Source organism: Bubalus bubalis, chromosome 23 (genome assembly GCF_019923935.1).
Source record: "Bubalus bubalis isolate 160015118507 breed Murrah chromosome 23, NDDB_SH_1, whole genome shotgun sequence".
In the NCBI taxonomy this organism is placed as follows: Eukaryota; Metazoa; Chordata; class Mammalia; order Artiodactyla; family Bovidae; genus Bubalus; species Bubalus bubalis.
This window is the reverse complement of record NC_059179.1, coordinates 28,578,055-28,722,233: the sequence shown is the minus strand read 5'-3', so window position 1 is coordinate 28,722,233 and position 144,179 is coordinate 28,578,055.

The following is a 144,179-nucleotide window of genomic DNA, read 5'->3' as shown; positions in this document are numbered from 1 at the left end:
CATTCCTAGACTGTGAGAAAGGGTTCCTTTAGGCTTGGAGAGATGCATGTTGAGCCCACTTTCAGAATTCATTACATCATAACCCAAGCAACTATGAGGTATTATATCAAACCAACTAAGAATAGCTCAAAAAGGTAAGAAACTTCCTAGGGGTTGCTTTAGTATAAGACAACCAGAAAGACAGAAAGTGTCTTGACTGGTGGTTCACAGATTAGCTGGATATGGAAATGGCAGCCCACTCCAGTATTCTTGCCTGGAAAATCCCATGGACAGCGGAGCCTGGTAGGCTGCTGTCCATGGGGTCACAAAGACTCGGACATGACTGAGCGACTTCACTACTTCTTATGAGATTTATGTAATTATATACACACTGTAATGAGTTCAATATTTTGCCAAAAGGTTACACATATTTTGAAAAAACTTGAAATAATATACAAAAGTATAAATTTGTAAATGATGGTTATTTTTCATTTCCAATTTTGGGAAGCACATTGTGTTAAGGTTTTAGGTATTTATATAGATTTTAAAATATTATTTGAAATAGTGTCATGAGATATTATGAGCATACAAGAAACTAGTGAATACTGTACTGAACATCTCTTTACCTAATACTAGCCATCTTTATCAAATTTATCAAATTCCCATTTTTCAGATTTTTAACATATCTGTTATTTCTATGCTTGTACACATTACTAGATTGGCAATTGTTTCATTCTTTCTTTCTTTTTAATATAATCCATCTGGGTACAGTTCTTCTCCCTGCACTGACATTTTCTGAAGTCAGTAATTCTAGGATAGTAGTTTGTAAAATATTATAATCATGTGGAGAACTTTTAAAGAATATCTCTATTATCTATGTCAAGATGTTTGAAAATGTCATTTAGGACTATTATGTCCTTGCTGGGTATCTCATAGCCTCAAATTACGTTCTCCAAATTCCTCAGTTATAAAAAAGAAGAAAAGAATGTATTCATAGTGAAGAAAACTATACTCCACCTTAATCCTGTTATCAAAGCTAACATAACCAATATTGGGACAAAAATTTATCAGTATGCACTGAAAGCAAATAACACCCCACTTCTGGCATTCTTACAGAAAAAGGCATAAACTGGATCTAATTATGAGGACAGCTAAGACAAACTTAGCTGTTGAAGGACATTTTATAAAATTAAAATGAAAGAAATACAAACCTTTCTTCCCATTTAGAGCTCTCATACAGTGTGTACTGAACTGAAGCTAGTTCAGTAAGGTTGAAACTGGTCTCCAGTTGGTCTATGTTGTTGTTGTTAAGTTGCAGAATTATGTCTGACTCATTGAGACCCCTGATAGACAGAGTGCCTGAAGAACTATGGACAGAGGTTCGTGACATTGTACTGGAGACAGGGATCAAGACCATCCCCAAGAAAAGGAAATGCAAAAAAAGCAAAAAGGCTGTCTGAGGAGGTCTTACAAACAGCTATGAAAAGAAAAGTGAAAAGTAAAAGAAAAATGGAAAGATATACCCTTTTGAATGCAGAATTCCAAATAATAGCAAGGAGAGATAAGAAAGCCTCCCTCAGTCAAATGCAAAGAAATAGAGGAAAACAATAGAATGGAAAAGACTGGGGAACACTTCAAGAAAATTAGAGATACCAAGGGAATATTTCATGCAAAGATGGGCACAATAAAGGACAGAAATGGTATGGACCTAACAGAAGCAGAAGATATTATGAAGAGGTGGCAAGAATACACAGAAGAACTGTACAACAAAGATCTTCATGACCCAGATAATCATGATGGAATGATCACTCACATAGAGCCAGACAGTCTGGACTGTGAAGTCAAGTGGGCCTTAGAAAACATCACAATAAGCAAAGCTAGTGGAAGTGATGGAATTCCAATTGAGCTATTTCAAATCCTAAAAGATGATGCTGTGAAAGTTCTACACTCAATATGCCAGCAAATCTGGGAAACTGAGCAGTGGCCACAGGACTGGAAAAGGTCAGTTTTCATTCCAATCCCAAAGAAAGGCAATGCCAAAGAATGCTCAAACTACCACACAACTACACTCATCTCACAGGATAGTAAACTAATGCTCAAAATTCTCACAAGTGAGGCTTCAACAGTTTGCAAACTGTGAACTTCCAGATGTTCAAGCTGTATTTAGAAAAGGCAGAAGAACCAGGTATCAATTTGCTAGCATCCGTTGGATCATCAAAAAAGCAAGAGAGATCCAGAAATATCTACTTCTGCTTTACTGACTATGCCAAAGCCTTTGACTGTGTGGATCACAACAAACTGTGGAAAATTCTTCAAGATATGGGAATACCAGACCACCTGTCCTGACTCTTGAGAAACCTGTATGCAGGTCAGGAAGCAAGAGTTAGAACTGGACATGGAACAACAGACTGGTTCCAAATAGGAAAGGAATATGTCAAGGCTGTATATTGTCACCCTGCTTATTTAACTTATATGCAGAGTACATCATGAGAAATGCTGGACTGGACAAAGCACAAGCTGGAATCAAGATTGCCAGGAGAAATATCAATAACATTAGATATGCAGACCATGTATCATATAAAGATAGAATGGAAAAGACTGGAGAACACTTCAAGAAAATTAGAGATACCAAGGGAACATTTCATTCAAAGATGGGCACAATAAAGGACAGAAATGGTATGGACCTAACAGAAGCAGAAGATATTAAGAAGAGGTGGCAAGAATACACTGTATTCTTCTATTCACTGCCACAAGAAGAACTGTACAAAAAAGATCTGTCATATCAGATATGATACCACCCTTATGGCAGAAAGTGAAGAACTAAATAGCCTCTTGATGAAAGTGAAAGAGGAGAGTGGAAAATTTGGCTTAAAACTCAACATTCAGAAGACTAAGATCATGGCATCTGGTCCCATCACTTCATGCCAAATAGATGGGGAAACAGTGGAAAATCACTGTAGATGGTGACTGCAGCCATGGAATTAAAAGACGCTTGCAACCTAGCCAGTATATTAAAAATCAGAGACATTACTTTGCCAACAAAGGTCTGTCTAATCAAAGCTGTGGTTTTTCCATTAGTCATGTATGGATGTGAGTGTTGGACTATAAAGAAAGCTGAGTGCTGGAGAATTGATTTCTTTTGAACTGTAGTGTTGGAGAAGACTCTTGAGAGTCCATTGGACAGCAAGGAAATCCAGCCAGTCCATCCTAAAGAAAATCAGTCCTGAATATTCACTGGAAGGACTGATGTTGAAGCTGAAACTCCAATACTTTGGCCACCTGATGTGAAGAACCAAGTTATTTGAAATGGCCCTGATGCTGGGGTCACAAAGAGTCGGACACAACTGAGCGACTGAACGGAACTTGCAACCCCATGGACTGCAGCACGCCAGGCTTCCCTGTCTTTCACCATGTCCCAGAGTTTGCCCAAATTCATGTCTATTGATTCAATGATGCCACCCATTCAGCCATCTCATCCTCTGTTTCCCTTCTCCTCCTGCCCTCAATCTCTCCCAACATAGGGGTCTTTTCCAATATGCCACCTCTTTACATCAGGTGGCCAAAATATTGGAGCTTCAGCTTCAGTATCAGTCCTTCCAATGAATATTCAGGATTGATTTCCTTCAGGATTGATAGGTTTCATCTCCTTGCTCTTCAAGGAACTCTCAAGAGTCTTCTCCAGCTCCACAGTTCAAAAGCATTAATTCTTCAGAATTCAGGCTTCTTTGTGGTCCACCCTTCACATCTGTACATTCAGCTCCATTCAGTGGGCTTTTTGCGACCTCATGGACTGCAGCATACCAGGCTTCCCTGTCCATCACCAACTCCCAGAGCTTACTCAAACTCATGTCCATCGAGTCCATGATGCCATCCAATCATCTCATCCTCTGTCGTCCCCTTCTTCTCCCACCTTTAATCTTTCCCAGGATCAGGGATTTTTTTCCAGTGTGTCAGTTCTTTGCATTAGGTGGCCAAAGTATTGGAGTTTCAGCTTCAGCATGAGTCCTTCCAATGAATTTTCAGGACTGATTTCCTTTAGGAGTGACTGGTTGGATCTCCTTGCAATCCAAGGGACTCTAACGAATCTTCTCCAACACCACAGTTCAAATGCATCAATTCTTCAGTGGAAAAACCATAGCTTTGACTATATGGACCTTTGTCAGCAAAGTGATGTCTCTGCTTTTTAATATACTGTCTTGGTTTTCACAGCTCTTCATCCAAGGATCGAGCTGCTTGTTGATATTTAGGACTAGAGGGTTTAGTATGGGCCTTGGACTGTAGGACCACATGCTGTCAGTCTATATTATTTCATACATCTTTTCTTTCATTCAGTATTTACTAAGCAAGTTCATGTACCTCCAATTGCCAGACTATTTTATTTTATTTTATTTTTTTTTGGTGAAGATATAATAGTATACAAGACAATTACAGTCCTTGTTTTCATGTAATTTATTATCTGTATGGCTTATCCTATCTGGATTCCTCAAATCATGTACTTTCCCTTAAAACTCTCCAGACAAAGTCACGAGAAAGTATCCTCTCTGAACTATTTATGTGCCTTTTGTCTTTACCATAATTATTTAAAGAGTCTGCTCAGACTTCCATGTTCACTTCAGTTCAGTTATTTAGTCGTGTCTGACTCTTTGCAACCCCATGAACCGCAGCATTCCAGGCCTCTCTGTCCATCACCAACTCCCAGAGTCCACTGAAACCCATGTCCATTGAGTCGGTGATGCCATCCAACCATCTCATCCTCTGTCGTCCCCTTCTCCTCCTGCCCTCAATCTTTCCCAGCATCAGGGTCTTTTTCACTGAGTCAGCTCTTCGCATCAGGTGGCCAAAGTATTGGAGTTTCAGCTTCAACATCAGTCCTTCTAATGAACACAAAACTAGTGGAGGTGATGGAATTCCAGGTGAGCTATTTTAAATCCTAAAAGATGATGCTGTGAAAGAGCTGCACTCAATATTCAGCAAATTTGGAAAACTCAGCAGTGGCCACAGGACTGGAAAAGGTCAGTTTTCATTCCAATCCCAAAGAAAGGCAATGCCAAAAAATGCTCAAACTACTGCACAATTACTCATTTCACATGCTAGTAAAGTAATGCTCAAAATTCTCCAATGCAGGCTTCAGCAATTAGTGAACCATGAACTTCCAGATGTTCAAGCTGGATTTAGAAAAGGCAGAAGAACCAGAGATCAAATTGCCAACATCCGCTGGATCATCGAAAAAGCAAGAGAGTTCCAGAAAAACGTCTATTTCTGCTTTATTGACTATGCCAAAGCCTTTGACTGTGTGGATCACAATAAACTGTGGAATATTCTGAAAGAGATAGGAATACCAGACCACCTGACCCACCTCTTGAGAAACCTATATGCAGGTCAGGAAGCAACAGTTAGAACTGGACATGAAACAACAGACTGCGTCCAAATAGGGAAAGGAGTACCTCAAGGCTGTATACTGTCACCTTCTTATTTAACTTATATGCAAACTACCATGACAAATACCATATCTTGGGTGGCTCAAATAGAATAAATTTATTTTTTCACAGTTCTAGAACCTGAGGAATCCAAGATCAGTTTGCCTTCATGGTTGGTTCTGGTGAGGGCTCTTTCTGGCTTACAGACAGTTGTCTTCTCCCTGTGTGCTCAGAGAGCAGAGAAAGAGAATGGGGTGGGGGGAAAGAGAGAGAGCAGCTCTGTGGTTTATCTTCCTATAAGGAAGTAATTCTTTCAAGAACTTTTCACTCTCATAATCTCATCTAAGCCTAGTTTTCTCTCAAATTCATCATATCAAATATAATCACATTGGGAGTTGGGGCTTCAACATATGAATTTTGGGGAGATATACTTCAACCAATAGCAGGTATAAAGTGAAATATTTAATCTTCAAAATGGGCATACAAAGCTTTTCTGTGCACAATACAAAGAATTATTGTAAAACAAAATTTCACTCGAAGATTTTCAGGTTAACCCACATAGGTCAAGGTGTCATGAAACTTTAAAATATTGTCATTAAGTCTCATTTCTGCACCTGCTTTATTTGAACAAATGGAGTGCTTTCCCCCAAGAATGTTAAAGCCTCCTTGAACACCAGGGTAATTTTTTCTCCATAGTATCCTTCACAACACATAACACAATGAAGGGACCTGTTTCTAGAAAATGCAGAAAGGAGGAGGGGGGAAAGCCTTCTAAGGTCCTTAATCAGTGGGTCTCACTGTGCTGGTAGAGTCCAGCACTGTTCATCTTCTTACCATTCATTATTATGATTTAATTTTTCTGAAGAATTAATGCAAACATTTTTAAAATCCCAAAGTTCAAAAATACCACCAAGATAGAGCACACTCTTACTTCAAAAACATAATAAACAGAAGATAAGCAAACTAAATTTTAAACAATTTGATAGATACACTCAATATCTAATACTAATCACTTTAAATGCACATTTCAAACATGTCCCATGGCAAAATGACTAAATTATGCATATTCTAAAGCTTCAAAAGTCATTCTCTAGTGGTCAAGGTTAAATGAGTGTAAGACTGCCACTACCTATTAAGTTGTCTTAAGCAACGGCTATGAAATGCCTAGTTTCCTTTTCTGAGTTTCCATGATTACTGGTGAGAACTATTTGTAGTGTGGCACCACCTAGGTCAGTCTCTTACCTGAGGGAGGATCTTCTGCTATATTCTCTAATGATGATTTAGCCTCCAGTTTGAAACTTCCTACTTTATAAGGTACTGCACTCCTTTGTTGGATGTTCCTATACTTAGAAAACTCTTTATTTTATTGAGACAAAATTTGCTTACCTCACATCTTTGCCCTTTCGTCTTAGTTCAGCCACACATACAATCATTTATATTCAGTGATAAAGCTTTTATTTCCAAACCAAGAGAAGTCTTTTAAAAGTCTTTAAAAACTTTATAAGCACACATTATAAACAAATGTAAAAGGAATATAGTGGAATATATTGGGCATAATTTCACTCTTGAAACATAATTACTTTTAACTTTTCAGTATATGTTCTTGCACATTTAAGAAGTAATTTGGCCTTTAAAAATATTATTATACTATAATACTCTTCTGTGGTACCCCTCCCACATATACACATCAGTACAGTATCATGATTTGGGTTATGAGTACATTTTCTTCTAAATGTGGTTATCAAATGTTTCATTGTATGGTTGTATCATAATTACCTGAAATAACTCACACAGGGCTTATTAAATAATAAAAAATATTTTATGAAATGCTATTCTATTTTGGGTATCTTATATTTCAATGACATTTGTTTAATTTTTGTTTTAGGATAAAATACTAGAATTGGAATTACTCATCTAAAATAATTTTTTTATTGATCATTTTTCAATCATTAGGGCATGTCACCTAAAGTGAAAGTGAAGTCGATCAGTTGTGTCCGGCTCTTTACAACCCCATGGACTATAGCCTACCAGGCTTCTTTGTCCATGGTATTTTCCAGGCAAGAGTACCAGAGTGGGTTGCCATTTCCTTCTCCAGGAGATCTTCCTGACTCAGGGATCGAACCTGGGTCTCCTACATTGCAGGCAGATGCTTTACCCTCATTTTGTATTATCTCTAAATAAGATAAATTATTCTTTTGTGCAGTTATCTAAGTCTGTAAAAAATGAACTAAATGGATCCAAGTAAAAATATCTGGCAGAATTCTAGATATGAATATCTGGATTGACCCGTTGAACAACTGAGAGCATCCTCCAAGTGTGTATATATCAAATGGTGTCCTTAACTGTTATTTATATTCTTTCAAGGAGACGATTTTTTTACAAAGAGTTTCTATTAGATTCAACAACTAGTAGGGAGGAGCCAAGATGGCGGAGGAGTAGGACGGGGAGAACACTTTCTCCCCCACAAATTCATCAAAAAAGCATTTAAACGTCGAGTAAATTCCACAAAACAACTTCTGAATGCCGGCAGAGGACATCAGGCACCCAGAAAAGCAACCCAACTCTTCAAAAGGAGGTAGGAAAAAATATAAAAGACAAAAAAAGAGACAAAAGAGGGAGGGACGGAGTTCCGTCCCGGGAAGGGAGCCTTAAAAAGAGAGAAGTTTCCAAACACCAGGAAACCTTCTCACTGCCAAATCTGTGCCGAGCTTTGGAAGCACAGAGGGCAACATAAAAGGGAGAAAAAAAAAAAATAAACAATTAAAAATCGCAGATTGTGAGCCCTACGGTAACTCCCCCAGCGGAGAAGCAGCGCAGACGCCTGCACACGGCATTAGCAAGCGGGGGCTGGGCAGGGAAGCGCGGCGCGGGCTGTGTCCCTTAGAGTAAGAATCGGCCCGAATGTCCTGAGCGATATCTGAGTGAAATAATTTGGGCTAGCAAACCAGACTGTGGGATATCTACCACGCGAAAAGCCAGCCCTAACCTAAGACACTGCCAGGCCTGTGCACAGAACAAAGGACTGAACAGAGATAGCCGGTTGCAGACCTTCCCCCTCCGGTGACAGGCAGCCAGAGCCGTAAGGGGGCAATCTCAGCCCAAGAGAGACACTATCTATAAAACTGGAAGCAGGCTTCTTTGCTAACTAAAACTTCTTGGGGGTCTGGACGGTCAACATCTGCCTGAGAAGGTGCTCCGGTTTTACACCCAGATAACCGAGTGGCGGGGAGGCGATAGGTCGCAGCATTGGCGCCCACCAAACACCTCACCTGAGCTGCTCGGATCTGGGAAGAGCACAAAACGCAGGCCCAACCGAGTCTGCGCCTCTGAGGACTACCCAAGTTCCTGAACCTGAGCGGCTTGGACCTGGGAGCTCAGCCCAGGGCCATCCTCTGATTGTTCCCGGCGGAACAACCTAGAGCCCGAGCAGTTTGGGCAGGGAGGCTACACGCTCCGTGAGCGGGGGCAGACCCAGTGTGGCTGAGGCACTGCGAGCGCACGCCAGTGTTATCTGTTTGCAGCATCCCTCCCTCCCTCCCCACAGCGCAGCTGAACAAGTGAGCCTAAATAAAATAAAAAAAATAGTGTCCTCCGCCGTCCCCTTTGTGTCAGGGCAGGAACCAGACACTGAAGAGACCAGCAAACAGAAGAAGCTATAACAGAGGGAAACGCCTTGGAAGCTACAGGCCATAGATTAAAACCCTGTGGTTACTACGGACTACATAGGAAGGGGCCTATAGATCTTGAGAAATATAAGTCAGACCAAGGAACTAGCCATAAATGAACTGAACCCACAATACTCACAACAAAACCAGAGAAAGACCTAGATAGATTTTTACTATTTTTACGATCAATCTTTCTTTCTTTTCTTTTTTTTTAATTAAAAAAAATTTTAAGTCCTCTGTTGTCCTTTAATTTTCACTTTTATAACTATTACTTTGTAAAAAAAAAAAAAAAGACCCTATTTTTTTTTCTTCTTCAGCAAACTTCATATATATATTTTATAATTTTTTGACCATGTTTTGTTTTGTTTTGTTTTGTTTTTTCTTTTGCTTCTTTTCTTTAACATTGTATTTTTGAAATTCCAAACTCTACTCTAGATTTTTAATTTTAGCCTTTTGGTATATGTTAATTTTGTACCTATAGTTTTTTTCATAATTTCTGTGACTTTTTTTTTTTCCCTCTGTTTCTTTCTCTTCTTCTTTTGTATAACATTCTATATCTGCAATTCCAAACTCTACTCAAGATTTTTAATATATGCTTTTTGGTATTTGATATCAATTTTGTACCTGTATTTTCTTTATAATTTTTGCAACATTGTTTTTGTTGGTTTGTTTGTTTTCTCTCTTTATTTTTCTTCTTTGTTTTAACATTGTATTTTTGAAATTCCAAACTCTACTCTAGATTTTTAACTTTTGCTTTTTGGTATTAGTTATCAATTTTCTACCTGTAGTTTCTTTATAATTTTCACGACCTTGTTTGTTTTTCTTTGTTCATTTTTTCTCTCTTTCTTTTCCTTCTTCTTTTCTTTAACATCATATTTTTGAAATTCCAAACTCTACTCTAGATTTTTAATTTTAGCCTTTTGGTATATGTTATCAATTTTGTACATATAGGTTTTTTTTTTTATAATTTCTGTGACTTCTTTTTTCTTTTTTTTCCCTTCTGTTTCTTTCTCTTCTTCTTTTATATAACATCATATATCTGCAATTCCAAACTCGACTCAAGATTTTTAATTTATGCTTTTTGGTATTTGATATCAATTTTGTACCTGTATTTTCTTTATAATTTTTGCGACATTGTTTTTGTTGGTTTCTTTGTTTTCTCTCTTTATTTTTCTTCTTCTTCTTCTTCTTTTTTTTAACATTGTATTTTTGAAATTCCAAACTCTACTCTAGATTTTTAATTTTTGCTTTTATGTATTTGTTACCAATTTTGTACCTTTAAAAAACCCAATCCTCAGGATCCATTTTTCACTAGGGAACGAGATTACTGGCTTGACTGCTCTCTCCCCCTTTGAACTCTCCGTTTTCTCCACCAGGTCGCCTGTATCTCCTCCCTAACCCCTCTCTACTCTACCCAACTCTGTGAATTTCTGTGTGTTCCAGACGGTGGAGAACACTTAGGGAACTGATTACTGGCTGGATCTGTCTCCCTCCTTTTCATTTCCCCCTTTTATCCTTCTGGCCACCTCTGTCTCCTGCCTCCTTCTTCTCTTCTCTGTATAACTCCGTGAACATCTCTGAGTGGTCCAGTTGTGGAGTGCACATAAGGAAGTGACTACTGGCTAGCCCACTCTCTCCACTGTTGATTCCACCTCATCTCATTTGGGTCACCTCTAACTCCCTCCTCCCACTTCTCTTCTCCATGTAATGCTGTGAACCTCTCTGAGTGACCCTCACAGTAGAGAAACTTTTCATCGTTAACGTAGATGTTTTATCAATGGTGCTGTATAGAAGGAGAAGTTTTGAAACTACTGTAAAAATAAGACCGTTAACTGGAAGTAGGAGGCTTAAGTCCAAACCCTGACTCCAGGGAACTCCTGACTCCAAGGAACAGTAATTGCCAGGAGCTCATCAAACGCCTCCATACCAACACTGAAACCAAGCACCACACAAGGGCCAACAAGTTCCAGGGCAAGACATACCAAGCAAATTCTCCAGCAACAAAGGAACACAGCCCTGAGCTTCAAGATACAGGCTGCCCAAAGTCACCCCAGAACCATAGACATCTCATAACTCATTACTGGACAGTTCATTACACTCCAGAGAGAAGAAATATAGCTCCATCCACCAGAACATCGACGCAAGCTTCCCTAACCAGGAAACCTTGACAAGCCACCTGTACAAACCCACACACAGTGAGGAAACGCCACAATAAAGAGAACTCCACAAACTGCCAGAATACAGAAAGGACACCCCAAACTCAGCAATTTAAACAAGATGAAGAGACAGAGGAATACCCAGCAGATAAAGGAACAGGATAAATGCCCACCAAACCAAACAAAAGAGGAAGAGATAGGGAATCTACCTGATAAAGAATTCTGAATAATGATAGTGAAATTGATCCAAAATCTTGATATTAAAATGGAATCAAAGATAAATAGCCTGGAGGCAAGGATTGAGAAGATGCAAGAAAGGTTTAACAAGGACTTAGAAGAAATAAAAAGAGTCAATATATAATGAATAATGCAATAAGTGAAATTAAAAACACTCTGGAGGCAACAAAGAGTAGAATAACAGAGGCAGAAGATAGGATTAGTGAATTAGAAGATAGAATGGTAAAAATAAATGAATCAGAGAGGATAAAAGAAAAACGAATTAAAAGAAATGAGGACAATCTCAGAGACCTCCAGGACAATATTAAATGCTACAACATTCGAATCATAGGGGTCCCAGAAGAAGAAGACAAAAAGAAAGACCATGAGAAAATACTTGAGGAGATAATAGTTGAAAACTTCCCTAAAATGGGGAAGGAAATAATCACCCAAGCCCAAGAAACCCAGAGAGTCCCAAACAGGATAAACCCAAGGTGAAACACCCCAAGACACATATTAATCAAATTAACAAAGATCAAACACAAAGAACAAATATTAAAAGCAGCAAGGGAAAAACAACAAATAACACACAAGGGTATACCCATAAGGATAACAGCTGATCTTTCCATAGAAACTCTTCAAGCCAGGAGGGAATGGCAAGACATACTTAAAGTGATGAAAGAAAATAACCTACAGCCCAGATTATTGTACCCAGCAAGGATCTCATTCAAGTATGAAGGAGAAATCAAAAGCTTTTAAGACAAGCAAAAGCTGAGAGAATTCTGCACCACCAAACCAGCTCTCCAACAAATACTAAAGGATATTCCTAGACAGGAAACACAAAAACAGTGTATAAATTCGAACCCCAAACAATAAAGTAAATGGCAACAGGATCATACTTATCAGTAATTACCTTAAAGGTAAATGGGTTGAATGCCCCAACCAAAAGACAAAGACTGGCTGAATGGATACAAAAACAAGAACCCTATATATGTTGTCTACAAGACACCCACCCCAAAACAGGGGACACATACAGACTGAAAGTGAAGGGCTGGAAAAAGATTTTCCATGCAAATAGGGACCAAAAGAAAGCAGGAGTAGCAATACTCATATCAGATAAAATAGACTTTAAAACAAAGACTGTGAAAAGAGAGAAAGATGATCACTACATAATGATCAAAGGATCAATCCAAGAAGAAGATATAACAATTATAAATATATATGCACCCAACACGGGAGCACCGCAGTATGTAAGACAAATGCTAACAAGTATGAAAGGGGAAATTAACAATAACACAATAATAGTGGGAGACTTTAATACCCCACTCACACCTATGGATAGATCAACTAAACAGAAAATTAACAAGGAAACACAAACTTTAAACGATACAATAGACCAGTTAGACCTAATTGATATCTATAGGACATTTCATCCCAAAACAATGAATTTCACCTTTTTCTCAAGCACACATGGAACCTTCTCCAGGATAGATCACATCCTGGGCCATAAAGCTAGCCTTGGTAAATTCAAAAAAAATAGAAATTATTCCAAGTATCTTTTCTGACCACAATGCAGTAAGATTAGATCTCAATTACAAGAGAAAAACTATTAAAAATTCCAACATATGGAGGCTGAACAACACGCTGCTGAATAACCAACAAATCACAGAAGAAATCAAAAAAGAAATCAAAATTTGCATAGAAACGAATGAAAATGAAAACACAACAACCCAAAACCTGTGGGACACGGTAAAAGCAGTCCTAAGGGAAAAGTTCATACCAATACAGGCATACCTCAAGAAACAAGAAAAAAGTCAAATAAATAACCTAACTCTACACCTAAAGCAACTAGAAAAGGAAGAAATGAAGAACCCCAGGGTTAGTAGAAGGAAAGAAATCTTAAAACTTAGAGCAGAAATAAATGCAAAAGAAACAAAAGAGATCATAGCAAAAATCAACAAAACCAAAAGTTGATTCTTTGAAAGGATAAATAAAATTGACAAACCATTAGCCAGACTCATCAAGAAACAAAGGGAGAAAAATCAAATCAATAAAATTAGAAATGAAAATGGAGAGATCACAACAGACAACACAGAAATACAAAGGATCATAAGAGACTACGATCAACAATTATATGCCAATAAAATGGACAACGTGGAAGAAATGGACAAATTCTTAGAAAAGTACAACTGTCCAAAACTCGATCAGGAAGAAATAGAAAATCTTAACAGACCCATCACAAGCACGGAAATTGAAACCGTAATCAAAAATCTTCCAGCAAACAAAAGCCCAGGTCCAGACGGCTTCACAGCTGAATTCTACCAAAAATTTAGAGAAGAGCTAACACCTATTCTGCTCAAAGTCTTCCAGAAAATTGCAGAGGATGGTAAACTTCCAAACTCATTCTCTGAGGCCACCATCACCCTAATACCAAAACCTGACAAAGATCCCACAAAAAAAGAAAACTACAGGCCAATATCACTGATGAACATAGATGCAAAAATCCTTAACAAAATTCTAGCAATCAGAATCCAACAACACATTAAAAAGATCATACACCATGACCAAGTGGGCTTTATCCCAGGGATGCAAGGATTCTTCAATATCTGCAAGTCAATCAATGTAAAACACCACATTAACAAATAGAAAAATAAAAACCATATGATTATCTCAATAGATGCAGAGAAAGCCTTTGATAAAATTCAACATCCATTTATGATAAAAACTCTCCAGAAAGCAGGAATAGAAGGAACATACCTCAACATAATCAAAGCTATATATGACAAACCCACAGCAAACATTATCCTCAATGGTGAAAAATTGAAAGCATTTCCTCTAAAGTCAGGAACAAGACAAGGGTGCCCACTTTCACCACTACTATTCAACATAGTTTTGGAAGTTTTGGCCACAGCAATCAGAGCAGAAAAAGAAATAAAAGGAATCCAAATTGGAAAAGAAGAAGTAAAACTCTCACTGTTTGCAGATGACATGATCCTCTACATAGAAAACCCTAAAGACTCCACCAGAAAATTACTAGAACTAATCAATGACTATAGTAAAGTTGCAGGATATAAAATCACCACACAGAAATCCCTTGCATTCCTATACACTAATAATGAGAAAACAGAAAGAGAAATTAAGGAAACAATTCCATTCACCATTGCAACGGAAAGGATAAAATACTTAGGAATATATCTACCTAAAGAAACTAAAGACCTATATATCAAAAACTATAAAACACTGGTGAAAGAAGTCAAAGAGGACACTAATAGATGGAAAAATATACCATGTTCATGGATTGGAAGAAATCAATATAGTGAAAATGAGTATACTACCCAAAGCAATCTATAGATTCAATGCAATCCCTATCAAGCTACCAACAGCATTCTTCACAGAGCTAGAACAAATAATTTCACAATTTGTATGGAAATACAAAAAACCTCGAATAGCCAAAGCGATCTTGAGAAAGAAGAATGGAACTGGAGGAATCAACCTACCTGACTTCAGGCTCTACTACAAAGCCACAGTTATCAAGACAGTATGGTACTGGCACAAAGACAGAAATATAGATCAATGGAACAAAATAGAAAGCCCAGAGATAAATCCACGCACATATGGACACCTTATCTTTGACAAAGGAGGCAAGAATATACAATGGATTAAAGACAATCTCTTTAACAAGTGGTGCTGGGAAATCTGGTCAACCACTTGTAAAAGAATGAAACTAGAACACTTTCTAACACCTTACACAAAAATAAACTGAAAATGGATTAAAGATCTCAACGTAAGACCAGAAACTATAAAACTCCTAGAGGAGAACATAGGCAAAACACTCTCCGACATACATCACAGCAGGATCCTCTATGACCCACCTCCCAGAATATTGGAAATAAAAGCAAAAATAAACAAATGGGACCTAATTAACCTTAAAAGCTTCTGCACATCAAAGGAAACTATTAGCAAGGTGAAAAGACAGCCTTCAGAATGGGAGAAGATAATAGCAAATGAAGCAACTGACAAACAGCTAATCTCTAGAATATACAAGCAACTCCTACAGCTCAACTCCAGAAAAATAAATGACCCAATCAAAAAATGGGCCAAAGAACTAAATAGACATTTCTCCAAAGAAGACATACAGATGGATAACAAACACATGAAAAGATGCTCAACATCACTCATTATCAGAGAAATGCAAATCAAAACCACTCTGAGGTACCATTTCACACCAGTCCGAATGGCTGCGATCCAAAAGTCTACAAGTAATAAATGCTGGAGAGGGTTTGGAGAAAAGGGAACCCTCTTACACTGTTGGTGGGAATGCAAACTAGTACAGCCACTATGGAGAACAGTGTGGAGATTCCTTAAAAAACTGGAAATAGAACTGCCTTATGATCCAGCAATCCCACTGCTGGGCATACACACTGAGGAAACCAGAAGGGAAAGAGACACGTGTACCCCAATGTTCATCGCAGCACTGTTTATAATAGCCAGGACATGGAACCAACCTAGATGTCCATCAGCAGATGAATGGATAAGAAAGCAGTGGTACATATACACAACGGAGTATTACTCAGCCATTAAAAAGAATACATTTTAATCAGTTCTAATGAGGTGGATGAAACTGGAGCCTATTATACAGAGTGAAGTAAGCCAGAAAGAAAAACACCAATACAGTATGCTAACGCATATATATGGAATTTAGAAAGATGGTAACAATAACCCTGTGTACGAGACAGCAAAGGAGACACTGATGTATAGAACAGTCTTATGGACTCTGTGAGAGAGGGAGAGGGTGGGAAGATTTGGGAGAATGGCATTGAAACATGTAAAGTATCATGTATGAAACGAGTTGCCAGTCCAGGTTCTATGCACGATACTGGATGCTTGGGGCTGGTGCACTGGGACGATCCAGAGGGATGGAATGGGGAGGGAGGAGGAAGGAGGGAGGAGGGTTCAGGATGGGGAACACATGTATACCTGTGGTGGATTCATTTTGATATTTGGCAAAACTAATACAATTATGTAAAGTTTAAAAATAAAGTTAAAAAAAAAAAGATTCAACAACTAATAATTTCTGTAGTGGATTTTTTTCCTATATTCTAAAATTATTACAACAGCAACATATTTTGAAATGCTAATACAAGAATACATAGTTCATTCCCCTACTTGACTCTTCTTTCCTGTTGAGTGCATTTCAAAATCATGTGGTTGCACAATATCGGGTGACAGACAAAGAGAAGGACAGCTTTTCATTTTAACAGTATAATTCATGCTGGCTCCTAAAGATCGTATCTCATCTTTCTCCTTCCCTCCTTGAACTTTCCTAGTTCCTTCCTTCTTTCCTTTCTTCCTCTTTCTTTTCTCCTTTCCTCTTATCCTTCTCTCCTCCTTTCCTTCATTCCAGGGACTTGCAAACTATCATCTTAATAATTAGCTGTGGAATTTTGAGAACTGTTTTTGAAATGTACTAGGTGAAATAAGTCCATGTTTTATTATTAGAATTAGCTGATAATCGTGTGTATTCATTTGCATTCTTGACTTGTATTTGTTTACTTGTTTTGGTTCATGTTTAATAAAACATTGGATATCCATACTCTTTCATAGGAGCAGAACCAAAATCATAGACCATCAATTTGAAAGATGTTATAAAGCATCTCATCAAATATTTGAGTTTTTATTTACTATGGAGCCCAGGATTGGACTGTGGTTTGAGTAATGTCACAGGTCAGCCAGTGGTAGAGCCTGGACCAGATTCCAGGTCATTTTGATGCTGAGCTTAATGCTCTTTTTCCACCCTCCCTCCCCCCACCTTACTTTTTTTCTTAATTACTCTTGATTAAGTCAAAAATTATTAATCTTTTATTTCATCTTCTAAGGTGTCTTTCTATTTCCTTTGTTTCTTTTAATTTCTCCTTTTGTCTTTACTTCACTGCAAAAACTTAGAAGGATCCAAAGAAGGCCTCAGATTCTTCCATAACAAAACCTGTCTTAATCCTGTTCCCTTAGGATTATACACACACTACTGTGTATAATAACCAAGAAGCCCTTGTGCCCTTGTGTGCATGCTTAATTGTGTCCAACTCTGCAACTACGTAGACTGTACCCTGCCAGGTTCCTCTGTCCATGGGGTTTCCAGGCAAGAATATTGGAGTGAGTTGCCATTTCCTTCTCCAGGGGATCTTCCCAACTGGGAGAATCCAGGTTGCCTGCATTGCAGGTGGATTCTTTACCATCTGAGCTACCAAAGAAGCCCCAAACAAGAAGAACTAATGTGTGTCCTAGGAATGTACATCCTCTCCAAAGCATTTTCTCACTGCATGTCAGACCCTGTACTAAGTTACATCTTCATGCATTGTATCCTTTAATGCAATTTTTATAATGAACCTATTAAAGAGATGGTGCATGTGTGTATGCTAAGTCACTTCAGTCATGTCCGACTCTTTGTGACCCTCTGGGCTGTAGCCTGTCAGGCCCTTCTGTGCATGGGATTCTCCAGGCAAGAATACTGGAGTGGGTCACCATCCCCTCCTCCAGGGGCTCTTCCTAACCCAGGGATGGAACATGCATGTCTTATGTTTCTGGCATTAACATGTGGGTTCTCTACCACTAGCACTACCTGGGAAGCCCTAAAGAGATGGTATTATACCTATTTTATAAATGTGGAAAACTGAATCTCAGAGAGGAAAAAATATTTAAATTTTACAGATAATGCATCATGGACCTAAAATCTGAGGAGCAACCTGTCAGACTCAGTCAGCTTGATTTCTTCTCTCTGGAGTTTGGGGTGTGTGTGTGTGTGTGTGTGTGTGTGTGTAGGTGTGTGTGTTTATGCATGTATGCCTGAATATGTGTGTGAATACGTGTCTGAGTCCACATGTATGTAATCTTTATGTCTAGGATGCTTTCATGTGTGCATCCGTATACACACCTAAATAGCGTTAGGATGAGGGAAAGGTGATCTTGTTATTTCAAGGGATGTGGCTACTGATAAAAAAGAAAGTGCCTTTAAATAGTCCGAGCACCTCTCAACGCAAGTACAGTAATGCCTATTTTCAGTCTTTTCCAGAGGAGGAATGGCCTCTCATTTCATTTTTTATAGAAACATCTATCCCTAGCCTGCAGTTTATGAGAAACGTTCTGTCAGTGGGCAGCAGCATGGGCTCACTGTAATTAATCTCTTTCTTACCCTACTCTTCTGAGAATGAGAAATGAAAGGGCATTAAAGGGAGTGTAGTTACAACCCAAGAAGGGACCACATAAAATGTTACCTTTTAACTCAACACATTACTCCCTTCATGAGTCCTCCTTCTGAGTTCCCATCTCAGCAGAGCAGGCAGGGTGTGTTGCTGGCTGAGACTCACTCTTCATGATTAGTAGGGGTATTAGCTAAAACTTTGTGCAAAGTTAAGATTTTGTTCCAAATGTTTTTCCTTACCCAATATGTGTTACAGGTAAGATGAATAAAGGCAAAGAAAAGAGATAGGTTATTGGTGGAATTTAAAGGCATCAGAGAGTTATTGCCATGTAATAGAGTAACGTTAAGTCACTTAACCTTTCTGGGCTCAGTTCCCCCATTTGTGGCATAAGCATCATGACACATGTCTCCTGAGTTTGGGGGAAGTGAATAAGTTAGATGTATGTGCTGCTTAACATAGTACTTGTCACATAGGTGAGGTAGGGACATTAAATCCTTATCAATTATGAAGGATCAGTCCCATGAAGGGTGACATGAGATCAAATCACAAAGACAACTAACCTCATCTGGAGCAACAAAGATAAGTTCTCAAAATAAGGGCCATTTAAGTTGAGATGAGACGAGTAAGTAGTGGGTTGGCAAGGTGATGGATCTCAGAGTAAGCACTGGGAAACTTTGAGGGTTTGCAGGTTCCACGGACAGAAAGATTTTAAGTTTATAATAAATGTATCGGTTTCACTGTGTCAAACATGAAACAATAAAAATATTAATAAAACCAATCACAAGGGTTCTTTTCATAACTGTTTGCAGTAGTTCCCTAGTGAGAAACCGAGGTCCTTAGTCCCACAGCCTGGGAGGAACTCGATGCTCACAAAGACCATGCAAGTGAGACTGGGAGGGGATCTGCCCCCAGTGAACCTTGGGGTGACTGTAGCCCCAGCCTGAAGCTCGATTGAAACCTAGGAAAGGTCTTGAACCAAAGGATCCCCAATAAACCACATCCATATTCTTGTTCCATAGAAACTTTGGGAAAATTACTTACTGCTCTTTTATGTTGCTGGCTGGAGGGGATATTTGTTATGTAGCAGTTGATACTTAATAATTGCTCAGATCAAATGAACTTATTTACAAAACAGAAAGAGATTCAAAGACTTAGAGAACAAGCTTCTGGCCAGACTAATTTTTTAGATGTCTTCTCTTGAAGTTTTTGTACAAAGCTTTGAAAAGAGGGTCATGAAATTTCACCTCATAATTTTTCTTAGCAAAGATGGATATAAAAAAAAATTAACCATACAACTTGAGACTGGGGATTTTCACATTCATAGATATCTGAATGGATTGATTGGCAAGGAAGCATCCAGTTATTAAGAAATAATGGTTTAACAGTGGTAGTGGCTCATGTTCAAACAAGGCCCACGAGGGTTCTCAGGCATGTGATATGCTGCATTTTAAGCTAAAGAAAATGAGCAGGAGATCAGAAGCTACCTCTAGGAAGAGAGCAGAAGATGCTGTCATATTAATCTCCACACAGCCTTTTCTACCACTGTGACTCCAGAAAGCATCTTTGGATATGACACATTATTCCCAGTGAGTTTGTTTTCCTGATTTCCTTTTGTCCTAGGGTTCCAAAAGAACACAGAGGAAACTTGTAATCTCTTGGAAGCCTGTTGCAACTTTTATGTTAGTAACTAATGAGACCCTCATTCCCTTGGGGATTTATAATTCTTCTCATGCCCTCTGCCTCCCAATTTTATAAGGGGAAAACATTACTGCTCTTAGGTTCTACAGGTTTTCCTTAAATAGCAACAAAAAGATTTATTTGCCACAAATAACCCAGTCCCTATCACTTCACTACTGCATTGGAGTAGAAAAGAGTGGCGTGCAGGGGGTGGGAGTGAGTAGAGAGTATAGATTTAAATAAATGAGCTGATCATTGTTAAGGATGAGTTAAGGTACAGGAGAAATATCAATAACCTCAGATATGCAGATGACACCACTCTTATGGCAGAAAGTGAAGAGGAACTAAAAAGCCTCCTGATGAAAGTGAAAGAGGAGAGTGAAAAAGTTGGCTTAAAACTCAATATTCAGAAAACTAAAATCATGGCATCCGGTCCCATCACTTCATGGCAGATAGATGGGGAAACAGTGGAAACAATGGCTGACTTTATTTTTCTGGGCTCCAAAAATCACTGCAGAAGGTGACTGCAGCCATGAAATTAAAAGATGCTTACTCCTTGGAAGGAAAGTTATGACCAACCTAGACAGCATATTCAAAAGCAGAGACATTACTTTGCCATCAAAGTTCTGCCTAGTCAAGGCTATGGTTTTTCCAGTAGTCATGTATGGATGTGAGAGTTGGATTGTGAAGAAGGCTGAGCATTGAAGAATTGATGCTTTTGAACTGTGATGTGGGAGAAGACTCTTGAGAGTCCCTTGGACTGCAAGGAGATCCAACCAGTCCATTCTAAAGGAGATCAGTCCTGGGTGTTCTTTGGAAGGAATGACGCTAAAGCTGAAACTCCAGTACTTTGGCCACCTCATGAGAAGAGTTGACTCATTGGAAAAGACTGATGCTGGGAGGGATAGGGGGCAGGAGGAGAAGAGGATGACAGAGGATGAGATGGTTGGATGGCATCACTGACTCGATGGACGTGGGTCTGAGTGAACTGCAGGAGTTGGTGATGGACAGGGAGGCCTGGTGTGCTGCAATTCACGGGGTCGCAAAGAGTTGGACACCCACTGAACGACTGAACTGAACTGAACTGAACTGAAGGTACACGTAAGTTCATGATTACTCTCTTCTTTTCTGAATAACTTTGAAGTATCCCATAATTAAAATATTACAAAGAAAGCAAAACTCTTGTTATGTAGCCTTAATGGACTGTGGGAGAAGCAGGATATTTGCATAGGCTTGATTTTTTTTCTCTCAACATACATTTCATATGCTTTTGTGTAGAAATAGCCTATCCTCATTGCCTTCATTTCTCCCAGGACATGTTCCTGGATATGCATTTTTAAAAGCAGCTCTAAGAATATGCTCGGCAGTAATATTTTCCCCTTAGAGAATACTTCCTATTAGAGTCAACAGTGGATGTGCACTGTGGATTATTTTTTTCAATTTCCAAGTATGCATATGTGTGTGTGTGCATGCACGAATGTGTGTATGTGTAAACACATGCACATAGTATATTCTTTTGGTATCTTTTCTAATAGCATGATCTGAGCTGAATCCATAGGTACTAAGTTAATATGACTTTGCCTAGATCTTCTGCTTGTTAAGCATTGCCTTACTGAAACTTCACAATAATGCTCTGAAGACAGTACTATTATTAACTCCATTTTATAAATGTAGGTACTGGTATGGTGAAATGAAGTCACTTGCCCATAATTTAAAAGTCAGTCTATCAAAAAAATGGTCAGTACAGTTTAACAAATAATTGTGCCATTTCCTCAAAAGGGATGAGTTTTCCTAAAATAAGTTTGTTGTTTGTTTTCCATGCATAAGAAAGCAGGATGAGCTTTCCTTTTCAACTCCTTTCTGAAATAGGAAAGTGAAATGCCCAAGGGCATGACAGTGATCAGTTCAGGACATCCATCTGAAATAATGGGGAATAAATATAGGGAAAAACAGTTTATTTCAGTTCCAGTCAGAATAAGAGCAAGTGGATCAGTGTTTACCAAAGGAAACTTGTCTAAAATAGCACTTATTTCCTAAGCTCCATAGGTATTACAAACTAAAACAGGAAATGAAAAGCTATTAAAATAAATGATCCAATAGTGTTCTTTAAACAACTATCAGCACTTTGGCAAAAAGGAAACTTATACCCTCCCTTTCTTTTATATTCCCTAAGTTTAAATTCATGTGTCTAATTTGATAGGTCAGCACTAAATTTGGGTAATGCCTGCTAAGTCCTAGACATTACTACTTAAAAGAGAGTAGAAGTTAAAAAGAAAAAGAATTTTCACTGTATGTTAAGCTTGTAGGTAACCTGCTATTGGACCTAAAGGCAGTTGAAAATGTGGCTCTTGAAAAATATGGGTCAAGTATTACATTTTAAGTATATGTGCTGGATAGAAATGATTAAGTCAGATTTCCAGAATGCCTCTGTCCCATTTCCCCATGAACTTTAAAGGAGATATTGCACTTCTCAATCTTTTTTTCTTTCTCATGCTTCATGAAAGTATCTGTACAAAGGGCAAGGGGAGGAGGACAGTAGTAAAGTAGAAAAAATAAAGAAGTGTTTTCTTTTTCCAAAATGATTTGTCAGTGGTACATGGAGTTAAAATTTCTATTTAAGTTTTATAGGGCTTGGGGCTTTTAAAATGGGTTTTAAGAAGACAAAGCAAAGGTTACAGTAGTAAGTGTTTTAAAAGTATGTGAATACACTCTTGCATTTGTATCACATTTTATTTATTCATCTGTTGATAGATGGATGCTTAGGTTGTTTCCAGGTCTTGACTTTTGTGAATAGTGCTGTGTGAATACTGTGTTGCTAATATCTCTTTATGACTGTGATTTCAATTCTTCTGGGTAAATACCCGTAAGTGGATTGGTGGATCATAAGGTAATTCTATTTCTAATTTTTAAAAACCTCCATATTTTTTCCCATAGTGGCTATACCAATTTGTATTTTCACCAACAGTGTATAAGGGTTCTGATTTCTCCACATCTTCACCAGCACTTACTATCTTTTGTTTGTTTTTGATGATAAACATTCTGACAGGTGTAACATGAAATCTCATTGTGGTTTTGATTTACATTTTCTGAAAATGAGTTACTAACCCATAGGCATAAAGTTTCCCTTATATAAGATTACTAAATTCTAGACAACTGCTGTATAACATTGTACCTACAGCTAACAGTATTGTATGGCACAGATGAAAATTGATTAAGACGGTTGATCTCATGATAAATGTTCTCAACACAGTAAAAAAAAAAAAAAAAAGAAAGAAAAGTACATGAATAGATCTGAATCATTTTGTAATTACTTTTATATGTCTGGAGTATGCATCTTTAGTTAAGGGTTGCGTTAAAGTGTTCCAGGCCTGAACCGCGTGTGTCACAACTTTTACAAGCAATACATCCAGTCTGTAGGAAGAGGTAAGCTACGTTTTTCCTCTGCATTCTTTCTTTCTCTGCTTACTTTTGCGGGCAGTAGGAAAGGTTGATTTAAATGCTTGGTGCAACAGAGAAGTCCTGAATATACTAAAAGTAAAATTTGATAAATTAATGTCAAGAGGGACTAACAATTTTGAAGAACTGGCTTCAGTTTTCAAAGTTGTGATTGTGTTTTCTGCAATTAAATTCCCAGATTAAGGTCTTCTTTCATCCTCTCAATTTTCTCTCTCTCTAAGGGGGCTCAAAGTAGATTATTTCCTCAAATATCTTGTCTGATTTACTCTCAGATAGGCTCATTCGCAAGCACCAGGACTTACTCAAGAAGTATTCAGTATATCTGCAGATTATTTGACATTCAAGCTTTTGTTTTTGACTAAGTTCTAAGTGGTTGTGGAAGAGTTCAGCAGAAGTGGTTGTGGCCCCGGAAGGAGGCAGGCATTGCACTTCAGCAATATTGATTGAGAACAGAAAGTGCTGCTTTCTAACACATCACTTCTATTAATTTACATCAACACACATGTGTAGTTTTCATACCAGACTGAATGTTATTCTCATCATGAATTTCCCACTCACATGTGCTTTTAAGAATGTGGTTGGCTTAAGAATTCACATGTTGACTGCTAAGCAGGATCCATTTACCCAAATGTGATCACAGTGTAGTGGAGAACCAGATATAACAGTCAGAAATTAGAAAGGCTGCTTACAAAATTTAAAAAAAAAATTGTTTCCCAGAACTTTAACTTACGTGAAACCTCTCATTTAGGGACTTCTCTCTAAATAATTATTGCTAATTATATTCTCTATTATCTTGCAAAATTAGCTACAGACCTAAATGAGCTGAAACAGAATTCCCTCACTTACTATGCATACATGTGTGTGTGTGTATGTGTATGAGTGTGTTTGTGTCTGTGTGTGTATCCAAATAGGTTGATTTGAGACGATCTATCAAGTATATGTCAGTGTGGGAATTGTTACTGCTACTAGAAGACCCGACTTTAAATCATTATAATCACACTGTATATTGTTAGCCTCTCTTTGTAAGAGAATTTCTATTTGCTAAAGCTCAATTTCTATAAGTAGCTTTCTTAAGAATATAGCTAGATTGTGAAATGCATTAGGCACATTACAATGTATCAAGCAGAAACTTTGTTGAAATAGTACATAGATCATCTCTAAGCCTTAAGCTGCCTTGGTGGTGTTAAAAGAAAAAAAAAAAAAGGTCATCTGTTTTTCTCAAGACAAGACAGTTTACTTTTCTTTGGCAGAATAAACTGATTTGTTAAAGAAAAATAGACATCATGCTGCGGGCTGTGTGAATGATTCTTCATAAATATACAAATACCTGATGTTGGTGACATGTTGGTACCTTTTAGATTGTTGATGTTCTGCAGTGCACAGCTTGCACAGTGTATACAGTCATTCAGTGATTTGAGGAGTGGTTGTGGAGAGCTCATGAGAAGGCCTTTCTGTTTCTACTGTCTTTAGTCCTGCACTTGAGATTTTGGAGTTGTTGAATATTTGAGGTAGCATGGGTGACATGGGTGATGTTCAGATATCATCACCAGGCTGAGGTAGAGTTGCTGGAGGTTACAGAAGCCTCTACAGAATGTACTGGAATATTGCTACAAGTATAAAACATTTCAGGCTACATCAGATATCATCTTATATTGGATCCAAATTTAGCAAGTTCAATCAAGCTTTAAGAATTAAATACTTGTGAAAGAAAGGTTTAACCTTGAGAAAAATAATTAACCCAATAATTTAGTTTCCTTATGACAGTTGGGTTAAAGTGTTCCTTTTTAGGGCATCCCAGGTGGCACCAGTGGTAAAGAACTCCCCAAATTGGGAAAGGAGTATGTCAAAAGTGTATATTGTCACCCTAATTATTTAACTTGTATGCAGAGTTTATCATGTGAAATGCCAGGCTGCATGAAGCACAAGCTGGAATCAAGATTGCTGGGGGAAATATCAATAACCTCAGATATGCAGATGACACCACCCTAATGGCAGAACGTGAAGAACTAAAGAGCTTCTTGATGAAAGTGAAAGAGAAAGAGTGAAAAAGTTGGCTTAAAACTCAACATTCGAAAACTAAGATTATAGCATCTGATTCCATCACTTCATGACAAATAGATGGGGAAACAATGGAAACAGTGACAGACTTATTAGATGGTGACTGCAGCCATGAAATTAAAATACCCTTGCTCCTTGGAAGAAAAGCTATGACCAACCTAGACGACATATTAAAAAGCAGAGACATTACTTTGCCAAAAAAGGTCCATGTAGTCAAAGCTATGGTTTATCCAGTAGTCATGTATGGATCTGAGACTTGGACTACAAAGAAAGCTGAGCATCGAAGAATTGATGCTTTTAAACTGAAATGTTGGAAAAGACTCTTGAGAGTCCCTTGGATTGCAAGGAGATCCAGCCAGTCCATCCTAAAGGAAATCAGTCCTGAATATTCATTGGAAGGACTGATACTGAAGCTGAAGCTCCAATACTATGGCCATTTGATGCAAAGAACTGACTCATTGGAGAAGACCCTGATGCTGGGAAAGATTGAAGGCAGGAGGAGAAGGGGATGACAGAGGCTGAGATGGTTGGATGGCATCACGGACTCAATGGACATGAGTTTGAGTAAGCTCCAGGATGGACATGGAAGCCTGCCATGCTGCATGCAGTCCATGGGGTTGCAAGGGTCAGACACAACTAAGCAGCTGAACTGAACAATACAGGAGAGGAGATGCAAGAGATGCAGTTCTGATCTCTGGGTCGTAAAGATTCCTAGGGGCAGGAAATGACAACACACTCCAGTATTCTTGCCTGGAAAATTCCATGGGCAGAGAAGCCTGGTGGGCTGAAGTCCATAAGGCTGCAAAGAGTCAGACATGACTGAGCAACTAAGCACGCACAGCCCCTTTTTAAATGCTATCAGCAGAATATCTGTCAAGTTTCCACATGAATGGAGGTTGATAACCTCCTCTCTCCTCTGAGGCAAGGTCAAAATATTGGCATTTGACTTAGCCAGGAGCTCCAGTCCCACCATAGGAAGAAATCAAAAAACTAAAATTAATTGTAATTGTCCCCTGGGGCTGTCCAGATAAAATATTTTTCTTCTTTTGGGGGAGATATAGGATTGTACTAGAAATCAGGTATAGCCATTCAACTTATTTGCCCAGTGAAATGGAAATAGAAGTAACGTGTGCTGGAGAAAGCCCTACATCTTAGGCCTACCTTGAGGTTGACCTCAAGCAGAGCTTCCAGATAATGCATAGATGGTGAAAGATGAATGAGTGTTTTAAGCCACTGAAATCTGAGTGGCTTCTCAAATGTCAGTGTTCTTCAGAATCACCCAGAGGGCTTTTTGAGCAGATTGCTGAGCCCTCCTCCAGAGTTTCTGATTCACCTGGTTGGTATGGGATCTGAGGATCTCTGATAAGCTACAAGGTGATGCCTATGCTGTGAGTCCAGCATCTACATCTTGAAAATCACTGCCTTATATTTTCCTGACCTAGACAGAGAGGGAGAGATTCAGGGAGATGGGGGGTGGGGGAAGGAGTAAAGGCAGAGAACATGTACTCATTTACTTAACCAAACATCAGTAATGAACATGGATTGGTCTTTTATATAGTAGATGTTCTATTTTTTAATAACAACCCTAAGAACTATGTTGCACAAATGTTATCCATTTTACAGATGGAAAATCCCAGACTTGTAAAACCTAAACTGTTTCCCATGCTCTTTTTGATAGTAATTGTCAGAATTGTGGAATCTAAGTCTAAGGATGTGTGATATTAAAGATTGTGATGTGATTATTCTATTTTCTATGGTTCAGACTATTAAGGTGATGTTTAATCACTGAAATGATGCTAGTTATCACAGTACTTACTTTGAACATAGTCTCATTTAGTAAGATTATATTGAATTACTTCTATTTCAAAATAATTATATTTCAATATAATTAGACTCTTTCTAGAGGCCATGAAGATGAATATACTTAAAGGTGTTTTCATGGAATTTGTAGTGTGTTAGAGTCTAAAGGAAGGCAGATTATAAATGTTATACAACAAGAATAAGCAAAGGGAGGCTTCCCTGTTATCTCAGATGGTAAAGAATCTGCCTGCAATGTGAGAAACTGGGTTCGATTCCTGAATTGTGAAGATCCCCTGAAAAAGGAACTGACAACCCACTCCAGTATTCTTTCCTGGAGAATCCCATGGAAGAGCCTGCCAGACCATGGTGTCAGAAGGAGTCAGACACAACTGAATGACTAGATGATGACTGGGAGTCTAGAGGAGGGAGGGAGTCCTTTTAGAGAGTGGAAGAGATCTTGTGAGCTGGACTATACCTTGTGGATTCTGCAGAAAATTAAAAAGGAAACAGTATACTTTGAATTGTGTTGTTGTTGTGCTCAGTTGCTCAGTCGTGTCTGACTCTTGGTGACCCATGAACTGGAGCCTTCCAGGCTTCTCTGTCCATGGGACTGTTTGGGCAAGCATACTGGAGTGGGTTGCTGTTTCCTACTCCAGGGGATCTTTGCTACCCAGGGATCAAACCAGTATCTCCTGCATTTCAGGTGAATTCTTTACCACTGTGCCACCTGGGAAGCCCATACTTGGAATACTGAGCTATAATTCACCACTGAGAAAAGCAGTTTGATTCATACCTTTTTTTTTTTTTTTTTTTTTTTTTTTTTTAGGCTCTGGGAAGCTCTTTAATTCTAATTTGATAGGAATTGGGAAGGTTTCAAAGAGAAAGAAACAGTTTAGCAAGCCGTCAGGTAAGAATAACATGTCAATAAGAAGAGAAGGGAGTGACAGTGAGAAAATGCATTTGAGCCAAAGGGAAATGAGTATTTTAAATCATTGAATCTTTTTTTTTTTTTTAATTTTATTTTATTTTTAAACTTTACATAACTGTATTAGATTTGCCAAATATCAAAATGAATCCGCCACAGGTTTACATATGTTCCCCATCCTGAACCCTCCTCCCTCCTCCCTCCCCATTCCATCCCTCTGGGTCGTCCCAGTGCACCAGCCCCAAGCATCCAGTATCGTGCATCGAACCTGGACTGGCAACTCATTTCATACATGATATTTTACATGTTTCAATGCCATTCTCCCAAATCTTCCCACCCTCTCCCTCTCCCACAGAGTCCATAAGACTGTTCTATACATCAGTGTCTCTTTTGCTGTCTCGTACACAGGGTTATTGTTACCATCTTTCTAAATTCCATATATATGCGCTAGTATACTGTATTGGTGTTTTTCTTTCTGGCTTACTTCACTCTGTATAATAGGCTCCAGTTTCATCCACCTCATTAGAACTGATTCAAATGTATTCTTTTAATGGCTGAGTAATACTCCATTGTGTATATGTACCACAGCTTTCTTATCCATTCGTCTGCTGATGGACATCTAGGTTGCTTCCATGTCCTGGCTATTATAAACAGTGCTGCGATGAACATTGGGGTACTCGTGTCTCTTTCCCTTCTGGTTTTCTCAGTGTGTATGCCCAGCAGTGGGATTGCTGGATCATAAGGCATGTCTATTTCCAGTTTTTTAAGGAATCTCCACACTGTTCTCCATAGTGGCTGTACTAGTTTGCATTCCCACCAACAGTGTAAGAGGGTTCCCTTTTCTCCACACCCTCTCCAGCATTTATTACTTGTAGACTTTTGGATTGCAGCCATTCTGACTGGCGTGAAATGGTACCTCATAGTGGTTTTGATTTGCATTTCTCTGATAATGAGTGATGTTGAGCATCTTTTCATGTGTTTGTTAGCCATCTGTATGTCTTCTTTGGAGAAATGTCTATTTAGTTCTTTGGCCCATTTTTTGATTGGGTCATTTATTTTTCTGGAGTTGAGCTGTAGGAGTTGCTTGTATATTCTGGAGATTAGTTGTTTGTCAGTTGCTTCATTTGCTATTATCTTCTCCCATTCTGAAGGCTGTCTTTTCACCTTGCTAATAGTTTCCTTTGATGTGCAGAAGCTTTTAAGGTTAATTAGGTCCCATTTGTTTATTTTTGCTTTTATTTCCAATATTCTGGGAGGTGGGTCATAGAGGATCCTGCTGTGATGTATGTCAGAGAGTGTTTTGCCTATGTTCTCCTCTAGGAGTTTTATAGTTTCTGGTCTTACGTTTAGATCTTTAATCCATTTTGAGTTTATTTTTGTGTATGGTGTTAGAAAGTGTTCTAGTTTCATTCTTTTACAAGTGGTTGACCAGAGTTCCCAGCACCACTTGTTAAAGAGATTGTCTTTAATCCATTGTATATTTTTGCCTCCTTTGTCGAAGATAAGGTGTCCATATGTGCGTGGATTTATCTCTGGGCTTTCTATTTTGTTCCATTGATCTATATTTCTTTTAATTTAAAAATATCCTTCAGTTCAGTTCAGTTCAGTCACTCAGTCGTGTCTGACTCTTTGCGAGCCCATGAATTGCAGCACACCAGTCCTCCCTGTCCATCACTGTCTCCTGGAGTTCACTCAAACTCACGTCCATTGAGTTGGTGATGCCATCCAGCCATCTCATCCTCTGTCATCCCCTTCTCCTCCTGCCCCCAATCTCTCCCAGCATCAGAGTCTTTTCCAGTGAGTCAACTCTTCGCATGAGGTGGCCAAAGTACTGGAGTTTCAGCTTTAGCATCATTCCTTCCAAAGAACACCCAGGGCTGATCTCCTTTAGAATGGACTGGTTGGATCTCCTTGCAGTCCAAGGGACTCTCAAGAGTCTTCTCCAACACCACAGTTCAAAAGCATCAATTCTTCGGTGCTCAGCCTTCTTCACAGTCCAACTCTCACATCCATACATGACCACTGGAAAAACCATAGCCATATTCTTGGGATACTTTAAATGCTTCTAAAGGTTAATTAACTGATGCATTGAATATTATGATAAGGATTAATTGAGGTGGTGCTGGAGGAATGATGAGGAATTAAAAATATTATGTAAATTATTTGCTATGTCACTTTCTCATGAGACAACTAAATCCAATGGCAGTAACAGTACCAAATTACAAATGATATCTCTAAGTAAATTGTTTAAATCCTCATTCTAACTGTTTTTTTTTAATCTGAAAATGTGATAGCTAATGATTCTAGAGAGTGCATATAGATGAAACAATCTGTATAGGCTGTGATTTAAAATATGTTTGACCTCTAGTTGGCCTGAATAGTAGAGCAGCACCCTCATTTTACTGGGTAAGACAATTAGGTTCAATGAGGGAAAGGAATTTGCTATTTGTTGAAGGCTAGTGGCCCAGCCAGTCTGACTCCAGGTTCAGTGTTCTTTAAACTTAGTCACTCTAAGCAGGAAACGAATTGAGATTTCTCTTCAAGAAGGATTTCCTAGCATCTTGTGCCTTCCATAAAATAGCTGGTCTTTGTTAAAAAGCTAACATTTTCCAGAAATAAATGGAGTTGTATTTGTGATCCTTTATTCATGCAAATATGTCACAGTGATGTCAGTGTGTAAACTGCCTCATAAATTTGACTGGGTTTTGAATCTCTCTTTATAGTGATCACTTGCTTGGGAAATGTCCAAAGTGTTGATTTGGAACTGCCAGTAAAGCCACTAGTTGACATCTATAAAGACATTACTGTGAGGTACCTGGATTATTGGCTTTTTCTTTTCCTCATATCTTCTGCACAATATCCCTCCCTTTGCTTCACCAACACTGCAGTGATTCTAGGCTATGTGAAAGCAGGTGGATTTCACTAAACAGTCTGACCACTAACCCCAGAGTGCTCTCTGTAGGCCCCAGGAACAAAGTGTGGACTCTGCATTTAGACTGCTTGGACCAGGATCTGCAACTCCACCTCCTACTAGGGGAGCAGCATCAGAGAATTATTTCTGTTTGAGGAAATTAAGAACAAGGGTGGACCTTGGAGTCAGACAGTCAGAGGAACCTTTCTTTAAAAATGATCCTTTCTACTTAATAGCAGGGGGCATCCTTGAATGAGTCTCTTAATTTTCCTGTTGCAGTGGAGGACTAGGGGAGATGGGGATGGGAGAGACAGATGCAGAGGACCTGGAATATGGCAGGGATTCCAAGAATATTTGATGCTCCAAAGTTGCATTTGATAACATAAGATTAGAAGGAATGATAGAATTGATGTGGATATTCTGGTGGGGTAGAAGTGGATAAGAAAGTTGGCCATTTCCAGATGAGCATTCCATTAATGGGACTTCTGAGGTGGCTCAGTGGTAAAAGAATCTGCCTGTCAATGCAGGAGATGCAGGAGATGCTGATTCAATCCCTGGGTTGCTGGGAAGATCCTCTGGTGGAGGAAATGGAAACCCACTCCAATATTCTTGCCTGGAGAATCCCACGGGCAGAGGAGCCTGGCGGGCTACAGTCCCTAGGGTCGCAAAGAGTCAGATATGCTTGAGCGAATTAATACACAGCACATATTCCATTAAAGTCTCTGCAAGAATTCTCTTTCTGAAGTGTGTTCACTGGATCTCTCCCAGTCGCCAAGGTTTCCATCCCTGTGTGTGTTCTCCATTATCCTATTGCATAAAGGGTGAGGTTTGAGAGTAATACCCAACAGAGGGAAAGAGCAACCTTCCAAAGCAAGAAAAGCACATGTGTGTATATTAATATAGAAATATTAACTGTGAAACTTAGCTCTGTGTGTCTTTTATTGCAGTCAGAATTTATAGTAAAATGCAGCTAGGTCTTAAGTCTTTGACTTTCCTAACAGGCAGTTGGTTTGTGTGTAATATTTGTGGAAAGAAGTTTACCAGTCATGGTAACGAATTCTGGTTACTTTGGTGTGTATTATTAAAACCTATCATTTATAGATTATTCATCAGATATCAAAGTCATATCTTCTAAAGAGTCTTCGAAGTACAAGGGGATTTTTTTAGTGGTGTGTTAATTCTTAACATTTTCTAATTTTCACTTCTGAACTAAGCATTCGTTTAACTTAACTGGCTTGATTGTGATTGTTTCTGTGTCAGCAAATAACTGTATTACCCCTCTCCCACGCCTTGCATTGTTGTGTTAGAATATTCAGAAGAGTACACATATAATGTCCACTATCACACATGTTATGAGAATTGGGGTCAATATTACTGAGCCCTAAGGCATAGCCCATCTTAGTTTTCAGACTCTGATTTATCTGGGGTTTGCCTGTTGTAGGACACTGAACAGTAAGATTTGGAGAGGAAGGGAAGTGGGGGAAAGGCATGAAATTAAATACTGTTGTAGATCCTCTGAGTCTAGCCTTCCCGCTTTTCTTAAAACAGAGCTAGAGTATATAAAAATAGTCATGTATAAAGTGAGCTAAATGCAATTTTTATTTTAATAATCACAGCATATAATTGTCCATTTCTACTTTTTCATAATCTCTTAAATGTCATCACATAGTGTTTATTTTCCCATATTATAATTCAAGATGTCATATTTTAACATATTTGGTTGACTTGCTAAGACCTATCTGGTTCTTCATAGACTTGTTAACTGAAGAAGAATAAGACTTACTCAATCCAACTTGATCCAATTGCTTGAACTGAAAAAATAAAGAAAAACACAAATAATTTTGACAAACAGCACTGTTAGCAATGAGTTGAAATATCAGTGGATTTTTTGAAATATCCTTGGTAGAGAAATTTTGTCTATAGAAAATAAGGGTTAGGTTTCCAATCTTATGAGAGAATGCTTATCAATATTGTTCAAATTAACTCTAAATGATGGTTGTATTTATTGCAAAAGTATTTTTGTGATTTGAGAAACATTGTATTCAGCATATTTAATGTTAGCATATTTTACATAAATATTCTTATCAGAATATTTTACATAAAACTGTACATTAATGTATATTATCATATGGGAAGTGGATTGAATGATGAAGATTGCAAAATGAAGTTTGATTCATGAGACAGGGTGCTCAGGGCTGGTGCCCTGGGATGACCCTGGGGGATGGGATGGGGAGGGAAATGGGAGTGGGGTTCTGGATGGAGAATACATGTGCACCGGTGGCTGATTCATGTCAGTGTTTGACAAAAATCACTACAATATTGTAAATTAATTAGCCTCCAATTAAAATAAATAAATTAATTAATTTAAAAAACCTGTATGTTAAGAATTTCCAGTGTATTTGACTGCCCTGGCATTTCTGGGCTTGTGGTCACATCTTTGCCTCTATGTTCATATCACCCTCTCCTTCACCCGTCCTCTCTTCTATGTGTCTATCTTATAAGAATATATGTTATTGCATTTAGGGCCCAGCTAAACAATCCAAGGTAAATTTCTCTTCTCAAAATTCTTAATCACATCTTTGCGATAGAAGGTAGTCCTCAGAGGGACTAGATATCAGAGCATGGACATATATTTGGGGTAGAGGCGCACAAGATGAGTAGTTTCCTAGTGAAATTGTGTGCCTCACTAGTAGTAGTTGCTATTTTCTCTCCCAGATCTCTCTGTGCCACAAGGGACCTCTTCTTAGGACTCTACAACCTTCATGTGAGCACCTGTTGAGACTACTATAGAGAAACTCAAAAAGCATGTTGACTCTTCCAATTATACTCATCCTCAGGGGCTTTCTCATCCATGCACATTTGTTCTCCACCAATTTTCCAATTAAACTCTCATTACTAGCATCCACTTGTGTTTGTACAACATAAGCCAGTGTTTGCATCTTGTCTTTCCTTGAAGATATCTTGTATATGTATAATATATGTTATATCTCATATTATTTTATAAATATAGATATATATGTATTTCTTTTACCAGTTTGTTACCTTGAAATCCCAGCTTTCTGATAGAATCAAGAAAAGTTGTGAGCCTGCGCAGGTTATCATCATTGAGAAACATGTTCTGCTAATTTACCCTTTATAAAATGACATCTCTCTGCTTTAATTTGCAAATCTCTGATTACTAGTGACAATGAGGTTGTTTCATGTTTATTTAAATAGCTGGGAATCCCACTCAAATGTTTCTGCAAAAGAAGTATCGTAAGGACATTTAAAGTAGGAATGAACTATTGAACAAGGCCATACATGTAACATTTCAGCAGTTATTTAAACACAGGCTAAACAAATATCTGGTGGAATATGTCAAAGACAAAGAGTAATTTTTTTCCCATTTATTTATTTATTTTTGGTCACATCATGCAGCTTACCAGATCTCAGTCCCCTGGTCAGGGATTGAACCTGGGCTTCAGCAGTGAAAGCACAGAATTCTGACCAGTAGGCGACCAGGGGACTCCCAAAAGAGTATTATTCAGAATAAAGAGCATTCAAGTCTCTTTGAATCCTGACAGTATAGTTGTGAATAAAAGACTACATAGAAATGAACTGTATCTCAAAGTGCTAAGTTCAGAGTAGACATGTTTTTGAGGAATTTTTCCTCTCTTTTTATGTTTCCTGTTTCCTCATTTTCACTCTACTGTTTGTTTATCTTTCCTCTCAGGAGCAAGACATTTGTATCATTTATCTAATAGACTCTTTCATATTAGTATCTACTACAACATGCTGTTTTAGCCTAAAATTTGCTGTCTCTCATCTCCATTGTCTTAAGACCCTATCTTTTTCTTTCCAAAGGACATTTCTCATCAATAAGTTGAAACTCATTATGTTTTAAAGTGAAGTACCTAAAAGTAGTGTCAAGGAGAAAGGAACTGTTGTGTATAAGAGGTAACAGAATACTTGTGAGGGAAAAAAAAAAAAAAAGCTGGGTCTAATTGAAAATAGAATCAATTTAGCAAATTCTGATTTAAAAGACTGCATTATATTGCATAAAAATTCTCAAGTTTTGGTTGTTTCTGGGAAGCTTTGGGGAAACTACAATTAGAAAAACCTTTTTGTTTGCTTTTTTGTTTTTATTTTTGTTGAAGACTATGATTCAGAGACTTGTTGTTGTTAACATAAGGGTAAATACCCCTGCCAATATTCCAGGAGTCTGTCACTCTGTCAGAAGCCAAAATAATGGCCGGCACCATCCCTAAGGATTCATTTTAGGAAAATAATTGCATAATACTTGTAACTATTTCCCCTGAATTATAAATGCTAGGGTCTGGAGAAGAGGAGAGTCTTTTTTGGTTTTCATTTTGAGGAAAAAAATTGATCTTTCTGTTAAGAATTTATTTTGGAAATCTCTTGGGGCTGTTTCAGTCTAGTCAGAGATCAGTAAGGCTTATAAATCTGTCTTCCTACCTCTGAAATGTTTTAAGATTAAACATCTAAAATCATCAAAAGATCTGCAGTTAGGGGGTTGACCAGGCTGAATTCTGATCTTAGTTTTATCACTCTTCCAGTTTTTTTACTGGAAAAATTTCTCCATGTCTATGGGCATCAGGTTCCTCAACCACAAAATGACAGAAACAGAACTGAACAGTCACGAGGATAACTATGAGGATAAGTATGCAATTCTATGGGGCAGGCATCTTTCCTGCCTTTAAAATTGTCAAATAAAACAATATCATCTTTTGCACAAGAAGATATTTCTAAACTTGTGGGGACAATATATGCCTGTGCTATGCCTAAACGTCTTCAGTTCAGTTCAGTTAAGTCGCTCAGTCGTGTCTGACTTTTTGTGACCCCATGAATTGCAGCACGCCAGGCCTCCCTGTCCATCACCAACTCCCGGAGTTTACTCAAACTAATATCCATCGAGTCGGTGATGCCATCCAGCCATCTCATCCTCTGTCCCCTTTTCCTCCTGCCCCCAATCCCTCAAAGCATCAGGGTCTTTTCCAATGAGTCAACTCTTCGCATGAGGTGGCCAAAGTATTGGAATTTCAGCTTTAGCATCAGTCCTTCCAATGAACACCCAGGACTGATCTCCTTTAGAATGGACTGGTTGGATCTCCTTGCAGTTCAAGGGACTCTCAAGAGTCTTGTCCAACACCACAGTTCAAAAGCATCAATTTTTTGGTGCTCAGCTTTCTTCACAGTCCAACTCTCACATCCATACATGACCACTGGAAAAACCGTAGCCTTGACTAGACAAACTTTTGTTGGCAAAGTAATGACTCTGCTTTTGAATATGCTATCTAGGTTGGTCATAACTTTCCTTCCAAGGAGTAAGCATCTTTTAATTTTATGGCTGCAATCACCATCTGCAGTGATTTTGGAGCCCCCCAAAATAAAGTCTGACACTCTTTCCACTGTTTCCCCATCTATATCCAATGAAGTGATGGGACCAGATGCCATGATCTTAGTTTTCTGAAAGTTGAGCTTTAAGCCAACTTTTTCACTCTCCTCTTTCACTTTCAACAAGAAGCATTTTAGTTCCTCTTCACTTTCTGCCATAAGGGTGGTGTCATCTGCATATCTGAGGTTACTGATATTTCTCCCAGCAATCCTGATTCCAGCTTGTGCTTCTTCCAGCCCAGCGTTTCTCATGATGTACTCTGCATATAAGTTAAATAAGCAGGATGACAATATACAGCCTTGACATACTCCTTTTCCTATTTGGAACCAGTCTGTTGTTCCATGTCCAGTTCTAACTGTTGCTTCCTGACCTGCATATAGGTTTCTCAAGAGGCAGGTCAGGTGGTCTGATATTCCCATCTCTTTCAGAATTTTCCATAGTTTATTGTGGTCCACACAGTCAAAGGCTTTGGCATAGTCAATAAAGCAGAAATAGATGTTTTTCTGGAACTCTCTTGCTTTTTCTATGATCCAGCGGATGTTGGCAATTTGATCTCTGGTTCCTCTGCCTTTTCTAAAACCAGCTTGAACATCTGGGTGTTGGATATAGCATTTAATGAACATGAATCATATACATTCAAAGTAGCCCCAATTCAAGCTCCTTTACCATTTTCAATAATTGTATTGCTAGTCAAGACTTCAGTGGATGTGAGAATGGTTGGTAGCTGGTATTGCTGTGATCAAGAATTGGCAAATCCAATAGGATAGTAGTTAATCATATGGGTTCTGTAGTCAATGATCTGATTTAGAAGTCTAGATTCTCTCCTACTAGTCATGTGAACTTTGGCAACTTATTAACCTATTGAGACTTACATTTCTCACCTGTAATTTTTTGACTATACTAAACTGACCTACTGAAGTAAATGAGAATATGAAATGAGACCTTCTCTGTAACTTATGATGCTTGTACATAATTTTAGCTCTTGTTTTAACCCATCCAAACACTTTTAACTGAGTTATGATCTATAAAGTAGTATATTAAGCTATTTTTCCTACTTGATTTTCCTTTTAAGAGTGAAATGACTCTAATTCTATACTTATATCTTTGTCCTATTAGGTTTTGTTTTTTAGAAATACTTTACTTCACATAATATTTCCCCTATGAGAAATTTAGAGACCTAGGAGAGTATTCTTACTGATTATTTGCTTTCCACTCTGTTGAAAAGGGGGACCTCGGTAGCCTATTCAGATCTATTAGGTTGTCAAACCCAGACCTCTCATTTATTTATTCTTGAGATGGTTATTGAGCACTTACTGTGTGTTGTAAACTTCTTGTTGCAGTAGCGAATAGTGAGAATATTAGGGAGTCTAACTTACCTCTAGCCTTGATGAATGAAAGTCTGCTGCCTACCTGAATTCATCACTATGAGTGCCAGAATTAAGGTTCTCAGGACCTGAAAAGCTCTCCTGGAGCTTTTCACCTTTCCTGCTTTTTGGATCCTCCCTCTCTTTTAAGTTTAGATCACTAATCTGCATCACTCTTTGCATTTTCTTTTACCTCTTTCCATGAAAGAAATGTTGCAAAACATAAATTAAAAAAAAAAAGATACTGTTTACTATACTAATAAATTCTCTTTGGGTTTGCCAGATACTCTCAGTAGGTCTGGAAAATTTATATGGAAATTAGGCAACATAAAGACTGCAGGTGGAAGGAGAAGGGGATGACAGAGGATGAAATGGTTGGATGGCATCACTGACTCAATGGACTTGAGTCTGAGTAAGCTCTGGGAGTTGGTGATGGACAGGGAAGCCTGTCATGCTGCAGTCCATGGGATCACAAAGAGTCAGACACGACTGAGTGATAGACAGATGTACTCATACAAGGAGACTGATGTCTGCTGGGATGTGAGCAGGACTGAGCAGGAGGGAAACCCCTCCTCAGCTGTTTTCCTAGGTTAATTTAGGGGCTGTATTGTACAAACTCCAAACTCTCTTGGGGCACTTCCTTGCTCCAAAGGAGAGGGGAGGATATCTTCTTTTTCACATTCAGTAAAGTACTCGTTAATCTCCCTCCCCACTGTGACATAATTAATGTCAAATTTAAGAAAAACAGGTTTCAGATTTTCCAAAGAATGGCAGGGACCTACCTACTTGACTGTGTAGAGGTTCTATACCCTGGTTGCATGCTAGAATCACCTGGGGAACTTTTACAAGTTCTTATGACTAGGGCCAAGCCAAAGACCAATCACCAGGCATTCAGCATCCTTTCAAATTCAATTTAAAGAGTAGGGTATTGATCTCAGTGTGATAAATATTAGAATTTAAAGCCATTGGCATATGTTTGCTACCATGCCTGTTTGAATAATTTAGTAATGTTAATGGACCAAATTGAAGTTGTTCCACTTTCCGTTTTGTAACATAAATGCTCATACAACTGCTTAGACCTGATATAGACTCACACAACACACAACATAAACCAGGCACAAAGACAAATCCTAACATGTTTAGAAATGGCATGACATTGACACACACTCAGGCATCCAGACTCATTTCTATAACCTCACAAACAGGCTCATAGACATATACACTCAGGTATAAGCAGGCTCAGAGATCCCACAGGAAAGTGATCCACTACACATGTTCACAAAGATGTAGGTAGTGGTACACAGAGACAGAAAAAGATACAAACACATAAATATTTGGGATGCATTCAGAAGGATTTGGGTATAAAATTAGCCCCTGTATATACACAGGAAGACCATCAGAAATTCTCAAAAGGAAATCAAGAAAAATCACAGGATTAAACTCATAGTTTGTAAATTTTGTCTCAATAAAGCTATTGAAAGATTAAGAGAATCCACTGAGATGTGCATAGACATCCAGCAGGCAAAGATATAAGAGGAGACACTCATGCAGAAATTCTCCTTTAGTAGTGTTTTGGTCTATCTTACTTGTGTGTTTTTATTCTGGTTCTTGGAGTGCTGTTGTGATGTTACTTGCTGTCTCTTGGAAGATGTGCTTTTGCTGGGCTCACTAGCAAGCTCCCTGGCCCTTTGCCTGGGTGGGTCTTGTGGAAGGCATGGTTGGAATTATAAACTCCAAAGAGAGAAGTATACACATTTTGCTGTAAAAGGAGATGTTACTGAATACATTGCTCTCATGGGAACCTGAAAATTGGAGAAGCAAGTAAACTCAGGTTTGGATGCTGACAGAGACCCAGAGAGTAGAACAAACAGCCTGTAATTATGATAACTAAAATAATATCTCCGTGGCCTTTTATAATATAGTGTGTTCTTTTGGTTTTATAGTATAGTATGTTCTTTTGAACATACTATATTATATGTATGTTCTCCCTCCTGCAGAGGCACAGATCAGCAGTGGCCTGCCACGGGCACAGGGACTTTGGCTGCAGCAGACCTGGGAGGCACTGTGTGAGCCCCACCATAGCAGACAACCCACAAACTGGAGAACAATTATACCAAAGAAGTTCTCTCACTGTTGCAAAAGTTCTAGAGCCCACACCAGATTTACCAACCTGGGGATCCAGCAAAGGGACTGAGAACTGAAACGGAATTTGATTTTGAAGGCCAGTAGGATTTGATTTGGAGAAGGCAATGGCACGCCACTCCAGCACTCTTGCCTGGAAAATCCCATAGACAGAGGAGCCTGGTGGGCCGTAGTCCATGGGGTCGTGAAGAGTCGGACACGACTGAGCGACTTCACTTTCACTTTTCACTTTCATGCACTGGAGAAGGAAATGGCAACCCACTCCAGTGTTCTTGCCTGGAGAATCCCAGGGACAGGGGAGCCTCATGGGCTGCCTTCTATGGGGTCACACAGAGTTGGACATGACTGAAGCGACTTAGCAGTAGCAGGATTTGATTACAGAACTTAGGACTGGGGAAACAGACTCTTGGAGGGCACAAACAAAACCTTGTGCACACTAGGACCAAGGAGAAAGGAGCAGTGACCCACAAAAGACTGAGCTAGACTTGCCTGTGAGTGTCCAGGAGTCTCCAAGGGAGGTGTGGGTCGACAGTAGCCTGTAGTGGGGTAAGGAGCACTGAATACAACAGTCCTGGCATAAGCCCTTTTGAAGGAGGTCATCATTACTGCCATTACCCTTACCATAGTTTGGCCTCAGGCCAAACACATCAACAAAAAATTGCATTAAAAATTTACTGAGCATGTCCCACCTTTCAGAGCAAAACCCAGATTCCTCCACAGCCAGTGCCTCCCATGAGGAAGCTTCCACAAGCCGTTTATCCTTATCCATCAGAGGGCAGACAAGATGGAAACCACAATTACAGAAAACTAACCGAACATATCACTTGGATCAGAACCTTGTCTAACTCAGTGAAACTATGAGCCATGCCATGTAGGGCCACCCAAGATGGACAGGTCATGGTGGAGAGTTATGACAAAATGTGGTCCACTGGGGAAGGGAATGGTCCACCACTTCCATATTCTTGCCTTGAGAACCCCATGAACAGTATGAAAGGCAAAAAGATATGACACTGAAAGATGAACTCTCCAGATCAGCAGGTGCCCAATATGCTACTGGAGAAGAGTAGAGAACTGACTCTAAAAAGAATGAAGAGACAGCGCCAAAGCAAAAACAATGTCCGATTGTGGGTGTGACTTGTAATGGAAGTAAAGTCTGATGATATAAAGAACAATATTGCTTCGGAACCTGGAATGTTAGGTTCATGAATCAAGGTAAATTGGAAGTGATCAAACAGGAGATGGCAAGAGTGAACATCAACATTTTAGGAATCAGTGAAATAAAATGGACTGGAATGGGCAAATTTAATTCAGATGACCATTATATCTGCTACTGTGGGCAAGAATCCCTTAGAAGAAATGGAGTAGCCATCATATTCAATAAAAGTAGTTGACTGTAAATGAAGTAGTTGGGTGCAATCTCAAAAATGATAGAATGATCTCTGTTGATTTCCAAACCATAATATCACAGTAATCCAAGTCTATGCCGCAACCACTAATGCCAAAGAAGCTGAAGTTGAATGGTGCTATGAAGATCTACAGGACCTTCTAGAAATAATACCAAAAAAAGATGCCCTTTCCATTATATGGTACTGGAATGCAAATGTAGGAAGTCAAGAGATACCTGGAGTAAAGGCAAGTTTGGCCTTGGAATACAAAATGAAGCAGGGAAAAGGCTAACAGAGAACAGAGCTTTGCCAAGAGAATGCACTGCTCATAGCAAACACCCTCTTCCAACAACACAAAAGAAGACTTCACACGTGGACATCACCAGATGGTCAATACTGAAATAAGATTGATTATATTCTCTGCAGCTGAAGATAGAGAAGCTCTATACAGTTAAAAAAAAAAAAAAAAAAAAAAAAAAAGACTTGGAGCTGACTGTGTCTCAGATCATGAACCCCTTATTGCCAAAATCAGACTTAAATTGAAGGAAGTAGGGAAAAGCAATGGACCATTTAGGTATGACCTTATGATTATACAGTGGAAGTGACAAATAGCTTCAAGGGATTAGATCTGATAGATAGAATGCCTGAAGAACTATGAGCAGAGGTTGGTGACATTGTATAGAGGCAGTGATCAAGACCATCGCCAAGAGAAAGAAATGCCAAAAGGCAAAATGGTTATCTGAGGCGGCCTTACAAATAGCTGAGAAAAGAAAAGAAGCTAAAGGCAAAGGAGAAAGGAAAAAAATATACCCATCTAAATGCAGAGTTCCAAAGAATAGCAAGGAGAGATAAAAAGCCTTCCTCAGGGATCAATGCAAAGAAATAGAGGAAAGCAATCGAATGGGAAAGACTAGAGATCTCTTAAAAAAAAATTGGAGATACCAAGGGATTTCATGCAAAAATGGGCACAATAAAGGACAGAAACAGTATGGACCTAATAGAAGCAGAAGATATTAAAAAGAGGTTGCAAGAATGCATAGAAGAACAATACAAAAAAAAAGACCTTAATGACCCAGATAACCACAATGGTGTGGTCACTCACCTAGAGCCAGACATCCCAGAATGTGAACTAAGGTGGGCCTTAGGCAGCATCATTACAAAAAATGCTAGTGGAAGTAATGAAATTCCAGCTGAGTTGTTTTAAATCCTAAAAATTGATGCTGATAAAGTGCTGCACTCAATATTCCTGCAAAATTGGAAAACTCAGCAGTGATTACAGGACTGGAAAAGGTCAGTATTCATTCCAATAATTTCATTCATTCATTCCAATCCATTCATTCCAGTTCATTTCCAAAGAAAGGCAATGCCAAAGAATGTTAAAACTACTGCACAATTGCACACCTCTCACACACTAACAAAGTAATACTCAAAATTCTCCAAGTGAGGCTTCAACAGTATGTGAACCAAGAACTTCCAGATGTTCAAGTTGGATTTTAAAAAGGCAGAGCAATCAGAGATCAAATCGACAACATCCATCGGATCCATAGAAAAAGCAAGAGAATTCCAGAAAAACATCTGCTTTATTGAATTGACTACACCAAAGCCTTTGATGTGTGCATCACAACAAACTGTGGAAAATTCTTCAAGAGATGAGAAGACCAGACCACCTTCTGTGCCTCCTGAGAAATCTGTAAGCAGATCAAGAAGCAACAGTTAGAACCAGTCATGGAACTCTGGACTGGTTCCAAATTGGGAAAGGAGTATGTCAAGGCTGTATATTATCACCCTGCTTATTTAACTTATATGCAGAGTACATTATGCAAAATGCCGGGCTGGATGAAGCACAAGCTGGAATCAAGATTTCCAGGAGAAATATCAATAACATCAGATATGCAGATGACACCATCCTTGTGGCAGAAAATGAAGAGAAATGGAAGAGCCTCTTGATGAAAGTGAAAGAGGAGAGTGAAAAAGCTGGCTTAAAACTCAACATTCAGAAAACTAAGATCATGGCAACTGGTCCCATCACTTCATGGCAAATAGATGGGGAAACAGTGACAAGAGTTTATTTTCTTGGGCTCCAAAATCACTGAAGATGGTGACTACAGCCATGAAATTAAAAGACTCCTGCTCCTTGGAAGAAAAGCTATGATGAACCTAGACAGCATGTTAAAAAGCAGAGACATTACTTTACTGACAAATGTCCATCTTGTCAAAGCTATGGTTTTCCAGTAGTCATGGATCATTGTGAGAGTTGGACTATAAAGAAAGCTGAGCACCAAAGAATTGATGCTTTTGAACTGTGGTGTTGGAGAAAACTCTCAAGAGTCCTTTGGATGGCAAGGAGATCAAACCAGTCAATCCTAAACAAAGTCAGTCTTGATAGTCATTGGATGGATTGAGGGTGAAGCTGAAGCTCCAATCCTTTGGCCACCTGATGTGAAGAATGACTCATTGCAAAAGACCCTGATGTTGGAAAAAAATTGAAGGCTGGAGGAGAAGGGGATGACAGAGGATGAGATGGTTGGATGGCATCACCAACTCGATGGGTGATTTGAGCAAGTTCCAGGAGTTAGTGATGGATAAGGAAGCCTGGCTTGCTGCCGTCCATGGGTTGCAAAAAGCTGGACATGGCTGACCAACTGAACTGGACTGAAGTGACATTTCATGCAAAGATGGGTACAATAAAGGACAGAAATGGTATGGACATAACATAAACATAAGATATTAAGAAGAGGTGGCAAGAATACACAGAAGAACTATACAAAAAGGATCTTAATGACCTAGATAAGAAAGATGGTGTGATCACTCACCTAGAGCCAGCCATCTTGGAGTGTGAAGTCAAGTGGGCCTTAGGAAGCATCATTACAAACAAAGCTAGTGGAGGTGACGGAATTCCACCTGAACTCTTTCAAATCCGAAAAGACGATGCTGTGTAAGTGCTGCACTTAATATGCTAGAAAATTTGGAAAATTCAGCAGTGGCCACAGGACTGGAAAAGGTCAGTTTTCATTCCACTCCCAAGGAAAGTCAATGCCAAAGAATGTTCAAATTACCACGCAATTGCACTCAGCTCATACATTCTAGTAAAGTAATGCTCAGAATTCTCCAAGCTAGGCTTCAACAGTACATGAACTGAGAATGTCCAGATGTTCAAGCTGGATTTAGAAAAGGCCAGAGGAACCAGAGATCAAATTGACAGTATCTTCCTTATGGATCATAGAAAAACAAGAGAATTCCAGAGAAACATCTACTTCTGCTTCATTGACTAGGCTAAACCTTTGACTGTGTGCATCACAACAAACTGTGGAAAATTCTTCAAGAGATGGGAATACCAGACCACCTTCCCTGCCTTCTGAGAAATCTGTATGCATGTCAATAAGCAACAGTTAGAACCGGAAATGAAACAATGGACTGGTTCCAAATTGGGAAAGGAGTATGTCAAGGCTGTCTATTGTCACCCTGCTTATTTAAATTATATGCAGAGTACATCATAAGAAATGCCATACTGGATGAAACCCAAGCTGGAATCATGATTGCCAGGAGAAATATCAATAACCTCAGACATGCAGAAGACACCACCCTTATGGCAGATAGCAAAGAGGAAGTGAAGAGCCTCCTGATGAAAGTGAAAGAGGAGAGTGAAAAAGCTGGCTTAAAACTCAGCTTTCAAAAAACTAAGATCATGGCATCTGGTTCCATCACTTCATGGCAAATAGATGTGGAAACAATGGAAACCGTAATAGACTTTATTTTCTTTGACTCCAGAATTACTGCAGGTGGTGAGTACAACCACCAAATTAAGATGTTGGCTCTTTGGAAGAAAAGCTATGACATGCCTAGGCAGCATATTAAAAATCAGAGACATTATTTACTGACAGTGGTCCTTATAGTCAAAGCTGTGGTTTTTCCAGTAGTCATATATGGATGTGAAAGTTAAATCATAAAGAAAGCTGAGCACCAAAGAATTGATGCTTTTGAACCGTGGTATTGGAGAAGACTCTTGAGAGTCACTTGCACAGGAAAAAGATCAAACCAGTCAATCTTAAAGGAAATCAGTCCTGAATATTCATTGGAAGGACTGATGCTGAAGCTCCAATACTTTGGCCACCTGATGTGAAGAACTGACTCATAGGAAAAGACCCTGATGCTCGGACAGACTCAAGGCAGGAGGAGAGGGGACAATACAGGATGAGATGGTTGGATGGCATCACCAACTCTATGGACATGATTGGAGCAAGCTCCGGGAGTTTGTGATGGACAGTGAAACCTAGTGTGTTGCAGTCCATGGGGTCACAAAGAGTTGGATATGGACCAACTGAACTGATGTTCTTTTGAACCTACTAAGTCAGTTATTCATGGCACAAAGTTGCTGCTGCTGCTGCTGCTAAGTCACTTCAGTCATGTCCGACTCTGTGCGACCCCATAGATGGCAGTCCACCAGGCTGCCCCGTCCCTGGGATTCTCCAGGCAAGAACACTGGAGTGGGTTGCCATTTCCTTCTCCAATGCATGAAAGTGAAAAGTGAAAGTGAAGTTGCTCAGTTGTGTCCGACTCTTAGCGGCCCCATGGACTGCAGCCTACCAGGCTCCTCCATCCATGGGATTTTCCAGGCAAGAGTACTGGAGTGGGGTGCCATTGCCTTCTCCGTGGCACAAAGCTATTTAGTGTAATTTTATTTGATCTCCCTGATAGCTCAGCTGGTAAAGAATCTGCCTGCAATGCAGGAAACCTGAGTTCAGTCTCTGGCTTGGGAAGATCCCCTGGAGAAGGGAAACACTATCCACTCCTGTATTCTGCCCTGGAGAATTTGATGGACTCTGTAGTCCATAAGGTCACAAAGAGTTGGACACGACTGAGCCACTTTCACTTTCATTTGACTTCAGAGAAACCAAGTGAATAAGAATCATTATTATAAGCATTCTTGTGGAAATTAAGGCCAAGAAAGGCTGTGTAACATTTTTGAGGCTGGTGTCACTTAAGTTTCTTGCTTGGAATTCAAATCATGTCTGATAGACTGAGACACAGTACTCTTGGCAACCTGGTGGCATAGCCTCTGCAAATACTGAGCTTGAAGTCTATAATATGCTTTTTTGCCTTTGCATATGAGAAAACTGAGGAGGTTAAGTTCTTTACATCAAGCTTCCAGGGGCACACCCAAGACTTAAATCTAGTATTCTGATGCCTATCCCAGGGCTGATTTCAACAGAGGAAAGAGCCTTTGGACCGTTGTATGAACTATATGTGAGCTAGACAAGGTGAAGATACTGAAGCTTAGGAAATGTGACTGAACTGAATGGGCAATGACTGTGCCTTGTACATCCTTCAAAGGAGCCTGGATCCCCCTAGAAGACATTGTGTATGTGTTTGTGCTCAGTTATGTCCAATTCTTTGTAACCCCATGGATTGTAGCCTGCCAGTCTTCTCTGTTCATGGGATTATCCTAGCCATAATACTAGAATGAATTGCCATTTCCTACTCCAGGGATCTTCCTGACCCAGGAACACACATCTATTGTGTCTCCTTCATTGGCAGGCAGATTCTTTGATACTGTACCAAGAAGACAATGGTGACTTTCCAGTTCCTTCTGTGCCCCTTTGTTGCTGCTTTGAGGACTTTGAAACTGCTCTCCCTGATGTTCAGACCAGTGACATCTCAAAAATCTCTTGGAGGAGATTGCATCCTAGCCACAAGAATGGAGGTGTGGCCTTGACTTCAGAAAAAAGCTTTGTCTGTTTGCCATTTTCTCACAGTCTGGGTCTGGCTGTAATGAAATGGGAAGCCGTCTTGACCATATTTTAGAATTTCCTCTTAAATTCTCTCCTCAAAATCTGAATGTGATTATAAAATTCCCTGTTATTCCACAATTATTGAGGATATATCATGTGCTTCACCCTGCGTTATATTCTGTATACGAAGTAAGAGTTCATGTTCCCAATGAACATATGATTAATTGAGGGAAAAGTAATGATTAACTGAAGGAAAAGTGATGATTAGATAATATAAAATGATTAGAAACAACTACACCATTCTTAACAAGGCAAGAGTTGGCTCTTGAGGGGCATAAAATTCTTAGATATTACAATGATTTGTGATCCTTCAGATCTAAACCTTATCTGATAAAATCATATCCCTTAGTATTTAATTTTGTGGGTAAGTGATTAGGAGAAACAAAATGCTTAAGACTCCTTAGGGAGGTGATAATGACACAAAAGTTGAGGAATACAGCATTAGAACATACATCACAGATCAGCATATTATTCATTTAAACATCTAAAATTGTTATGGACTTTAAAGATCAAGAGATTTTATATAGAAATCTAAGGTTCTGGTTTCTTTTAAAAATAAAAATCAGAAGATCTGGCAACTCTGAGCCCATGGTTCCTATAGCAATAATTGGCCCATCCTGTGTAGCCCCTTCATCCATTAGGTAGGCCACATCCGCCACAGTCTCCAGCATTCCTCTCTTAATTATATTCATTCTTATACATTTCATGTATTTGTGTTGGCGTTCTGGATATTGTCAGTATCTGTTTACATTCCCAGGATTCAGAGAAAATTAGTTTCAGTGTCAGAGACAGCTGTTTATCAGTCTAGGGAAAGAGAAGTTAGCAAAGGTTTGAGTGTTCATAGATGGCTTCATAAGGAAAGTGGGAAATAAATGTATTCCAAATTAGGATCGAGTGGGGGAATAAAGGTGGGGAGGCCCTTCAAATATCTGTGTAAAATAATATTTTTTTTGGATATGGATCATTATAAATTCTTAGTTTTTTACCATATTGTTTCTGTTTTTTGTTTTGATTTTTGGCCAGGAGACGTGTGGGATCTAATTCCACAGCTAGGGATCTAACCCACATGTCCTGCACTGGAAAGCAAAGTCTTAACCACTGGATCACCAGGGAAGTTCCACAAAGTAATATTTTAAACATTTTAAACGTTGGGAATAAAATGTAAAACGTTGTGTTTATTATCTTAGGTTTGCAATGAATTTCCTTTTTAAATGACATACAAAACGACACACCATAAAAGTGAAAGTGGGTAAGTTTGAATCAGTTCAATGAAAAACATCTGTTCGCCTAAAGGTATTGTGAGGTAAAAAAAGTAAGCAGCATATTTTAAGAAGCTATTTATGCATAAAACTGAAAAAAGTTAAGTATGCAGAATTTACAGAGAGGTTCTACAAATTGAAATGAAAAATGAAAAAATAACCCACTAAAAATGAGCAAAATATGTGAAATATATTTTGAAAATATATGAAAATATCATTCGTAAAAATAAAAGATGAATGGCTAGTACTTATATGACAGTGTGCTCAATCTGACAAGTTGTCAGGGAAATGCAAATTAAAACAATAATAAAGTAGTATCCCATACCAATGATACTCATATAAATCTGAAGTCAAGTAACTCCAAAAGGCTCGGTAAAGATGTAGCAAATTTAGATATTTCATATAGTGTGGGAGTGGGAGTTGATACATTCTTTTGGAGGGCAATTGATAATATTTAATAAATTGTATTTTTATAGACTTTGTTTTTGCCTTTTCCTTTCCTTTTTTTTTTTAATAACAGAAGTATTTTTTTTCTTTTTGCTTGTGACATCAAATTTTATTGATTTACCAGATGGAAATTTAATCAATATTTTTCTTAAAGCAAGAGCTTCAGGTTATATATATATTCACCTTTGTAAATTCTAATTCCTTTTCTTTTTTTTTTTAAATTTTATTTTATTTTAAACTTTACATAACTGTATTAGTTTTGCCAAATATAATAACAGAAGTATTTTTATTTTATTTTTTTTTTTACTTTACAATATTGTATTGGTTTTGCCATACATCAACATGAATCCGCCACAGGTGTACACGTGTTCCCCATCCTGAACCTCCCTCCCACCTCCCTCCTCGTACCATCCCTCTGGGTTATCCCAGTGCACCAGCCCCAAGCATCCTGTATCCTGCATCGAACCCGGACTGGCGATTCGTTTCTTATATGATACTATACATGTTTCAATGCCATTCTCCCAAATCATCCCATCCTCTCCCTCTCCCACAGAGTCCAAAAGACTGTTCTATACATCTGTGTCTCTTTTGCTGTCTTGCATACAGGGTTATCGTTACCATCTTTCTAAATTCCATATATATGCCTTAGTATACTGTATTGGTGTTTTTCTTTCTAGCTTACTTCACTCTGTGTAATAGGCTCCAGTTTCACCCACCTCATTAGAACTGATTAAAATGTATTCTTTTTAATGGCTGAGTAATACTCAATTGTGTATATGTACCACTGCTTTCTTATCCATTCATCTGCTGATGGACATCTATGTTGCTTCCATGTCCTGGCTATTGTAAACAGTGCTGTGATGAACACTGGGGTACATGTGTCTCTTTCAATTCTGGTTTCCTCAGTGTGTATGCCCAGCAGTGGGATTGCTGGGTCATAAGGCAGTTCTATTTGCAATTTTTTAAGGAATCTCCACACTGTTCTCCATAGTGGCTGTACTAGTTTGCATTCCCACCAACAGTGTAAGAGGGTTCCCTTTTCTCCACACCCTCTCCAGCATTTAATGCTTGTAGACTTTTGGATCGCAGCCATTCTGACTAGTGTGAAATGGTACCTCATTGTGGTTTTGATTTACATTTCTCTGATAATGAGTGATATTGAGCATCTTTTCATGTGTTTGTTAGCTATATGTATGTCTTCTTTGGAGAAATGTCTATTAGTTCTTTGGCCCATTTTTTGATTGTGTCATTTATTTTTCTGGAATTGAACTGTGGGAGTTGCTTGTATATTTTTGAGATTAGTTGTTTGTCAGTTGCTTCATTTGCTATTATTTTCTCCCATTCTGAAGGCTGTCTTTTCACCTTGCTTAGAGTTTCCTTTGTTGTGCAGAAGCTTCTAATTTTAATTAAGTCCCATTTGTTTATTTTTGCTTTTATTTCCAATATTCTGGGAGGTGGGTCATAGAGGATCCTGCTGTGATGTATGTCAGAGAGTGTTTTGCCTATGTTCTCTAGGAGTTTTATAGTTTCTGGTCTTACATTTAGATCTTTAATCCATTTTGAGTTTATTTTTGTGTATGGTGTTAGAAAGTGTTCTAGTTTCATTCTTTTACAAGTGGTTGACCAGATTTCCCAGCACCACTTGTTAAAGAGATTGTCTTTTCTCCATTGTATATTCTTGCCTCCTTTGTCAAAGATAAGGTGTCCATAGGTGCGTGGATTTATCTCTCGGCTTTCTATTTTGTTCCATTGATCTATATTTCTGTCTTTGTGACAGTACCATACTGTCTTGATGACTGTGGCTTTGTAGTAGAGCCTGAAGTCAGGTAGGTTGATTCCTTCAGAACCATTCGTCTTTCTCAAAATTTCTTTAGCTATTTGAGGTTTTTTGTATTTCCATACAAATTGTGAAATTATTTGTTGTAGCTCTGTGAAAAATACTGTTGGTAGCTTGATAGGGATTGCATTGAATCTATAGATTGCTTTGGGTAGTATACTCATTTTCACTATATTGATTCTTCCAATCCATGAACATGGTATATTTCTCCATCTATTAGTATCCTCTTTGATTTCTTTCACCAGTGTTTTATAGTTTTCTATATATAGGTCTTTAGTTTCTTTAGGTAGATATATTCCTAAGTATTTTATTCTTTTCGTTACAATGGTGAATGGAATTGTTTCCTTAATTTCTCTTTCTATTTTCTCATTGTTAGTGTATGGGAATGCAAGGGATTTCTGTGTGTTGACTTTATATCCTGCAACTTTACTATATTCATTGATTAGCTCTAGTAATTTTCTGGTGGAGTCTTTAGGGTTTTCTATGTAGAGGATCATGTCATCTGCAAATAGTGAGAGTTTTACTTCTTCTTTTCCAATTTGGATTCCTTTTATTTCTTTTTCTGCTCTGATTGCTGTGGCCAAAAACTTCCAAAACTATGTTGAATAGTAGTGGTGAGAGTGGGCACCCTTGTCTTGTTCCTGACTTTAGGGAAAATGCTTTCAATTTTTCACCATTGAGGATAATGTTTGCTGTGGGTTTGTCATATATAGCTTTTATTATGTTGAGGTATGGTCCTTCTATTCCTGCTTTCTGGAGAGTTTTTATCATAAATGGATGTTGAATTTTGTCACAGGCTTTCTCTGCATCTATTGAGATAATCATATGGCTTTTATTTTTCAATTTGTTAATGTGGTGTATTACATTGATTGATTTGCGGATATTGAAGAATCCTTGCATCCCTGGGATAAAGCCCACTTGGTCATGGTGTATGATCTTTTTAATGTGTTGTTGGATTCTGATTGCTAGAATTTTGTTAAGGATTTTTGCATCTATGTTCATCAGTGATATTGGCCTGTAGTTTTCTTTTTTTGTGGGATCTTTGTCAGGTTTTGGTATTAGGGTGATGGTGGCCTCATTGAATGAGTTTGGACGTTTACCTTCCTCTGCAATTTTCTGGAAGAGTTTGAGTAGGATAGGTGTTAGCTCTTCTCTGAATTTTTGGTAGAATTCAGCTGTGAATTAGTCTGGACCTGGGCTTTTGTTTGCTGGAAGATTTCTGATTACAGTTTCAGTTTCTGTGCTTGTGATGAGTCTGTTAAGATTTTCTATTTCTTCCTGGTTCAGTTTTGGAAAGTTGTACTTTTCTAAGAATTTTTCTATTTCTTACAAGTTGTCCATTTTATTGGCATATAATTGCTGATCGTAGTCTCTTATGATCCTTTGTATTTCTGTGTTGTCTGTTGTGATCTCTCCATTTTCATTTCTAATTTTATTGATTTGATTTTTCTCCCTTTGTTTCTTGATGAGTCTGGCTAATGGTTTGTCAATTGTATTTATCCTTTCAAAGAACCAGCTTTTGGCTTTGTTGATTTTTGCTATGGTCTCTTTTGTTTCTTTTGCATTTATTTCTGCTCTAAGTTTTAAGATTTCTTTCCTTCTACTAACCCTGGTGTTCTTCATTTCTTCCTTTTCTATTTGCTTTAGGTGTAGAGTTCGGTTATTTATTTGACTTTTTTCTTGTTTCTTGAGGTGTGCCTGTATTGCTATGAACTTTCCCCTTAGCACTGCTTTTACAGCGTCCCACAGGTTTTGGGTTGTTGTGTTTTCATTTTCATTCATTTCTATGCACATTTTGATTTCTTTTTTGATTTCTTCTGTGATTTGTTGGTTATTCAGCAGCGTGTTGTTCATCCTCCATATGTTGGAATTTTTAATAGTTTTTCTCCTGCAATTGAGATCTAATCTTACTGCATTGTGGTTAGAAAAGATGCTTGGAATGATTTCAATTTTTTTGAATTTACCAAGGCTAGCTTTATGGCCCAGGATGTGATCTATCCTGGAGAAGGTTCCATATGCGCTTGAGAAAAAGGTGAAATTCATTGTTTTGGGGTGAAATGTCCTATAGATATCAATTAGGTCTAACTGCTCTATTGTATCATTTAAAGTTTGTGTTTCCTTGTTAATTTTCTGTTTAGTTGATCTATCCATAGGTGTGAGTGGGGTATTAAAGTCTCCTACTATTATTGTGTTATTGTTAATTTCCCCTTTCATACTTGTTAGTATTTGTCTTAAATATTGCAGTGCTTAAATATATGTTGGGTGCATATATATTTATAATTGTTATATTTTCTTCTTGGATTGATCCTTTGATCATTATGTAGTGTCCTTCTTTGTCTCTTTTCACAGTCTTTGTTTTAAAGTCTATTTTATCTGATATGAGTATTGCTACTCCTGCTTTCTTTTGGTCTCTATTTGCATGGAATATCTTTTTCCAGCCCTTCACTGTCAGTCTGTATGTGTCCCTTGTTTTGAGGTGGGTCTCTTGTAGACAACATATATAGGGTTCTTGTTTTTGTATCCATTCAGCCGGTCTTTGTCTTTTGGTTGGGGCATTCAACCCATTTACGTTTAAGATAATTATTGATAAGTATGATTCTGTTGCCATTTACTTTATTGTTTTGGTTTTGAGTTTATACACCCTTTTTGTGTTTCCTGTCTAGAGAAGATCCTTTAGCATTTGTTGGAGAGCTGGTTTGGTGATGCTGAATTCTCTCAGCTTTTGCTTGTCTGTAAAGCTTTTGATTTCTTTTCATAGACTTTTTAACCCAGTAATTATTTGCTAGGTACAAACCTTGAAGAAATTTTCACACATGTGAAAAAGAAGATGTATACTTAAATGCCCTTTATATTATTGTATGTGATTGGGAAAAAATTAAAAACATCTAAAAATTAAAAGCACCTTTCCAGCATCAAAGGTAATAAATAAATTGTGATAGAGTCACAAAATAAAAAGCTATATGATTATTAATATAACTGTACTAATACAGCACATATCAAATTAGCTAAGTCTCCAAAACCTTCTAAAATCAAAATGCAGAGAAGTACACACAGTATGATAACTTTTACCAAATACAAAAACGTACAAGATAAAAGAGTGAGTAACATGATTGGTGAGGAACCTGTAGGGAAAAAATGTTTAGGTGAAGGGAGAAACGTTGTCAACATGTGATCCAAGGTACACTGAGGCCCAGAGTAGGGAAGTCTGTATGTGAAAGGGGAAGTATACTGGAGAAGCTTTGAATGTTGCTGTGTTTTCATTGTCTGATCAGGTAACTACTGGCAAGGTTTCTTTTCAAGGCTACTGCCTGAGAGAAAATATCCATCATTTAAGAAACAAGAGTCTTTGCAGTCTGTCCTGAGGAACAGAAACATCAGTTACTGTTCTCTTTGTTATGGACATCCTGTAGAGGGAAAGATGTGGGCGCCCCTTCTAATTTTGGAAAATGCCTTCTGAGAGCAGAAGTTTACTATCTCTGGCAGAGTCTATCACTGTCTTAGGTGCTTATAAAATGTATGCTAAATAAATGTTTCTATTTCATTAATCATTGTTTTTATTGGCTAACATTTATCCAGAACTTATGATATGTCATGCTCTATGTTAAGAATTGCTTATGCATGGTCTTATTTAGTTCTGTGTGTAGCCTGTCAATTAAGGAGTATGATTATTTCCACTTTATAGAAAGGTTTTCAGCAAAAATATTAACTAAAACAACAAGACAAGTTATTATTCTTCAGATTAGAGCTGTTTGGAGAAGCTCTTCCATTTTGAAACCTATAAACTAACCTGCTATTTCCTGTTGATCTAATGAAACAAATCGATAGTGGCCTGGGCTGACATGTTGAGCTATATCAGTTGGGCCTTCCCAAGTCATTGCAACCCATCTGTTATGTGAAAGGTCATTTTATTGGCCTCTGTTCTTTGTCCCTTCCTTGATATTTTTCCTTCTCTCTTTCCTCTCCTTTCCATTTTTGTATTGTATATTTCCACTTCTTTCTGAAAAATGAGGAGTGTATTTTTCATGTCTGTTTGCCTTTGTTCTTGGTATTGTGACCTGTTTTGGTCTATGGAGCATGGGAAGAGGTGAAAGAGTTCCATTTCTAAGTCTAGATCTTAAAAGACCTGGTGTGTTTCCACTTATCCTCTTCTAGTCCTGTCATTTCCTTGAGAATAGTTTTCCCTGGGTATCTCTTACCCCTTCAGTCTGTGCCCAGAATGAACTCCTGTGAATCAGGACTGCCTCAAGTGACTACTCACCAAAGGTTGCAGCACAATGTAGAGTGGCTGCAACCCAAAAAACTTAAAGCTGAGCCATACCATGAGAAATAATGTGTGCTGTTGGTGCTTGTTGCCTATGCAGCAATAAAGTTCAAATGACTACCCTTTTTTTTTTTTTTTTTTTTTTAAATTAGGAGTGGAGGTAGAAGTGTTTGAGGGGCATGGCCATCTCAGGATTTACATTTTCTGTCATTACAGCCTGTTAATACCAAGGCACAGTGTTATTTTCTCCTTTCATTAGGTTTCCTTTCTCAAGCCTTTTTCTTTTGCCTAAATCAGGTTTAATAGGGTTGTTAACGTGAGCCAGCATGGTAAAGCTTTTTTGCAATAAAGCATGTCACATTGTGCTGAAGTAAGCACCAGAAAGAACAACCAAAGCAACAAAACAAAAAGATAGAGCTGAGAGGAAGCCAGTGTGGATTAGAAAGGTTTGATTTGATATCTGAGAATAGATAAGGTGCAGAGAGATTACTTTCATTCATTCCCCACATCAGCTGGCTCTCCTACTGGTTTCAAGTTTAGAGCATAAGAAAGTATTTGTGACAAAGAAAGAGACATTCTAAGGAGCTTGTATGTATAATGCCTAGAACATGTCAAGATCTTACCAGATCTTGGTCAAGTAAATGAACAAGAGAATAAATGCTTCATGATCAAATAAAAGAGCTGATCAATGAATCAATGAATGGGTAGAAAAAAGAATTGTCCAGAGAAAACATTACCAGTGGTAACAACAACAATACCACAAGCAACATGATTTCTTAAACATTTTCAGTGTGGCAGGACCCAAATTCAGTGTTTTTCTTCCTTTTCCCCATCAAATCCTCAGAATGCCCTGATGATGTAAGTGAAATTGAGCCAAAAAATGAGAGCACTGAGGGTTAAGCAATTAGCTCGAAATGAAATAGGTAGTAAATTCTAGGTTTGAGATGCTATTCTCAGTTTCTCTATTCCAAGTAAGTTTCAGATTTACAGAAACCCACTCTTTGAATTGCTTTTATTTTTGTTGACTACTTCCTATTTTATTGGTGAGACAGCTTATGCTTAAAAAGATATGGAAATCTTACATAAGCCCCTTGAATAAGTGACATTGGAGAGTGTGGAGATAGAGAGTACCTAAGATTTGCACGATGGAAATAGCAAACTGGGGGAGAAGAGGTGTGATTCCAAGGCCAAGAATGCCATCATTGAAAACAACACCAGTGCTGCAATCTGAAATCAGATTTTGATAGCCACAGGAAGCTCAGACACTGGCGATCTTTGCTCTGCCATGCTGACTCTTCCTTCTGAAGGCAAGGATCTATCTGTGTTCTGCTGCTTACTTAGGCAGCCTCTCTGGGAGAATGCCATTGTCTTTATACACTGTGATTCTTGTGAAGAAGAGCTTTAATTTCTTCTCAACAAGTATTCTTTCTTAACTCTCCTCACTGCCAATTATGTTGAGAATTATACTGCTTAGTGTTTTATTTCCCTGGTCTGGAATTTCTCAACCCCATCAACCTTGTCTTTACTTACATTTGCACTCATATAGTTCTCTTCTCTTTCCTTGTCTTCTTCCTTCCTTCTCCCCACCCTACCCATCCTTCTTCTTTGGGGAGGTGGTTGCCTTGTGAACTGTAGGATGTTTAACAGATGCACTGGCTACTCCTCAGTGTTGCAAGAACGTCCTACCCACCAATCCCCGTTTGTGACAACAAAAACTGTCTAGCTCAATTAACGGAGAAGGCAATGGCACCCCACTCCAGTACTCTTGCCTGGAAAATCCCATGGGCAGAGGAGCCTGGTAGGCTGCAGTCCTTAGGGTCTTAGTCCTTAGGGACTCTTAGGGTCGCTAAGAGTCCGACACGACTGAGCGACTTCACTTTCACTTTTCACTTTCATGCATTGGAGAAGGAAATGGCATCCCTCTCCAGTGTTCTTGCCTGGAGAATCCCAGGGACGAGGGAGCCTGGTGGGCTGCTGTCTATGGGGTCGCACAGAGTCGGACACGACTGAAGCAGCTTAGCAGCAGCTCAATTAAAATTTTAATTCTCAAGAGTCTAGGGTGCTCATTAAATTAACTTATCAATTATAGTCTTCAGCACATGAGTATCAGATTCCATCTTGAGAACAAATGTTAATGGAATGGTAATTAGAGAAATAGAAATAATGAAAGAACCCTAGGCAGTAAGGGGCAGGGAGGTTTCAGGCATAAAGATATCGACAGCAAAGACTTGAAGTGACAGAGGCTAATTTCTTTCTTTACATTTTCCCTCTGCTTTTCTCTTTATATTCAAATATTCCCTATTGATCTACATGTATGTTTCTATCATGTAATTCTGAGATAGGAATACTAAAATAACCCTCACATTTAATGTCTTTTGAGGAAATATTTAAATAAGACATAGTCCTGCATCTTTGGAACTTACATGCATATTAAGAGACTCAGGTTCTTGTGATCCTTTCATAACCCAAATCTTTTCTTGCTGATGTTGCCTTGTCTTGTTCTGCATCAGACATAAACATATGAAACACTTCTCTTCAAGTATTTCAATACTCAGCCATTCAAGGTCACAATTTAGGTAAAAGGCTAACAACTTTTAACCTAAAAGTGAGCTGTCAACAATTTACTTTCCTTAAAAGAAAGAGTATTCAGCTATTGAAACTCCATTAAGGACTTAATTGTAGGGTGCTAATTGATATGGGAAAGGGAAGGCTTGCCTGCATTAGTTTAATTTGAAAATGAAGATTAAAGTCCTGATTTGTTATGCTACATCAGGCTGTAAGCACCACGGCTCATTTATATAAAACAATAAGGTTCACTGGCTCTCAGACCATCAAGGGCCACTAGGTTTTTTTACTTTTACATTTTTGTTTTATATTGGAGTATAGCTGATTAACAATGTTGTGATAGTTTCAGGTGAATAGTGAAGGGACTCAGCCTTATATATGCATGTATCCATTCTTCCCCAAACGTCCCTCCCATCCAGGCTGCTATGTAACATTGAGCTGAGTTCCCTGTGCCCACAGGGTTTCTTAAGGATCTTGTCTCCCTGGGGCAGTTTCCTTCATCCATCAGTCCCTTCAATCATATGTGTCCACTCAAGAGCAGGATGACTGGTTGCTCCCACTTTCACTGCCAGTTATTTTTCAGGACAGACTTTTTCACATTTCACAGGTTCTGCAGGAGAAAAATGCATTTTGACCATAGAGATATCATTCTTTATCCATATCACATTCACTGATGGTCTGTTAGCCACTGGAAATGATACCAAGGAGTGAAATTCTCTTTAGGAAAAGGAGAAGCTTTCTTGTGATGAATATTCTAAGACATCCCAATGAATAACTCTTTGTGTTCCTCTATATTTATCATCACATCCTCTTACACATTTTTACATTTTCTCTTTCATGTAGAATCATGAGATTTGGTTATCAAGTGTCATATCCATATTACAAGTGAGGAAACTGGAGCTCAGAAGGCTTGAGTAACTTGCCCGGCTCTAGTCACTCACTCCTTCCACTCATCCCCCTAACAACGGCCAGAAGGTTTATATTAGTTCCTAGGGATGTCCTGGTGTAGTACCCAAAGTGCCACGAACTAGGCTACTTATAAAAACTGAAGTATACTGTAAGTCTTTTCCGTCTCTTGTGTTTCCTGCCTAGAGAAGTTCCTTTAGCATTTGTTGTAAAGCTGGTTTGGTGGTGCTGAATACAGAAAATAAACCCAAAACAACTAAAAAAACCTCAATAGGATCATATATATTGATCATTATCTTAAATGCAAATGGATTAAACACACCAACCAAAAGACATAGACTGGCTGAGTGGATGAAAACATGTGCATATATGCACTTCTACTTACCACATCACACTGTTTGACCCCCCATATTTTATGTAATTATTCTATATTGTTAGGTGAATCATGTTCCTGTTATGGCTTGAAATTGTAATTATCTTTTAAATTTTGTCTGGCTATTGATTGTGAAAACTGATAAACATCTTTTACTATTGTACAAAAAACCCTGAAATTTATTGTCTTACAGTTTTAGAGGCTAGAGTCTGAAACCCAACTTTGGCAGGGTTGGTTCCATCTGAGGACTGTTGGGGAAGACCTGTTCTAGATCTTTTTCCTTGGGCTGTCGATGGCTTTATTCATGTTCACATGATGTATACACATGATATAATAATCCCTGTATGTGAGTCTGTTTCTGAATATCCTCTTTCTATAAGGACATTAGTCACATCAGATTTCAGCACACCCTGATAACCTTATTTATAACGTTAACTGTGAAGACACTATCTCCAAAATAGGTCTCATTCTGAGGGTACTAGGGATTAATGAAGAGTCCAACATATGAATTTGGGGGAAAACAATTCAGTCCATAACAGAGAAATTCATTAAAATATATCTGATTAAACCACTCCTCATTGGCTATGGAAAAATACAAGTTTCTTACAATGAGCCACAAGCCACTTCTTGACATGACCCTTGTCTACAGCCTCAGCCTTATATCTCTTTTTTTCCCCTATGTATAGATTTTTTAAAAATTGAAGTGTAATTGATTCACAATGTTGTGCTAGTTTCAGGTATATAGCAAAGTGATTCAGTTATACATATATAGCTTTTTTTTTTTTTCTGATTCTTTTCCCTTAGATGGCTATTACAAAATATTGAGTGTAGTTCCCTATGCTATACAGTAGGTCCTTGGTGATTATCTGTATCTCAACCAAGTAGAGTATATATATACTCATCTTAAACTAATTTATCCCTCCCCTGCTTTCCCTTTTGTCAATCATAAGCTTGTTTTCTGTGTCTGTTTATATTTTGTATATAAGTTCATTTGTATAATTTTTTTTCGATTCCACATATAACGGAAAACATATAATATTTGTCTTTCTTTGTCTGGCTTACTGCACTTAATATGATAATGTCTAGGTCCATCCATGTTGCTGTTGCTTGTTGTTGTTCAGTTGATCAGTCATGTCTGTCTCTTTGAGACCCCATGGACTGCAGGACACCAGGCTTTCCTATCCTCTGCCATCTCCAAGAGCTTGCTCAAACTCAGGTTCATTGAGTTGATGATGCCATCCAACCATCTTGTCATCTGCTGTCCCCTTCTCCTCCTGCCTTCTATCTTTTCCAACATCAGGGTCTTTTCCATTGAGTCACCTCTTCACTTCAGGTGGCCAAAGTATGGGAGCTTCAGCTTTAGCATCAGTCCTTCCAGTGAATATTCAGGACTGATTTCCTTTAGGATTGACTGGTTTGCTCTCCTTGCCGTCAAGGGACTTTCAAGGGTCTTTTTCCTACACCACAGTTTGAAAGCATCAGTTCTTGGGTACTCAGCCTTCTTTGTGGTCCGTCTCTCACACCCATACATGACTACTGGAAAAAACCATAGCTTTGACTGTACAGATCTTTGTTGGCAAAGTAATGGCTCTGCTTTTTAATATGCTGTCTAGGTTTGTCATAGCTTTTCTTCCAAGGAGCAAGTGTCTTTTAATTTCATGGCTGCAGTCACCATCTGCAGTGCCTTCGGAGCCCAAGAAAATAGTCTTTCACTGTTTCCATTGTTTCCCCATCTATATGCCATGAAGTGATGGGACTAGATGCGATGATCTTAGTTTTCTGAATGTTGAGTTTTAAGCCAGCTTTTTCCCTCTCCTCTTTCACCTTCATCAAGAGGCTGTTTAGTTCCTTCTAGCTTTCTGCCATAAGGGTGGTGTCATCTGCATATCTGTGGTTATTGATATTTCTCCCGGCAGTCTTGTTTCCAGCTTGTGATTCATCCAGCCCAGCATTTCACATAATGTACTCTGCATATAAATTAAGTAAACAGGGTGACAAAATATAGCCTTGACGTACTCCTTTCCCAAATCTGAACCAGTCTGTTGCTGTACATTCAGGCTAATCTCTTACTACTGCACAGCAGGAACTCTAGCCACACTGAACTACTTGGTGAAAATCATTTATTTTTATCAAGTGCTTAAGTACTCTGTTAAGTGCTTCATATGTATGCATAATCTAAATATGGTATGCTGATCCTGTTATTACCACCCTATCTTGAATTCATTTATCCATCCATTCATTTATTCAAAATAGTTTTGGGATGTCTGTTATATAATGAAGCAATATTCAAGGTGCTAGAGGTACCATTGCCAATAAAATGGGGAAAAAAATCCTTAGCCTCACAAACTTATATTCTAGTGAAAGAAAATGGATAAGATAATAATAAATTAAAGCTTTAACTATTAAACAGCAGGAAGAAAATGGGACAGAGATGAATGTGCTTCAGAGACAAGATGCAGTTTTTTAAACTGTAAAGTGAAAGTGGCTCAGACAAGTTCAACTCTTTTGTGACCCCACGGATTATACAGACCATGGAATTCTCCAGGCCAGAATACTGGAGTGGAGATCTTCTCCAGGGGATCTTCCCAAGCCAGAGATCTAACCCAGGTCTCCCACATTGCAGGCAGATTCTTTACCAACTGAGCCACAAGGGAAGCCTAAGAATACTGGAGTGGGTAGCTTATCCCTTCTCCAGTAGATCTTCCTGTCCAGGGAATCAAACCAGGATCTCCTGCATTGCAGGTAGATTCTTTACCAACTGAGGTATCAGGGAAGCCATTTAAAATGGCATGAAATAATTTTTACTTATGAGAATGTTGATAAAAATTCTGCATTCAGCATCCACAAATGTTATTCTGAAATAATTTCAAATGTGTAATGAGGTTGCAGAAAAAAATTGCAAAAAAATCATATAAACTCCTTAATCCAGAGCTCGCTATTGTTCATTTGTCAGAATTTGCTCAGGTTTTTCCTTCTCTCTTTCTCTACTTCTAGTTCTGTATTTCAGAAACATATGATACTATAAGTAATATATATTTGTTACTTCAACAAATTAACATTCTTAAGAGTTTTTATTAAGGTAATATTAATCTTATCTCAGCAAGAACGTGGCTATGCTTTTTACCTTATACATCAATATAAAATTCAATTATTTTTTAAATTATTGAGCACTGCACTCTGCTCTTACAAATTGGATGCTAATTAATACTCCTTTAGTTGTTCATTTTTTTAGAATCTTCTTTTTTATTCCTGTCAGGGCCAGTGAAAGTATGTAAATTCCATTAATTGTTTTTACTAACTCACTAAATAGATTGTAGAACAAAGTAGTAATTTTGAAAATTATAGCTATCCAATACCACACTTGAAAAATTGCAGTATTCTAAAGAATATTGTTAAATAGACAGTAATTAAAAATTGCAAGGAGAATGCTTCACAGAAAGATTTGTGATAATTGTAATGAATATCTGAAATAAAATAAACACATCTTTAAAGGATATGTCTAACCTTGAAATTCTATAAAATTACAACCATCGAAATGGTGGAAAGGAAGGGCTATATTATTTAACATGTTTTCTTATGATGAATATTAGAGAATATCTAAAATGTTTGAGCATATTTCAGAAATTTATTGCAATCTAAAGGTGTTCAATTCTAACCTAATTTTAAATTCAACTCTAATCTAAAGTTGTTATATTCCCATTTCATAGATGAGACAGCTGAGCCCTGGGGTTATTCAGTAATTTATGCTCCTCTAATGGGAACATTCTAGACAAAGGGACTCTTGTGAAAATGTGAAGTTAAAGAAATGTGGTGGGAGTGGCACATAACAAACACCTGCCTGGTGTATAAGGATGGAGGGAAAACGGTTTGAGCTGAGGCCGTGAGGTAGGAAGGATGGTGCATGTGGGGTTTTCCTGGAAATGTTAAGGATCTGGGGCATCAGCCATTGTGGTTTGAAGGTATCACTCTTGTCACACAGAATAATTGCATGGAGGAAATGAGTGGGTGAAAAGATGCTAGGACCCTGCAGATGTTTTGAGAGATGATGATGATGGCAATGATAAGGAGGAGGAGGATCATGACAGTGAAACTGATGATAATCATAATGACGGAAATGCTGTGGACCCAAAAAGGGAGAGTTCATTTGTGGGTGATTTAATAGGGAGAGTGACAGAGATCAGTTATCGATTGCCAAGAAGGTTGATGATGAGGGAACGAGAGGTATCAGGATGATTGCCAGGTTTTCAGAACTGCTCAACTGTGTGGAAGTTGGCAGAGGGCACTAGAGAAAGAGAAATGAGCAGGTAATTTTCTGAATTTGTTCTAGGATCTCAAGGGCTGGCCTGAGACATATAGAAAAGGTATTTGAATATACAGTTAAGGAGTTAAGAACAGATGTCTGGACTGTAAGTTTGAAAGCAAAAGTAAGGAACATTTTAAAAATCAAGTATTTCATAAGGAGTCCTTCAGACTACTCATACCAGAAACCCTTGCATATCTATCTCATAACTCAGTAATTTTTCAGGCTTTAAGATGCGTCAGAGTCACCTAGGTACAGTGTAGTAAGGAAGATGGAAGCTCTGAAATTCCCACTATCTTATTTTGAATCAACTTGGACACTTTCTAGAATAAACGAGCAACTTAGCCTCTGTGCTGCACTAATTTTTTTCTCTGTAAAATGGAGATAATGGTTACTGTATTGAATTTCTTGAAGATTACATGAGAAAATGTTGATAAGTTGGTTTATATAAAGTCTTCAGAGCACTTAATGGCACTTAGCAAATGGTCAAAAAAGGGTAAGTTAGTCATTCTTAGAGGAAGGCATGGCAACCTACTCCAGTTGGTGATTGTTGCCTGGAGAATCCCATGGACAGAGGAGCCTGGAGGCTACAATCCAAAGTGTTGCAAAGAGTCAGACACGACTGAAGTGACTTAACATGCACACACACAGCCATTATTATCATCCAGATAATCATTAAAATGCAGATTCATGGATCATCAACTCAGAATTTTGATGTAAATGTCATGTTACTGGCTAGTGTGGTTATTTCATTGTGGATATGGTTGTGTTTTGATTTGGAGGTAGAGGGTGAATTGGAACTCAGTGGTTCTGGCTAGGATACTTCTGGACCCTACCATATTTATTAAAATACAGTGTCTTTGTTCACAGGCCAGGAAATCTATATTTTAAAATCAACACCCAGTGTCTTGGTGATGTTGATCTACAGTCATACTTGAGAGGGATTATATTAGACAGGAGTTTGTGATTCTCATTATGTCAGGGCTGGATGTCTGCCACAGTGTTCAGTCTCCCTTTTATAGCGGAGATTATTTTCTTGGGAAGCGACTGGTCAGCCAGTGAGCACATTGCATGCCATGTATAAATATATAACTAGTACTGACTAATGGATTGTAAATGGAAGTGATGTTGTCAGAACAGGACTGCTTCTAAGAAGAAGTCAAATCTTTTCACTTTGGCTCACCTAGGCAGAGAACAATAAGCCCTAGGTGATGCTAGAGCCATAGAAGAAAGGAATCTAGGGTATTGAGTTGATAAGAAGTTGGCTTGTCATTATATGAATAAGAAAATAAAAAGATTATGCAAATGAGAAAAAAGTTTCTAATATTTTATGTTAGAGAAAATTTAGCAATTACTTCTTACAGTAGTTGGTGTTACTCTACTAATTGCTCTAGAAGGTGAGATTTCTCCACAAAGCCAACATTTATCAAAAGCTCCTTGGTGAACAGTATCATTCCTTCACAATCAGTATGCTAGACTCTTAAGATACAAACACTAAAGAGATCTCTTGTTTGGTTCTTGAAACATAAGTCTGTATGTGAACAACCTTAATGTTTCAGTTATCACTGGTTGCTTTTATTTTTGTTGTTGATTTAGAGTATATTGTTATTAGGAAAATAAGTGTGCATTCAGAGGAAACTTTTACATTTCCTTAGTAGAATTTGAACATAAATTACTAACAATTGGTAACTTTGTGTTTAGTATCACACTGTTCTCTGTGAGCTTGGGAAACCTTCCATGCTGTTGGTTTTTGCCTAAAAGTAGGAGATGGGTTTGCATCTCTTTAGACAACCAATGCTTATTTTAATAAAATAAAACAATGTTGTTTGAATATGGATCATTACTTAAAGCAGTAAAAAAAAAAACATTGCCATGCAGTGTAAACATCAATACTTGTGAGTTATTATTCTTTTAAGAATGTTGGCTAAATTTACATATAGATTAAACTTAGAATTTATGAAATGTGATTTTCTTTCGATGTGATGGCATAATGCCACTGGTGTTTTATGGACAGTGTTCTTGTACAGAATGCGCTTATGTTTTTCCATGGGACTGAGGACATGGAAGACCACATCACTGGCAGAACCCATGGCATTAAATTGCAAACTGAATTTGAGATGGCAGAAAAAAGACTTGGAGAGTGACTGAAAGCTGGAAATTAGAACTACATGGAGCTAACACATGTTCTTAGGGAACTGATAATGAAGCTACTTCTTCATTAAAGGGAATTTACAGAGAGCAGGTTTCATTTTTGATGTTACCTGTTTGCTAGCCGCTTTTGATAAGTACTAAACTTGTTTTGTGTAGATGATGTCAATCTCCTTTCCTAGGGGTATATTACACACAAGCACACACACGCACACACACACACGTGCACACACACTTGGGTTGGGTCCTCTGTCCCACATAGCCTGATTGTGGATAGAAATGAAATCAGACCCTCATGCTTCATCTTGATTGTTAGTGCTTCACACATTTAATGACTTTTACTGCAGCTTTAGTGACAGAATCTAACTTCTTTGGCAGATCCTACAACATTAAATTGCAAATTGATTTTGAGATGCAACAAGAAGATGTGGCAGTTACTGAGGACTGGAAATTAGAATGACATGTAGTTAATACATGTGACCTGAGAAACTGCTCTCTAATGCAGATTTATGAACAGTAAGTTTAATTATGGAGGTCATATGTTGGTTATCAACCTTTGATCAACACTGACTCACCTTGTTCTCTGCATGGAGAATTCACTAATCTCCTTTCCTGATCATTTATTGCACATGCACTCATGTGCACGTGTGCACGCACACACACACACACACACACACACACACACACACACACCTCCCACATAGCCTGTGGTAAAGAGAAACAAAATCTTTATGTTTTCACCTTGATTCTTTCATCTTTTACATCTCAATGGCTTTCCCATTGTGACTTTGGTGACAAAACCTATCTTTTCTGCTTCTTTCTTTCTTATTTTCCAATGATATGTGATTTAACACAGTTTCTGAATAATCATTTTCTCTTGTAACAACCATTGTCACAGAACCAACACATTTTGTGTTCTTCCTACTTCTCCCACTCTGACATTGGCTTTGTCCATTTTTCTTTCCAAAGAGTTTCCTCAGGTGTTAAAAGGGCATCTGCAGTAAATTGGAATGTGGATCTTCTTGAATCATTCAGACAATGAAACAATATCATTATGTCTCTTTTTCTAAGTCTGTGTCTGTTACTTTCACCACTGTCATTTAATTGCTGAGAGAGGCAGGGATGGATTTTTTTGTCTTATGGGGGTCTTTCCCAGTGAACAGCTTAACATCCTTAAGTAAACAGTGAAGATAGGGGTTAGGCTTTGTGGGAGAAAGGAACAGGAAATTAACTAGCAGGTGATGCACAGAATATTAACAAATCAATCAGCAAGTTTTGATTACTATGTGATTTCTCAAAATACAGTTCCCAGCTTAGCAGACTTATCTTGTTAAATATTAAGACTCATAGACTTGACTCCAGACTCATAGCAAAAGGTCTGGAGGTGGTTCTTGGGAAGCCAGTTTAGAAACAAAATTCCCACACGATCCTAGCAATCATGTAATTATGAGAAGCACTGACCTAGTGTATAACTATTGCAGTGGTAGTTTTAAATGGGAATGAAAAAAAAAATCAAATTTTCAAAATAAATGTGTTTTTTTTTTTCATTTTGATATAGTAATGAAAATCCCTTTCCTTTCCCCCTAACCATATCCAGATTTCTCTTTTGCTGGAACTCAACAGAAGTAACTCTCACTCCTCCCCCATTCAGAACCAAGAGTATGGTAAAACATCTCTGCAAGGTATAAAAACAAGTGTGCTTTCAAACATTGAAGATTCCTCTTGTAAGTAGAAAGATATAAATTATTAATAAGTAAATTAGGAAATCAACAAAAACTCAGTAAGCTCTAAAAGGAGTGTTGAGCCTCTATTCTTTAGATCCAAGAGTAGCCATGAAATTGGCAAAGTGAGTCACAGTCGTTGAAACCTGCCACAGAATTATCACCAGCTCCACAGAGTAGGTGTGAAACCAAAGCCTTTCCTGTGGGAGAGTGTTCTCTTTTATCAGTCCCAAGCCAAAAGCTACAGTTAAAACACCTTATTATCTCCACCTTTATATGTGTTTTAACACCTGCATGATGTGATTTTCTTGTACCCCAGGGTTTATGTTCATCAAGTCTGTATTGATTTTTGTTTTTCACTAAATTAGAAACAAGCACTAGTATAATCTATAACTTTATTTTCAATATCCAAGAGTAAAGAGTAAAGTTTTTAGGGGGGGGTGGATGAAAAAAATCCCTTCAAATGTCTTAATTTTTCTGATGATTCTAGACCTCTAGATGGACTATAAGTGAACCAGAGATTAGCTAGTGTACTTCTTGACTAGTATACTCACCTGAGTCATGTTGCTTTTATTTACTCTACATGCATCATATCTATACTGTGTGTTTTGATGTGTATGTTTTTTTACATACACAGCACACACAAACACATATGCACACTCTCACTCACTCCTGAGAATGTATAAACTGGTAGATAATTGTGAGAAAACACAATTTATGTCGGAACTGTCTAATACTTGGTTCTATGAAACAAAAGTCTAAATTCTAATTGTGCAGAACATCAACCTAAGTCTTATTATTTCAGTATCTTTTCCTGAGAGTTAGTCTAAGATTTGTGTTGTTGGTTTTGCTTTGTTTTGCTTCCTTTTGTTTATCTAAAACAAAGAAGGAATGCTTATTAAAATAGAAATAATGAATGGGTAGTTTTGTTTTATTTTTCTATATTTAGTCTCCTGTATCTTTTTTGTGATACTTATCTCCCTTTCTATAAATTATATAAGCTAATGCTTTTTGGACACTTAGTATATTCCATTATATTCCCTGAACTATGTAGCTTTATGCACATAGTACTCGATGCACATGACTACACAGAAGAGGTACCTGAATTTAGGAAAGAAAATAATTTATTTAAGGTAATAAAGCTAGTAAGCTAGTAAATGAACACCTTCATTCATTAATTTCACCAATATTTCAGTTCATTTCAGTTCAGTCGCTCAGTCGTGTCCGACTCTTGACGACCCCATGAATCGCAGCACACCAGGCCTCCCTGTCCATCACCAACTCCTGGAGTTCACTCAGACTCAACGTCCATCAAGTCAGTGATGCCATCCAGCCATCTCATCCTCTGTTGTCCCCTTCTCCTCCTGCCCCCAATCCCTCCTAGCATCAGAGTCTTTTCTAATGAGTCAGCTCTTCGCATGAGGCAGCCAAAGTAGTGGAGTTTCAGCTTTAGCATCATTCCTTCCAAAGAACTCCCAGGGCTGATCTCCTTCAGAATGGACTGGTTGGATCTCCTTGCAGTCCAAGGGACTCTCAAGAGTCTTCTCCAACACCACAGTTCAAAAGCATCCATTCTTCGGCTCTCAGCTTTCTTCCCAGTCCAACTCTCACATCCATACATGACCACAGGAAAAACCGTAGCCTTGACTAGACGGACCTTTGTTGGCAAAGTGATGTCTCTGCTTTTGAATATGCTATCTAGGTTGGTCATAACTTTCCTTCCAAGGAGTAAGCGTCTTTTAATTTCATGGCTGCGGTCACCATCTGCAGTGATTTTGGAGCCCCCAAAAATAAAGTCTGACACTCTTTCCACTGTTTCGCCATCTATTTTCCACCAATATTTATGGCTCACTTATTTTGTGTTGCTGTCCTTGGTCCTGAGATGTGTCAGTGAAATAAAGGGCATAGTCTCTGTCTTTCATTCTAAGGTGGAGAAACACAAATGCATATATAAGGTCTATAAACACTATGAAGAAAAAATAAAACAACATAAAAATTAGAAGCTAGTGAGAGTTACCTGTTTGTGAGAATGTGACTGCGACATTTGAATTAAGGGAACTGAATGATGTGAAGTAATGACTTGTGGGTATTTGGAAGATTTGAAAATCTTAATGAGGGCAATAAGTGAGTAGGATTACTTCCTTACCCTTCCCTGTAATCTCATTTTCCCTCTATTCTATCCTTTATTCTAGGTGTTTCATAATTTCTCTTTGTTTTCAAATGCATTACACATACTCACTCTCTTAATTTAGACTTTTCGCCTGTGCCATACCTTTTATTCTTCCTGTAATTCTGGATGCCCAAGTTTTGTGTGGCTACTTTGTGCTTTCTGTCACAGGATGTATGTCCTGGTGACACAATATTTAACAATTGTCTTTTTTTCAAACAGTTTTATCTGCTTTCTTTTTTGTTGTTGTTGTTAAAGAATATTATGACCCATAAAGGAAATAGATATGTAATCAAAAGGATGGAAAGCAGAATTTCAAACAGATGTTTGTACACCAGCTATCATAGTAGCATTATCACAATAAGCAAAATGTGAAAACAACCTGTACCCCTCCTCCTTCCTTCTTCTTTTTTTGATAACAAGAACAAAAAACTTGAAACTCCGAGCCTCCTATGGGCAGCAACTTAGCTGGAATGTCATCATATAGTTTGTAGTGTTGTTACTCCAGTTGTTAATTTTTTTCTTTTTATTTATTTATTTATTACTTTACAATATTGTATTGACTTTGCCATACATTGACATGAATCTGCCATTCCCACCTCCCTCCCCATCCCATCCCTCTGGGTCTTTTAAAAGTGATACTGGCTTCTCTTAGGTGGTCCTACTAAAATGTTTACTTAAAAAGTATTTAAATAATCCGATTTAAAGAAAATATCAAGAACAGTAATAATACAGATGAATCAAGGATATTTCAAACACCAGGAAGGTGTGATAAGAATGACTGAGGTGAATTAAAAGTCACCCCTAACTCTGGGGCCTCTGAACATCCCTGAGTTTGGGTCTGCCTTTGTCTGCAGCAGTGTGGTTGATAGCTGTCTCTCCCTCTCTATATCCATATCTACCCCTCCTTATGTTTTCTATGCCTTCCTCTCTTTCTTTCTGGCCTCTGCTTTCTTCCAGTGGCCCCATCTTGCCCCTCTGCACATTCCTACATCTCAAACTCTGTCTTTGCATAACTGTCACCCCCATGATGCCAGGAGATAGAAGAAAAGTGGTGCTTTTTCCTGTTCCAGATAGATCTCCTGTGAAAAGTTCATAGTCTCTTGCTTTATTTTTCACCTCTGACTTTGCCCGTGAAAACTCTGGAATTTCTCCCCTCCTTCTTTAATTTCCAGTGTGGATCTCAAGACAGCAGATGCTGACAGAGGTTATGAAAATACAAAGGGGTGACGACCTGCATCAGAGAGGAATGATACTTCGTACTGAAGTACATAGTGTATTTACTAATTTTTTCACCCCCACTGCTCCCAGCACACACGCATGCACACACACATGCGCGCATGCGCACACACACACGCACACACACATACACAGACACTCCATTTTATGTTTTAGAATTAGACCAAACCACAGTTATAGATACCATATCAGGGGAGATGGGCTATTGTAATCTGCTGAATGATTAACTGAGTCCTGCATTGAAAAGAAGTGTCAGATCACTTCACTTAGGGTGGGGACCTTGGAAATGGGACATGAGGGGTGTGTGTGTGTGTGTGTGTGTGTGTGTTTCTGTGTACCATTCTGATAATCAAAATTATTTTTTCTTCCTTTTTTTAACTGCAGAATCATTTCCACAACAGCTCCCCAACTTCCCCCTCCCCTGTATTCAGCAACAGGGTAACAAAGTGGATTGCAGGGGAATGGCTTATCTAAACTCTTATTTCTACTTCCATGTTACTTTTCATCCAAAAAAATCATTCATCATTTTATTTATTTTTAAAAATAAAATTATTTTTAAAAGCATAAGCTGCACAGAGGTTTACAAACCCAGGGCAGAAAAGCACAGAGACAAGATGGGGGTCGGACACAGAGCACACGAGATCTAAACTCTGACTTGCCCACCAAAGACTCATTTCCATTGAGGGAAAGGGAAGGAGGAAGGGAGGGTGAGAGAGAGAGAATAACTAATGCACAGTCATATTCTGAATTAATCTCCAAGGAGAGGCTATTCAAGCATCACTGCAGACAGCTCGATGGAACAGGCTTTACATTTCACAGAAATCATGATAGTCAGAAAAGCTCCGAATGGAATGGATGCCCCTCTTCTCCAGTAAGAAAGCTATGATGAATGATAGGAGAGTGGCCTGGGCTGCTAGGTCCGCCCTGCTGTTTATCTGTTCATGTTCTGGTCTGCATCCTTCTTAATCCTTTCCTCTGGTCCCACTTTAGTAAGAGACATATATTCCTTGGCTCTACTGCTCCCTGAATCTTGGCATTACTGCGCACCTGACTATGGTTCACTAATCCTAATACTCTCCTTCTGTCAGAGATGACAGATGGAACGGCACCCTTACAGCATTAGGACTTGTCCCACTCACGCCTGATGTCTTATCATGTTGTGGCTCAACAGCTCATTTACGCATTATTTTTGAAGAATCTTAGAGAAGTTTCTGATTTTCTTGAAATGTAGAAAAATAGTATTTATAATAAAGTATGCATATACATAAAAAAGTCTTAGAACAATGTTCAATCAGTTTGTATTTTCAATCTGTTTTAAATCTGAGGTCAGTGTTTCTATGGGTAAAAATAGCTTTCTTCTCCTGTTGTTTGCTTTATAGTCATTTGCCTCTCCTACTGGTCTTTGTGAATATACCCTTTGTCGGGTGAGCAGAAGATGGGAAGAATGCTGACCTCTGAGTCAGGAATCTGGGTTTTCTCCTCATCACCAGGTCCTTGACTTATGAGTAATCTTGGAGGATTTTCTCACTGACTTTGAATCTCATTTTTTTTACTTGAAAAATGGAGCAATAAACTTTGACCTTGCTATATTATTATTTTTTTCTCAGTTAGAAAATAAGCATGAATATTTATTATATCGGTTAATTAACCTAGTTCACATTCTATCTAAAATCACTTTTATTTTATAGCCATATTTTATAGTATCTTTAATAATTATACTTGTCAGAGTAAGACATGGCATAGTAAAAAGAAATCTGTGTATTTTTTATCAGAAGCAACAATTTCTCACCCCATTGCTGCTTGTCTGTATCCCTACTCTCTGAAAATATTTAATAATTTATAGATTTTAATTTTAAACATTTAAGTGTTTTTGATCATTAACTCAGGTCTTCAGAAATATTATTATATTTATGTTAATAATATATGTATGTTAATTTGTATGTAATCTTTATGTTAATTTGTTAAATTTAGACATATTTATTTTGTAATATTTTGTAATAGTTTTATTTGCAGCACTATTTACTTCTTTTTCATCATAATTTCTCATCTCATCTTTGCAGAACACTTTTAATTATTTTTCTATCCTAAACTTGTGCCCAAGAGAGTCAAAGACAAAGATAACCTTTGCTTGTTCCTTTCCTACATCTCGAGGCTCTAGAAAATTTTTGTCCCTGGCTAGAGGGAGTCCTGACCTGAGAACAAATGTCAGCCTGGAGGAATCGCAGATGGGTATCAATGGAAACACGATGTCTGTGCATAACAGCTGTTAGTGGATTATTTATTTATTCGATGGTCATACATGGAAAATCATTCAGAATTCCCTTCCTAGTCATTAATTTCCCAAGAACATGGAAAGTAGCTTGGTGCTCTACTCAGGCAAAATTTAATGGTCTTTCAGCTGCAATGAGAGTTGCTTTGACAGTAACATGTCTTTTCCTTTTTGCCAGCTCTGCCTGTAGTTTTAATAGCAGCACAATTGGACTTGGATTCCTGTAACTGTCAAAATGAATGAGAGGAAGCACGAATTCCATTGCTTTATCCTGCTACATTTTCAGTTGGTTTTCTAAAGTAATTATTCACAAGACGTAGCACTTCACTTCGTTTCTTCACAGCGGTGGATGAAGACTCACTATAAATCAATATCCTGTTCTTATCTAGAAGTACAGAGGAAGAAAGCCCTGAAGATGACTGGAGATGTTTGGGAGGCAGTAAAGTTTCTTCAAAGGAAAAGTGAATTTCAGGACTGCTTAGCTTGTAGTGGAAAAGTTTCGGGAGAAATAGTACCAAGGAATATAAATGAAAGACCAGTATGAAGAAAGCCATTAGGATATCCCTGTTTGCCGATGAGTAATAACTGAAAAAATAATGATTTGAGTAAAAGTAAAACATTTTTTGGAGCATAACACTTAATCCATAAGAACTTTGTTCCATTTGGCTAGTTACAAAATTTATTTTTACCAAGTAAATATAATAATAGTGATAAGTAAGAAGATAATGGAAATTGAAAGGTAAATTAGTTGGTTCAAAATGCTCCTCTTCACTTATGAAGTTATAAAACTACTATAATGATAAAGACTCACTTTCTTACTGATTTTAGAAACTATATCAGCAGACAATAGTATATAATAGGATTATAAGGAAGCAAATATAAAATAATAATGCCATAAGTTGTGCTTTTAGATTTTTAATACACTTTGAAATTTTCTCCCCAGTATGAATCTCCAGAAACTCTGAAATAATGTGGCAGGATAGTGTTCTTCTAGTTATTTATTGGGCTGTGCTGGGTCTTGGTTGAGGCATGCAGAATCTTTGACCTTCAAATTGGGATATAGCATTTGGGATCTTTACTTGTGGTGTGTGAGACCTTTAGTTGCGGCATGTGAGGTCTAGTTTCTGACAAAAGAATGAACCTGGTTTCCCTGCAAGGGAAAATGGAGGCAATGGAGTCTTAGTCACTGGACCACCAGGGAAGTCCCAGTAGTATTCTTACTTTATAGATGAGGGGCAGCCTGAGGCTCACAGGGTGTATATGACTTGTTCAAAATCATATGTGGGGTCAGCAGCTGAGCCTGGACTTGACCCTGCTTCTCTTTAACTCTTAGCCTTCTAATTTAACTATAAGAGAAGCAAACCAATTTCTCTTTAAGTTCCATAAAATTTCATTTAGTGTTAAAACTTTGAAAAAAATTTTTTTTAATTTTTTAATTTATTTATTTTAATTGAAGAGTAATTACTTTACAATAGTGTAGTGGTTTTTGCCATACATTGACATGAATCAGCCATGGGTGTACATGTGTTCCTCATCCTGAACCCCCCTCCCACCTCCCTCCCCATCACATCCCTCAGGGTCATCCCAGTGCACCATCCCTGAGCACCCTGTCTAATGCATCGAACCTGGACTGGCAATCTGTTTCACATATGATAATATACATGTTTCAGTGTTATTCTCTCAAATCATCCCACCCTCATCTTCTCCCACAGAGTCCAAAAGACTGTTCTATACATCTGTGTCTCTATTGCTGTCTTGCATATAGGGTCATCGTTACCATCTTTCTAAATTCCATATATATGTGTTAGTATATGGAGAAGGCAATGGCACCCCACTCCAGTACTCTTGCCTGGAAAATCCCATGCACGGAGGAGCCTGGTAGGCTGCAGTCCATGGGGTTGCTAAGAGTCAGACACGACTGAGCAACTTCACTTTCACTTTTCACTTTCATGCATTGGAGAAGGAAATGGCAACCCACTCCAGTGTTCTTGCCTGGAGAATCCCAGGGACGGGGGAGCCTGGTGGGCTGCCGTCTATGGGGTCGCACAGAGTTGGACACGACTGAAGCGACACAGCAGCAGCAGCAGTGTTAGTATACTGTATTGGTGTTTTTCTTTCTGACTTACTTCACTCTATATAAGAGGCTCCAGTTTCATCCACCTCATTAGAACTGATTCAAATGTATTCTTTTTAATGGCTGAGTAATATTCCACTGTACAGCTTTCTTATCCATTAGTCTGCCGATGGACATCTAGGTTGCTTCCATGTCCTGGCTGTTATAAACATTGCTGCAATGAACAAGGGGGTACATGTGTCTCTTTCAATTCTGGTTTCCTCAGTGTGTATGCCCAGCAGTGGGATTGCTGGGTCATACAGCAGTTCTATTTCCAGTTTTTTAAGGAATCTCCAGACTGTTCTCCATAGTGGCTGTACTAGTTTGCATTCCCACCAACAGTGTAAGAGGGTTCCCTCTTTTTCGTACACTCTCTAGCATTTATTGTTTGTAGATTTTTTGATAGCAGCCATTCTGACTGGTGGCAATTCTCTGATAATGAGTTATTTGAGCATCTGTTCATGTGTTTGTTAGCCATCTGTATGTCTTTTTTGGAGAAATGTCTGTTTAGTTCTTTGGCCCATTTTTTGATTAGGTTGTTTATTTTTCTGCAGTTGAGCTGCAGAAGTTGCTTGTACATTTTTGAGATTAATTTTTTGTCAGTTGCTTCGTTTGCTATTATTTTCTCCCATTCTGAAGGCTGTCTTTTCACCTTGCTTATAGTTTCCTTCATTGTGCAAAAGCTTTTAAGTTTAATTAGGTCCCATATTTATTTTTGCTTTTATTTCCATTATTCTGGGAGGTGGGTCATAGAGGATCCTGCTGTGATTTGTGTCAGAGAGTTTTTTGCCTATGTTTTCCTCTAGGAGTTTTATAGTTTCTGATCTTACATTTAGATGTTTAATCCATTTTGAGTTTATTTTTGTGTATGGCATTAGAACATGTTCTAGTTTCATTCTTTTACAAGTGGTTGACCAGTTTTCCCAGCACCACTTGTTAAAGAGACTGTCTTTTCTCCATTGTATATTCTTGCCTCCTTTGTCAGAGATAAGGTGTCCATAGGTGTGTGGATTTATCTCTGGGCTTTCTGTTTTGTTCCATTGATCTATATGTCTGTCTTTATGCCCGTAACATACTCTCTTGATGACTGTAGCTTTGTAGTATAGCCTGAAGTCAGGCAGGTTGATGCCTCCAGGTCCATTCTTCTTTCTCAAGATTGCTTTGGCTAATTGAGGTTTTTTGTATTTCCATACAAATTGTGAAATTATTTGTTCTAGCTCTGTGAAAAATACCATTGGTAGCTTAATAGGGATTGCATTGAATCTACAGATTGCTTTGGATAGTATACTCATTTTCACTATATTGATTCTTCCAATCCATGAACATGGTATATTTCTCCATCTATTTGTGTCCTCTTTGATTTCTTTCATCAGTGTTTTATAGTTTTCTCTATATAGGGTTTTTGTTTCTTTAGGTAAATTTATTCCTAAGTGTTTTATTCTTTTTGTTGCAATGGTGACTGGAATTGTTTCCTTAATTTCTCTTTCTGTTTTCTCATTGTTAGTGTAGAGGAATGCAAGGTATTTCTGTGTGTTAATCTTATATCCTGCAACTTTACTATATTCATTGATTAGCTCTAGTAATTTTCTGGTGGAGTCTTTAGGGTTTTCTATATAGAGGATCATGTCATCTGCAAACAATGAGTTTTACTTCTTCTTTTCCAATCTGGATTCTTTTTATTTCTTTTTCTTCTCTGATTGCTGTGGCTAAAACTTGCCAAGCTGTTGAATAGTAGTGGTGAGAGTGGGCACCCTTGTCTTGTTCCTGACTTTAGAGGAAATGCTTTCAATTTTTCACCATTGAGGATAATGTGTTTTAGTTAAACCTAATTAAGTAGCATTTCTCTGCCATTCTATTTAACCATGTACAATAACTTTCTTCCAAGAAGTCTTTCATCATTCTTATTCTACTCAAATGCTCTATATATTTCACTTCTAGTGTTGATGGGAAGATTCTGGTTGTCCTGAATAAAGCATGCACCATATTAAAAATAGCCCTCTCAGTGGGTTGTAAACATAACCCCATCTCAGATCAAATCTTGCTCTCTAAATTATACATAGATAATCTTCCACTATTACCAAATTGCCTTAACTTCAGTTTCCTTATCTGTAAAATAGTTAACTAAATATACCTCCCTGATGTGGTTATTGGACTTTTTGGGGGGTCTGTCTTCTTCATCAATCAGACCTATTATAGTAAACCTGCTAATCAAAAGATCCTACTTTGGATGTGATAAGCTGATATATGACCTAGGACAAGCCAACCAGACATGCAACCTCTTGGTTGTGGTAATTGGTACAAGGATGGATATGTGATGCTCTTCCTTAGGCCTTCTTTGGTGGTGTAATTATAGAAAGCTGTCCCTTGCAGCTGCATTTGTTTGTATTCTTTATCCTATGGAGGAAACATGTCTATGGGATAGAAAGGTAAAGCTAAAGCCAAAAACGTCAGTAAGGGAGCAAGAATGTACAAGAAGTGGATTTAATAATGCCTCATCCATCCATTTTGGCACAATCTTTACCTGTTAATACTCTTCATTTATTTTAATATCATGATTATATTTCATTTTAGTTTGATATATCTTGAGTTGTTAGACTTTTCTCATAATTTGAAGAGCTCTGATTAAAGGTAACTTGATAGGGTTCTCTGGAGAACCCTGAAACAGATATTAAAGACATTAACATTCTTTGCCTTTACTTTTTTCCCTTTTATATAGAGAAACAAAAGTCTAAGACTCCCATGCAGTTAGATTTGTACATGTGACACAGTTTTTTCTAATATGTTTTAACTGGAAGCCTTTAGATAAAGTTTCCAAGAAAGTGTTTAAGATAAATAGAGTAGGTGATATAATTTTTCAGCTTTTTGCCCATCTCTCTCCTGTCTGGGACACTGATACAGTGCTTGGAGGTACAGCATTCATAATGCAACCATGAACAAGAAAGTCATACACTAAAAATAACAGTAGAAACATGGAAAGTACTTGGGTCCTTGGCATCATACTGGATTGCCATATAAACCTGGAATTACCTTCCTTGGGGCTTCCTTTTACATGAGATAAATATTTAAGCCAGTATTAGTGTTATTTTCCAGTTTTGAAGCCAAATATATACTTGGCTTCTGCAAAGTAAAAGTTTGATAATGTATTCAAAAGTTTAATAGGTAGTTATGATGGAGAAGGCAATGGCACCCCACTCCAGTACTCTTGCCTGGAAAATCCCATGGACGGTAGAGCCTGGTGGGCTGCAGTCCATGCGGTTGTGAAGAGTCGGACACGACTGAGCGACTTCACTTTCACTTTTATGCATTGGAGAAGGAAATGGCAACCCACTCCAGTGTTCTTGCCTGGAGAACCCCAGGGACGGGGGAGCCTGGTGGGCTGCCGTCTATGGGGTTGCACAGAGTCAGACACGACTGAAGTGACTTAGCAGCAGCAGCAGCATGACTTAATAAATCTGGAATATTAAGCAGATTACTATTACCATAAATTGTTTTATCCTCCAACACATAGGGAGAAGCAACTCTAAACCAGATCCAAGACCTGTGTAGTGATGTCTACTAAGGAGAAGCTACGAGTGCTGTGCATAGATGTTCTTTGTCCTAGATTTTACTCTCATTTGAGGCAAGAAGTGGTTTCTAATTTCTAAAGTCGTGGTCCTGATGCCCTTGAGCCTTCTGCCCTGGTAGTACAAATACAAATCAGCCTCCAGCAAGGAGTGAACCAGGGGACACTGTCATAATGGCATATTTCCATTTTGTTTTGATCTTTTGCTATATAGCTTATATCTGATTCCTCATCTGTCGGTTTCTTTGAAAGGGCCTCTGGGAACCCACGCTTGAGCAGAGGCTGCAAGGAATCCTTCAAAAAGGAAAGAGAAACCACCTGCCTATTATCAGAGTATCTGTCTCACAGAAATCACAGACTTGCAGAGCATAAATGTAACTCAGGTCAAAGTTGTATTTTGTTTTACTGACAAAGTATCTAAAGCTTTTAAAAATAGTTTGTACACGTTTTACACTCAGGATATTTTAGTTACTAATTCAAACTCTAGCTTCCTTTAAAATGAGAAAAACTGGGCATCTGTGAGCTTCTGATCCTGTAGAACGTCATATACTCTGGTTTACCATAGTCTTCCTGTTTGATTATACTCAAGCTGCCTCATTCTTTCTTGTTACCTCTAAGTGCTTGAAATCACAACACCTTGTCTTACCTTGTAGGTTTGGATGACTTCAGGGAGGTGGTATTAACCAGAGGAAAAGAACTGACAAGGACTCTAGTCAACTTGTGTTAGGATCAAGTCAGAAATCTGCTAATGACCCTTTTAAATGTCCTGCTTTTTGCACTTAGTCAATGTGTGGAAATAATAGGCTTTTCAGCACCAGTAACAAGTCATCATAGTGGAAAAGAGGAAGGATAAAAATATTAAAGTACTACAAAAATGGTGATTTTTAAATTGAGTCATCTGTGGCTTTCTTATTTGTTTGATCTTGAATTTTCCCTTACTTGGTTGGTATCTACTATTGAAATAATAGAAATATTGTAAGGGTGAAAGAATAAAAGATCCCCTCAAAGGCATGTAGCAGGCAGTCATGCAAATGAGCACTCGGTTTTCACCTGCATCCTCAGATTACTACTTTGAAAGAATGCATGGTCAGTGTGGAAATGTACATAATCAGTCTTTTTTTTCTTTCCCATATTGAGATAAGTAAAGCTGATTTATGATACACAGGAGGGAGAAGATCAACGAGCTTCTGGTGTTGTATCTCATTGTCTTCTCTCTCTACCTTGAGTGGAGGAAGGGAGTGACTATTACACATTTCTTTGTATTTTACAGAAGAAGAAAACCATCTTTGGGTTGGTATGGTTGGGCACAATTGAGATCACAAACAATGCAGGCTTAAAATCGTATAAACTTATAGCATTATGCATATTTCCTGATCACTTTTGATAATTACCAAATGCTCTCTCTGGTCATGTCATAACTGGTTTGTGTATGTGTGTGTGGTGTGTATGTGTGTTTGTATGTTTTATTTTGTCTGTTTGTTTCTTAACATGAGCTTATCTGGCTTCTAAAATTTCCCAAGCAGAACCTAGTGCACCTTCAACTCCTTGAGAGAAGGGATGAGTTTTGTTTTTTTTCTTTGGCTCGAGTTTTCTGCACAAATGTGGGAGGAAGGATATCGCTTGGCATTTTGGTCACAGTAAAAAGTAAACATTAGTAAAAAGAGTAGAGGAAGGTAATTGGAAATAATTTTTAAAAGGGATACATAGTGTCCCTGAAGGATAGTTCTCCTGGGGAGAAACTGATCAGCTATAGAGGAAAAAAAAATCGGTGCTCTGAAAGTGAGCATGCATCCCCAGCTGCAGTAGACCTTTCACCACTTCTTGTTATGTGGACCTAAGGAAGCTTGACCCATAAAACAAGCTTCATCTCAACACATTCAGCTTAGAAAGAGGTTCAGAATGTTGGTCTCTCCTCCACATAAACGTTACTGTGATCTCCAACAGGAATTGCAACATTTAATGGCAGAGTTTCAGAGAAAAATTCCCCTGTTTTTATTGCTGAGGTCCTTGGAAATGTCTGCATTCTGATGCTTTCCAAGAATTGATTATCATTATTTTATTTTTCATGGAAAGACACTATATTTTAAATATAGCAGTATATACATGTCAATCTCAAACTCCCAGTCTATCCTTCCCCCCATACTTCCCTCCCATAACCATAAATTTTTACTCTGAGTCTATGAGTCTGCTTCTGTTGTGTAAATAAATTCATTTGTATCACTGTTTAGGTTCCACTTATAAGTGATATCATATATTTGTCTTTGTCTTTGTTCACTCAGTATGATAATTTTCAGGCCCATCCACATTGTTGCAGTGGCATTATTTCATTCTTTTCAATGGCTCAGTAATATTCCACTGTGTATATGTACCACATCTTTATCCATTCCTCTGTCGATGGATATTCAGCTTGCTTCCATGTCTTGGCCAATTGTAAACAGTGCTTCAGTGAACACTGGGGTGAGTATATCCTTTTGAACCAATTATTTATTAGACCCAAATATCCTTCCCTATTTGTTTAGGATGGTTTCTTTTGTGACCAAAGGAACCTAATGTGTATTCTGCACTCTCCACAGCTTTTGAGCAGCTGCTAGATATTTAAATCCATATCTAATAAACTCCAAGATTTGGAACTATTTCTTTTCACATCCCAAACAGTTTTAATGATACCTAATTCCTTAGTGGAAAATAATATTATGTTAAATACTTGGTTTGAAGAATAACATTGATGCTTTGTTAATTTATTCTTTATTGGTTTCTGTTGCTTTAAATCAAGTATATTCAATTCATTTTTAATTTAATTAAGTTTTAAATGGAAAGACATTCTAATCACTAAAGAATTTTTTGTTTCATTTTCTCCACTGTCTGGTTACCCATAAGCACATAACTAAGCTTAAAGCAGTTTCTTGAGAGTTTGAAGATTGGATGCTTTTCTTTCCTGAGATTTTCTAGAAAAGGTAAAATTATTCACACAGCACAAGTGAGCAAATGTTGTGGTCCCTGCCTTCTATATCATTCAGAATGCAGCTAGTTCTCACACACGATTGGTTACAGTGTGCAGGGATTTCACAAAAGTGACTGATAACACTGGACTTTTTTCTTTTTAAAGATCATTTTACTTTTGGAATTAAAGTCACTGATCCCAGCTCACCAGCACATACCTGCTGTTCATTGATAGCAGCATCAGGCATGCCTAATTCAGCTGTGAAAGCTGCTGTGTAGCTTCCTCCTACAAAATGTTTATTCTGAAATGACATGCTGAAAGTACAGTCCCAATAGTCTAGGTTTGCTGAAATGAACGAACTTATTTGTCTTCTCCCTATTCTTGAATGGACTGTTCTGATGCCTTCACCTGTTTGTGGTTTACTTGTATTTGTTTATTATATTTGAGAAAATACATATTAATGGGCTTGATGAGCAGCTTGAGAATAAATGTGCTTATCAGCATTTTACCTAAAGCTAATGGGCATGTAGTTTATAATCTGAATAATTTATATAGAAGGATGATTATGACAAGGTGGGTTGAGCTGCAGCTATCACGTGACCTTTGAGAGTGCCTCTTAGAGAAGCAGTACCTCTTAATGTATCCAAAAATGTTGCCCATTCAATTAGTAGCTCCTTGAATTATTGATCAAACACTTAAACTTACTGAAGTGTCTTGATGTCTCAGTCGTGTTGAAGGAGCCAAATTAGAGTGGCAGGATAATTAACTATCTATGTGACCTTCAATAAGTCACTTGACCACACCACACTGAGCCTCACTTTCTTCATTGTTAAATAAAATACCTTCCCCATCCTGTTTCTAGATTATTGTTTTTGTACTTAATATCAACAAATATGCAGATATTTGTAAATATTGAACATTTCATAGAAAAATTACCTCATTCCAGGTTATTCTTAGTAAATTACCACCTAAAAAGTAATGTCTTCTGAAGCTTTAAACCCTGTATAATTTGAGCCACATAAATGCTCAAAGTGTTTCTTGGAAAGAACACCATTATGTCAGGGCTGTTGGTCTTGAGTCCCATACCAGTTTATCATCTCAAGGGTAGAAATTATGGTATGCTTTCCTTCTGCATCCCAAGAAAAGAAATATAATCATTTATATGGAAGCATAGCACATATTTTGATTGTTTTATAATCAGGGAAAAAAAGAAAAAAACATCTTTAGTTTTGATGAATGTATTTTAAACTACCAAAATTGCAGTCATAAACTCAAAGCTGGTTTATATAGATACCAAGAACATTGATCATTTGCTTTAAGACTACACAAATTAAAAAAGAAAATATCTGATGTGCTTGTGGAGCCAAACAACTTAACAACTCATTTAAAGGATAAGCATATTTAAGCTGAGGCATTCCATTTGATTCAACACTCTAATGAATAAAGCTGTGTCTAGAAATCTGAGAGTGCCTGGGTCTCCTTTCTGAAAGGATCTGTGAAGAAGCTCAGAACTAGAAACGGGGTTTCTTTAGAATGTGGGGGTGGAGATATAGCTGAAGAGTTTGAGTGAGTGGATCTGAGGATCACAATAGAGAAGTCACAGAAGAATACCTTGTGAGGAATCAGAGGCCATTCATCTCAGGGTCAAGGCAGCAGTGAAGAGCAAGTCTGAGGAGAGCAGAAGTGCAAAGTTCACCCTGAGACCACCATATACATGATCAGTTTCACAGGAAGATAACCTTAATAATGATGCACTGAATTAGGTGAGGGTGGTAGGTGGGAAACTGGATTATATATTTATTTTAATATGTATTTTATTGATGTACAGTTGATTTGCAATGTTTTGTTAATTTCTGTGTGTGTTAGTTGCTCAGTCATGTCCAACTCTTTGTGAGTCCATGGACTGTAGTCCTCCAGGCTCCTCTGTCCATGGAATTCTCCAGGCAACAATATTGGAGTGGGTTGCCATGCCCTTCTCCAGGGGATCTTTCCAACCCAGGGATCGAACCCAGGTTTCCCACATTGCAGGCAGATTCTTTACTGTTTGAGTTACCCAGGTAGCTCAGTTAAACCTGTGTCTCCTATATCACCTGCACTGCAGGCAAATTCTTTACCCACTGAGCCACCTGGGAATCCCCCCATTACTGCCAGGTTATAGTAATAGGGAGATGATAAATATAGGGCTAAGTTAAATGCTTTGGTGTCTCAAATATCCTGTTTTATTGGGAAAGTGGCTTCCCTGATAGCTCAGTTGGTAAAGAATCCGCCTGCAATGCAGGAGACTCCAGTTTGATTCCTGGGTAGGAAAGATCCACTGGAGAAGGGACAGACTACCCACTCCAATATTCTTGAGCTTCCCTTGTGGCTCAGCTGGTAAAATATCTGTCTGCAAGGCAGGAGACCTGGGTTCGATCCCTGGGTTCAATCTCTAGATCCCCTAGAGAAGGGAAAGGCTACCCACTCCAGTATTCTGGCCTGAAGAATTCCATGGACTGTGTAGTCCATGGGGTTGCAGAGAATCAGACATGACTGAACAACTTTCACTTTCACTTTATTTTCTTTCATACAACAAAATGATATATATATATATATACACACACACATATATGTGCAATGCATATACATATTCTTTTTTATATTCTTATATTGAATATAGTTCCTTGTGCTATACAGTAGGACCTTGTCGTTTATCCATCTATATATAATAGTTTGCATTTGCTAATCCCAAACTCCCAATCCATCCCTCTCCAACTCTTCTCCCCTTTGATACCCACAAGTCTGTTCTCTACATCTATGAATCTGTTTTTATTTCATATATAAATTCATTTGTGTCATATTTTAGCTTCCACATATAAATAATATTATATGATCTTTCTCTTTCTGACTTAGTTCATTTAGTATGATAATTTCTGGTTGCATCCAAGTTGCTGTAAATGGCATTATTTTATTATAGTATTCCATTGTATAGAAGTACTACATCTTCTTTATCCATTTATCTGTCAGTGTCTTGACTACTGTGAATAGTGCTGCTATGAGCATAGGGGTGCATGTATTTTTCTGAATTAGAGTTTTATCTAGATATATAGCCAGGAATGGGATTGCTGAATCATACGGCAACTCTTAATTTTTAGTCTTTTGAGGAACCTCTGTATTGTTTTCCATAGTGGCTGCACCAATTTACATTCCCACAAATAGTGTAGGAGGATTACCTTTTCTCCACACCCTCTACAACATTGGTTATTTGTAAAATTTTTAATGATGGCCAACCTAATTACCTTTTTGTAATTTTGATTTGCTTTTCTCCAATAGTTAGTGATGTTGAGTATCATTTCATGTGCCTATTGCCTGTTTGTATATCGTTTCGAAGAAATGTTTATTCAGGTCTTCATATTTTTTGGTTTGGTTGTTTGTTTTTTTGTTGTTCAGTTATAGGAGGTATTTGTATATTTTGGAAATTAAACCCTTGTTGATTGCATCATTTGCAAATATTTTCTTCCATTTCGTAAATTGTCTTTTCATTTTGTCTATAGCTTACTTTGCTTGTAAGCTTGATTAGGTCCCATTTGTTTATTTTTGAAAAGCTGGATTATTAAACTAATACAGTTATGTAAAGTTTAAAAATAAAATAAAATTAAAAAAAAAGAATCAATGTGGTTAAATGGGAAATTCTACCTGTACTACAGAGTTGCTCATAACAATAAAAAAAATTACATTTCCAGTCACTAAAAAAAAAAAAAAAAAAATTTTCTTCTTTAACTCAGTTTTGATACTGAAATGGAGGTGAGGCTAAATAGACTTGGAGGATAGTAGACCTGAAATTGGTAAATGGAAGAAAAACAACTAAAGGGAAGTAAAGGGAAAAGGATGGCATTGTTGCCCAACTGAACCTCCCATTTCAATGAGGGAGCCTCCACAGTGAGAGAAGGGGCAGGTATGATTTAGAGCAGATGCTGTTGCACAAAATAGAAGCAGAGAGAGAGATTACTGAGCAGCTGGTGTACTCTAGGAAAAATGATAGAGAAGAGAAAGTTATGTGGAATGAGGAACAGAAAATAGTACCATGATTCCTTGAAAGGGCTTGCACTGGAGATGAGCTACAGATGTGCAGGCAGGGCACTGTGAGGCTTAGCAGGGACCTGTTTCTGTGTGATTAAGACTTGAGAAAATTTCCTGAGACTGAGCAGTGTTGGAAAACATTGAAACTGTAGTCAAACCAAATCCCTGAGCACTTCAGGCATTTAACTGATTCTCCAGAAAGACCAAATGAGGGGAAGACTATATTCAGAATAAGGGGGGATGTTTGGGACTAAGAAAAAAAAAAAAAACACCAAAGTGGCAATATACAAGGGAAAAAAGCCTATGAATGACAATATAATTGCTATTAATTGAACTATTTGATAAAAAAAATTAAAACCCTGTAAAGGAAGGCATATTTCTGATTTTCTACAATATATAATATACAACATGTGATATGCAAAAAAGAAAAAATATTAACCCAGAAATAAGCAAGGGTATATGACCCTGATTCAGGGGGAAAATTTGATAATTAGAAAAAGTATCCAAGATAAACCCATACTGGAATTAGAAAACAAAGTCTTTAAAGTAGCCATTAAAAGTAATGTTCAAAGACTCAGAGAAAATGTGACAATAATAAATGAAGTGACAGGAAATCTCATCAAAAAAAAAAATAAAAGCTCTAATTCTCTTCTGAAAAAAAAAAAAAAAGCCAGTTTCTTAAAGGGGGGAAATCATTTCATGGACTTAACAATATATTTTAGACTGCAGTGGAAAGGGTCTGTTAATAGGGGAGATAAATAGAAATTATATACTGCAAGTCAGAGAAAAAATATTTTTAAAATTAGAGATTTAGCAAACTGTCCTGCAATATTAGGGGCTACCCAGGTGGTGCTAGTGGTAAAGAAGCCAACTGCCAATGCAGGAGACATAAGAGACATGAGTTCAGTCTTTGGGTTGGGAAGAGCCCCTGTAGAAGGGCATGGAAAAACAATAGGAATGGAAATATATATGTATATGTATATATATATATATGCTGTGCTGTGCTTAGTTGCTCAGTCATGTCCAACTCTTTGTGACCCCATGGACTGTATGTAGCCTACCATACAGGCACCTCTGTCCATGGGGATTCTCCAGGCAAGAATACTGGAGTGAGTTGGCCATGTGGTCTTCTAGGGAATCTTCCCAAACTAGGGATTGGACCCATGTCTCCCTCATTGTAGGCAGATTTTTTACCATCTGAGCTACCAGGGAAGCCCATAAATGTATGTATATATGTATATATGTACACACAGATGAGTTCTATCAAATATTTAAAGAAGAAATAAAACCCATCTTACACAAAATCTTTTAGAAAATAGAGAACACTTCCCAATTTGTGTTATGAGACCAGAACAGACTATTACCAAACACTGACAAAAATACTTAGAGTACAAATTATTAGCAAGATAAATCCAGTATCATATAAAAAAGATAATATATTATTAGATAAGATTTATTTTAGGAATACAAAAATCAGTCAGTGTAGGTCACCGTAGTAAGAGAATTACAAAAATAGCTATACAATTATCTCAATTCAAGTATCAAAAAATAAAATGGATCTATAATTGGATACATTTATGGATAGATAGGGAGATCTGTGAAAAAGCTCTTATACTGAAGGTAGAAATTACTTACTGTTTACATAATCATTCAAATATTCAATAACTTTAGAAATATTTACAAATGTTTAAAGACATCCCTTGTAAGCATTTTGGAATACAATTCATTTTACTTTAGAATTATTTTCTAAGAATAAACTTCAAGAAATGGGATTACCACATTAAAGGATATGAATAGTAAGCTTTAAGTTGATAGATTTTTTTCCTGTAAATATCCATCTGTAACTCTTACACATGTCTAGTGAACTGCACAGGTCAAACACAACTTTCTTATTTTGTGGTTTAGAAACTGAACCTCCTAAAGGAGATTAACTGACTTTCCCAAGATCCAGTGAACAATATGTATCTGGGACAGACCTAGAGGGAAGATCTCCTAATCTCAAGAATTTTCTATAAACAGAGATGGCAAGGGGAGAGGATATGGTTTCTTTTGTTTTAAACTTACTATTGAGTGTGTCCAATTTTCATAATATTTTTATGGTTAATTATGAGATTTGAGGAATATGTCAAAAGAAAAAGATAAATGCCTTCCTAGGCTTAGATTTACAACAAATGAAATAAATATAAAATGGAATAATAAAATTTTGCTTTTATTTAGCACTAAGATATATGAAGTGATTTCTGAGTTGCATCATTGAATTCTAACTAAAATCATATAGAATGTTCATCACAAGATTTGAGAAGAGGCCTAAAGAAGTACTATAGTGAAAGTGAAAAAAGAGAAAGTTGTTCAGTTGTGTCTGACTCTTTGCGACCCATTGGACTGTATAGTCCATGGAATTCTCCAGGCCAGACTACTGAAGTGGGTAGCCTATCCCTTCTCCAGGGGATCTTCCCAACCCAGGAACTCCTGCGTTATAGGCAGATTCTTTACCAGCTGAGCCACAAGGGAAGCCCAAGAATACTGGAGTGGGTAGCCTATCCCTTCTTCAGCGGATCTCCCCAACCCAGGAATTGAACCAGGGTCTCTTGCATTGCAGGTGGATTCTTTATCAACTGAGCTATCAGGGAAGTCAGTTTCCCAATAAAAGAGGATATTTGAGACACCAAACAAAGCATTTAACTTAGCCCCATATTTAACAGGACTTCCCTTGTAGCTCAGCTGGTAAAGAATCTGCCTGCAAGGTGGGAGACCTGGGTTTGATCCCTGGGTTGGGAAGATCCCCTGGAGAAGGGAAAGGCTACCCATTCCAGTGTCTGGCCTGGAGAATCCCATGGACAGAGAGCCGTGGCAGACTACAGTCCATAGGTTTACACAGAGTCAGACATGACTGAAGTGACTGAGATGAGAATGATCAGTAATGGATTAACAAATTCAAGGATTATTAGTAACATGGTCTGAATTGTGGGTTTAGTTTTCCCTTTGTTTTTTGAACTACATGTGAATAATGAAGTTCAATGTTAGAACAATCGCAATGTCATTTTTCCTTGTAATCCATCTAAGTCCATAGGATGGGTTAATGGCAAGATTTCTAAATTTTAATAAGGATTCTAGTGCCCTGAGAGCTTAAATAACTTGCCCAAGACCTCTAAATGTGGTCACATTCATGCAGGCAGCTGAGCTGTGCTGCTGCTGCTGCTGCTGCTGCATTGCTTCAGTCATGTCCGACTTGGTGCAACCCCATAGACGCCCTCCCGCCAGGCTTCCCCTGGCTCTGTGATAAATGGGCTAAGGGTCCTATGCATGTGGATAGGTAAACAATAGGCAAAGCTGCTCAGACTTTCAGGAGTGTATTACCATAGAACTTTACCATGACTGACAATAAGCAATCAGTATTTCATTTATGTAAAACTGTTCTCTCTCCTTTACTGATAGTGGAGTTTGTATCATCACTGTGTGTGACATACCATCTGACACATGTGACATTATAGTATCAGTTATTTGGAGCAGGATTTTTTTTTCCCATTTCTTCTATTTCCAGATGGCTTTCCTAGTTGGTTTATTAATTTTGCAGATATTGTAGGAAAATTTTAGGGTATAAACCAATAATGGATCACAGCAACTAATGAAAGAAAACTTCTGAACATTTTATTTACTGTGAGAAAACAACTATATTACATATGTTAATGCAGGAAACATGGATCTTGAGCCCAGATTCCCTAATATTTTAAGAACAAATTGATCACCAAGATAGTAAAAGAACTATTATCTTTTGGAAGAGTAGGTCTTATAAGTAGTGAGTTTACTAGCTGAGAATCAGATCTTCCTCTTAACAACCTTATAGAAAAATTTTATAACTATAATCTTTTGTATTTTTATACCATGTTTCCTTTTATAAGTGTTTTGATGACATCCCTAAAGGAAATAAAGAAAAGTAATATTATCCCCATATTTCTGAAGAGTAAGCTGAGGTGATTTTAGGCTCCAGAATCACTGCAGATGGTGACTGCAGCCATGAATTTAAAAGATGCTCCTTGGAAGAAAAGCTATGACAAACCTGCACAGCATATTAAAAAGCAGAGACATTACTTTGCCAACAAAGGTCCGTATAGTCAAAGCTATGGTTTTTCTAGTAGTCAAGTATGGATGTGAGAGTTGGACCATAAAGAAGGCTGAGAGCTGAAGAACTGATACTTTTAACTGGTGTTGGAGAAGACTCTTGACAGTCCACTGGACTGCAAGGAGATCAAACCAGTCAATCCTAAAGAAAATAAATCCTGGATATTCATTGGAAGGACTGATGCTGAAGCTGAAACTCCAATATTTTGGCCATGTGATGTGAAGTGAGGACTCATTAGTAAAGACCCTGATGCTGGGAAAGACTGAAGGCAGGAGGAGAAGAGGACAACAAAGGACAAGATGGTTGGAAGGCATCACTGACTCAATGGACATGAGTTTGAGCAAGCTCTGGGAGATGATGAAGGACAGGGAAGCCTGGTGTGTTGCAGTCCATGGGGTAGAAAAGAGTTAGACATGACGGAGTGGCTGAACAACAACAAATTTGAGGTGATATGACAACCCAAAATCACACAACTCTCTTGTGAAGGAAGAACCAAGGTCTGATAATCTTAAATTTATACATTTTTATAATGTAGCATTATATTTCTTTAAAACAGAACCTCTGAATGATGTGCAAGAGATAGTTGTTTCTCTTCCCTCATAGGGTTGCTTCTAACACAAGGTTTAACAGAAGATCAAAAGTGTTTATTTTTGTAGACTTCTTTTCCTCTCTCTATATCACTTGTAGAGGGAGGATATTAAGTGGGAAAAAATGGAATCTTGTAAGTTAGGAAGAGGAACTATGGGAAGACACTGATGCAGCTGGGGACACTGAGACATGAAACTCTGTTAAGTCTTTGCTAGTGGAAGACTTACCTACCCACTTAAGGAAGGAAACAGCTTCCCCATCACCAGCAGAAATAGTTTCCATACTTCAGATGGTATCAGCCTCTTCACCAGCAGTAGTATTGGCCTTTCCGTGGCCATCTGAGGAAATTAACCCTAAATTCCCAAGGAAACTGTAATCACTACTGAGACAATGCTGGTTCTCCTCAGGATCTACCCTAGACTCCTCTTTGCCTCTAGACCTATAACTATACTCAAGTCCCAGAAGGCCCCTAAAGGTAAGGTATGATGTGAGATAACATGTGTGCAACACTCCAAAGGAACCACTTAAGTGGGTCTTACTTAAAGAGACAAACCTGGGACCTGTAGGAACAAATACTGATAGTATTGTGGGGTAATGATGGTAGGTACATAAAGTTGTATCAGGCCGAATTTATTGATATGAGCTCACTCAACAGAGGTCCTGCATTTAACATTGTTACTCAGGTAGTTAGAAAAATTTTCAATAGTCTAGTGGTTTGGCTAAAGCATGGACCAAAAAGTGGTCCCTGATGAGCAAACTGAAAATGCTGAACATGTGTTGGTTTAATGAAGAGTATGGAATTCAAAGATTCCAGAAGATGGGAATGTTGAAGACCTCAGAAGATGAGGTCTGGAAGATGTATCTTTTACTAACACTGTAAGAAATACATTTGTGAGGGGAGCCCCATTGTCCTTGTTTGTGATCACTGTAGCCTTGGTAATGTTAGTATAATATAAAAGTCCACTTATCCGTGGAAATTACTTATAAAAATGATTAGGAATGATGCAATATGAAGTTTGCCTTGATCTAGAGGAAAGAGCTTGGGAAGAATTTGGATAAAATTCCCCAAAGTAAAGAAAAAAATTGCCAAGTAATAAAAAAATTATATGCATATGTGTGCTAAGAAACTGCTCAATTTTTTTACACATGCTAAATTTCCCAGTGACTTGAGTTATACTCAGGTTGTGACCTAAATATTTTGTTCCTAAGTATTTCTTCACATCGTCTGACAGATGCCATTTCTGCCTGAAAGGAAGCATTAGAGGAAAGGGTTTTATTCAGTTAAAGTCCACAGTTAGTTACAGGCATATCCAATAAACATGTGTTCTTTTTTCATGACTCAGTTTTGAGAACACTTATGTTGAAATTTAGTGCAGAGCAGGTGGTGAGTAATAATTCTCATCCCTTCTTACTCCCTATTGCCTGTCAATGGTGTTTAGAAAATAAGAGTATCAAATAATAAAGTGAAATGTTCTCATAATTCATGCCCTAGATTGAAAACTTATGACATTTTCTTGTTTATTCATCCAATCATTTTTATGTATACTTTACAAAATTGAGTCATACAACATCTGTTATTTAACCTACTTTCTTCCTCAATGATTTGTGACTGTTTTATCTTATAATTAATTATTCCTATGAAACTTGATTTTTATTGGTCCAATATTTTTATCCATCATTTGTAATTACTGATGTTTAGTTGGCCAACACCCTCTTATTGAAATTTTAATTTTTTCAACTTTTTCATAACTCATAATATTTATAAATATTTATGTATTTGTAATTACATATATAAGATAATAAATCTCTATATGGAGAATTGTCAGGCTAAAATACATGAGTAAATTTAGCTTTGATATATTGACAAAGGCTTAAGTCTTTTCTCTACGGGAAAGAGCAGTTATTAGCAAGCACAACATATAGTCATCTACATGTCAAAATTTGAATACACTAAAAGTGACATTTGATCCTGTTTCTTGTGACTACTAGAAATCATAATATTTTATGTTTTAAGTTGACATATGGTTGATTTATAGTATCATGTTACTTTTAGGTGTACAGCTCAGTGATTCGGTTATACACATATATGTATATACGTACATATACATATATATGTTCTTTTCAGATACTTTTTCCTTATAGGTTATAACAAAATATTGAGTATAGTTCGGTGTGTTCTTCAGTAGGTCCTTGGTTGGTTATCTATTTTATATATAATAGTGTGTATATGCTAATCCTATCCTCCTAACTTATCCCCACCCCCTCCTTCCCCTTTGGTAACCATAAGTTTGTATTCTATGTCTGTGGCTCTATTTCTGTTTTGTAAATAAGTTTATTTGTATCTTTTTAAAAAATTCCACATATAAGTGATATCATATGTTATTTGACTTTGTCTGGCTAACTTCACTTAGTAAGATGATTTCTAGGTCCATCCATGTTGCTTCAGATGGTATTATTTCACTCTTTTTATGGCTAAGTAATATTCCATTGTATATATGTACCACACTTCTTTATCTGTTCATCAATTGATGGACATTTAGGTTGTTTTTGTGTCTTCAGTTCAGTTCAATCATTCAGTCTTTGTGACCCCATGGACTGCAGCACACCAGGCTTCCCTGTCCATCACCAACTCCCAGAGCTTCTCAAACTCATGCCATCCAACCATCTGTTCCTCTGTTGTCCCCTTCTCTTCCTGCCATCAATGTTTCCCTGCATGGAAAAGATTCTGTGTCTAAGTTATTGTAAATAGTGTTGCAATAAACATTGGGGTACCTGCATCTTTTGTCACTTAGATCCCTTTATTTACGAAATATATATTTATCCTTAGCAAAAGAGTGAAAAATTGTGACTATGTTGCACACTTATGAATGGCTAACTCAGGATTCATCTTTAATCAATGATAATTTTGGCTGGTACACCTCTGGCCAGAGGCTAGATTCAATTCTGACACAAATTATGTAATTGTTACATAACTTAGGCCAAGTTTTGCTTTTATCTTTGTGCCTTAATTTTGCCATTTGGGGAAAAATAGGGACAAAACTGCATTGTATGCTTTGAATGTCTTTAAGATGGAATAAATAAGATTCTACTCATGACTTTTGCTACTTGTGAAAAGTTAATTTGCACTTTTAAGTTTCATGATCTACTTAATAGTGGTATGAGGACATTTTATTTTATATATAAGACACTCACAGTCTTTAGCTACATTTCCTTAGCTTTCAAGTTATCAGGAAGGAAGTTGTTTAGAAGTGATTAAACACTTATATGCCAGGCAATATTCTAAAAGGGGCTTCGCAGGTGGCACGGTGGTTAAGAATCTACCTATCAGTGCAGGAGATGCAAGAGATGTGGGTTTGATTCCTGGTTCAGGAAGATGCCCTGAATTAGGAAATGGCAAACCACCCCAGTATTCTTGCCTGGAAAATCCCATGGACAGAGGAGCTTGGTGGGCTACAGTCCATGGATTTGCAGAGTCTACACAACTGAACACTGAGCAGAGCATAGTATGCTAAAAACTTCACATGCATGTCCTCATTTAATCTTGACAAAAGTCTTGCATGGTAAGTACTGTATCATCCTATATGTTAGATAAGGAACTGATGCTAATGTAATTTAAATAATCTGCTGAAGAATATGCAGTAAATAAGAATTTAAGGTGAGATTGAGTTCGTGGAAATTTGAATAAAACTACTGTGTGATCTTTACTTATGAGTCTTAGAACAAAAGCATGATTTGAATTCAATATACTATTAACTCTCAAATACACAGAGTAAAATTAATGACAGGTTAAACTGTTTCCATCTAACATAAAAGTCATTTCCACTCTCAGTGAGTTCTCAGAATACATGAAGTACATGTAATATTAGCCTAAATCAACCTTAATTACTGTAAACCAATGATTGAATCCCTGTAAATGCATTATAATGACCAGATGTCAACAAGATTGTAGACCAGGTAGTTACAGCCCCTCCGTCCTCAACAGAAACACAGAGCTAACAATATATAGAAAAGAATACCTCTTTGAGAACTCTAGAGAATGGTTTAAAAGCCACAGCACCCAAGCCATTATAAAACCAAAAAGGGATTCCAGTGTAAGAGGTAGAAAAGTGTGCAGTGTTTGGCATGCCAACCCATGCCTCTGACATTCTGTAGCCCAAGGCAGAGCAATTGGGCAGACCCCAAACCCCCAACTAGGGTGCGCGCTTCAAGATAGAAACAAAAGTGTGAACTGGACAGTGCATCCAAAGTTCTGGCTTGACTGGGAAATGCGCTCAAAACTCTTTATGTTTCACTGAAATCAGAGCACTGACTGGACTGACCCCACAGTTCAGAAGCTGCTGAAAATAGGTGAGCAGTAGTAGAAATGCAGGTCTGCAAACAGACTCCAAGGAGAGCAAGGGATCAGATCAGGTTAAGTACCGTGCTAGAAGGTGAAGGTGGTCTCCTGCTGCAAAGCCACATCTGGAACTGGTCTTCGTAAGGGTTAAACTTGAAACAGATTTCGTGCCGAGCTTCCTGTCTCCATACCCTCTCTTGTGCCTCTTCTTTCTCTCCATGTTGCCTCTCATCTTCCCTTTAGGCTCTCAGGGTCCTGCTTGTCTCTTCTAAGAATTATTTCCTATGTATGCCATCACTTTTGCCAGATGCGGTAAAAAACCCAAACAAATAAACAAAAAAAAACAATTTTTCACTTTTATAAAATGTTTTCCAGAAATCTTTAATACTAGTAGTAATGGTGACATAACTTGGATAGACCAAGCTTCCTGTGAGCACTACTATAAAACCTAGAGGGGGTGAAAAGGAATTTTTGGAGAAAAAAGTAGGGAAAAAGTGGAGATATCAACCCATGATAAACACAGTGTGACGGGTGCAATTTGCAAATTTGAGGCTTTTTCCTGTGAGCTTTACTTGGAAATAAGTATATAGGTATGCAATTACCTTACCCATGACCGCACTTCTCTGTACTCCTCTATAATTTAAAAGGACCCAAAGAAAGCATGGTGCTCCAGTACATTCCAGGAAGAGATTTAGCTAATAAAGAGACTGCATAAAGGAGAAAATGACTCCATTTCTGTTCATTATAATCAGATTCATCTGCTCTGAGAGACATTTTCATATAATCTTAAGCCTAATATGATTTGCCTTAATGTAGTAGAGTGTGTGGTAGGTGGAGTTGATAGTCAAAAATAAAATAAAAACAAAGCTCAATTGCATACTTAAATGGATCCTGATAACCCAGAAAGATATGATATATTTTTTAACAGAACATAGCTAAAAGCCATGTGCCCATAAAGAGCAAAGTGGATTAAAAAATAATAATAACACACTGTTAAAGAGAAAACCACAGCCCCCAATAGTGTTACTGTCCTAAAGTCCATTATACCAAAATTACACTTAGTACTAACCTTGTTGCAATTTCAACTTGCACCAGAAATGTAATCTTTGTTGTTCAGTCTCTAAGTCTTGGCCGACTATTTGCAGCCCCATGAATTGGAGCATGCCAGGCTTCCCTGTACTTTACTATCTCACTCAGTTTGCTCAAACTCATGTCCATTGAATCGATGATGCTATCCAATCCATCTCATCCTCTGTCACCCCCGTTTCCTCTTGCCCTCGGTCTTTCCCAGCATCAAGGTCTTCTACAATGAGTCGGCTCTTCCCATCAGGTGGCCAAAGTATTGGAACTTCAGCTTTAGCATCAGTCCTTCCAAAGAATATTCAGGGTTGATTTCCTTTAGCATTGACTGGTTTAATCTCCTTGCTGTCCAAGGGGACTCTCGAGTCTTCTCCAGCACCACAGTCTGAAAGCATCAAATTTTCAGCTCAGTCTTCTTTATGGTCCAACTTTCACATCCATATATGACTACTGGAAAAAGCATAGCTTTGACTATCTGGACCTTTGTCAGCAAAGTGATGTCTCTGCTTTTTAATACAATGTCTAGGTTTTTCATAGCTTTTCTTCGAAGGGAGAAAGTGTCTAAATTTTGTGGCTGCAATCACCATCTGCATTGATTTAAGTGCCCAGGAAAATGACATTTGATACTGTTTCCAATTTTTTCCCATCTATTTGCCATGAACTGATAGGCCTGGATGCTATGATCTTTGTTTTCTTTTTTGTGTGTGTGTGGATTTATTTATTTATTTATTTTTTTATAGTCCAGGTTCGATGCATGATACTGATCTTTGTTTTCTGAATATTGAGTTTTAAGCCAGCTTTTTCACTCTCCTCTTCACCTTCATCAAGAAGCTCTTTAGTTCCTATTCACTTTCTGCCAATGAAGTGTTATCTGCATATCTGAGGATGTTGATATTTCTCCAGGCAGTCTTGATTCCAGCTTGTAATTCTTCCAGCTCAGCATATCATATGATGTACTCTGCATATAAGTTAAATAAGCATGGTGACAATTGAAGCCTTGATATACTCCTTTCCCAAATTTGAACCAGTCCATTTTTCCCTTGCCAAGTCTTTTGCTTCTTGTCTTGCATACAGGTTTCTCAGGAGGCATGTAATCTTGTCTGGTATTCCCATCTCTTTAAGAATATTCCACAATTTCTTGTGATCCACACAAAGTCTTTTGCAGAGTCAATGAAGCAGAAGTACATGTTTTGTTTTGCTGGAATTCCCTTACATTTTATATGATCCAGCATATGTTGGCAATTTGATCTCTGGTTCCTCTGCATTTTCTAAATCCAGCTTGTGTATCTTGAAGTTCTCGGTTCACATACTATTGAAGATTAGCATGAATGATAACATGTGAAATCAGTGCAATTGTACAGTAATTTGGACATTCTTTGGCATTGACTTTCTTTGGGATTGAAAATAATACTAATCTTTTCCAGTCTTATGGCCACTGCTGAGTTTTCTAAATTTGCAGGCATAATGAGTACAGCACTTTCACAGCATCATCTTTTAGGATTTTAAATAGTTCAGCTGGAATTCCATCACCTCCACTAACTTTTTTCATAGTAATTATTCCTAATGCCCACTTGACTTTATCCTCCAGGATGTCTGGCTCTATGTGAGTGATCACACCATCGTGGCTATCTAGGTCAGTAAGAGCTTTTTTGTACTATTCTATATATTTTTGCCACCTTTTCTGAATTTCTTCTACTTCTATTACATCCTTGCTGTTTTTGTCCTTTATTATTCCTATTTTTGCATGAAATGTTCCCTTGGTATCTCCAATTTTCTTAAAGAGTTCTCTAGTTTTTCCCACTCTATTGTTTTCCTCTATTTCTTTGCATTGATCACTTAAGAAGCTTTTCTTATCTCTCTCTGCTATTCTCTGAAATTCTGCATTCAGTTGGGTATATCTTTCCCTTTTTTCCTTTGCCTTTCACTTCTCTTCTCTTCTTAGCTATTTGTAAGGCCTCCTCAGACAACCACTTTGCCTTCTTGCATTTCTTTTTTCTTGGAAATGGTTTTGGTCACCACCTCCTGCACAATGTTATGAACCTCAGTCCACAGTTCTTCAGGCACTCTCTGTACTAGATCTAATCCCTTGAATGTATTTGTCAACTCCAACTCCCTTTTAGTCGAAAGGGATTTGATTTAGGTCATACCTGAATGGCCTACTTGTTTTCACTACTTTCTTCAGTTTGAGCCTGAGTTTTGCAATAAGAGCTGATGATCTGAGCCACAGTAAGCTCCAGGTCTTGTTTTACTGACTGTATAGAGCTTCTCCATCTTCAGCTGTAAAGAATATGAGCAGTCTGATTTCAGTACTGACCATGTGGCAATGTCCATGTGTAGAGTCGTCTCTTGGATGACTTGGAAGTGAGTGTTTGTTATGACCAATGTGTTCTCTTGGCAAAACTCTGTTAGCCTTTGCCCTGTTTCATTTTGTACTCCTAGGACAAACTTGTCTGTTACTCCAGGTATCTCTTCATTTCCTGTTTTTGTATTCCAGTCCCCTATGATGAGGACCTTTTTTTTTTTTTTTTTTTAGTTAGTTCTAGGAGGTCTTTTAATCTTAGTCAAACATTTATAATTTTCTGGTCAATACCAGAGGCTTCACAGGTGGTGCTAGTGATAAAAACCTGCCTGCCAATGCAGGAGATGTAAGAGATGTGGGTTTGATCTCTGGGTGGGGAAGATTCCCTGGAGAAAGGCATGGCAACTCACTCCAGTATTCCTGCCTGGAGAACCCTGTGGAGAGAGGAGCCTGGTGGGCTACAGTCTATGGGGTCACAAAGAGTCAGACATGACTGAAGTAACCTAGCAGCAGCTGCAGGTCGATCCCAACAAGGTAACCATCACATCCCCTAGAGGAAGACAAGAACATCTGTGTGATAAAGACCCATGCCATTCTCTTGCACTGCAAAAGACTTCTAGGTCCCAAATATCCCTTTTGTTTCTTTGCTAATGACTTCCTGGCTCCACCCTCCTTTCAGTAGATCCCTTTCATTGTATACAGTCCCAGGGAGGACCCTTCCATTTACTAGAGAAGATGCTCCCTGCTTCCTGAATCTTTGAATAAAACATATTAGATCTTCACATTTACTATGTTGAATTTTTTTTTTTCAATATTAATAATCTGCTTTTCAGTTTGGTAAGTGAGGCCTCTCCTCTAAAACATTAGCACCCTCAATATCTTCTCAGTGCACTGCCCCTTTTAGAGGATACAGATACTGTTTTGACAAGAAAACAGTGATAACAAAAAGTGGCTTTCTTAGAGGTGAGTGGAGTGCGTTAAAAGCATAGGCTTTGAGATAATGCAGATCTGGTTATAGAATTAAACAGCAAGGGGATCATGACCCCATTACTTAATACTTGTAGCTCAATTTCTTCATCTTTATAATGAGGATAGTAATTCTCTGATAGGATTGTTATGAGGATTAAGTGGTAGAAATCCTGCATAAAGTGCTAAATAGTGTCTGATGTATAATAAAAATTCACAAACAGAAGGTACTGCTTCAGACACATGCTGAGGCCCTCAATCATTCTGTCTTCTTTCTTCTTCAGTTATATTTCTGGGATAACATGCATCTAGCCAACCTTCAAAAGTTATTTGTCTGTTGTGTATAACTCCAAAATATCCCTATCACTTTTGAAAGGAACCCATGTTTACACTGTGTAGCAGGACAGATTCTGCATTTTTATTCACTTGAAACTTCTTTTGACAGATCAACAGAGATGGGCACTTTACTCCAGCAGTGTTTTAACTCCCCCTGCCCCTAGAAGTTATTATTCAAACTTGTTATGTGTGTACAGACAAACAAGACAGAGTTTCTACATTCCCCTAGATCTCAAATTTATCTATTCTTACACTTCTTTTCCAGGAAAATGCTTCAGGTTCACTGTTTACTCTCCTTTGTGTGGTTTTCATGCATGCTTGCAAATGTGATCCTTACTATAACAATAGCAGCACTAGACAGTTTTCTAAAGTCTTTATTTCCTATTTAAGTTTGTTCTACATTTGCTTACTGTATGACCAAGCTAGACAGCATATTAAAAAACAAAGACATTACTTTGCCAACAAAGGTCCGTCTAGTCAAAGCTATGGTTTTTCCTGTAGTCATGTATGGATGTGAGAGTTGGACTATAAAGAAAGCTGAGCACCAAAGAATTGATGCTTTTGAACTGTGGTGTTGGAGAAGACACTTGAGAGTCCCTTGGACAGCATGGAGATTCAACCAGTCCATCCTAAAGGAAATTAATCCTGAATATTCATTGGAAGGACTGATGCTGAAGCTGAAACTCTAATACTTTGGCCACTTGATGCGAAGAACTGACTTATCTGAAAAGACCCTGATGCTGGGATAGATGGAAGGCAGGAGGAGAAGGAGATGACAGAAGATGAGATGGTTGGATGGCATCACCAACTCTATGCACATGAGTTTGAGTAAACTCCAGGATTTGGTGAGGGACAGGGAGGCCTGGCGTGCTGCAGTCCATGGGGTTGCAAAGAGTTGGACATGACTGAATGACTGAACTGAACTGAGCTTCATTGGGAAACCAGGAGCTTCCTCACCTTATCTTGGGTGGAAATGGTGTGTACTTCATCTTCTCCTTAGAACAAACACTTGTCTGCATGAATCCCAGTGGATGGGAGGAAAGTGACTAATGGTCTTGTAACTGGGAGGAGTCAATTTTGACTCTTCCATGCTAGATCTGTATCTTTAACAGCTTTTGCTATTAAGTTGTTTAGTCACTCAGCCCTGTCCAACTCTTGGTGACCCCATGGACTGCAGCACGCCAGGCTTTCCTATCCTTCCCTGTTTCCTGGAGTTTGCTCAAACTCCCCCATTGAGTCGTTGATCCAAGGGGACATCCCCTGTTTCCCCCTTCTTCTCATGCCTTCCATCTTTCCCAGCATCAGGCTCTTTTCCAATGAGTTGACTCTTGGCATCAGGTGGCCAAGGTATAGGAGCTTCAGCTTCAGCATCGGTCCTTCCCATAAATATTAAGGATTGATTTCCTTTAGGATTGGCTGGTTTGATCTCCTTGCAGTCCAAGGGACTCTCAAGAGTCTTCTCCAACACCACGGTTTGAAAGCATCCATTCTTCAGCACTCCTTCTTTATGGTCCAATTCTCACATCCATTCACAACTACTGGAAAGATCATAGCTTTGACTCTCTGAACCTTTGTCAGCAAAGTGATGTCTCTGCTTTTTAATACACTGTGTAGGTTTGTCATAGCTTTTCTTCCAAGGAGCAAGCATCTTCTAATTTCATGGCTACAGTCACCATCCACAATGATTTTGGAGCGCAAGAAAATAAAGTCTGCCACTTTCCCAATGTATTTGCCATGCCTTAATGGTGATGGACAGGGAGGCCTGGCGTGCTGCGATTCACGGGGTTGCAAAGAGTCGGACACGACTGAGTGACTGATCTGATCTGATCTGAATGGGACCAAATGCCACAATCTTCATTTTTTGAATATTGAGTGTTAACCCAGCTTTTTCACTCTCCTCTTTCACTGTCATCAGTAGGCTCTTTAATTCCTCTTTTGCTTTCTGCTACTAGGGTGTTGTCATCTGCATATCTGAGGTTATTGATATTTCTCCCAGCAATCTTGATTACAGCTTGTGCTTCATTCAGACTGGCATTTCACATGATGTACTTTGCATGTGAGTTAAATAAACAGGATGACAATATACAGCCTTGGTGTACTCCTTTCCCAGTATTCCCCAGTCCTTTGTTCCATGTTTGTTTTTATAATCACATATAATGGCCTGCCTCAGAGAACCCTTCCCCTCTGCCTGACCCCTAAACTTAAGTGCCTCTGTTTAGCTCACAAGCAGATAATGTGACCCTACCCACTTGTGAAAGAAAAAGAAACTAACACCTTCCCCTGCCTGAGGCTTACCTTTCTAGGATAAGCTTCCAAGAATTAAATGGTCTTTTTACTGTATTTCTACACCTCCCCCCACCTCTGATCCATCTAGACCCCAACAAGAGTCCCATCAAGTTCTCAGTGTGAAAATGTGAAAAAAAAAAAAAAAAAAAAGTCTCCTGCTCCGGGCATGAGGTGGGGGAGAGTGGCCTTTCTCTATATATAAAATTAGGGAAAATAATACTATTGTATAGACTTGTACTGAGGGATAAAGGAGATACTACATATGAAAATCTTTTCATAATATTTGAAATACATAAATTGTTCAAGTGAGTTTAGCTAATATTCATGTTTTGAGGGCCTATTCTATCATAGACACTGGGCTAGGCCTGTTCATACATTATTATATTTGACTCAGATGTCATAGTTTTCTTACCCCCATATTACAGCTAAGAAAACTGAATATGCAGAGAATTAGACAACTTTGTCAAGTCATGTACTTAAATAAGGGAAGAACTTGGATTAAGTTTCAGATCTGTCTTATTTCAGCATGTGTTCATCCTCTCCCTCCACTCTACCAATATATGTAATTTTGCATGCAATTTAAAATAAAACTAAAAAAATTAAAAAAAAAATAAAGCTATCTAGATTATACATACAGTTACTCAAATTTGCCTATTTCCAAATTAAAAATAAATAGAAACAGGAGGAACAAGGCAGGGATGTTAGGACTTAATTATTTAAATATGACCATGTTCAAGTGCTATATGTGGAATACTGATTTCAGAATGTATAAACTCTCAAAAAGATTTGATTGGTAAAATGTCTCATATTTATTTCACTCTTTTGCAATCATGTTTCCTCTTAAGAAATAATGAAATCAGAGGGATCCTGAGGCTTCTCTGGTTAGTTTTTATTTTGAGACAAATTCCCATCTACGTCTTAGAACAGTTGCCCCATCCTTTGCTTAGGACTGCATGTTTCCAAATTCTAGACCTCTTGTCTTTTAAAGCAATATTAGAGTCTGAACTGTAATTCTTTGAGACCATGTATAGTGATCTAAACTTTGCGTCTCGTAATTTAGCAGTTTCTAGCATATATAAGATTCCATTATGAATTTGGTGAATGTGTACTAGGAAAAAAAATGTGTATTTGAACATTTCTGTAGTCCCCTCAATTTTTTTTCTGTCAGTTTTATGATCAAGATGATTCTCTCCCTCCTCCTCTCTCTCTTTCCGTCTCCCTCTCTCCATCCCTTCTTTCTTCTCCTTCTGTCTTTTCCTCCTCTAATTTCTAAGAGGCCACTTGTTAAGTTCAGTTCAGTTCAGTTACTTAGTCATGTCCGACTCTTTCCAACCCCATGGACTGCAGCACACCAGACTTCCCTGTCCATCACCAACTCCCGGAACCTGCTCAAACTCATGTCCATTGAGTCGGTGATGCCATCCAACCATCTCATCCTCTGTTGTCCCCTATATATTGGGTGATGTTAAAAATGGTTCACTAATTCATTCCTGATACTTCTTTGCTCTGATGTTAACATCTGATAACTTGTTTGGTGGCTTTAAGAAACTTCCTTGGATAATTGTTTCAGTATCTGTTTACTCTGTTTGTTGGTGCTTGTTAACTCTCATCTTAGCTTATCTTTTTTTTTAAATTTTTTAAAATATAAATTTATTTATTTTAATTGGAGGCTAATTACAATATTGTACTGGTTTTGTTTCACAGCTCAGCTACATTTTTTTGGTTCTCTGTGGTTCTCTTGTAATTTATGTATGTTTTAGGATAATTTGTCTTATAATAAAATTTCATTTCTTCCCTCTTCCTTCCCAAATTTGGAGATTAATGCAGCATCTTCCTTCCCAAGGCTTCTGTTCTTTTAGATCTGCACCATCATAGAAATATTCTTCAAAGATTAGGGAAGGAAAACTATCTTGGCCTCAAAACAAGTTGAAATATATAAAAGTGGTTCATTATCATGGCCTTTTCCACACTAATGGGGTACTTTACTTATATATAAAATAATTTCTCTTTTTAATAAATAAGATATGCCATTGATCTCTATTTTGGAGGAAATATCACATGAGAAACTTACATCTGAGAATGGAAAGAATGGATAAAATTATGTTGGCAAAAATTCCCATTCTTTATTGAACTAGATAAGCTTTTCCAATATTCAATAAGATTTTTTAAATGTATTATGTAAGTTTTCCTTCTGTTTTCATTCATTTCTATTACTCATTGTAGTTCCTTATAGAAGATTTATGTATTTTTGTTTGTTTCTTGGCCCTTTTCTCCAAGTTTGGCCTTTTCTCCTAGTGAACATTTGTTGGCACTTTTCTCCAAGTTGCCATCTCCAAGTGGATGTGAATGAAAATCTTGATAGCAACATGGAATTGACTTTGAGAACCTGTTTTAATGTAAAGGAATACACAAGAGTTCATTTGAATTGTAAAGATCTGCAAAAATTCATATATTTCTGTTATGATTTCTGACCATCTTTTAAAAGATCAGAATATTTTAAGCTGAGTAGAATGATGCAAATATAAGGATCTTGAAAGGTCATGAAGTTGATCAACCTTTGAGGGAAATGACGAATTCATTTTGAGTTAATACTCAGGGGCAAGTACATTAATAATATTTGAAGGTAACCCTTAATTTCACTCAGAGCTAGACTTCTGATGGTAGAATGTTAAAAAAAATACAGGTCTTGATTTATAATGAAAACTGCCATTAAAAGATTAGAGTTAGCAGATTGATATTGATCCATTTAATGGGTAGTAGCAAACTTATTTCTTTTCATCAGGTTTGCATTTGCACATTTATCTGTTTCAGAGGCCAATCCAATAAAGTCTCTTATTTGACATTACCTTCCTGTGTCCTGCAGTGTTTGCTTTAGTTGAATTAAACCCTGATTGGTGCTAGTTTCCTGAGGGCATTGGTATACTTGCCATTGCAGAATGATTTCTTTCACAAGACCTTTTTCTTTGTACCTTTTGAGGTTGATATCCTTTCCACTGTGAAATGACCTGGGTTTCTAAGCAGGAAGATAACCATGGTATCTGATTGTACCACCACCTGATAACACCTGCTATGCTTAAATAACTCTCCAATTATGTGGCCCTATTCAATATTATGATGAGAACTGAATGACATTTTCTCAGTTATCCACTTACAGGTAGAAGTTCTAATTTTTGAATGAATCGCAAAATGAATTTTTTGGTAACAAACACTGAGGCCCCTAATTTTGATAAAGATAATACTGATCTTTGGAAAGGACAAAGACTCCTCACTTCTAATTATGTGTTATAAATCATTAAAATGAAAGCATTATGTTTATGAATATGTATTTATAATTGCCCAAGCTTTGGTGATTTTGCAGCCATAAATTTGCTTGTTTTCTAAAATAAATGTTTGAAAACCTTTTCCATAGCAGAATGAAATGGAATGATTAAATAGCTTAATGCAGCCATATCTTTGCTTTTCTTTGTTCCATTCTGCCTTGTCTACTTCAGCATCATTGAACATATAGTATACATTAGAGAAACAGCACAGCATAAAAGTTCAAGACACTTGAGACAGATAATCTGTATTAAAAACCCCAAAAGATGAAAGTGAAAGTGGCTCAGTTGTGTCTAGCCACCCCATGGACTGTAGCCCACTGGGCTCCTCTATTCATGGAATTCTCCAAGCAAGAATACTAGAGTGGGTTGCCATATGCCCTCCTCCAGGGTATCTTCCAGACCTAGGGACCTGACCCAGGTCTCCTGCATTGCAAATTCTTTACTGGCTGATCCTCCAGTTAAGTCCATTCAAATCCCAAATCCCAAATATGCCTTTAAATGTTCTCTGGCCTTGCATGTAAAATGTGAATACTGGTAGCACTTGCTTATAAGATTATTGTTAAGGTTAAATGAAATAAAATATGTCAAATATTAGTGTCATTTATTATTAATGCCCTGCCATTACCATGTTTGGTACCCACCACAACATCCCACGTCCTTCCTCAGTGATAATTCTTTTAATTTCCTTGGCAAAATCCTCCTTAATGTGATTTTGTAAAATCTGTGCTTGAGGTGCTCTGTCTTGCCCAAGCCAGAGGGTGAGCATGAGACTCTCCTAGCCAATTGGAACATCATTCCAAGTAGTTTAAAAACAAATAAACATGTTTATTGATGAGTTATTAATAAGCAGTAGACTACACAACTATTAAGAGTCCAGACTGGTGAATTTTTACACCCTTATAAACCCATGGAACCACTCAAATAATATTTCCTATACTACAGAAACATGCTTCATGCCATTCCTAGTCACTACTGATAAGGTAACCTGTATTGTGACTTCTATCCACATAGGATAGTTTTGTATATTTTTGAAGTTACTGTTACTGTAATTATAACATATATCATTTTGTTTTTTGGTGTTTAGGTCTTTTTTGGTGACAATATGTCTGAAGTACATCCATATTGTATATGTCTTGTTTTTCATTGCTGTGTATTAACCTGATTTTAGGAAGATATCATATTTGATCCATCCTACTATTGGTAAACATACTGATTTGCTCATTTTAAATAAAGTTGCATGAATGCTGTGGTACATATCTTTTGATGAGACAATGCATTCAGTTCCATTAGTATATAAGTAGGATTTGAGTCACTAGGTCATAGACCATTGTGTACAGAAAATTATCTTTTTAATAAACGCTTCCAAAGAATTTTCCCAAGAAGTTATATTTCTACCATCTATTAATGAGAATTATAATCGTTCCAAATCCCTGGCAATACTGGGTATTGTTAGGCTTTTTATTGCTGCATATGAGTATAAATTAATGATACCTCATGACTTTACTTTGTTAGTTTTCCTGACTACTTCTTATGTTGAGCTACTTTTAATGATTTTTTGCCATTTGGAATCTTGTTTTATGGAGTATCTGTTCAAGAATGTCCTTCAATTTTTGTTTTTTTGTTTTGTTTTTTTTTCAATCATTGTCTTAATAATTTCTAAGAATTCTTTATATATTCTAGAAATGAGTCTGTTACTGAAATATTCATTGCAGTTATTCTTCCCAAATCATGATTGCATTTTTACTCTTTCATTGTTGTTTTTGAGGAACAGGAATTCTCAGTTTTAATAACATCCATTTTATCTTTTATCCAATTTTTTCACTAATATTTATGTGCTGTTTAAGAAATACCTACTCCCAAAGTCATGATGGTAATTTCTTATGCTGATTTCTTGATTTATTTTTTTACCTCTCACATTTAAATCTAGGCATGCTAAGTCATGTCAGTTGTGTTTGACTGTTTGCGATTCTATGGACCATAGCCCACCAGGCTCCTCTGCCCATGTGATTCTCCAGGCGAGTATACCTGAGTGGGTTGCCATGCCATTCTCCAGAGGATCTTCCTGACCCAGGGATCAAACCCACGTCTCAAATTAAAAATTTTTGTATACTGTGTAAACCAGTATCTCTTATTTAAAAAATTCCTGTTCCCTATTAAATTACAATGGCACCTCTGTCACAAATCAAGTGATGTCATATATTGCTTCTGTATATTGACTTGTGAAAATTATATTAAATTGGAATACTTTGCTATTCTTAGTCCAACGTTTGTATCATCTTAATTACTGAAACTTTATAATGTATATTGTTGTTCAGTAGTTTAAACCCATGATGTTGATTTCTTTATAGGAATGTCTTGGCTATTCTAGTTTGTTCATATTTTCATATAGAATTTAGTATCAATCTCTGAACTTACATAAAAATAAATAACAGAGACCTTGGAACATTTTTTTAAAATTCTCTAGATTAACAAAGAGAAATTTACATAATGAAATATTGAGTCTTGCACCCTATAGACATGGTATATCCCTCTTTCTATTTACCTCTCCTTTATTTTCATTCTACATTTTGTAGTTTTCAGTAGTCTTGCATATATTTTTCTGGATTTATTAATGGTTACATGGTAGTATTTTAAATTACATTTTGTCTTTAACTTTCTATTGTTTATTGCTGCTATATAAAATACTATTGATTTTATATAATGAGTTTGTAGCAAATCTTTAGCTTTTCTGTATGCATATTTCTAAAAATTTACAATCTTTATACTGTTTTCCCTTATATCACATTATAGTGGCTGGCATATTTAAGAAAGTATCAATTAAAACTAGTGTGAGTAAATATGCTTGCAGTGTTACTAACCTCAAGGAGAAAGTAAAAAATTATTTTGTATTTCTAATTTGATGAAATTTTTTGTCATAAAATATTAACCTTTAGGAAGTGTTTTTTGGCAGCTATTCAGATTGTCATATGTTTTCCTCTTTATTTATTTAATGTGTTTTCAGTTAATTTATCTGGTTCACCTAAACTCCCAAAATGATTAGAATAAAACTATTAATATACATCTACACTGTATATTTTGATGTTTGCAGGTTTGAGGCACATCCTTTTTAGTAATAATTTGAATTTTCCCCCTTTTTATTATTCTAACTAAAGGTTTAATAAGTAGAAGAACAAGAACCAATTTTATCTTTGTTGATTTTCCTTATTTCATGTTTTTTTCTATTTCAATAATATTTTAATCCTTTTATTTTTAGTTAATCCTTTTATTCCCTTTTTAATTTTTTAATATCATTTTGAGATAGAATATTAGATACTTAACTTTCAGGCTAATATAATTCTAAACATGTCCCTCTAAACACATTTTTTAACTGTATTCATGGATTTAGATGTCATACTTTTAATTTTGTTGTGAATACTTTCTAATTTTCATAGTGATATCCTTTTTGACCCATGCATTGTTTAGAAGCATGTTTCTTAATTTGCAAGCAGTTTTTTGAGGAATTTTAATCTTGATAAGACTACCACAGGAAAATGGTCAAAGGTGATCACACTAATGAAGCTGTTTTTGAGTCTGCCACCAATATCTTCTTACCTGCCTTCCCCATTCAGTGCTCTCTTGATTTCATGAATTACTCCATAGCCATCCAATTATCTTTTTTTTTTTCACTTATGCTACTTATAGTTGATTTCTGTTTCTTTAATTAAGAACTTACCTGACACTCTATTTACAAAATACTCTGTTCTAGAATTCTTTGTATCCTTCTGTTCAAATTTTGTCCAACAGCCAAGATCCAATTTAAGTCATACTTCATTGGACATAACTCCTATAATCTCTTTTGCAAACTAAAAATACTATTTTTCCCAATTTATTCATTATCAGCCAAAATTGAACTCAGAACAAAACATTACAGGGGATTAAGAGGAGGGTGTATCAAAAATGATAAAATGTTGATGTCAACATAATTATCTTAAATGGGTATGCACCTAACAACAAAACTTCAAAATGTATAAAACAAAAGTAGATAAAAAACTGGAAAGGAAAAAGAGACAGATACAAAATTATATTTGAAAGCTTTAATCTTTAACACTCTTCAATCCTACATGTCCAGTAATTAATAGACCCAGTAAATAGAAAATTAGTAGACTATAGAAGATTTAAATGTCACTGTCAGTGCATGTGAACTAATTGACATTTATAAAACACTTCATTCAATAACAGAAAACTACTCATTTTTTTCAAATGCCCATGGAACACTCACCAAGCTGCACCATATTCTGAGCTAACAGTTATCTTTTTGTATAAAGAGCAAAATAATAAATATTTTAGGCTTTATGATCCATATAATCTCTCTCAGCACAATTCATCTTTGCTGTTGTCGTGCAAAAGTACCTCTAAACAATACAGAAAGAGCTTCACAATTTTTTGTGAAGTCAAGTATCCACTTGCCATTCATTTCAATAATCTCCTTCCTGTCTAGATTTTTGCCCATGTGAAATAAAAATGTATGTTCACACAAAAAATCTGTACTCAAATGTTTTATTTGCTTTATCTATAATCACTAAAACCTGGAAATAATGCAGATGTCCCACAACTAGGGAACAGATTAACAAACTGGTGCATCCACACAATGGAAGAGTACTCAGTTCTACAAAGAGATAAATGGCTGTTACATGCAACTGCATCATGGATGCATCTCACATGCCCTATGCTAAATGAAAGATGCTAGTTTAAAACATGCTATAAACTGTATGATTCAATTTATATAACATCTGAGAAAGACAACACTTTAAGGACTAATGATATATTAATTACTGTTAAAGGATTTAACAGGAGTTTAGGGTAAGGATTAACTGCAAAGTTTTAAGGAGAATATTTTGGGCAGTAGTGGAACTGTTCCATATCTTTATTGACAGTGATTGTGTTGCTTGATGTGTTTTTTTAAAAAACTTAAAAAACTGCACACTGTTTATCGGTAAACTTTACTATATGCCAGTGGCCTTCCCTGACAGCTCTGTTGGTAAAGAATCTGCCTACAATGAAAAAGACCCCATTTCGATTCCTGAGTTGGGAAGATCTGCTGGAGAAGGGATAGGCTACCCACTCCAGTATTCTTGGGCTTTCCTTGTGGCTCATCTGGTAAAGAATCAGCCTGCAATGCAGGAGGCCTGGGTTCGATCCCTGGGTTGGAAAGATCCCCTGAAGAAGGGAAAGGCTACCCACTCCAGTATTCTGGCCTGGAGAATTCCATGGACTGTATAGACCACGGGGTCCTGAAGAGTCAGACAGAACTGAGCCACTTTCACAACACATATTCTTGAAAGTCCCTAAGAATGACATAGGAGTTGACACTGTGAGTGAGGAAACTGTGAAGGGTCTCTTTATCCACTTAAGTACATCTTAATTGAACCTCAGTTTCAAAGAGAAACTCCCTTTGGCTCTATTTTATGAATTAAACTTCTTAAAAAATGTTAAACTTGAATGGCAAAGTATATTTTGTTATGTACAGGTTCTGGTTTATAAGAAAGAAAACATCTCACCATATAGTTCCTGGACTTAGTTACCCTTAAGAATCCAGAGAATTTTCTTAAAGAAGCTACTCCTACTGTGTCTCTGTCATTTCTTGCATAGACTATTACATGACCTCCTCCTTCCCTGCATTTGCCAATGTTACTTGTGGGCACAGTCAGGGAGGGAGAGAATGGGATGAATGGAGAACATAGCATCAGTATATATGCACTATCAGCTGTAGGATGGATAGCTGGTGAGAAGTTGCTGTGTGGCACAGGAAGCCCAATCTTGTTCTCCCTTAAATCCATTCCACGTAAACGACAGTATATGGGAAGGTAAATTGATCAGTAAATATGGAGAATAGGGAATTAAAAAAAAAATGGGACTAAACCTACCATATGACCCAGCAATCCCACTATTGGGCATATACCCTTAGAAAACCATAATCAGAAAAGACAAATGTACCCCAATGTTCATAGCAGCACTAATTACAATAGCCAGGACATGGAAGCAACCTAGATGTCCACTGACAGATGAATGGTTAAAGCAGATATGGTACATATATACAATGGAATATTACTCCGTCATAAAAAGAATGAATGAGTCAGTTCTAGTGAGGTGGATGAACCTAGAGCCTGTTATACAGAGTGAAGTAAATCAGAGAAAAGAATATATTAATACATATGAACAGAATCTAAAAAAAAAATGATATTGAAACAATTTGCAGGGAAGGAATGGAGATGCAGATATATAGAATGGTCTTGTGGACACAATGGGGGAGGGAAAGAATGGAGAAAGTAGCATCAACATATATACACTATCAGTGTTAGATGGATAGGTGGTGAGAAGTTGATGTGTAGCACAATATGCTGTGAAGCCCAATCTGGTGCTCTGTGATGACCTGGAGGGATGGGATGGAGGGAGGGGAGGGAGGCTGTGGAAGAAGGGGATGTATATATATAATTATGGCTGATTTGCATTTGTTGTATGGCAGAAACCAATACAACGTTGAAAAATTTTAATTAAATAAAAAATAGAAAAATGTAAAATATTCAGAGCTTGATCATATCATTCAGTTCAGTTCAGTAACCCAGTCGTGTTCGACTCTGCAACCCCATGAACTGCAGCACGCCAGGCCTCCCTGTCCATCACCAACTCCCCGAGTTCACTCAAACTCATGTCCATTGAGTCGGTGATGCCATCCAGCCATCTCATTCTCTGTCGTCCCCTTCTCCTCCTGCCCCCAATCCCTCCAAGCATCAGAGTCTTTTCCAATGAGTCAACTCTTCGCATGAGGTGGCCAAAGTACTGGAGTTTCAGCTTTAGCATCATTCCTTCCAAAGAAATCCCAGGGCTCATCTCCTTCAGAATGGACTGGTTGGATCTCCTTGCAGTCCAAGGGACTCTCAAGAGTCTTCTCCAACACCACAGTTCAAAAGCATCAATTCTTCGGCGCTCAGCCTTCTTCACAGTCCAACTCTCACATCTATACATGACCACAGGAAAAACCATAGCCTTGACTAGACGAACCTTTGTTGGCAAAGTAATGTCTCTGCTTTTGAATATGCTATCTAGGTTGGTCATAACTTTCCTTCCAAAGAGTAAGCGTCTTTTAATTTTGTGGCTGCAGTCACCATCTGCAGTGATTTTGGATTGAAAGCCCCTTAACTGACTCCCTCCATGTATGTCACAGTATGCATTTAAAGATTTTTTCAAAGTGTCTTAGAGCCCGCCACTTGGAGTGAGCATAATGTGAAGAATGGCCCCTTCCTTTTTCTAGATACACTAATTTCAACAGAGAAACTTTTTATTAATTAAAATTCTTCCTTGGGTTATTCAAATGAAATAATATATCTTCAGAAATAGTTAAAAACCATAAACTCTTATGATAAAGGATGTTTTCTTTACATGACAAACAAGTCTATGGTGATGTATTCTATTCTTTCCTCTCCAACACATTTACTACTGCTGCCCTACTATTTCCTTAGTGCTACTGAATTTGCTCACTGTGGTTTTATTGCCTGGAATGCCCTTAATCCTTTCCTTTCCTTGGTTAACTTTTACTAATATATTTAGACTCCTTTAAAGAGATATCTGTATGGAACCCAAACTGGGTTAATTATTTCTTTTCATTATTCCATTTTATATATTACTTTGAGCACGTTTTCACATTTTATCAATTGCTTAAGTGAGTCAGGCCTCATCCTTTGGATCTCTTTTGGTCTGTTCTATTTCAATCTACACCCACTTCCTTGGTGATCTCATTCACTTCCATGCCTTTTTATATCATCTATATACTGATGATTCACATAATTATCTTTTTTGACATAGCCATTGAAATAAAGACTTGTATAATGAACTTCTTAAAATTTTCATTTGTATGTGTAGTAAGTAGCTCAACCTTGTTCAAACTGAACTTCTTTACACCCCCAGTATAAATCTTTTCTTTAAGAAATATTTCATTTTTTAGCTAATAGCAATAGTGTTAACCTAGTTGTCAGGCCAAAATCCACAAATACATGCCTGACTCCTTTCTCTTTAACAATCAATATCTGATACATGATAAAATCCCTTTATTATCAACATATACTAATATGTTTCCAGTTATAATATTTCAGTGTATTCCCCTTAAAGGCCACTTCTTCAGCTAATTTACAAATATACCTCTGGACAAAATTTAAAAGGAATTAAATGATATATTGTACAAGCTCGGGGTTTTATTATAACCCTCTAGAGGATGTCGCAGAGAAGGCAATGGTACCCCACTCCAGTACTCTTGCCTGGAAAATCCCATGGACGGAGGAGCCTTGTGGCCTGCAGTCCATGGGGTCACGTAGAGTCAGACACGACTGAGCGACTTCACTTTCACTTTTCACTTTCATGCACTGGAGAAAGGAATGGCAACCCACTCCAGTGTTCTTGCCTGCAGAATCCCAGGGACAGGGAGCCTGGTGGGCTGCCGTCTATAGGGTCGCACAGTCGGATACAACTGAAGCGACTTAGCAGCAGCAGCAGAGGATGTTAATGTTTTTGTCTTAGAAAACAAATTAGTTATGTTCAGACTGGGCAGTTTTTCAGTCACTAAGTCATTTCTGACTCTTTGCAACCCCATGGACAGTAGCCCACCAGGCACCTCAGTCTATGATTTTTCCAGGCAAGAATACTGGAGTGTGTTGCCATTCTCTTCTCCAGGGGATCTTCCCCACCCAGAGACTGAACCTGGGTCTCCTGCATTGCAGGCAGCTTCTATACCAATTGTGTCACCAGTGAAGTCCTCAGACTAGGTAGAGAGGTACAAATCTCACTTTAGTCTTTAAAACCTTGATTCTATGGATTTGCAGCTATCTTTGTTTCCCAGTTTCAGTAATCAGACTGAAATTGTATGGATCCATACATAGAGTTGGGCTTCCCAGGTGGCACTAGTGGTAAAGAATCTACCTGCCAATACAAGAGATGTGTGTTCAATCCCTGCATTCAGGAGATCCCCCAGACTAGGAAGTGGCAACCCACTCCAGTATTCTTGCCTGGAAAATTGCATGGGCAGAGGAACTTGATGGACTGAAGTCCAGGGGACCCCAAAGAGTCGGACAAGCAATACGTAGAATTAGGTGTCATTTTCTCTGACTCCCTCCACCTGCGGTTTCTCTTCATGCAGTGGGTTACATTATCTGCTTTGTATGCTTCTTTTGGCTATAAAGTTGGCTTTGTTGCTAATGGAGTTGTACCTATACTCTGCTCTCCTCTGTTACTGGAGAATACACTTGTGATGAAACTATAAGCAGATGGAAATAAACTCAATTTGGCACTATGCTGATTACTTCCCTGCAGTTTAAATTCCCACCAACACTGCCTGTTTTTAATATTGATTTTGTCTTCTCTGAATTTTTCCCTTTGTTAGTCTTCCTAGATATTTGTCAATTTTTTGAATTTTTCCAAAAAGAAGCTTATTGTTTCATGGATTATCTTTTTTATTATTTGCAATTTAATTGATTTCTGATTTTATCCTTATTATTTATTTCATTCTACTTATTTGGGACTTATTTTACTCTTCTAAATCTTAAGATTGACGCTTAGATTATTGACTCTAGACTTTACCCTTTTCTAATAATGTATGCATTTAGTATTTTAAATTTATTGCCCAACACATTTTGCTATGTCTTACAAATTTGGATATGTTCTATTTCTGTTCATCTCATTGTGTTTTTAATATACAATTTCCCTTGAAACATCCTCATTAATATATGAAATATTCTAAGTATTACTTAGTTTCCAAAGTTTTGGAAATTTTTCTAACTTTTGGTTATTGATCTCTGGCTTAATTCCACTCTGGCCAGAGAACACACTTGATTTCAATTCTTCTGATGACTTTACTGAAGAATGTTTTATGGCCCAAATATGACCTATCCTGATATATTTCAATAGCACCTGAAGAAAACATATACTCTGCTATTTGGTGAAGTATTCTGTAAATATCAATTAGATTTTTTAGTGGATGTTGTGTTATTCTGTTTTTTTATGATTTTCTATGTAGTTTTTCTATCAGTTGGTGAAATGGGACACGCATGTCTCCAAATATGATTATGAATTTTTCTTTTTTCCTTTTAGTTGTATCAGTTTTTGCCTCTCATATATTCTATAGTGCATGCATATTTAAGATTATGTCTCCTTGGTATATTTGTCTTTTTATAAATATGTCCTTTTGTCTTTAGGTATAAATACAGATATAGCTCTGGATTCTACTTTATCAGATATTAATATAGCTACTACTGTTTTCTTTGATTAAAGTTTACATGATATACCCATTTTCTTATACATTCAGTATACTTATATTTCTACATTTGAATTTCATTTCTTATAGGTAGCCTATAGCTAGGTCATATCTTTAAAGCCTATAGGTGGGTCCATTAAGCGTATATACCTGTTAAGACCTAAGTTGGATATTTTACTTTTTATGTGTGTTTTTTTTCTCCTTTTGTTATTTTATTAATTCTTCCCCAGGCTTCTTTTGATTTTCTTGTACTTACAGAATTTCATTTTAATTTACCTATAGTGTTTTTCTGTTTGTTAGTGTATCTTTCTTTTCTTTTTTTAAAATTGGTTGTTGTAAGTATCAAATGCACATAACATGAAGTCTATTCATGTCATCATTTTTCCAGTTTAGGTGAAGTTTATGATTCTTCACCAACTCTCAATTTATAATATAAATGTCTTAACTATTTTCTCTATGAAAATTCAGGAGAACATTAGGAGGCATAATTATTTTTGCTTCCAGCACCAAACATTATTTGAAAGTGAAATGTTTGTCGCTCAGTTGTCTCTGACTCTTTGCAACCCCATGAACTACAATCCAAGCTCATTTGTTCAAGGGATTATCCGGGCCAGAATACTACAGTGGATTGCCATTTCTTTCTCCAGGGTATCTTCCCAACCCAGGAATCAAATCTGGATGTCCTGTATTGCAGGCAGATTCTTTACCAACTAAGCCACTAGGGAAGATCCAAACATTATTTATAAAATTCAAAAGCAGAAGGAAAATATGTTATTTTTACCAATATTTTTTACTTTGCATGTTTTTTTTCTTCATTTTTAATAATGCAAAATTTCTTCTTTTGTTGTTTTCTTTATTTTTAGAGAATTTCCCATATTTTAAGGGCAGATTTGCTGGTGACAAGTCCTCTCAGTCTTTTGAGAATGTCATGATTTGCTATTCCTTCCTGAAATATTTTCACTGGATATAAAATTCTAGATTGATAGTACCGTTTTTCAACACTTAAAAAATGTTGTGTCTCTCTTTTTCACCATCACAATATTCTGTAAGAAATATTTTCATTTGATTTGTTTTTTCACTACAGATATGGTGTCATTTCACTCATAGCTTTTTAAGTGTTCTTATTGTCCTGAGTTCTCAGAAATCTGACTACAGTGTGTCGTGGTGTAGAGTTCTTGAGTTTCCTATTTGGCATTTGCTTACCTTCTTGAATCTGTTGGTTCATATCTTCTACCAAATTTTGGATACTTTTAACCATTATTTTTTTGGAAGGAATGATGCTAAAGCTGAAACTCCAGTACTTTGGCCACCTCATACGAAGAGTTGACTCACTGGAAAAGACTCTGATGCTGGGAGGGATTGGGGGCAAGAGGAGAAGGGGACGACAGAGGATGAGATGGCTGGATGGCATCACTGACTCAATGGACGTGAGTCTGAGTGAACGCCAGGAGTTGGTGATGGACAGGGAGGCCTGGCATGCTGCGATTCGTGAGGTCGCAAAGAGTCGGATACGACTGAGTGACTGAACTGAACTGAACTGAACCATTATTTTTTAGAATAAATTTTTCAGTCTCACCCTGATTCTTGTTTCCTGCAACTTCAATAAAGAAATGTAAATCTTACAGGTAAGATCTCACAAGTCTGAGACACCATTCTTTTTTTAAGCTGATTTTCTCTCTCCTTTTTTCAGATTGTGTGATTTATATTGTTCTCTCTTCACAGTCACTGATCTTTTTCTCTCTTTAAGTCTTGTCTTGAGATCACCTATTATACTTTTTTTTTTTTTGCTTTGAAGAGGAATTCTTTAATTTTATTTTCTTTTTTATTAAGACAATCTTTCTTAAAAAGTTTTGGGTTCACTGCAAAGCTGAACAGGAAGTATAGAGATGCCCCATATATTCCCTGCCCCAACACATGTATAGCTTCCCCCACTATCAATATTCCCCTCCAAAGTGGTTATTTTTTTTTTCTTTTTTAACTTTACAATATTGTATTGGTTTTGCCATATATCAGAATGAATCTGCCACAGGTATACATGTGTTCCCCATCCTGAACCCTCCTCCCTCCCCATACCATCCCTCTGGGTCTTCCCAGGGCACCAGCAACCTAACTCTACACCTAAAGCAACTAGAAAAGGAAGAAATGAAGAAACCAGGGTTAGTAGAAGGAAAGAAATCTTAAAAATTAGGGCAGAAATAAATGCAAAAGAAACAAAAGAGACCATAGCAAAAATCAACAAAGCCAAAAGCTGGTTCTTTGAAAGGATAAATAAAATTGACAAACCATTAGCCAGACTCATCAAGAAACAAAGGGAGAAAAATCAAATCAATAAAATTAGAAATGAAAATGGAGAGATCACAATAGACAACACAGAAATACAAAGGATCATAAGAGACTATGATCAGCAATTATATGCCAATAAAATGGACAACGTGGAAGAAATGGACAAATTCTTAGAAGAGTACAACTTTCCAAAACTGGACCAGGAAGAAATAGAAAATCTTAACAGACCCATCCCAAGCACGGAAATTGAAACTGTAATCAGAAATCTTCCAGCAAACAAAAGCCCAGGTCCAGACGGCTTCACAACTGAATTCTGCCAAAAATTTAGAGAAGTGCTAACACTTATCCTGCTCAAGCTCTTCCAGAAAATTGCAGAGGAAGGTAAACTTCCAAACTCACCTATTATGCTTTGATTTCAGTTATTATATGTTTATGTTGCAAAATTTTCATTTGCTTTGTCTCTGTAACTTGTACTTCTTTGCTGACATTTTCTATTTATTGCTGAGAACTTAGATTTTTAAAAATTTGTTTCTAGTATGTTTCTACCTACTTGGGTTTCCCCCCCAGCTTTTTGAGATATAGTTTACATATACCATTGTATAAGGTTAAGATGTACAATGTGATGATTTGATCCTCATATATATTATGAAATGTTCACCACAGGAACTTTAGTTATTATAAAATATTTTTATCCCTCGGTTGGGAAGATCCCCTGGAGTAGGTAATGGCAACCCACTCCTGTATTCTTGTCTGGAAAATCCCATGGACAGAGGAGGAACCTAGCAATCTACAGTCCATGGGGCTACAAAGAGTTGGACATGACTGAGCACAAAGTATCTCACATAATTACCATTTATGTTGCTGTTATGGGGAGAACATTAAAGCTCCTATCTCACAGTGATTTTCAAGTATACAGTATTTGATACAGTACTTCAGATCAGATCAGATCAGATCAGTCACTCAGTCGTGTCCGACTCTTTGCAACCCTATGAATCGCAGCATGCCAGGCCTCCCTGTCCATCACCAACTCCCGGAGTTCACTCAGACTCACGTCCATCGAGTCAGTGATGCCATCCAGCCATCTCATCCTCTGTCATCCCCTTCTCCTCCTGCCCCCAATCCCTCCCAGCATCAGAGTCTTTTCCAATGAGTCAACTCTTCGCATGAGGTGGCCAAAGTACTGGAGTTTCAGCTTTAGCATCATTCCTTCCAAAGAAATCCCAGGGCTCATCTCCTTCAGAATGGACTGGTTGGATCTCCTTGCAGTCCAAGGGACTCTCAAGAGTCTTCTCCAACACCACAGTTCAAAAGCATCAATTCTTCGGCGCTCAGCCTTCTTCACAGTCCAACTCTCACATCCATACATGACCACAGGGAAAACCATAGCCTTGATTAGACGAACCTTTGTTGGCAAAGTAATGTCTCTGCTTTTGAATATGCTATCTAGGTTGGTCATAACTTTCCTTCCAAGGAGTAAGTGTCTTTTAATTTCATTGCTGCAGTCACCATCTGCAGTGATTTTGGAGCCCAGAAAAATAAAGTCTGACACTGTTTCCACTGTTTCCCCATCTATTTGCCATGAAGTGGTGGGACCGGATACAGTACTTAATACAGTGTTGTTACTATAGTCACCATACTATGTATCAGCTCTCCAAAACTTATTCATCTTTTAACTGCAAGTTTGTACCCTTTGACCAACATATCCCAATTTCCCCACCCCTTAGCCCCTGAAAAGCACTATTATACTATCTTTTACTATGAGTTTTAAATTCCACAAAAAGTGAATTTACATGGCATTTCTATTTCTTTGTCTGATTTATTTCATCTAGCATACTCCTCTCAAGATCTATCCTTGTCATTGCAAATGATAGAATTACATCCTTTTTTATGGCTGAATATATGTATGTGTCTGTATATATATATACAGACACACACATATGTTCATATAAAATGCACATGGGAGTACAGATATCTCCTTGAGAAAGAGATTTCATCTTCACCTCACTTCACCTTCACTTCATTCAGAAGTGGGATTGCAGGATATATAGTAATTCTGTTTTTAACTTTTTTAAGGAATCTCCATGCTGTTTACCAAAGTGGCCACACTAATTTACATTCCCACCAAAATGCACCAGGGATCCCTTTTATTCATATCATCACTTTTTTTTTTTGTCTTTTGAAACTATTTTATGAGAGATGCTTTAGAATCATGGTTAGATAATCCTATCATGTCCATCACTTCACTTTTGATGTTTATTGATTTTTTTTTAAATTAAGTCTAGATTTCCTTGGTTCCTGATAACATGAATGACTATTAATTCTGGAGATTTTGAGTATTATGTTAGGAGAAATTGGATTTTACTTTAACCTTGTATTTAAATTATCATGCCTAGACATGGTTATTGCAGGCAGAGAAAGGAATTCTTTATGTTGTGAGTGTTTGGAAGTCTAGACTTTAACTTTTGAAAATACGTTTATTTTTTATTCTATATTAAAATACTATTTTTACTGGATTTAAAATAAGAAGTTATTTTTTCAATTTTATTTTCAGCCCTTTAAAGTGTTGCTACATTTTTTTTTATTTGTATTGTTTTCACTGCAAGGTTTAAAGTTATGTTATGCCTCTTTTTACCATTATAGACAGATTGACTTTTATTTTTCTATAGCTGCTTTAAAATTTTCATTTTATTATTACTTGGTTATGGTATAGCCTTTTGATTTGTTGAATTTCTCAGATATTTGAATAAACTGATATTTGTATAAATATTTTTCTACTCTTCCAATTAGACATATGTTAGACCCTTTGAAATTATGTCACAAGTTCTTAGTCATCATTGAGCATTTCATTCCCCTGTGATTTAGTTTGGACATTTTCTCTTTCTATGTCTTTAGGTTTACTAATCTGTTCTTACAGAAGTGTTTAATCTGTTTTAAAATCCATGCTGTATCTGTTGGTATCTTTCTTTTTTTTTTTTTTATCAAGATTTATAACATTTATTTTTTTTAATTTTATTTTATTTTTAAACTTTACATAATTGTATTAGTTTTGCCAAATATCAAAATGGATCCACAAAAAATTTCATTTATATATCTTCCATTTCTTTCTTTATTTTAACTATGTTTTCTTTTAATTTTTTTGCACATATTTATAATGACTCCTTTAAAATCTTTATTTGCTAATGCAAATACTTCTGTCCTTTGTGTTTCCTTTAATAGTTTTTTTCTACTAGGGTCATTTTTTTTTTTTCTTTCCTCTCTTTTTGCAAGTCTAGCATGCTTTTATTGCATGCTGGGTATTGTGAATACTGGTTTTAAATGAATTTTTTTTTTTTTCTTTAAAGAATGCTAGTTTTTCTTTTGGCTAGGAGTTAAATTTCATCCTAAACAGTGTGATTTTTTAAAAGCTTTTGAAAGCTTTTTATCTCGACTAACCTTAACTCTGAGGCTAATTTATCTATGCTAAAAAATATCTGAAGCTTCTAAAGTCTCTCCTGAAATCCATAGGTGTTTTATGAGTTGTTTCTCTGGCAGCTAGGACCTTGAAGTTCTCCCTGATCCATGTTAGTTTTTTTTAAATGCACAGGTCCCTTGTTGTTCTTTCTCCAGAAAGTATCCTGTATGCAGTAAGGAAAAGTAATCTGTAGAAAAATGTGAGGGATAATTGCAGGATTTAGCTCATTTGCCCTCATTTATTAGTCTCAGGGATCACTGTCCTGAGGTTCCTGTTGTGTGATATCTATGGGTTGTCTTGCATATGTTGTCCTGTTTATACTTATGACAAGACTACAAGTTCAGATTCAGTTATTCTGACACCTCTGGAAATGGAGTATATGTGCATTCATCATTATTCAATAAAATAGATATTTTTCTTATTTTATTATCTTTCTTTTCTATTACCATTTGAGCTCTATGAGGGCAGTGAGTGTGGTGTTTTTGTTTGTTTTTCATTTTGTTTTCTCTTCTGCTAGAAGAGTTCCTAGTACAGAAGAATAATATAGTGAAATATTTGTTGTTGTCTAAGCTGCTTACTCTTTTGGAGTACAGCACTGTCCTAAATCTTAGTTGATTACCTAAAGATCCCCTATGATTACACTCAAACCTTATGGGCTGGTATCCTTTTTGAGTGAGTCATGTCCAAACCCTTCACCTGTTAAATACATTGATTCTCATTCCTGATTATTTTCTCTGAAATGGGAAAAATAAGCTTTTCAAGGTCCTAAAGATAAATCACAAATCCTAATTACCATTTGGTACCTTTTTCTTATGTTTTACAACTCATGTTTCTTTTTTTTTTAAAATGCTGCTGCTACCTCATCACCAGAATGACTCATTTTCCTGGGCAATGCTTTAAATATAAGTGAAACCCTCATTACTTGGTAAAATCATGTGCAACCTTTCAACTTCTAACAGCTATTTTCAATTATACCTAACTGCCACCTCCATCCTCAACACACATACAAAGTTCTCTGCTGGAAAACTTCATCTGTCACTCTCAGTTATGAAACATCAGCTTCTACCAGCCTATGTTCCTAAGCTGATTTTATCCATAGATACATTAACAAAAGGTAACTAATGAATGTGTTTCTATATTTATCATTATTCTTTTCTTGATTGTCCTGGAAACAAAAACAGAGAATACCAAAACTTATTTTGATGTAGGAAGTTTTGTTGAAGAAAGAAGGAGGAGACAATGAAGCAGGCCTGAGCTGAAGGGGTATGGGGGAGCTTCAGTTTTGCTAACTGTGCTTCAAATTAGAACCATATATAACCCAAGTCTCCCTTGATTACTTTTTTTAGGCTGTGAGTGGATCAAAATTTGTGACCAGTGGCCATCAATTCATTTAGCCTCAGTCACCTAGCTAACCTAGATAACATATTAAAAAGCAGAAATATTACTTTGCCAACAAAGGTCTGTCTAGTTAAGGCTATGGTTTTTCCAGTGGTCATGTATGGATGTGAGAGTTGGACTGTGAAGAAAGCTGAGTGCAGAAGAATTGATGCTTTTGAACTGTGGTGCTGGAGAAGACTCTTGAGAGTCCCTTGGACTGCAAGGAGATCCAACCAGTCCATCCTATAGGAGACCAGTCCTGGGTGTTCATTGGAAGGACTGATGCTGAGGCTGAAACTCCTATACTTTTGCCACCTCATGTGAAGAGTTGACTCATTGGAAAAGACCCTGATGCTGGGAGGGACTGGGGGCAGGAGGAGAAGGGGACGACAGAGGATGAGATGGCTGGATGGCATCACCGACTCCATGCACAGGAGTTTGGGTAAACTCTGAGAGTTGGTGATGGGGGGGCCTGGCGTGCTGCAATTCATGGGGTCGCAAAGAGTCAGACACGACTGAGCAGTTGAACTGAACGGAGGCAAAGTAGAATTCAAACATATGGATTAGCAATTTTTTCTCATATTTTTCATTTATCTGTCAACTGTGTTTTATGGAGAGGGATGGAGTGTTGTGCGGGCAAGTATGTGAAGCGAGGCCATAACCTAAGGATCGTCCATCCCTCTCCATTATTCTGACCAGTTCACCTCTTTCCCAAATGTGCATTCCTTTCTCAATAAGAGAAAAACAAAACAAACAAAAAAACCAGTCCTGCACACATACCCTCTGTAGATGACAATTAAACTGCTCTCTGTTATTACATGAGTAGGCATCCTGGGAATCTCAGGCCTCTCCTGACAATTTTTTTAAAATTTAATTAAATGTCTGTACATTTATTCTTTTAAACTAGTCTCTGTTCTCTCCTTGAGCTATTTTCTTAAAAACAAACAAACAAACAACAAACCCTCAGTTTTGTGTGTTTGTGTAGTTTCTTTATTTTAACCATATTACCTTTTAATGATACTTTTAACACCCAGATAATAATATACCTTAATTAGAGATACTTTGAAAAATTACCTGGCTTTGTTTTTAGAACTAACTTCAAACTTGATATTTGTATTGATGACAAATCATATTTATTGAATTACTTTTTTATTGTTCTTTTCTTTGATTTAAGGAGTTTCATTTCTTTTGTTCTTTTGGATGTACTGATTTTATTTTATTTATTTTTTTTAGGTTCCCTTTTTTTTTTTTTTATTTTATTTTATTTTTAAACTTTACATAACTGTATTAGTTTTGCCAAATATCAAAATGAATCCGCCACAGGTATACATGTGTTCCCCATCCTGAACCCTCCTCCCTCCTCCCTCCCCATTCCATCCCTCTGGGTCATCCCAGTGCACCAGCCCCTATTAGCCTGAATCCCGTAAACTTTACCGAGTTGATGATATTACTCAAATAACTGTTAGTAAATGGAAACAATTACTCTATTTCATTCCTATGGTTGAATCTCATTGTAGGAATGTGTACAAATCTGGTATACCTTTAGCACTTAATCTCATTCATCCATTAATACCTAACATAGAACTCTGACTCTGCACTAATTATTATGGTTGATAGAGAGATACTAAGAAAGAGGGCAGGATCTTTGCTTTCAAAGAGCTTACTCTCTACTAGCAGTAATCAGAGATATATATTTATTATTTTTTTAAAATATAACTTTTATTTTTATTGAAGTATAGTTGATTTACTTGTATTAGTTTCTGGTATGTAGTAAAGTGATGCAGATATATATATATATATATATATATATATATATATATATATATATTCTTTTCCATTATGATTTATCACACACTATTGAGTACAGTTCCCTGTGCTATATAGTAGGACCTTGTTGTTTATCCGTTCTGGTTTTTAAATTTTTATTGGAGTGCAGCTGATTTACAATATTGTGTTAGTTTCATTTGTACAGCAAATGAATCAGTTATACAGGTACCTTATATCCATTCTTTTTTTTTTTTTAATTCTTTTTCCATATAGGCCATTACAGAGTACTGAGTAGAGTTCCCTGTGCTACAGCAGGTTCTTATTAATTATCTCTTTTATATATAGTTCATATTTCCAATATGATAGACTTCAAATACAAAAATATCATATTAATATTTTATCTTGAAATTAGATAGCCAACCCCCACCAACTTTCTAGCCATACTAGAAGCTTTCTTGCTTAAAAATCACTCTGGTTAATTTTAGAAGCCTACATGTGTCATCAAAATATTTCTATATATACTTGCCACTGGATTCTAGAACAATGCAAACACTTAAAAAGATGTATTTAAAAGACTTTAAACTCAGAATTCCAAAATGAAACTATTGCAAATGGTGATTCCTACTCAATGAATGTTATCTACATTGCTTGTACAAGAAGATCAGTGATTCTTGATGCCTCTACACAGATCTCTCTTATCCCCTCTCTTTTGCTCTTCCTCTGTGTTCTCTTTAGCACAATAGAGGTTGGAGATCACTCAGATTATATGAGATGTTCACTGGGGTTGTGAGCAAGTGGGAGTTTAAAATCAGCTGAAGTTTATGAAATCAATGGAACTAAGTTATTCTGTTCTGGAAGTAGCACCAGCAAGTACTACATGTGAACTGGTATTAAAAAGTCCTGCCGGAATACACCATATTAAGCTCTCATATTTGTCCATAGTACTTTCTGGGTTTTTATTTTCCCAATAATTTAATTTCCAACGCAGAATTATTATGACTAACTTATGGCAGTGAATCTAAGTCACAATATGTGGAAGCCGTGGTAGAAAACTCAATAGCAATTCCATTTCTTTCTCAAAAGAGAAATGGTCTTTTCCACTGGTAACCCATATGGACAGGTACACATCATTTTAATTCCAGGGACTTTTTCACACAGACCATACAAGCTACTTCTTAACTTCCTCAGGTTTCTCCTTATTGTCTCACCTCCATTTTTTTTTTTTTAAATGCCTGTTCCAGTGAACAGCACTTATTTGGAATAACAAAAAAACATCTGTGCTATCTCAGATATTGCCCTATTATGGTTAGGACCTGTGCACCCTTTTTCCTTCATCTTACAATCCAAAACCAGTGCTCTCCTCTCACTTTTTAGTCAGAGAGAAGGGTTTGGTAGAAGACTCATTACTACAGTTGTTGCCCCTAACCCACGGTTTTGCTTTCCACAGTTTCAGTTACCACAGTCAACTGTGGTCCAAAAATATTAAATACAAAATTCCAGAAGCAAGCAAATAATGCATTTTAAATTGCATGCCATTCTGAGTAGCTTGGTGAACTCTCTCTGACCTGCTCTCTCCTGCCCTCACAGTGGTGAAAATGGTAGTTATCAATGTGCTGTCCTGGTGTCAGAGTCCTTACATACAAGTAACTCTGTTTTACACAATAATGGCCCCACAGGGCATGAGTGGTAACCTGGAGAAGTTTGGCAAAGAAAAGTCATAGACTGTTTCTTTTAAGTATAAAGGTGAAAGTTTTCTATTTAATAAGAAAAAAAAAATCATATTCTGAGGTTGCCAAGATGTATGTTTAAGAACAAATCATTTATCCATAAAGTTGTAAAGAAGGAAAAATAAATTTGTGCTAGTTTTGCTGCTGCTGCTACTGCTGCTAACTCGCTTCAGTCGTGTCCGACTTTGTGCAACCCCATAGACGGCAGCCCACCAGGCTCCCCTGTCCCTGGGATTCTCCAGGCAAGAACACTGGAGTGGGTTGTCATTTCTTTCTCCAATGCATGAAAGTGAAAAGTGAAAGTGAAGTCGCTCTGTTGTGCCCGACTCTTAGCAACCCCATGGACTGCAGCCTTCCAGGCTCCTCCATCCATGGGATTTTCCAGGCAAGAGTACTGGAGTGGGGTGCCATTGCCTTCTCCGCTAGTTTTGCTATCCTCCCTCAAACTGCAAAAGTTACAGCCACAGTGCATGGCAAGTGGTTAGTTAGGATGGAAAAGGCATTACATTTGTACAACCGGACAATTTGAAAGAGAGAGAAAGAACATACCTATAAAATTTATTACAGTGTATTGTAATTTTTCTATTTGATTATGAGTCATTGTCATTAATCTCTTCCTGTGCTAATTTGTAACTTAATCTTTATCATAGATGTGTACCTGTGTAGGTCAGTATAGGAAAAAACATAGTATATAGAAAGTTCAATACTATCGACATTTTCAGGCACCCGCTGGATGTCTTGGAACATATGAAGAAGGTGTAGGTGAGAGGCTATGGTACTATTAGGAAACAGGTTTTCAAATTAAGAATAATAAGGTCGTAATTTATGGGAGTCTTTCCAGCCTGACTAAACCTTACAGATACTACTGAAGAAAACAGTTCCACATTGTATCAAGGGCTTAACCAGAACTTTTTCCCCCTCTGCTCACTTCTAAGATCCTATTATGATGGAAAGGGGCTGTGAATAAGCTCCAATTGCATCCAAACTTTAGAAGCTTTATTACAACTTCTTTTAATCCGACTATTTAAAAGTATAACCTCTAGAAAAGATTCTCAATCTATCTCCCTTATAGAAAGAGAATTTAATAAGGAAAAATAGTTATTCTCAAATTCCCCTTATCATATGGATATATGAAATTATGCTTTTTTTTTTATGGTGTTTAAGATAGAGAGTGCATGGTACCATAATTAAAAATATACCCCTACCTCACTTATTCATGTTGAAAAAAATCAATCCAGAAATTTCTTACTGATGGCTTACAATTAAATGGGCAAATAATATGCTTAGAGAACATTAAAGCATGTCTAATAGAGTGGCAATTCATTTCTTTTTCAATATATATGAAAAGAAATTTTAATAGTGACTGCCTTTAATGTATTCACCACAAAGAATGAAAGTCCACAGTAATGTAATTTTAAAATCTAGTGTTGCCTGCAAATTTCAGAGGAAGGATTAAAAAGAGCAAAAGCTTAAGAGACCACAGCCATGCAACTTTCACTTTCACTCTTTAAAATATAACTTGAATACCTCACTGGCTTTTTTTTTCTTTTGTTCAAGTCTTGTTGCATTGTGGAATGTAAGTGCTATAAATGAAAACTAAATTATTATTTATTTTAAATATGTTTCCATGTATTTAATATTTGTTGTTTTTAAAATTGCTAAATAAAAATTGTATGTATGGAGGTGTACAATATGGTGTTTCGATATGCATACATGTGAAATTATTGCTATAGTCAAGCTAATTAACATATACATTTCATTACATACTTTTTATGTGGGCTAATGAACTTTTAAAATGAAAAAATGCTAAATTAGGAAATCATCCTACCTTTCATTAAAAAATCATCAAGGCTTAGGCTCCTTCCCTAGTAATTAAAGACTAATATGGAATATTCATGATAGTTATAATTCCTTCATTTCTTTTGTGAGTAAGTCTGTGAGTGGCTATTGATATCCAAGATTGGCTTCCACTTAATTACTATGATCTTGCCATTAATTCTACTTTTTATCCCCAAAACCTTCACCCTATGACTATTCATAAGTCATTTCCCTGTATATAAGATGTAACCCAAGATGGATTACCTTTATTTTAATGAAGGGTTTAATTTTAATGATCACCTGCTGCACAAATAAGGAAAGCAGTGAAGCTCTCATTATTGATAAAAGTCTCATGTGTTTTGATACATGTTATATTTAGCCACTCTCCTTGAAGTTTTCTGTAAATTTCGGATGAGCTACCTAGCATGAGGTAGGACAAAATCACGAAGAATGCATAAAGACATAATTAAGAGCACACTGATATATTTGAATTGTTGTGTCTTGTTTTAAATTGTTTACAGTGGTTTATTATTGCCCTTCTGTTATTTAATATTCATGTGCCATGTTGAATAACTGGGTAGTAGTATTCTCAGAGAAGGCAATGGCACCCCACTCAAGTGCTCTTGTCTGGAAAATCGCATGGACGGAGGAGCCTGGTAGGCTTCAGTCCATGGGGCCGCTAAGAGTCAGACATGACTGAGTGACTTCACTTTCACTTTTCACTTTCATGCACTGGAGAAGGAAATGGCAACCCACTCCAGTGTTCTTGCCTGGAGAATCCCAGGGATGGGGCAGCCTGGTGGGCTGCCGTCTGTGGGGTCACACAGAGTCAGACATGACTGAGGTGACTTAGCAGTAGCAGCAACAGTATTCTCGAAGGCATTTTGTAGGATGTCTCAGTATTTTGAATTTCTTTGAGTGTTCAAAACCTAGTATGAACTCAAAACCAACTTCTTCCTAACAGAAAATTTAGGAAATGAGCCAATAAAATGAATTAAGACAGGTAGGCTGAGACACAGTTGTTGCACACACACACACACGCACACACACAGAGTGTTCAGAAATATTTAAAGGATTAGACAGGAAATAAACATGACCTATTGGAACATCCAATCTTAAATATTTTGGATTTCTGGTTAAATATAAAAGGACATAAAGGACCACATAATGTGTAGCTCTGAGTAAATAATTTGTTTCAAATTTGAGTATGAATTTTTAAAAAATCTTACTTTATTGGTTGCCTCATGTTCCAAAATCTGTAGTAGTACTGATAAGCATAATAAATGATGCTTACGGGTTAAATGTCACACGCTAGTTGGTAGCAAAATGGGGAGATTTACCATTGCATCCAAAATAATGTTGCTTTAAAAAAATAAATGAAGCAATGAATCTTATGGAATGATATACAATTATACTAGCAATATTAAAGTTCTTTTGGGACCAAGCTAGCTATGCATGAGCGAGTGAACAAAAGTGAGGTTTAAAGATTTTCAATCTGAAGACAAGATGGTGGAGGAATAGGTGGATGTGGAGTACATCTCTCTCCACGGATGTGTCAGGAATATATCTTCAAATGCAGAAAATCTTGAAGAACATCAGCTGAAAGTGAGCAGAAGTCCCTAACCACCAGAAAGAAATATATAGATCCACACAAAACTTGGTAGGATGAAGGAAGGAAGGAGAAAAGAAGAGAATGAGCAGGACTGTATCTGTACCTGGGTGTTGGGAGAAACGAAGCAGGGGTCAGATCCCAACATCGGAGCAATTGTTTGGGACAGAGGGGAAGCATTTCACGCTGTTTTAGAGTGCAACAGTTGATCTGTGACAGTATGAATGAAGTGAGAACCACACAGACAATCCTTGCTGTAGCCCTACATACCCCGGACAGGGATGCAAGTCCCTGGAACATGTGGCAGCTAGGAGCTGAAACATAGGGATTATAAAGCAATCCCAGGGTGAAGTCTGCTATTGACTGAGGGGAGATGGCCTGAGGGGATGTGAGGGAGGAAATTGCAGCGGGGAATGCCTTTGGAGGAAAGACAGGCAGCTGTAGAAGCAAGATGGTACTGCTGAGTCACGCAGGGGATGGAGCCATCCCTGTAGCCTCTCTCCCTACACACCAACACCAGCAGCTGACCAATAGAGAAAGACTCCAGAGAGTGTGGCCCTTTAAGTACCTGCTGTGCCAAGCAACAGAGAAGGGTCAGCCAGGGAGGCCCTTTGAATGCCAGCTGCCAGAGGCTAGAAGACGACACTAAAAGTGCCATAGCTCCTGTACCTGAGGCCACCATCATCCCGGCACACTTGGTATCGCCGAGTCCCTGCAGTCCAAGCAGCTGTGCCACTTCCATGCTCGATTCCCACTGGGGCAGAGCTGCCAAAAGCTAGGAAAAAACCTAAGAACACCATGTCTCCTGCTTCTGTGGCCACCAGGTCCCCTGTATACCTGGCACTTGCAGGGCCGCTGAAATTCAAACAACTGTGCTGCCTTCACAGCTTTTCCTCACTGGTCAGACACAAGTCCTCCAGGGCAGCCTCAGGAGCAAATTTCTGTGGATGACCCACATGCAGAATGGGGATAAAACCACAGTTGAACCCCAGGGGCAGTGGGGCTAAGGAAGAGGATCTAAAACCTTCCCAGTACTTGTACAAGCTGCAGATTAAATCTCCACGATCAACTAGGCAGACTCTGTGTCTATGGAATATACAAAAGGACAGTGAGAGTTCCCAGAAAAGAAAACGAATTAGCTCTGTAGCTATGGACATTGAAGGCAATAACATGCAGGAGGAGGACCAGATTAGAGTCTGAGCTGTCTCCACAGCAGGTCCAGAGACCAGCCCAGTATTGGAAGGGATCCAAGGGAGGCAGAGGTGGACTGTGACTTACAGTGATGAAAAGGATGCAGACAACTGAGATCTGAGAAAAATATTTATTATTATTCTTGCATTTTGATTTGTTCTGTAGTTGGTTTTTGTGTATGTGTTTTAATCACCTTGAATGCTGTAACAAATGGCTTGTTGAATCTCAGTTCCTTGGCCAGAGATTGGTCCTAAGCCTTTGGAGAGGAAGTGCTGAGTCTAGGACACTAAATTGCCAGAGAACTCCTGACCCCAGGAAGTATTAATTAGTGAGAACTCCAATGAAGGCCTCCACCTGTATCCAAGAGCTGGCATCATTCAACTGCCAAGCAGCACCTAGTGCAGGATGCCTCACCCAAACAACAAACAAGACAAAAACAAACCCAATCATTAGCAGACACACTTCCCACAGACACCTGAACACATACCATCTGACATAGCCCTGCCCATCAGAGAGAAGGAAAAAAACAAAACAAAACCTCATTTCCTCCTACCAGAACACAGGTACAAGTCCTTCCCAATGTGAAGCCTGCGCAAACCAGTGGACAAACTTTACCCATCAAGGGCAGAAAAGGAAGGAGGAATACAATCCTAAAGTCTGAGAAAAGGAGACCTCAAAAACAGTAAGATATTAAAAAATGAAAAGACAGAGAAATATTACACAAATGAAGGAACAAGGTAAAAACTCATGAGTGAAGACCAAATAAATAAAGAAGTAGGCAAGCTACCTGAAAAAGAATTCGGAGTAATGATAGTAAAGATGATGCAAAACCTTGAAAATTGAATGGATAAAGTGTAAGAATCAATTAGTACATTTAACAAAGACCTAGAGGAAATAAAGAATAAACAAACAGGGATGAACAACACAATTACTGAAATTAAAAATACTCTAGAAGAAATGAATGGCAGAATAACTGAAGCAGAAGAATGTGTGAGCTGGAAGATTGAGTGGTATAAATAACTGCTTAAGAGCAGAATAAAAGGAAAAAGAATGAAAAGAATTGAGGATTGTTTCAGAGACCTCTGGAACAATATTAAATGCACAAATATTTGAAGTATATAGTTCTCAGAAGAAGAAGAGAAAAAGAAAGAGTCTGAGAAAATTTTTGAAGATATTATTGTCTAAAGTTTCCCTAACATGAGAAAGGAAATAGTAAATCAAATCCAAGAAGTGCAGAAGGTCCCATACAGGATAAATCTAAGGATAAACATGCCACAATACATACTAATCAAACAAAGATTAAAGACAAAAAGGAATATTAAAAACAGCAAGGTAAAAGCAACAAGTAACATAGAAGGGAAACCCCATACAATGTAGAGCTGATCTTTCAGAAAAAACCTCTGCAGGCCAGAAGGGAATGACAGAATATATGTAAGTACTGAAAGGAAAAAATGTACAATAAAGAGTACCCAGCAAGTATCTCATTCAAAAACAATGGAGAAATCAAAAGCTTTACAGACAAGGTGGAGTTAAGAGAATTTAGCACCACCAAACCAGCTTTACAACAATGTTAAAGGGATTTTTATAGGCATAAAACACAAGAGAAGCAAAAGACCAACAAAACAAACCCAAAGCAATTAAGAAAATGCCAATAGGAACATACATAAATAATTAATGTAAATGTAAATGAATTAAATGCTCCAACCGAAAGACCCAGACTGGCTGAATGGATACAAATACAAGATCCATATATGTGCAGTCTACAAGCGACCCACTTCAAACCAAGAGACACATACAGATTTAAGTGTGTATAGGATGGAAAAAGATATCTCATGCAAATGCAAATCAGAAGAAATTCAGAGTTGTAATTCTCATATCAGTCAAAATAGACCTTAAATAATATTACAAGAAATAAGGAAGGACACTACATAATAATTAAGGGATCAATCCAAGAAGAAGATATAACAATTGTAAATATTTATGCACCCAACATAGGAGCACCTCAGTACATAAGGCAAACACTAACAGACACAAAGGGGAAATTGGAAGTAACCCAATAAATATTAGGGGATTTTAACACCCCACTTACACCAATGGACATATCATCAAAACAAAATTAATAAGAAAACATAAGCCTTTAACAGACCAAATGCACCTAATTGAACTCTTAACAACATTTCATCCAAATGCAGAAGAATACACTTTCTTCTCAAGGGCACATGGAATATTCTCCAGGATAGACCACATCTTCAGGCACAAATCAAGCCTCAGTAAACTTAAGAAAATTGAAATCAAATCAAGCATCTTTTCTGACTACAACGTTGTGAGACTAGATGTATTTACAGGAGAAAAAGCTGTTAAAAAAACAAACACATGGAGATTAAACAATATGTTTTAAATAATGAACAGGTTACTGAAGAAATAAGAAGGGAAATCAAAAGATACCTAGTAACAAATGTCAACAAAAATACGATGACCCAAAACCTATGGGAAACAGCAAAAACAGTTCTAAGAGGGAATTTTATAGCAATACAATCCTACCTCAAGAAACAAGAAAAACATAAAATAGACAACCTAGCTTTACACTTAAAACAACTGTAAAAAGAAAGAAAAAAAGCAAAGTTATTTAAAGGAAAGAAATCATAAGGAGTGGAGCAGAAATAAATGAATAAGAAATGAAGGAAAAAATAATAAAAATCAATAAAACTAAAAGCTGGTTCTTTGAGAAGATAAACAAAATTTACAAATGCTTAACCAGACTCATCAAGAAAAAAATGGAGAAAAATCAATAAAATTAGAAATGAGAAAGGAGAGGTTACAACAAACAATGCAATAAATATCAAGGATCATAAGAGACTATTAAGAGCAACTATATGCCAATAAAAATGCACAACCTGGAAGAATGGAAAGATTCTTAGAAAAGTTCAGCCTTCTAAGACTAAACCAGGAAGAAATAGAAATTATGAATAAGCCAATCACAAGGACTGAAATTGAAACTGTGATCAAAAGTCTCTCCCCAAAAACAAAAGCACAGGGCCAGAGATGGCTTCACTGGTGAATTCTATCAAACATTTAGAGAAGAATTAATGCCTGTCCTCAAACTCTGCCAAAAATTTGCAGAGGAAGGAACACTTCCAAACTCATTGTCTGAGGCCACCATCACCATGATACCAAAATCAGATAAGAATATCACAAAAAATGAAAATTACAGGCGTATATCACTGATAAACATAGAAGCAAAAATCTGTAGCAAAATTCAACAACACATTAAAAAGATCATACACTATGATCAAGTCGGATTTATCCCAGGGATGTAAAGATCAGTCATCCAGTCTGTCACTTCATGGCAAATACATGGGAAAATAATGGAAACAGTGACAGACTTTATTTTCTTGGGCTCCAAAATCACTGCAGATGGTGATTGCAGCCATGAAATTAAAAAATACTTGCTGCCTAGAAGAAAAACTATGAAAAACCCAGACAGCGTATTAAAAAGCAGAGACATCACTTTGCTTGGACAACAACCCATCACTCCCTTGGACAAGGAGATCAAACCAGTCAATCCTAGAGGAAATCCTCCCTAAATATTCATTGGAAGGATCGATGCTGAGGCTCCAATAGTTTGGCCACCTGATGCGAAGAGCCGGCTCATTGGAAAAGACCCTGATTCGGGGATAGACTGAAGGCAAAAGAGAAGAGGACAGCATGGCATGAGATAGTTGGCTGGCAACACTGACTCAGTGGACATGAATCTGAGCAAAATCCAGGAGATAGGGGAGGACAGAGGAGCTTTGGTTAGCTACAGTCCTTGAGGTTGCAAAGAGTTGGACACAAGTTAGTAACAACAACAATGAAATTATTTACCCTCCTTGTGACTCAACTGTGATATAGCATTAAGGAATAGAGTTATACAATCCATTTATTTTCTTAGATCCCTGCTCTGTCATTTATAAGTGGTCGATGTTGGTAATTTACTACTCTTAATATAGGTTTCCTCATCAACACAATGATAATGATCACAGCACCTCCGCCTAAGGTTATTGTGAGGTGATGTAACACATCTAGTATCTAGCACAGTGATGACATATAATATGCTCTCATAAAATGAAAGCAATTAAAACACAAAATGAATAGGTTAGGGGACTTTTAACAGTGTTTTACCCCTTTCCAAAGTGAAGGTTAAAATCCACCTAGCATATATTCCAGGTATTTGTAGGATGATTCTCATTAAGTATCTAGATTGTTCCCTATTTTACAAATTTCATGAAGCAACTACTTCTATTAGAGTCCATCAGGCTTTTACAACTCAAATCTGTTTTCTTTCTTTCATTTTATGTTGATTCTTTAATTGAAACAAATTCTAAAGATGAGGACTTTTTTTTTTTTTATTTTAAACTATTCCCGTCATTTACAGTGCCATCTTAAATGAAACAAACATTAAAGAAATAATAAATATATAGATAGATGGTAGATCAATGTGATCATATAGTGGGAGGCTGTTGAATTTTCCATGTTTCATGCCACCCTTATCATGTGATAAACAGTAAGAGCACAAAATGGAATTAGTAATAAGAGAAAAACTACCATAATTGTTTTAATCTCAGAATGGCATATAGTGGCATATATATTCAAAAGAAATCCATATTCATAAAAGAGACAATAAATGAAAAAAAAAAAAAGCTTGTTGCTCCACAGAAAGTCTCCTTTGGTTGTTGAAATGTTAAATTCTCTCAAGCCTTATGAAGTAGTCACTTTTATGATAAAGAAGCCAAGGATACAGATGGCTAATTATATTGTTGGTTTCAGCCCAACAATGACTTATTCTTGCAAGTTATTAGGGTGTTTAAGGCCTGCTAAATAAAGAATTTATTAAAATAATCTGTGTTTTCCTTGATTTTGCTGAAGCATCAGGGTTATAGAGGAGAATACATAAGATTATATAATGTTAACTAAAAGATCATAAGCTTAAGTTTCTAGCTGAAGTCAAACTAATTTAATTTAAAATTAGAAGAGCTTTATTTCACACTTGATATTCTTAGCAGGCTCATGCACTTTATGCAGGAAGTTCACATTTTGATAAGAAATTTTATCTTAAACTGGGGTGAAAATGGGAAATTTAGGGAAAGCTTTACTGCCAAAATGGAATAGAGAGAGTTGAGTTTCTTTTTTATATCCCTGGCTTCTAAATGGCAGGTAGTTTTTCCATCATTTGCTTGGGAAATGTTCTCTTGTTCCCATTTAAAGCTACTTTTTATATTACATGAAATTTATCTCTGATGGTGAGATCCCACCAGTAGAATTATGATCAATGAAAAGTATTTTTCATATGAAAGTGTCATTTCTTCACTCAGAATAGCTACCTCTCCCCCCAAGCAATTTATATTAATATTTTAAGAGTCAGCTCTGTTGCTTACTGTCTGTGAAGTTTTTCATGGCTATTATCATTCCCAGTGAATTTCTATGGTAGACTCTGTTATAACAAATTAAGTGTTTGGTTTTGTGTTAACCACAGTTCTTGCTTGAAATCTCATAGGTAACAAATTGTCATTCCAAGAAAACTGAAAACTACTGAGTAGTAGAGAAAGCCATGTCACATGATGAGTAAAATTGGCTTCATTTAAAGATCAGGCATCCTTGGAACTGTCTAGAGAACACTCTATTTTCTATAAATGCTATCTGAATAAGAAATGTCACGTAATCTGTGGGTTATAGTCAGAGAAGCAGCTCAAGTAAAGATGTTTGTTTCATTGGTACTCCACATAGTAGCCTAGTTGACTAGCCTTAGATTTAAAATAGGAAAGCTAGGGTTTACATGAGGAATGACGATGAGAAAAGAATTAGTGTTTAGTGATTAAGTAGTGAAGAAACAAGAGTATTGAAGGTGAGGAGAGGGGAGCAACTGGAGGGAAGAGCAGGTAAGAATTATCTCTGATTTAGAATCATATGTGCCTCCCCTGCCAGGGACTGTAACATCTCTTTCCATGAAGGTTCCAGAGCTTCCAAAGAGAGAACCTGTTCTGTGGGAGAAGAGGGATGCTTCTCTGGAGAGGCACAGTGTCCATCACTTGGTTGTGTTCCTGGTCTTTCTCTTGCACAGCTCCTCTCTAAATTGAATGTGAAGCAAAGGTTTTCAACTTGAAAACAAGAGCAAAACCAAAATGAAGCAGAAGGAATTATTGTATTGCAATCTCTGTAACACTTTGGGACACAAGCAGCATTTCTTGAGTGCCCCTCTCACAAAATATGACCCCAAAGAGGAGGAAATATTACCTTTCTCAGGATAGTATACCCTACAGTTTCAACTGTGCTAGAGATAGATCTGGGTGTTCTTAGAGGAAACAGCAACACCTGGTGGGCAAGTGATAATCCACCAGGGTTGTATAAGGCACTAAAGAATTCAATGGAGTGGTCCCAGTAGGAGCCAACAGAAAAACTGGTTTGTTTGTGAGAATAAGTTTTTAACCTCTTTGAAGATCCCAGATACGTCTGGCTGGGGAAGAGAAAGGATTTTCTAGAGGATTAGAAATCGAAGTCAATAAAAATTGCTTTATTATTATCACTGTAATTCCACTTGTGCCACAGTGTGTTAAAGCATAAATAATTTTCAATATTTGCCTTTCAATGAGGCAAATCTTAGAAAAAATCTTTCAAACTTTAGAAAAAAAATCAGAGTAAAGGATATAAAAATCGTCTCTGAAGTAAAGTTATTTGTAACTTTTGACTATGAAGTCCATATAAGTTGGTTAACTCAGGCTCTTATTATAGAGATTAACAATTCTTCCAGATATGCCAGAAATCATAAAAGCAATATAATCAATGCTGCTGCTGCTGCTGCTGCTAAGTCGCTTCAGTCGTGTCCGACTCTGTGCGGCCCCATAGACGGCAGCCCACCATGCTCCCCCGTCCCTGGGATTCTTCAGGCAAGAATTCTGGAGTGGGTTGCCATTTCCTCCTCCAATGCATGAAAGTGAAAAGTGAAAGTGAAGTCGCTCAGTCGTGTCTGACTCTTAGCGACCCCATGGACTGCAGCCCACCAGGCTCCTCTGTCCATGGGATTTTCCAGGCAAGAGTACTGGAGTGGGGTGCCATTGCTTTCTTCGAAATATAATCAATGAACAATTATTTTATTTCATTTTTAGTCTTTATTGGACTATAGTTATAGGGCTTCTCTGATAGCTCAGTTGATAAAGAATCCTCCTGCAATGCAGAAGACCCTGGTTCCATTCCTGGGTTGGGAAGATAACGTTGGAGAAGGATAGGCTAACCACTCCTGTATTCTTGGGCTTCCCTGTGGCTCAGCTGGTAAAGAATCCACCTGCAACGCGGGAGACCTGGATTCGATCCCTGTGTTGGGAAGATCCCCTGGAGAAGTGAATAGCTACTCACTCCAGTTGATTTACAATGTTGTGTTAGTTTCTCCCATACAAAAAAGGCAACTAAGTTAGGTATATAACATTTTTAGATTCTTTTCCTATATAGGTCATTACAGAGTATTGAGAAGAGTTCCCTGTGCTATACAGCAGGTCCTTATTAGTTATATATTTTACACACAGTAGAGTGTATGTCAATCACAATTATTTTGAACATTTACAGTACTTAGTTATTTTGGAGGTCATTGATAACTATAGTGGGACTTTTTTTTTTTTTTTTTACATTTAGTAAGGCAAGCATCTTTTGAAAAAAGGAGAGTGAAACTAGAGAGTGTAGGTATTTATGAAAAATTCTCTTGCTCTTTAAGTGTGAAATTTTAGACCAGATACAGAGGTATTTTGGTAAATTTCCTATTAAACTCAGAGATTGAACTCTTAAGATTTTTAGGAGGAACAAAATCTTTAATTTATTTTGAGCAATCACTGAAAAGGGAAGAAAAGAGATATGAGTGAGCTCTCATGGATGCTCCTAGGAAGCCTGCATGATCTTGACTTTTAAAAGGCCACCATTCTTTCCTTAAGTTCCTGTGGACAGGAAAAAGAGACTGAGAGATCTAAAGGTTTGGCTCCTATTTAGCCAACCAGGTGGCTTGAGGCTTCCCTGGTGGCTCAGATGGTAAAGAATCTGCCTGCAATTCAGGAGACTTGGGTTCAATCCCTGGGTTGAGAAGATCCCCTGGAGAAGGGAATGGCTACCCACTCCAGTATTCTTGCCTGTAGAATCCTGTGGACAGAGAAGCTTTGTGGGCTATATTCCGTGGGGTCACAAAGAGTTGGACACAACTGAATGACTGTGTTTTCCAATCATAATATTAATTGCATTTTCACCTTATTAGTTTCATGAGTACTTAGCATGTGTCAGGCACTATGATAAATGATCTATTTATTCATCTGAGTCTCCTAACAATCCATGAATAAAGTGTTTTTAATCCCACTTTTCAGATGAGAAAATTACACATAAGTAATGTACAAGTTCACAGATATAAGTGGCAGAGCAAGGATCTGATCCCAAGTAGTCTGACTTCAGAAATTGCCTTATTAATGGTGGAATTCATCCTTCATGTTTTGTATTTGCCTAGATAAGGGGTTCTGCTGTTGTCTCTTAAAGAGAATTGTAGCCAAGCTGTTTGTGGACTTGTTTCAAGTAAGAGAAAAAAGCAGTCAAAAACAATTTGTCTCACCTTGAATAATGATTAAACATGTACTTCCATATAACTGCCAGGCTAGGATGCTTTGTATTTGGGGCAGGATATTAACACCTTTCATCCTGAGAATGAAGATCAGTATCCTGTCTTTTAAAAATGGTCTTTCCCGTCTTGTTATTATTCACCAATTTGAGGGAAAATCTCTGACTTCCTCAATGACTATCATATTCTCCGCCTACCCTCGTATTCCCAGCCATCATTGTTTTTGAGAATCTGGCATCCATATTAGTTTGGTCAGTTAAACTCACAATTCTACCTTAGGACAACTTAAGTTTTGTTTTTTATTTTCCATCACAGTCTCAAGTATAGAGTCACCCAATGCAATTTCCTTCCTTTTCTCCCTCATTCTCTCTCTACATCCTTCCTTTCATCCTTTCTTACCACCATCCTTATAAAAGGAAAACATGTGTCAGGCACTTGAATAGAAACTGGGGTTTTGATAAAAAGGAATAGACATTTTTTGCATCTGAAAATAAAATAGGAAAAGATCAATGTAGAAACCCATTATTGTAGTACGGAACAAAAAATATGCAATGGAAGCTCAAAAAAGATAGAAGCAGTGGAATCTTGGTGAACCAGATCTCAGAGGAGAAAAAAAAAAACAAAAACTATGTGACATTTACCAATTTCCAGGTTGTGAATTCCCTCTCTGGAAGACAGCAAGCTACCAAAAATTAACATCACTAAATGTGGAGTGGGAAAAAATAGGTATGTTTTTCTCCAATAAGATGGTATAAGCCACCTAGAGCACAGTTTTTGCTATAAGTGATTAAATCTTTCTTAAATCGAAAGAATGTCTCAAGATTGTAAAGATCTTACCAGACCCACCCCCATAATATATATTTTAAGATGACAGGATTAGTCAGAAGGTTCTTAAGAAAGAGAAACAAGTCCTCAAGCAGGGTACATTATTGTTATATTATCATTGGTATAGAGTTTAAGGAAAAAAACATCCTTGAGCAAGATGAGCTATTTTGTTGTGTAATCATTAGCTCTGGGCTTAAAGAAAAAAAAAATGTTTGTCCTTATCTACTTCTTGAGAACCTCAGACCCCTATCTCCTCCTTGAGAGCCCCAGACCCCTTTTGCTTCCTCAGGGACCCCAGACTTCTTATCAACATTAAGAATTGACTCTCTCAGGTATAGGGATACGGCTATAAATGTTCAGTTCAGTCGCTCAGTCGTGTCTGACTCTTGCGACCCCATGAACTGCAGCACATCAGGCTTCCCTGTCCATCACCAACTCCTGGAACTTACTCAAAGTCAAGTCCATTGAGTCGGTGATGCCATAGATATGAATTAATACAAATATTAATAAATATTAATTTATAATAATTAAATATGCTCAAGAGGAAAAACAACTATAAGTATACCTAAACTACTATATTGCTACATGCAGTCATAAGCCTTTTCAATATCTACTTGTGAGTTCATATTAATTCACTTTATTTTGTCTATCACTGCTGCTCTGTTATCCTTTTGTTCACCTTTCTTAACTTTCCATTTCTTTATAATTGCTATTACAAATGTTTCCTACTATTCTGAAATCATCATTTCCACTTTTGAGCTCTTTATTCTCACAAAATAACCTCAATTCCATCTCTTCTGGGATCAAGTTCAAACAACATGAAGCTCTTCTTCCTTTTTTGTGCCTCAAAATGCTGCTTCTGCTTCATTAACTCCCCATTAAACTTACTCATGTGTGATTCTAGACTTGCTTATTCTGACTTCTTTGAAAGTTTTTCCCAGCATTTGTCAGTATTATGTCCTATATCTTCATAACTCTATTTTATTGGCTGCTTCCCCACAACTATAAACAAATTTGACTTTTTTTACCCACACAAAAATTTTTTTTCAGTTGCATATAAACCAAGCTATAATTTTAGCTTTCTTTTTTTTCTGTAATGTATACTTTTCAAGAGAGTTTTCTAAACTATTTTTCTCTTGTTGTCCACTTAACATTAATCTCTTACTTTCACTCTAGCTTTTCTTTCCACTCCTCTATGATAATTCATATGTTGAAGGTCACACTACATGCCCAAAGAGAAACTCCCGAGACTATTTTTATCAGAGTGCATACTAATTGGCCTCTTTGTATCTGCTTTTCTTGAGATGTATTCTATGTTGTCATTTTGGTGTCTTTCTCCATCTCTGACTGCTTTTCTGTCTCATTGTATGACTTCTTTCCCAATCCCAACTCCATAAGCATATTCTCCTTTGGCTCCTTTTTTTGTGGCAATTGTATCTACTCAATAATTCCAGATAATAAGATAGCTAGATGATTTGCATCCTTTTGAATATTTGGTATTAGACATTTAACTTTAATCAGTGTGTGTGTGTGTGTGTGTGTGTGTGTGTGTGTGTGTATGTGTGTGTGTGTATGTGTGTGTACAGTGGAATCACAACGTGTTTCCACTGATGACTAATGGTGTTGAGTAGCTTTTCATGCACTTTTTTTTTTGCCAATTTTGTGTAGGAATATATGGATATTTTACTCTGAATTATCTTTTCAAGTTTTTTCCCATCTTCAATTCTGTGGTTTGCTTTTCGTCACTGATGTGTAGGAGTGCTTTACATGTGTTCTGCATGACAGCTTTTTGACAGATGTTTATCTTCCTTTCTAGTGCCTTGTCTATGAATATTTAATTTTTTTTTTGAAAAGCTGATGTTTTAACTTTAAAGTCCAATTTATTTTATTTAAATTTATGATAGTTCTGGCAGTGTTCTATTAAGTAAACATACATGTTCTCCTTTATAGTTTTCTGGATGTTGAAAATGTTAACATTTATATTTATGTATATGAAGTATCACATATTAATTTTGTATGAAACACGAGATAGTGGTTGAGGTTTACTAATTTATTCTGGAATCATATGTTAAAAAATACTTTCCTCTGAACTATCTTTGGAGGAGATCAAAGTGACTACCAGTTGACACAAGAGCTTGACCCAGAAAATTGTAGGCTCCTTAACAGCTCCCCTGTCCTTGGAACGTGCATTCTGTGCACTCTTCCTGTGATAGAAGTCATTTTTAAGGATCTAGCCTTCAGAGAGTAAGGTATTGTTGCAATCATCTGAATGAATATTTGACTGAACCCTAGTAAGGCCTCCATACAGTCAGCCCTCTGTGGATTCTGAATTCTGGGATTCAAAATGCTGATTGAGAAGCAAAACTTCAATTGCTGCATGCTGATAAATGTTTACACAGTATTTACATTGTATTTACCTTATATTGTATATTATAGATAATCTAGAGATGATTTAAAGTATACAGGAATATATGCACAGGTTATAGGATGATACTATGTCATTTGTATAAAGGTCTTAAGCATCCTTGGATTTCTATGTATGCAAAAGGTCCTGGAACCAATCCCCTGTAGATACCAAGGGACAAATGTATAAACTTTTAAGATTCTCATGGGCAGGGGCAGTGATCTTCTTCCCTTGTGACCACCCAATACAAACCTTGCAAGTAAGTTCCCTTGCTCATACCAATCTGGAGTAGCCCATCTCTCTGGCCTATGGTGTATGGGGGCCAGTTTGCCAACTGACAATTTGTTGACACCTCTTTAAAAATCAAATGACAGTGGGTTGGGACTTCCCTGGTGGTCCTGTGGTTGAGACTCCATGCTTCCAATGCAGGGCGTGTGGGTTCCATCCCTGGTCAGGGAAATGAAATCTTGCATGCTGCATTCTGCAGCCAAAAATAAAAAGAAAATCAATGACAGTGGGTTTAGTCTCAGTGTTCCAATGAACAATTTTTCTATCCTTGTAATGCTAACAGATTATTTTGATTACTGTAGCATTATAGGAATCTTAAATTGGATAGTGTAAGTAAGTATTCCAACTTTATGCTTCTTTTTCAAGGTTAACTTGGGAATTTTAGTACCTTTATGTTACAATATATATTTTAGAATAAAGTTGTCAGTCTGCAAAAAAAAAAAAAAAAAAAAAAATGCCTGCTGGGATCAAGATGGCAGAGTGGGAAGAATCTGAGCTCACCTCCTCCCACGGGTACATCAAAACTATTAATACAACTTCATATAGAACAACAACTGTCTCTAAGAACAACCTGAAGATAAGCAGAACAGATTTTCTGCAACTAAGGATATAAAGAAAAGGTCACATTGAGGGGGACCAAGAGCAGAAATGCAGTCTAGTCAGAGCCACATCCATGGGTGGGTGGCCTAAAATAAAAGCGATGCCATAACCACAGAGGTCCCTGACTGAGGAGCAAGGGGTCTGAGCACTGGGGTCCCCTGCCCAAGAGACCTGCACCAGGAAGATGAGTCCCCAAAACATCCTGGCTTTGAAAACCAACAAGGCTTATATCTGGAGAGCTATAGGAATCAGAGACTCCACTCCGGAAAGACGCACACGCAAACTCAGTTGATTCCAGTTCCAGCACAGAGATAGCAGCTTGAAAAGCAACTGGGTCATAGTAGAAGGATAGTAGAAGGAGATTTACTGATGAATATTAGGGCATATTCCAGAGGAGCAGTGATCTGATGAAACTTTCCTCTGAGATGAAAGCAGCACTGGTGGGTGCCATTTGTTTTTTACTCTCCTTTCATCCAACTAGACTGGTACTCATGGACACTATTTCTCTCCCTCTAAACCAACCTAGCCAACACTATTTGAACCCCTCTAAAGTGGTTCCCACACCACCCAAAACAGGAATCCATAATTGGTATCAGAGCCCTCTCAAAGTGGCTCTTGCTTTACAGGTCAGTCCTGTACACCATTATTCCCATAATAGTCATAACCATGACCATATCTGGCAGCCAGATGCACAAGGGGCCAGCCCTGCACATCAGTGTACCCACAGCAGTTGCAGTGAGGCCTCATAAACAGCCAAGCCAGGAACCAGCCCTGCCCATCAGGTTATCTGAAGTAATTGAGACACACCACAACAGGACATGCACACAGCACATACAGGGGATACTCCTGGAGCACCTGGATTTGGTGACCAAGGGGGATTGTGCCTCTGGACCCATCAGGAGACCTTTTATATAAGATCA